General features: G+C 38.9%; 4 protein-coding genes across 4 annotated transcripts; 2 read left to right on the top strand and 2 right to left on the bottom strand.

The window, feature by feature from the left end:
• Window positions 1-40,786: 40,786 nt before the first annotated feature.
• LOC125281251 (diphosphoinositol polyphosphate phosphohydrolase 3-beta) lies at window positions 40,787-41,700 on the top strand. Its single transcript, XM_048213793.2, has one exon. The coding sequence runs from the start codon at window positions 41,027-41,029 to the stop codon at window positions 41,519-41,521; it is 495 nt and encodes a 164-aa protein (XP_048069750.2). The 5' UTR covers window positions 40,787-41,026; the 3' UTR covers window positions 41,522-41,700.
• Window positions 41,701-82,475: 40,775 nt separating this feature from the next.
• EZHIP (EZH inhibitory protein) lies at window positions 82,476-84,524 on the bottom strand. The gene is made up of 2 exons (XM_057318134.1): window positions 82,696-84,524; window positions 82,476-82,641 (listed from the first exon to the last, which is right to left on the bottom strand). The coding sequence occupies exons 1-2, from the start codon at window positions 84,522-84,524 to the stop codon at window positions 82,476-82,478; spliced, it is 1,995 nt and encodes a 664-aa protein (XP_057174117.1).
• A 12,353-nt stretch (window positions 84,525-96,877) lies between these two features.
• On the bottom strand, window positions 96,878-132,215 carry LOC125281250 (centromere protein V-like protein 3). Its single transcript, XM_048213792.1, is given in 3 exon segments — window positions 96,878-97,062; window positions 97,065-97,593; window positions 132,096-132,215. Coding segments are annotated over 3 exon segments (834 nt in total).
• A 4,183-nt stretch (window positions 132,216-136,398) lies between these two features.
• Window positions 136,399-136,902, top strand: LOC113249018 (GTP:AMP phosphotransferase AK3, mitochondrial-like). The gene has a single exon (XM_044380839.2). The coding sequence runs from the start codon at window positions 136,399-136,401 to the stop codon at window positions 136,900-136,902; it is 504 nt and encodes a 167-aa protein (XP_044236774.1).
• Window positions 136,903-144,179: the final 7,277 nt, after the last annotated feature.

The following is a 144,179-nucleotide window of genomic DNA, read 5'->3' as shown; positions in this document are numbered from 1 at the left end:
GTTAGGCAATGATCTCTTGCATACAACACTAAAAACCCAATCCACAAAAGGAAAAAAAATGGTAAATTGTACTTCATCAGCCTCAATACTACTAGGCTTCAGAAGAGTAAGAAAAAACAAGGCACACATTGGTAAAAATATTTGCAAATCGTGTATCTGATAAGGGATTTAAAATATATAAGTAATTTTTATAACTAAGTAGCAAAAGGACAAATAAGTCTTAAAACTAAAAGTGATCAAAAATATTTTAGTAGATACTTCATCAATGAAGATATATGATTATCCAATAACTACATGATAAAAACCTCATCTTTACTCATTAGGGAAATACAAATCTAAACTAATTCATATCCACTAGAATAATTGTAATCAAAATGACAAACAATGAAAAGTGTTTATGAGGATGTAGAGAAACTGGAACCCATCAACTGGGGATGGAAATGTAAAATAATACAATCATTTTGGAAAACAGCTGGAAGTTTATTAAATGGCTAAACATAAACTTACCATATGACTGTACTCCTAAGAATTTACTCAGGATGAATGAAAACATATGCTCCTACAAAGACTGTTGAGTGTCTGTAACAGCATTATTCTTAATAGCTAAAAAATGAAAACAGCCCAAATATCTATCAATCTGTGAATGTTTACAACCTGAAGTATATTCATAGAAAATGCTATTCAGCAATAGAAAGTGCTCAGGATTGTTAAATGTTACAACATGGAAGAGCCTCGCAAACATTGTTAGTAAAAGAAACCAGATACAAAAGACTACATATTGTATTATTCAATTTTTCTGAAAGGACTGAAAATATAGAGACTGAAATATATAGAGACTGAAAATAGATTAACGGTTGTCTGGTTCTGGGGTGAGAATGGAGATTGAGTGCAAATGGGCAGATGGAATTATTTTTGAGTATGTGTGTGGAAATGTCTAAATCTGACTTTGGTGATGGTTGTACAACTACAAGTTTACTAAAAGCCACTGATTGTACACTTAAAATCAGTGAATATTTAATTTTTTCATTTGAGTATAGTTGACACACAATGTTACATTAGTTTCAGGTGTACAACATAGTAATTCAATATCTCTATACGTTATGCTATGCTCACCCCAAGCATAGGGACCCTCTGTCACCATACAATGTTACTATAATATCATTGACTATATTCCCTATGCTGTACCTTTTATTTCCATGACTTATTCATTCCAAAATTGGATACCTGTATCTCCCACTCCCCTTCACCCATTTTGCCCACCCCTCTACTACCTTCCCTCTGGCAACCATCAGTTTGTTCTCTGTATAAAATCAATGAATTTTATGCTAAGTAAATTATACCTTAAATGTGCTAAAACAACAACAACAACAAAACTCAAAGAAGACAGAAGGAATGAAAAAAAGCAGAAATGATTATCATTGATAACATAAAAATAATACAAAATATCAATAAAACTGAAATCTGGTTTTTGACAAGAACAGTAAAATTGATAAACTTCTGGTCAGACTGACCAAGAACAAAAGAGAGATGACACCAAACATCAATATCAGAAATTAAAGAGGGGATATTATTACAGACTCTACTGAGTTTAAAAGAGTAGTAAGTGAATATTGTGATTAATTCTATGCCCAGATGAAGTATTCAATACCAGGTTTATTTTTTCCTTGTGTGCTTCAGATTTGCACAGTAAGCTCCCATCTTGATTTTTACCCCAACAATTAGTCCTGATTTCCTTCTCTTTCCTGATGAGTAAGTTCCCCAATGTTTGTAATCTTATTTCCTTTTAAGAATTTCTACCAGCAACTCATTCCAGAGACTTCTCAGATTCTCCAGCAATTGTCTGGCTAATTTAAGAGTAGTTTTCAACCTGAACCATATCAATGTTTAGCTATGTTCTGTCAGGAAAATTTGTTTTTACCTTTGTAAAGTGAGAAAGAATTGTTATGTTTCTGGATGCCTCCTATAAGAAGTAAAGATTCTGAAAAGGATTCCTTGTTGAAGACCTACTTTGAAGACTGATCATTCAATATGGGGCTTAGACAGAGATCTAAATTGGTCATCTATTAACAGGGATGGGGAAGAATTCTGAAGATGCAATGGGCATGGGGAAAAATTGAAGCTATCAGTGGATGAGATTTTAATATGTGGAATTAGATGAGTGAAGTTGATGGGGAGGTCATCTCTAGTTTTTAGGTCCTTTGTCTCAGAGTTCAGAGAATAGTAGGAGTTTCTGCTATCTCCCAGAGATCAGAAAATTGTAGCAAACTCCATGAATCGTTTGCATCTCTGAGGCAGATGACTGGCAAGTGAAAACAGAAGTTCTTTAAAAACCCATGTTTACCAAAGCCATTATAGCTGCAAAGAAAAATGGCTTCTGTTTCCCTTGTATCTTCCAAATCTCACAGGAGGCTATCTTTTTAGCAGAATACATAAAATACTGAAATTCCCACTGACAAGGAGGTCTAGGAAAAAAAATTCTAGGTTTCCAGCCACTGAGGTTCAGTGGAGAAAAAAGAAATAACTGGGAATGAACGTTCATTGCAAGGAAAACACAATGTCTGTTTTACAACACTTTGGGAAATAAAGTCACATGCAAATATGGGTTCATTGTGGCAAGAGTTTCACTTACAGTGAGCCTAGTATCTGGCTTGTTTATTTGTTTTAATATGGACAGTTAAAAATAAGTTTATTACATTGGATATTTAAAAGAAGCAGATTTTCCCCAATTTTTGTACATTTGGGGTATGTTGGCTAACATGAGCACAGGTTTTGAAGTGTGAAAGGACCAAATTAAACTCTAGTTTGGCACCTTCCTAGCTGTGTGATTGGGAGCAAGTTATCTATCATTTTCTGAACCTTAATTTCTTCATCAGTGAAATTGTAATAAAGACACCTATGTCACGTGATGATTAGCAGTTAGATTGCCTCTTATTCACTACATTGTTGATGGAAGTGTTCCTCCCTTTGGTTTATGGGGATGGACAAGCACATGACACCCAATACTGAAAAGATGAGGTTGATAATGGGTTATTAGTCACATATATTCACAACTTGGAGGAGAAGGACACTGCATGCCATGCAGGGCCACATGGGGGGTGCACTTGGGAACAGAGTGGACAACCAGGGCTGTAGGAAGCAGGCTTTTCAGCATTAAGAACATGGGTTGCTTCCTGCTCTCCATGGGAAGATTTGATTGCTTGTTCTAATAATTCCATGCATAGTCAGGGAAGTGCAACCTGCTCTTCAGGGATAAGCAGGAACTGTGCCTGGTTACCCTAATAGGGAAAATTGTTTGGCTAGGGGGATCTTATTCATGGGATAAGTGGGGAGGGAAACTCCTGGTTAGACCATTCAAGGCCCTCCCAATTTTACCAGAGTCAAGGCAGTACATAATGTTGAGCCTTAATTTTTGGTCTTAAACTACGGATCCACAAAGTGTCTGACACAGGGTTGGAATTTATTTACAGGAATCATGGTAATTGCAAAAACAGACAAGTAAATCTAAAAAAAAAGTCAAGGATGATTACTTCTGAGGTATATGTTGATATTGAAAGCTATCAGATTTAATCCAAAGAGAAGCTCCTAAACTAAACATCTAGTTGATATCCTCTCCTAGAGAACATTCTTGTAATTTGGGGAAACTCTAAACACAGCTATTCATTATGAAAAAAAATGGTCCTGAAATACATAACCTGCAATAAAATAAAATGAAAGGGAAAAGCCATTTTCCTTCCAAACAGATTCCAAAAAAAAAATAATGCCCGAATCAAAGCCTGTGGGCATAACCACTCTACCATTGATTCTTGTTAATGAAGCATTTCTCCAGAATAGGCTGATTATACAGAAAGGTAATTGAAGCTTTTAAAAATGAAAAGAAAATGTAAGCCATTTTATGTACTGACCATACATTCTGAGACCAAAAGTCTACTTGTGTGAGTTTTTTTTTTTTTAATCTCAGGAATATATGAGATTTCTGAAGCTGCTTGGTTACCCTTGGAAACATGTATACCCTCTGTGGGGACTAGTGTCCCAGAGCCTCTGCCTGTCAGCACACATTATCCTACTGGTAAGTAAATGATCTTCTCTACTACTCTTGTTTGGTATCCCTACTTTCTAATGCTTTGGGGAAAGCTTCAGCAGGTGAATTATATCAGACTGCAGCTACCATATATCATGCTTGCACTATGTACCAGACTGTCCTAGATATGCCACCAAATTCTGCCACTATCCTAACAGACTTGGAATGTAGCTCATATGATGTCTATTCAATAAGAGCTATGACTCAGAAAGGTCAGATAACTATGAATTAAGTTGTACCACTCAGATCCTGGTCAGCTATGGTTTTCTGTGCTACATGTTATAAATCATTGCTCAAATGTTAATTTTTAAATTAACATTTAATTGTCTTCAGGAAAGGCACACACAGGAATATTCTGGTAAGAATGGTAGTTATTGCTCATATAGAGTGGATTCAATTCAGAAGTTAACGAAAGTAGTAATGATCTTGTTTTATTGTTACACAGAAAAGTTATTTTTGTCATTATCATTACTCTAAACAAATATTTTTTGAGCACCTGTGAGCCAAGCACACTGTTAGGCACTTTCACATTTTGTTATCCCTGTAAGTCTTCAGAGAATTTATTCAGTGCAGTTATTCTCATTCCCAGTTGACAATTAGGGAATTTTAATGCTGAGTGTTAAATGGCTTGCCCCATTTTAGTAGTAAACTGGAACCGGCTCACACTGGCTCTTAAGAGGTGATCCTATGCTTCTCTTCCTTGAAATTGGTGGTGGTAGAGTATTTTCACCACAAAACTCAGAAAACGCTACAAAGGATGCACTCCCAGATCTCTCCTTCTTCTCTTGATTTTCAAACATTTACCAGCATACCACTAATCAAGTAAAATTCCAAGTCTAGTTTTTACAGCTACTAACTATACGACCTTGGGTTCGTTGCTTATCCTCTCTGAGCTTCACTTTCCTAATATTTAAAATAAATAATTCTCTGTATTGCCTATGTTGTTTTGTGGATTTAAGTTTTTATTACCTTGGATTTGGGGGTGGATCATGCCAGTTCCTAAAATATAGTTAACACCCCTATAAATCATAGTTATATTTCAATCTTCTCGAGAAAAATCTATTATAAAAAAGTTTGATAAAGACATTGTGCATTCAGAGGGTATGGAATAGTAAAATCACAGGAAAAGACTATTGTAGAGGAGGAGCTCTTTAAGCACTCATTTGACAAGTATTTGTCAGAACCATTTTCTTTAAAAGCATGTTAATAGTATGCCACTTGCTAACCTCCTCTTTCCTGAGTTGGTCCAAGAATAGCCAAAGAAGTCCCCTTTTTCATAAAATTTAAGAATGACTGCAGAGCAGTCTGATTGTTCTGAATTAGAACATAACAAAAATCAATTCTTATTTTCTTATAGAAATGATTAATAATTGCAGAGAAAATATTCCCAAAAGTATAGATCACAGTTTTATTTACCATAGCATTTTGAACTGTTTTCAATGAGAGAGTTGGTCTGAGAAATATGGTTTTCTATAATTCTAGAAATATAACTCTGTGATCTAAATTTTATTTTTTAAAGATTTTATTTGAGAGAGAGAGAGAGAGAGCACAAGCAGGGGGAAAGGCAGAGGGAGTGAGAATGGGAGAAGCAGACCCCTGCTGAGCAGGGAGCCTGACATTGGGCTTGATCCCAGGACTCTGGGATCATGACTTGGGCCAAAAGCAGATGCTTAACCAACTAAACCACCCAGGTGCCCCAGTGATCTAAAGTTTAATTATTGTGTTACATACTGCAGGTTGTTTAAAATAGCAAAAATTTGATAATTTTTCTTTTTTTTGAAATTTCTCATATTTTTTATAAGTCTTATGTATTCATTTTAGGATTAGAAAATAAATGTTTTATTTTTTTTGGCTTTTTAAGGTTTTAATTACAGTTAGTTAACATACAGTGTTTTTTTTTTAATGTTTTTTTATTACATTATGTTAGTCACCATACAATACATCCCTGGTTCATACAGTGTTATATTAGTTTCAGGAGTGCACTCGTCTGTGATGAGCACCAGGTGATGTATGGAATTGTTGAATCATTATAAATGTTCTTTTTTAAATAAATAAATTCATAAGTATTTATTAAGCATCTCTGATGTATGCAGATACATTTAAACAGAATAAATAGATGTATACACATACTGACATATACACACATATACACTGACACAAACTGAATTCTATTAGATGTTTTGCTGCCAAAGGAATTTTATTAAAATCTTTGTAGTGAAGGAACTTATTGCAGCATTCATGATAACTATAAAAATTGAAAACAAAAGATGCCTAAGAATTAGAGACCTTTATATTTCTTGACCTGGGTGGTTAAATTTGTTTACTTTGCATTAATTCATTGTTTTGTACACTTCTTAGGACATAGGAAAGATGTTGGCATTCAGAGCCAACAGACAAGAAAGAATTCTTGAGACTTCTTTGGTGCAAAAGGTGGTTTTATGAACACAAGACCCTGGGCAGAAAGAACTACACTAGGGTCATGAGGAGCACTAGGGTCATAAGGAGCAACTTTCATGTTGGGAGGGGGTTAGGGATAGTGTTAAGTCTCTAAGGATTTTCAAAAGCAAGGTTTCTAGGACCTTGAGGGGGCTAGCTATTGTCAGGAAAAGGTCATTTATTACTGTCTAATAAAACCTTAGTCACGAGACCCTTCAGACATGTATCAGTGAGTCATATACTTGGGGAATGATTGCCAACATATATCTTGGGGGGTAGAGATAAAGGAAGTTTCCAAAGGAATTTTTATATATTAAAGTAGACTTGCAGGGTCCTGTGGGGTCGGGAATCATGTTAAGCTAAGACTGCCCTTTGCCCTTAGCAAAGTATCAACATCGAGGCAGCTGAGTTCCTAGAGGAATGTCACTCTGCCTGTTTCAAGGACTTGTTGGTGGGCTGTAAGTAGTAAGGAAATTTAATTTTTCTTTTTGTCTTTGTTTCCCACATCACTTATGAGTGTTATCCCCCACCACAAAGAAGAAAGAAAACCAGGAAGAACTAAGTTAAATTAACATTGTTCATATCTGGAGGTGGAAAGAAGGAGACTTTTTCCTTTTTAAATTTATTTTGAATTTTTTCTCTAATTTCATATATTTATTTCATAAGGTGAATATAATTCTCTCTGTGTGAAGAATGAATTGATCCCTTATCTAGAGGGAGAAGAGTTCTGTCTTGATTTGCCTTCCTGAAAAAAACTTTGACCATGGCAAGAGCATTACTGACAATATAAAAAGCCACACTGAGAAAAGCTGGGTGTTCATCTTTGCTTTGTCTTCCAATTTTGTCCAGAAAGAATGGTGCCATTATGAACTGTACTTTGTCCACCACAATCTTTCCAAGAAAGTTCTGATTATATAATTTTTAAAGTATTTTATAAGTTTTTATTTAAATTCCAGTTAGCTAACATACAATGCAGTATTAATTTCAGGTGTACAATATAGTGATTCAACACTTCCATGCAACACCTAGTGCTCATTACAACAAGTGCACTCCTTAATCCCCATCGCCTATTTAACCAACCCTCCCCCACCCACCTCCCCTCTGGTAACCATCAGTTTGTTCTCTATAGTTAAGAGTCTGTTTCTTGGTTTGAAATATATAAACGACCAAAACTGAAATGGAAAGATATAGAAACCTTGAACAGACAGATAAACAGCAAAGAAATTGAATCAGTAATCAAAAAACTTCCAAAAAACAAAAGCCCAGGATCACATAACTTCACAGGGAAATTCTACCAAATAGTTAAAGAAGAGTTAATACCTATCCTTCTCAAACTATTCCAAAAAAATAGAAATGGAAGGAAAACCACCAAAATCATTCTATGATGCCAGTACGACCCTGATATCAAAACCAGATAAAGACCCTACTAAAAAAGAGAACTAGAGGCCAATATCCCTGACAAACATGGATGTAAAAATTCTCAATAAAATGCTAACAAACCAAATCCAACAATACATTTAAAATATCATTCACCATGATCAAGTGGGATTTATTCCTGGGCTGTAAGAGTATTTTAATATTTACAAATCAATCAACATGATACACCACATAATAAAAGAAAAGGTAAGAACAATATGATCTTTTCTAATAGGTACGGAAAAAGCATTTGACAAACTACAACATCCATTCATGATAAAAACCCTCAACAAAATAGGTTTAGAGGGAACATAACTCAACATAATAAAGGCCATATATGAAAAACACACAGCTAATACCAACCTCAATGGGAGAAAAAAATGAAAGCTTTTCCCCTATGGTCAGGAACATGACAGAAATGACCACTCTTACCACTGTTATTTAATATAGTATTGGAAATCCCAGCCTCAGCAATTAGACGACGATGACGATGACAACAACAACAAAAATAAAAGGCATCCAAATCAGCAAAGAAATAAAACTTTGACTATTTGCTGATGACATGATAATCTATCTAGAAAACCTGAAAGACTCCACCAAAAAACTGCTATAACTAATACATGAATTCAGTAAAGTCACAGGACACAAAATCAATGTACAGAAATCTGTTGCATTTCTATATGCCAATAATGAAGCAGCAAAAAAAGAAATGAAGTAATCAATCCCATTCACAATTGCACTAAAAAAACAAGATACCTGGGAACGAACCTAACTGAAGAGGTAAAAGACATGTACTCCGAAAACTACAAAGTATTTTTAAAATTCGAGTTTATCATCATAAGAACACTTAATGAGACCTACCCTCTGAACAAAATTTTAAGTGTTCAATGCATTGTTGTTGATTATAAGTAGAATGTTGTACATCAGATCTTTAGTTTATTCATTTTACTTAACTGAAACTTTATGTCTGTTGATTAATAACTCCCCTGTTTTCCCTACCCCTTAGCCCCAGCAACCATCATTCCAGTCTTTGATTCTATGAATTTGACTACTTTAGATATCTCATGTAAGTGGAATCTTGCAGTATTTGTCTTTCTATGACTGGTTTATTTCACTTAGCATAAAGTCCTCAAGGTTTCTCCATGTTGTTGCATATTGCAGAAATTTCTTTGGAGATCTGTCTATCACATTTTCTTTATTCATTTATCTGTGGATGGAGATGTATATTGTTTTCACACTTGGCCATTGTGAATGGTGCTGCAGTGAACATAAGAGTGCTAATATCTCTTTGAGATCCTGGTTTCAATTCTTTTGGATAAATAATCAGAAGTAGGATTACTGGATTATATGATAGTTTTATTTTTAATTTTTTGTAGAGCCTCCATATTATTTTCCATAGTGGCTTTTTCTTCTTTTTTACAAATAATTTTCTGTTCTTTTTCTATGCTTCTAATATATTGATTTATCTTTTTAATAACTAGGAGTAAGAAAGTACAACAAAAGCAAAAATTTAGAAATAAAACAATGTATGGCTTCCCGTATTCATGTATTTCATAGATCACATATAAGGTTTAGCCTTAAAGGCGAACTTACTCAAGCATAATAGTGAGTATTGTTATAAATTTAAAGAAATATAGAAGAATCTTTGATTAAATTTTTGGTGGTAGGCAATGATGATGTTGTATTTCTTTCAAATCCTGTAGTGGTACCTAAGGAATATGTTTCGCTGATAAAACCTTCTGACTTTGCACTCTGTGGATTTCAAAAAATAGAGTGTGTTACCAAGACAAAGAACATTCTTCATTTGCACACATGTAAGTGCACTTGTATGTGTGTTAAATGCGTTTTATATATGCAAATACACATAGAGTTATCTACAAAGTGTATTAGAATTTTTAAAAGGGTAACAAAAACTAGATCTGCTAATATTATAAGCTTAATCAGCTGTGGCAAACTCTTGGCTAATATTACATCCATTCTCCACAAGATCATGGCAGTGGATGAGCATCCACATTTTATAGCACTGAGGCTCAGTGATGTTAAGTGACTTGTTCTCAATTACATAGCATAATCTCATTAAATCCAAAGACTGTCTTGGCTGCTCTGACACATGTTCCTATCTCGAGTCAGCCTTCTCCCAGGATCTCTGACTCCTCCAGAATATTCTAGTACAAAGATGATCGTGGAAAGTGACCAGTTACTGACCTTAACTGTCACTCTGCTCTGAGTTTGACTGAAGAATATTTGCAGGGACAGAGGTTCTTTCTGTGGCCCACCCACTTACAGAGATTGCTTCAGTTTCATCGGGTTTGGGATCTGTAGCTTAGACCACCTAAGGAACTTGGAGATGTCCTGGGTCAATTCTGTGGGTGCTCTAGGGTCTGTCCCAGGGAACCACATTGCTGTCTGCCAAGGAGGTAGAGAGGACTTCATCAAATACACATGTCTACTCTAAAATCCATAACACTTTTCTTTGAGGCACAAATGACCAAAGGTAAATTCCTGTGCCCTGCTATTTGCAATCTGTGTGAACCTAAGCAAGATATTTAGCTGTTGGGAGGAAATTTTTTTCCTCTAACTTAGGTTCAAATAGTCAAGGCCTGTAAATTAACTGACAATAAACTGATTAACAAGAGAAAATACATGCATAAGTGGGAGCACCCAATAATGAGCAACTCAATGTATAGCCAGAAAGAAAGGTATATATACCAACTTAACAAAAGGGAGAGAGGTTAGGACTTTAATGGGAAAGTTATGGAAGGTTCTATAGGGTTTTTTGATGTTAATGGTAATGGGTAGTCTATCTCCTTCTAGGCTCAAAATTTCTGTGTGGGGTGTGTGTGTGTGTGTGTGTGTGTGTGTGTGTGTGTGGTGTGTATTTGGAGAGGGGGTTATGGAAGCTGAATTCACACTTTCTGGTACTAAGGGTCAGTCTTCTTTTATCCAGGAAACTTCCTAGGAGGGACAGGTCAATGGCAGTTGTATTTTTGGTAGGTTATGCTTAAATTTAAATAATGCTTCTTTATATGGCTGCTGTCTGTTCAGATGTTTTCAATTTAAAATCACCTTTATACCACTTTGGTGGGCTGCTAATTCCTTCATAGCCATTCTGAACCTATTTCCTCATCTGTCATGTTGGGGGGGGGCATCCGCTTTGCAGATTGGATCTGAAAATTTCATGGAATAATATACATAAAATATCTGACATGGTGGAGGGAGGGTGCCAATAAATAATATAATTCCTTTCCCTCTTTCTCTTACTGCATATTCTATACCTTGGCTTTGATTACCAGCCCCAGACCTATTATTCCTTGAATCCTGTCTTGCTTTAAATCACTGCTGCCCCAAGTTTCCTTGATCTAGCTACTCAGCTTCTGAAAACACAGGGAAGATTTTTGTGAACTCACAGGCAAAGTTCCTGCTCACAGCTTCAACTTGGAAAACAATTTCCTCCTTACACAATTCACCATAATTTACCTCATCTTCCTCTAGTTAAAGCCCAAGGACATTTAGTGGGTGCCTACCAGTAGCTGAGCTCTGTAACCTCCTTTATCTCCTACAGTTCCTGCAGCCAATATCTCACTGTCCCTGCTTCCCTCCACAGAAGCCTCTAGATCTTCCAGGCTCCATATCCTCCGCCCCCAGTTCTTTGTTCAAGGAGGACAATTTCCTTCTCTCCCTCAGTCCTTTATCTGCATTCTCACACCCAGAAACTAGATCACAAAGAGCCTTTCTCAGATTATCACTCCTTAATAGTTCTCAGGAAGGTATAAATAACAATTGCTTTATGTTCTCAGAAAGACTTTAAAATATCCATTTTTCTCTGTTCTATCAGGCTTCAGTGGTGGAGGTACAGACAGTGAGCCAGAGGATCCGGGGAGTGGACTGTGGGATGAGAAACTGCTGAAAGTATGAAAAAGAGATGGCCTGAAAACCAGAGGGCTGGATTAGTGAGAAAAGGGGGAAAGGAATCAGGAGGAAGTACTTAGGAATAATTTGGAAGTGCCTATAGTGCACTCCAACTGGGTTTTAGCAACCAAAAAACTTGAGTCAGAGTTTTTGTTCTCCCCTTTATGTCTTTTTTTTTTAAGATTTTAATTATTTATTTGACAGAGAGAGAAAGCCAGCGAGAGAGGGAACACAAGCAGGGGGAGTGGGAGAGGAAGAAACAGGCTCTTAGTGGAGGAGCCTGATGTGGGGCTTGAACCCAGAACGCTGGGATCACGCCCTGAGCCGAAGGCAGATGCTTAACCACTGCGCTACCCAGGCGCCCCAGTCCCCTTTATGTCTTTTGTGTCTTTGTGTGACCCTGGGCTATTTCCTAACTTCCCTGGGTCTTAATCTCATCTGTGGTAATTGGAAGAATATTTTTTAGAAGAGCTATTGTGATGATTGAAAGAGAGAAGATATATAGTTAGTATAATGCATATCACCAGCTATTGTACTGAATCTTAATTTCATTTAAAAATATTTCATAACATTATATTGTGTTCTTAGTTTTAATCTTAGAGCTATGACTCATTTTAAAAGATAATTTTTCTTTCAAAAAAATAAAAACATGTTAAGTAAAAGTACAGATTGTGCACATATAAAGCAAAAACCAAAAGAGTGACACTAGAATGATTGAGATCAGGAAAAAGCTGCAGTAAATACTTACATGTACTATAAATACTAGTTACTGCATGGAATGCTAAAGATAATGAGTCAGGTATTTTTGCCTTCAAAAACTCACATCTTATTAGAAGGGTTTGTTTGGTACCTATACACAAAAGCGAAGTATATGGTGCCTACATCAATAATATCTTTGGTACTATGTCCACATTGTGTAAATGATTTTCTTATCAATGTTACAAAAGAATACTTAATTCAAAATTTAGTGGTGCTTAACAGGATTTAGAAGTGAACTGGATGCTGAATTTATAACAACCAAAGAAATAGGGTCCTTGTTCTCAAGGGTCTCACAGTCTAGTTGGGGAAACACATTCATTCAACGAATATTGATTGAGTGAATACTATGTGTGAGGGACTGTTCTAAATTAATACCACCCAGCTAGCTAGTAGTAAAGTCAGTCCTCAATTCTGGGTCTCTTGACTCCAACCTGCAACATGTTTTCAATTCTAGCTACCAAAACATGTCCCATAGCTCTTTTGGCTCTACTTAAAACCTGTTAAAGTCTCTAAAAAACCTTTTTCTGGTACTTCCTCACAGGGGAACCTGGAGGTGAAAGCTCTGTCTATCTGTGAGTGATTCAAGGCTCTGAGCCAGGACTTTCATCTCCCCTTTCCTAGATGACAACTGTTTCTGAGGAACTTATCTCTTAGCATTGGACCCCACTGAGCTGGCAGAAACATAGGTGTAACTGCAGCTTCATAACCATTTATACTGGGTAAAACATCTGTCTTCCACAGAAGGGCCCAATATTGTAGCTCTCACTTCCCAAGTTCTCTGCTTCTTCTTAACATATTTCATATACACGTATAGGAAAACTCAATATTGTCATCTGTTCTTCCCAATTTGATTTGTAGATTCAATGTAATCCCAAAGTAACAGCAAGTTATTTTGTTGATATTGAAAAACTGATTGGGGGTGCCTGGGTGGCACAGCGGTTAAGCATCTGCCTTCGGCTCAGGGAGTGATCCCGGCGTTCTGGGATCGAGCCCCACATCAGGCTCCTCTGCTATGAGCCTGCTTCTTCCTCTCCCACTCCCCCTGCTTGTGTTCCCTCTCTCGCTGGCTGTCTCTATCTCTGCCAAATAAATAAATAAAATCTTTAAAAAAAAAAAAGAAAAACTGATTGTATATTTATGTGCAAAGACAAAAGACAAGAATTCTCAACACAAATTAGAAGAAGAAAGAAGCTGGAGGACCAACAGTATCTAACTTCCAGGTTTACCATAAATCTGCAGTAATCAAGACAGTGTAGTATTGGCAAAATAATAAACAAATAGATAAATGGAACAGAAGAGAGTCCAGAAATACATCTATACAAATATACAAAAATGATCTTTGATTAAAGAACAAAGGCAATTTAATGGAGAAAGTATAGCCTTCTCAACAAATGGTGTTGGAACAACTGGACATCCACATGCAAAATAAATAAATATAGACGCAGACTTTACATCTTTCACAAAAATTAACCCAAACTGGACCATAGATCTAAAAAATGTAAAATGCAGAACTGTAAAACTCCTAGAAGATAACATAGGAAAAAATCTAGGTGACCTTGCATTTGGCAATCATATTTTGGATACAATACCAAATGTGCAATCCATGAAAGAAAAAACTGATAACTTAAACTCAATTAAAATTAAACACTTATACTCTGAAAAACACACTTTTTAAAACAAGTTTTTATTTAAATTCCAGTTAGTTAACATACAGTGTAATATTAGTTTTAAGTGTACAATTTAGTGATTCAATACTTATGTATATTACCCAGCGCTCATCACAAGTGCACTCCTTAATCACCATCACCTATTTAATCCACTCCCCCACCTAGCCTCCCACTCTGGTAACCATCATTTTGTTCTCTGTAGTTAGGAGTCTGTTTCTTGGTTTGCCTCTCTTTTTTTCCCCCTATGATGGTTTATTTTGTTTCTTAAATTCCACACATGTGTGAAATCATATGGTATTTGTCTTTCTCTGACTGACTTATTTTGCCTAGCATAATACTCTCTAGCTCCATCCATGCCATGAAAAATGGCAAGACTTCATTCTTTTTGATGACTGGGTAATATTCCATCATGTGTATGTGCGTGTGTGTGTGTGCGCATGTGCATGTGTGCGCATGTGCGTGTGTGTGTTTGTGTGTGTGTGTACCATATCTTCTTTATCCATTCATCAGTTGATGGATACTTGTGCTGTTTCCATAATTTTGCCATTGTAGATAATGCTGTTATAAACATTGGGGTGCATGTATCCTTTTGAATTAGTGTTTCTGTGTTCTTTGGGTAAATACTTAGTAGTGCAATTGCTGGATTGTAGCATAGTTCTATTTGCAAAGCACAGTCTTAAGAGAATTAAAAGACAAACCAGATACGCAAAATACACATCCAAATAAGGACTGGCATCTAAAATATACAAAGAAAAAACTCAGCAATAACAAAACAAACAACCTAATTAAATATGGGCAAAAGAAATGAACAAATATCTCACCAAACAAGATATACAGATGGCAAGTAAGCATGTGAAAAGATGCCTAACATCATAATTATTTAGTGAATTGCAAATTAAAATAATAAGAGGAAACCACTACAAACCTATTAGAATGTCTGAAATCCAAAACACTGCCAAATGCTGGCAAGGATATGGAACAACAGGAATTCTTATTCATTGCTAGTGTGAATGCAAAATAGTACAGCCAATTCAGAAAACAGTTTGGCAATTTCTCACAAAACTACACATAACCATATAATATGATCCATCAATCAATGGATTTGGCATTTGCCCAAATGAGTTGAAAATAATATCCATACAGGAGAGAGGTGAAGTAGGAGTATCCTAAGCTTGCCTCATCCTACAGATACAACTAGGTAACACTCACATAAGCATAAATAAACCAGAAAATGATTTGAAGACTGGTAGAACAAACTCCACAACTAAAAGTACAGAAGAGGTCACATCAAAGAAGGTGGGAAGGGTGAAGACATGGTTTGAGAGAAAAATGGGCCCTGGCTATCCATGGTGGGGAGGAAGCCAGTGGTGCAGAGAGGGGCAAGAAACACACTGGGGATCCAGCAGACAAATCCCCATAATATTTAGCTTTGAATGTGAGAGGCGCTAGATTTCATGAGTTTTTATGACCAGTAGAACTTAAAGCCTAAAATTTAAAAAATCTGCAGGATCTGGTCTAGGAGAGCCCTGAGGGAAATAGGAAGCTAAGTCCCCACCCTTGAAGAGACAGTTGGACAAACAGCCCACAGAGATATAGACTGGAAGCAGCAGTTTGAAAAATGTTGGAGGCAGACAGGAGGGAGAATGATTTACTCATCTCAGAGTGTGGTCCAGAGGGGCAGGGATCATGGGGAGACCCCTCCAGGACAAAGTAGCTGGCACATGCCATTTTCCTCCCCAACACACCCACCATAAACACAAAGCCACCTGTGGGAACCAGCGTGGTGCGCATACTTACCACCTAACTTATACCAAAACCTGTCCCTTGTGCTTCTGTGGATGCACCCTTCCCAGTCACACTTGCCTCAGTTTCAGCACTGTGTACCCCTCCCCCAGAAGACCTGCACAAATGCCACCAACACCTCACCTCCTGACCCACACGTTTTGTGGGAATTCAATTCTGGTGGTGATGGTGGCAGATATCACTTAGCAAACAGACTGGTGCATAACTTGTTAAAACACACACCACCCTCACCAGGAACCACATACAGCTCATGGCAGGCAAGGAGAGCCACTGCGGACAACTGGACTGAAGGAAATAGCAGCCAGAACTCTACAGAAGGGCACACACAATGCACATAGAACACAATCTTTGAAGTGCCAGGTCCTGGGGAGCAGGGGATACTGCACTGCAGGGCATTTCAGGACCTCTTCTTCATAAGGCCATTACCTTCAAGAGCAAGAGATGTAGCTGACTTTCTAAACTATGGAAACAGAAGAGTTAGATAAAATAAGGAGACAGAGGAATATATCCCAAATGAAAGAACAGGACAAAATCACAGCAAGAGACCCAGCCAAGATGGATATAAGTAATATGCCTGACAGAGAATTTAAAGTAATGATCATAAAGATACTCAATGGACTTGAGAAAAGAGTAGAAGATATCAGTGAGAACTTAACAAAGAGATTAAAAAGAGCCAATCAGAGATGAAGAACACAATAAATGAAATTAAAAATACACTTGATAGAATAGATAGGAGGCTAGATGAAGCAAAGGAATTAATTAATGACCTGGAAGACAGAGTAATTAAAAGTAATCAAGCTGAGCAAATGAAAGGAAAAATTATGTAAATGAAGAATAATCTTAGGGAACTCAGTGACTCAATCAAGCATAATAACATTCACATTATAGGGATTCCAGAAGGAGAAGAGAAAGAAAAGGGGGAAGAAAAGTTATTTGAAGAAGTAATAGCTGAAAACTTCTCTAATCTAGGGAAGGAAACAGATATCCAGATTCAGGAGGCACAGAGATTCCCCAAAAAATCAACACAAAAAGGTCCACACCAAGGCACATAGCAATCAAAATGGCAAAAAAGTAGTACTAAAGAAAAAATTTTAAAGCAGCCAAAGAAAAGAAGACAGTTACGTAACAAGGGAAAACCGATAAAGCTATTAGCAGGCCTTTCAGCACAAACTTTGCAGGCCAGAAAAGAGTGGATGATATATTTGAAGTGCCAAAAGAGACAAATCTGCAACCAAAAATACTCTATCCAGCAAGGTTATCATTCACAATAGAAGGAGAGATAGAGTTTCTCAGACAAACAAAAACTAAAGGAGTTCATGTCTACTAAACCAGCTCTACAAAAAATATTAAAGAGGACTCTTTGAGTGGATGGGGTGCCTGGGTGGCTCAGTTGGTTAAGCATCTGCCTTCAGCTCAGGTCATGATTCTGGGGTCCTGGGATCGAACCCCACATTGGGCTCTCTGCTCAGCAGAGAGTCTGCTTCTCTCTCTCTGTCTCTGTTCTTCCCCTCCCAACACTCATGTGCTCTCCCCCACCTCAAATAAACAAATAAATAAAATCTTAAAAAGAGAGGATTCTGATTGAAAAGGAAAGACCATAAGTGAGAGTATGAAAAGTAAAAAACACAAAAGCAGTAACAATAACTATTTCTCTAAAAATCAGTCAAGAGATTCATACAATAAAACAATGTAAAATATGACACCATATACTTAAAATGTGGGGAGGAGAGGAGTAAAGAATGGATTCAAACTTAAGTGACCATCAACTTAATATAGACTGCTATATGCAGAAGATGTTATATACAAACCTAATAGTAACCACAAATCAAAAACCAGTAATAGTTATACAAAGAATAAAGAGAAAGGAATCCAAGTCAAAGAGAAGGATCAGAAAAAACTACAAAAACAACAGCAAAACAAGTAACAAAATGGAAATAAATACGTATCTACCCATAAGTAATTTAAATGTAAATGGACTAGATGTTCTGATCAAAAGACATAGGGTGACAGAATGGATAAAAAAAAAAAAACAAGACCAATCTCTCTGCTGCCTACAGGAGATTCATTTTAGACCTAAAGACATCTGCAGATTGAAAGTGAGAGAATGGAGAAACATCTATCATGCAAATGGATGTCAAAAGAAAAGAAGAGTAGCAATACTTATGCTGGATAAAACAGACGTAAAGATTGTAACAAGGAACAAAAAGCACTGTATAATAATAACGTGGACAATCCAACAAGAAGATATAACAATTGTAAATATTTATGCATCCAACATGGGAGCACCAAAATACATAAAACCATTCATAACAAACATAAAGGAAACAACTGATAATACAATAATAATAGGGGACTTTAACACCACACATACATTGAAGGATAGATCATCCAAACAGAAAATCAGCTAGGAAACAGTGGCTTTGAGACACCCTGGACCAGATAGATTTAACAGAAATATTCAGAATGTTCCATTCTAAAACAGCAGAATACACATTCTTTTCAAGGGCACATGGAACATTCTCAAGAATAGATCACATATTAGCCCACAAAACAATCTAAACAAAGTAAGAAGATTGAAGTCATACTATGCTTTTTTTTTTTTGGTACCACAATGCTTTGAAACTAGAAATCAACCACAAGAAAAAAACCTGGAAAGACCACAAATACATAGAAGTTAAATGAGATTCAACTAAACAATGAATGGATCAACAAAGAAAACAAAGAAGAAATCAAAAATTACATGGAAACAAGTGAAAATGAAAACATAACAGTCCAAAATCTTTGAGATGCAGCAAAAGCAGTTCTAGGAGGAAAGTTTATAGCAATACAGGCCTACCTCAAGAAGCAAGAAAGATCTCAAGTAAACAACCTTATTTTACACCTAAAGGAGCCAGAAAAAGAACAACAAACAAAACCCAAAACAAACAGAAGGAGGGAAATAATAAAAACTAGAGCAGAATAAATGATATAGAAACTAAAAAAGCAATAGAACAGATCAATGGAACCTGGAGATGGTTCTTTGAAAAAAAATAAATAAAATTAATAAATCCCCAGCCAGACTTATCAAAAAGGAAAGAGAAAGGACCCAAATAAACAAAATCACAAATGAGAGAGGAGAAATAAGAACCAAGACCACATAAATACAAACAATCTAAGAAAATATTATGAAAAACTATATGTTAACAAATTGGATAACCTAGAAGAAATGGATAAATTTCTAGAAACATATAAATTACTAAAACTGAAACAGGAAGAAATAGAACATTCGAGCAGATTGATAACCAGCAAAGAAATTGTATCAGTGATCAAAAAACCCAACAAATGAAAGTCCAGGACCAGATGGCTTCACAGGCAAATTCTACCAAATGTTTAAAGAAAAGTTAACACCTATTCTTCTCAAACTATTCCAAAAAATAGAAAAGGAAGGAAAACATCCAAATTTATTCTATGAGGCCAGCATTACCCTGATACCAAAACCAGAGAAAGACTCTACTAAAAAAGAGAATTACAGGCAAATAACCTGATTAATATAGATGCAGAATTTCTCAATAAAAAACTAGCAACCCAAATCCAACAATACATTTAAAAAATCATTCACCATAATCAAGTGGGATTTATTCTTGGGATGCAAGGGTGGGTCAATAGTCACAAATAAATCAAAATGATGCATCACATCAATAAGAGAAAAGATAACCATATGATCATTTCAATAGATGCAGAAAAAGCATTTGACAAAGTACAGCATCCATTCATGATAAAAACCCTCAAATAAAGTAGGTTTTGAGGGAACATACCTCAAAATAATAAAAGCCATATATGAAAAACCCACAGCTAACATCATCCTTAATGGGGGAAAAACTGAGACCATTTCCCTTAAGGTCAGGAAGAAGACAAAGATGTCCACTCTCACCACTTTTATTCAAATAGTACTGGAAGTTTTAGCTACTGCAATTAGACAACAAAAAGAAATAAAAGGCACCCAAATTTGTTAGGAAGTAGTAAAATTGTCACTATTTGCAGATGATATGATACTCTATCTAGAAAACCCGAAAGACTGCTAAAACTGATAAACGAATTCAGTGAAGTTGAAGGATACAAAATCATTGTACAGAAATCTTTTGCATTTCTATACAGTAATAATGAAGCAGCAGAAAGAGAAATTAAGAAAACAATCCCACTTACAATTGCACCAAAATAATAAAATATCTAGGGATAAACTTGACTAAAGAGGTGAAAGACCTGTACTCTGAAAACTAAAAAACATTGATGAAAGAAATTCAAGATTACACAAAGAAATGGAAAGACATTCCATGTTCATGAATTTGAAGTACAAATATTGTTAAAATGTCCATACTACCCAATGCTACCTACAGATTTAATGCAATGTCCACATCAAATACCAACAGCATTTTCCACAGAACTAGAACGAACAATCCTAAAAGTTGTATGGAACTACAAAAGAATAGCCAAAGCAACCTTGAAAATGAAAAAAAAAACTGGAGATATCACAATTGCAGACTTCAAGTTATATTAGAAAGTGGTAGTAATCAAAACCGTATGGTACTGGCATAATAATAGACACATAGATCAATGGAACAGAATAGAAAGCCCATAAATAAACCCACAACTGTACAGTCAATCTCCCAGAAAGGAGACAAGAAATGCAATAGGAAAAAGTCTCTTCAGCAAATGGTGCTGGGAGAACTGGACAGTTCTATGCAAAAGAATGAAACTGAACTACTTTTTTACACCATACACAAAAATAACTCAAAATGGATTAAAGCCCTAAATGTGAGATGTGAAACCATAACAATCCTAGAAGAGAGCACGGACAGTAATGACTCTGACATCAGTCATGGCAATATTTTTCTAGATATGTGTCCCAACGCAAGGGAAATAAAACCAAAAATAAACTATTAGGACTGCACCAAAACAAAAAGCTTCTGCAGAGTGAATGAAACAATCAATAAAACTAAAAGACAACCTAGTGAATGGGAGAATTTATTTGCAAATGATACATATAGCAAAGGGTCTGTATCCAAAATATATAAGGAACTTATACAAATCAAAACCCAAAAAACAACTAATCTAACATAAATATTGGCCAAAGATATGAACGGACACTTCTCCAAGGAAGACATCCAGACGGCAAACAGACACATGAAAAGATGCTCAATATCACTCATCATTAGGGAAATGCAAATCAAAATTACACAGACATACTACCTCAAACCTGTTAGAATTCCTAGAATGAAAAATGCAAGAAACAACTGTTGGTGAGGATGTGGAGAAAAAGGAACACTCTTACACTGTTGGTGGGAATGCAAACTGGTGCAGCCACGGTGGAAAATAGTATGGAGGTTTATCAAAAATGTAAAAAATAAAACTACCCTACAATCCAGTAATTGCACTACTGGGTAATTACCCCCAAAATGCAAAAACACTAACTCAGATGGATATGTGCATCCCAGTATCTATTGTAGCATTATTTACAAAAGCCATTTTATGGAAGCAGAGCAAGTGTCCATGGATAGAGAATGGATAAAGAAGAAGTGGTGTGTGTGTATATATATATATATATATATATATATATATATATATACAATGGATTATTAGCCATAAATAAGAACAAAATCTTGTTATTTGCAACAACATGAATGGAACTAGACAGTATTATGTTAAATGGAATAAATCAGTAAGACAAAGACAAATACCATGTGATTTCACTCATATGTGGAATTTAAGAAACAAATGAGCAAAAGAAAAACAAGGAGAGAGGGAGAGACAAAATCAAGAAATACTCTTATAGAGAACAAACTGATGGCTATCAGAGGGGAGAGGGGTTGGGGATGGGTGCAACAGGTGATGAGGAGTAAGGAGGGTACTTGTCATGATGAGCACTGGGTGAATTATGGAATTGCTGAATCACAGTAGCATACATCTGAAACTAATATAACACTGTAAGTCAATTATACTGGAATTAAAAATAACACACTAAGTGATATCACCTCACACCTGTCACAATGGCTAAAATAAAAAAATACAAGAAACAAGTGTTGGTGAGGATGTGGAGAAAAAGGAACCCTCATGCACTATTGGTGGGAATGCAAACTGGTGCAGCCACCATGCAAAACCTATGGAGGTTCCTCAAAAAGTTAAAAAAATCAAACTACCCTGTGATTCAGTAATTGCAGTTTTGGGTATTTACCAAAAAAATACAAAAACATTAATTCAAAAGGATACATGCATCCCTATGTTTATTGCAGAATTATTTATAATAGCCAAATTATGGGATCATCCCAAGTGTCTACCAAGCAACTAATGAATCATTGAACAATATATCAAAAACTAATGATGTTCTATATATTGGCTAATTGGATTTAAAAAATAGATGAATGCATAAAGAAGATGTGGTATATATAAACAAAACGATTAGTTTTTAACATAGCTCCTTAAGCAGTTTTTACTTGTTTTGCTATAGAATGAGTTGAACTATCACTGTCTGATAATTACATTATTTTATTTCAAACTGTAAAGATATATTTTATTCAGATTATATTTTATTTTATACTGACAAAACCAAGAATGTGAATTCAAAGATGAAAGTAATGGTCATGTACAAACGAATACTTCAACCTTAGCAAGGAATGGACAGCTCTCTTTCTATTCTAGATTTTGAGATACCCCTACTCTGTCCATTTCTTTGGCCCACGTCCCCTGTACCCCTCCTTAGTATTCCCACTATAGAATGTACCCATTCATATTTCAGAGTCTATAGTCTTGCTTGAGTGCTACTTTTAGAAAAAAGAAAAGAGAATATTTAGACAAAAGAACAAGCTCTTTGAAATTAGACAGATTTGGGATTTAATCTTATACATGCCATCTACTGCTATCTAACATTGTAAACTATAAAAATTCCCACTACTTTTCATTATAGAGGGATATATAAACATGTAAAGCAATTAGCACAGTACCTAATAAATAGCAAACTCAAAAACACCAGCTATAATTGTCATTATTGTTCAATAACAGAAAAGAACATTAATGTTTCTAGATTTGAGCCTTACACATTTGCAACACATTTTCTCAGATGTCTACATCCCTCTTTTTTTGTCAAAAACACTTAATCCCAGAGAAGTTAAGTGACTCATCTTGTGGATCCTACTTTCTAATTCCCACTGAACTCTCAGCATATATTCCACTCTACCTCCAGCTATTAGAAACTACTCCAAGTTCCCTGAACCCAGCAAGCTCTTTCACCTCCACATCCACTCTTCCTTCTGTACACACACATGCTGGATGATTCTCCATTTGTTAATCAAGCTTTAATTACTCCACCATTTAAAATTTTATTAGTCCCTTTGTTCATTGTATATCTCTCCACACTAGAACAAAAATTTAATGGGAGCAGGGAATCTGACTGTTGTGCTCTCAGCTGTATCCCCAAATCCTGAAAAACCTATAGTAAGTGATCCATAAATATTCATTGAAATAATTAACTGACCCTTGAACCAGTCTAGGATGCACAGTCTGGTACCTATGCAGCTTCCCCTTGAACTCTGGGAAATGTGGAAACTGGGCAGAGTTATCTTTCTGGGAAGGCTCATCATCTAAGGAGGCAATACGACTAAGACTTCAGGCTTCTAGAGTCAGACCAGGATGGAATTCTACCACTATCTCTTACAAGTGTATGACTTTGGGGATGCTTCTCTACTTTTGTCAGCCTTAATTTCCTCCTCTTGTTAATTATGATAATGATATATTTGAAACTGTTCAACACTTTCTTTCATTCATTCACTCACTCATTCATTCATTCATTCATTCATTCATTCATTCTGCACACACACTTATTGAATGTCTCCTATACTGACTGGCACTGCTTTGAGTGTCAAGGGTAAGTCATAAACAAGTTACATCTGTCAGTTCACAGTCTAATGAATGAACAGACATATAACTGTTTATAGCACAGTGGTGTTAAGGCCATGATAAGGAAAGTACTGAGTTCTAGTAGCAGGGTTTGTAGGAGTGGTTGACATTCTTCACTTCACGTTGTTTGTCTCTAATACTGAAGTCTGTCAGTTAACAAGTCCTGAAGCCTGCTTCTAGAATCATTCTTCATGTTTCTATTCCTGCAGGCTCTGCAATGCTTGAGCTGGCCTTGGCTTGACAAGACAAATATTGTAATCCTGAAGTTTTCCCTGGAGGGGGATCTTATCAACACCCAGAAACATTTGATAGTAAAAAAAAAATAATAATGATAAAAATAGCTACCAATTGTTTTCAAGTATACTTATAGATTCTTATTTTATTCATTGGGTCATAATCCATTAATATTATTACTTACTGTGATGCTCAAATTGTCTCACTTTAAAACATTACCTGTGTGCCAAGCACTACACTAAATGCTTTCTCTACTCCGTTCAAACCTTGCCACATACCTATGAAAAATACCCTATTTTTATGCCAATTCCACACATTAGGTAATGAGTTAAAGGAAATGTAGGGGATTGTCAAGTCATAGTGCCAATAGAGAATGATGCTTCAGAGCACAGACTCTATTCAAAATACCATTCTATACGATAAGTCACCAGGGCTCCTTGGGAAAATGGCTGATTCCAGGGCTGGAACAGCTGAAGTACAAAAACAGCCTGGAACATCTTGCTGCACCAAAAGAGGTTTCAAAGAAAATGGACACATATCAAAGGACATGGGAACACAAGTCAAGGAGCATCCAGTGACCAAATCTGGGCAAATTTAAGCATCAAAATTAATCATGATGATGATGGGTCATTATAGAGTGAATAAAATATATATTCATGTACCCATACTGAAAAAAATGAAGACATGAATAATTAATAAATGAGGGTGAGAGAAAAGCTCTTCATTGTAGAAGAATCCTTACTAGTAAATGGGGGAAAATGATAAAGTTGGAAACATATAATTTTTCAAATGTCATGTGTTAACGGATTCAGTGAAGAATCATCAATGGATGATAGAATGGGATATTGCCGTAGCCTCCAAGTATCTCCACACAAAATATTTAAGTGCACAAAAATATTAACCTTACGTTGGAATAATCTGATGAATACAACCTTAATCAAGAGATCAAATTTAGTATCACCAATGATGGAATAAATGGATATCACGTGTTAACTGATAAAATACAATGAGAAGGATATAGTACCACTTTGTGCTCTTCCTTGCAGAAATGCATAAGCTCAATCTAATCAGGTAAACCCAAGTTGAGGGACACTCTAGTAAATGGTTCATTCGTCTCAAAAGTGTCATGGTTGTGTAAGACATTAAGTTGGAGAACCTTTTCCAGAGTGAAGGGGAAAAAAAGTGAAATAACAACTAAATATAATGTGTGATACTAGACTGGAGAGAAGAATGGACAAACTATAAAATTCATAAGATTTTCTATAAATGACATTGGGTTTTTTTCAAAGTTTTATTTAAATTCTAGTTAGTAAACAAATAGTGTAATATTGGTTTCAGGCGTGGAATTTAGTGATTCTTCACTTACATATGACACCTAGTGCTCATCACAAGTGCCCTCCTTAATACTCATCACTCATGTAGCCCATCCCACATCCATCTATCTCCATCAGTCCTCAGTTTGTTCTCTATTGTTAAGAGTCTCACGGTTTGCTTCCCTCTATCTTTTTTTTCCCTTTCTACATGTTCATCTGTTTGTTTCTTAAATTCCCTGATGTTTATCACACAATAGCTAAACTATGGAAAGAGCCCAAATGTCCACCAAATGATGAATGGATAAAGAAGAAGTGCTGATATATATATTATATTCATGTTATATTTTAAGATTTTTTATTCATGTTATGTATGTTTTATTGATATTATGTCTATTCATGTTATATTCATGTTATATATATAACATCAATATTATCAATGTTATATATATAACATTTCCTTATATATATTATGGAATATTACTCAACCATCACAAAGAATGAAATCTTGTCATTTGTAATGATGCGGATGGAGCTACGTGTGTATTATGCTAAGCGAAATAAGTCAGAGAAAGACAAATACCATATGATGTCACTCATATAAATGACATTGTTGAGATAATTGGCCACATTTCAATAAGGTCTATAAGTGAGATATATAATAATATGGTATATGGTATCAATGTTAATTTATTGATTTTGATAATTGTAGTGTGTTTTTTTCAATTTTATTATGTTATGATAGTCACCATACATTACATCATTAGTTTTTGATGTAGTGTTCCATGATGCATTGTTTGCGTATAACACCCAGTGCTCCACGCAATACATGCCCTCCTTAATACCCATCACTGGGCTGACCTATCCCCGTCCTGAAACCCTCAGTTTTTTTTCCCGGAGTCCATAGTCTCTCATGGTTCGTCTCACCCTCTGTAGTGTGTGTGTGTTTATTTAAGATTTTATTTATTTATTTGTGAGAGAGCGAGAGAAAGAGAGTACACAAGCAGAGGGGAGGGGCAGAGGGAGAAGCAGACTCCCCGCTCAGCAGGGAGCCTGATGTGGGACTCGATTCCAGGACCCTGGGATCATGAACTGAGCCAAAGTCAGACATTTAACCGACTGAGCCAACCAGGTGCCCGATAATTGTAGTGTGTTTATGCAAAAGGCTATCCTTGTTCTCATGAAGGTACTCTAAGGTATTTGGGTGTAGAAGAACATATCTACAGTTTACTCTAAAATATTTTGGAAAAAATTTGTATGTATGTGTATCTGTATGTAGTGTGTGTAAGGAATAGAAAAAGAAAGAGGGAAGGGAAAGAGAGAATCAGGGAGAGAGAACAAGAGAGACAAAAATATGCAAAATATTAACAATTGAAGTACTTGGGTCAAGTATAAACAGGAGTTTTCTGCCCTTGGGTATACCTTGAGGATATAGATGGCCTATAAAGCCACAAAATTGGATGTGATTATCAAGGGAATGAATGTAGGCAGAGAAGAGAAAGGGACCAAGGTTTGAGTTCTGAGGAAGGTCAATTCAAAAGGTCACAAGGAAAGGAGGAGAGCCAGTCAAGGAGACTGAGGAGGTAAGAGAACAACCAGGAAAGTATTGTCCTGGAACACAGGTGTGTATGTGTCAATTTGGTTTGTTTCTCTAGAGAACCCTGAATAAACATACCAAGAAAGAAAGTACTTCCAGGAAGAGTGAGTGATCAACTCTGTCCAAAATTATTGATAAGTTGACTGAGGAGAGGCCATTTCATTTAGAAATACTGATGATGATGTTATCTTGACCAGAACAGGTTTAGTTTAGTAGAAGGTGTATAAGCTTGATTGCTATGGGATTAAGACAGAATGGGAGAAGTATTGGAGACAGTGTGTGTAGAAAACTCTCTCTGGGAGGTTTGCTGTCAAGAGGAGGATAAATGGTCTTGCAGGTGGTAGAAGGAATGAGGTAAAAAGAAGGTTTTTTGCTTGTTTTGTTTTTAAGATGAAAACAATAGGGGTGCCTGGGTGACTCAGTTGGTTAAGCATCTGCCTTTGGCTCAGGTCATGATCCCAGGGAGCCAGCTCAGAGGGGAGCCTGGTTCTCCCTCTCCTCCTCACTCGTGCTCTCTCTCACTATCTCTGTCTCTCTTTCTCTCACATAAATAAATAAAATCTTTTTTAAAAAGATGAAAACAAATAACACCAGTTTGTAGGCTGACAGGAAAAATCTAGCAGAGGGAAGAAAAGTGATGATGATCTTACAAATACCTTGAGATCATGGATTTCTTTTTTGGTTTAGCCAATCTAGATGAGAATTCCAATACTTGCAACAAAAAGAATTTTCACTAACAGAGTGAGCAAGGTATATCTAGGTATATCTACAAATTTGCTGATTTATGTCTATTGAGCAGGTATAATTTATAAAAGTACTCTCATTCTGCCTCGGATAATAAATTTTATGTACTAGTTTGGACGATAAATTATATAGGCACATGAACTAGTTAGGAACACCAGTTCTGAAGCCATAGATTCCAACCCTGGGCCTGTCACTTACAAGCTGTCATGACAGAAAGATTACATAATTTCTGTGTTCAAGTTCTTCACATAAAAACGGAGTTATTAATGACACATACGTCATGGTATTGTGCTGACCAAATGAGGTAAAGCACCTACTACAGAGCTTACAAAAGGACTTACCAAATATGGTAAATATTTCATAAATATTAGGTATTGTTAAATTTGCATGCTACTTGATGCAAATTTCCCCATTACAGTAAAGAATGTAAACTGCTTGTGCATCTGTTTTCCCTATCACACATATAACCTTAAAGGTAATTAATTAACATGTGAGTAAAAGTGAAATCATTCACAGATACATTATGTAGTTAGGAAACATGGAAATATAGTATTCACCTAAGATACAAAGAAAATTTAAAAATAAATATTAATTGATGGACTGTGTTAAGAGGCTTGGTGTTATGTGTAAGTTTATGTGTCAACTTGACTGGACCAAAGGGTGGCCAGATATTAGGTCAAACATTATTCTGAGTGTGTCTGTGAAGAGGTTTATGAATGAACCTAACATTTGCATAGGAAGACCGAGTAAAAAGATTGGCCTCTCTAATCTATCCAATCAGTTGAAGGCTACATGGCTCAAAAAGGCTGACTTTCCCTCAAGCAGGAGGGAACCCCTCTTGCCTGACTGCTTGAGATGGGACATTGCTCTTGTCCTGCCTTTAGACTCAAACTGAAAGATCAGAATTTCTGGAGACCTGATTTCAGCAGCTGTTGGACTGCAACTTACACCATCGCCTCTCCTGGTTCTAAGGCCTTTTGACTTGGACTGGAAGTACACCAGAGCTCTCCTGGCTCTCCGCCTTGCTGGCATAGATGCTGGTATTCCTAGATCCCATAATCATGTGACCCAATTCATTATAATAAATCTCTCTCTCTCTAAACACACACACACACACACACACACACACACACACACACGATGCTATTGATTCTGTACATCTGGAAAACTCTAATACACTTGGGAAGGCACAAGCCACTTGTTGAAGTACAAATACATGATGACATTATATAACTCAGTAAAGAGTGGGTGCTATGTTCACAGGATTCAGACAATCAGGGTCACAAAAAAAGGTTTTCATAAATAGTTAAGTGATGGTTATTAAAGGTTGTAGTTGGTAGAATCCTCAAACTGGTCTCCCAAGATTTCCCACCATAATCTCAGATACCATGAATAAGATGAATTATCTTGTGCATAGTTGTGTTCAGTTACATGGCTAAAGGGATTTTATAGGTGTAATGAAGGTTACTAAACAACTGACCTAAAATAGAGAGATTATCCAAAAGAGCCTAATCTAATCACAGGAGCTCTTTAAAGGCAGACAGTTTTCTCTGGCTAGCAGCAGAAAGGGAAGCAGGAGAGATCTGAAGCACAAGAAGAATTTGACACACCACTGCTTGCTTGAAGATGGAGAGAACCACATGAGGAGAAACACAGGCAGCCTCTAGAATCTGAGAGCAGCCCCGACAACATGCTGCTGCACCATGGATGCTAGATTCCTCCAACCACCTGGATGAGCTGGGAAATAGCTTCCTCTCCAGAGCCTCCAGGTAACATCCCAGCCCAACAGACACCTTGATTTCAGCCCTGTGAGACCCTAAGCAGAGAACTCACTAGATCCATGCCACACATCTGACCTATAGAAACTGTGAAATAATAAATATGGGTTGATTTAAGATGCTAAATTTGTGGCAACTTGTTGTGCAGCAATAGAAAACTGATATCAGGTATTTCTGTTATTAGCATATCGAATCTGTTGTGGTTAAGGTAATTCTCTGTATTATCCAACTTACTGGAGAGAATGGGACATAATTTCTGCCCCAGCCATAACCACATGTACCTCTAAGGTGCAAATTAAAATAAGCACAGCTAAAGTCACAGTGCAGAGAATTCTAACTCTCACGTAGTGAAGATGAATTGCAATAGAGAGGCAAGAAAGGACAGCTTGAAGTGTAACAGTAACCATGAGGCCATTTCCTGTTAAGATGCGTGCCATACTTCGTGAGAAGGAGTTGCACCCTGGAGCTGCCCACTCAGTCCCTGCCTTTTCGATAAAGCAGGACATTCAGTTCCAAGGATATCTTACGGGGCAACAATAGACATGCACAGTCAGGGGAATTGCAGATAAGGGCTCTGAGTTAAACTGAAATAAATTATTCCGGAAAAGGGTCTGGGGGCACCTGGGTGGCACAATTGGTGAAGCGGCTGACTCTTGGTTTTGGCTCAGGTCATAATCTCAGGGTCCTGGGATCCAGCCCCATGACGGGCACCACAATGAGTGGGGAGTCTGCTTTAGAATGCTCTCTCTCCCTCTGCCGCTCCCTTCCTTGTCTCTCTCTCTCTGAAATAAATAAATCTTTAAAAAAGAAAAAGGGTCTGAAGTCATAGACATTCTTTGAGGCTTTAGAGTCAGACAGACTGGCTCCAACAATCTATGATCCTAGCTGAATTCCACAATTCTAATTTATTAAGTGTGTGTGTGTGTGTGTGTGTGTGTGTCTGTGTAAAACACTTCCTTGATAAACAATCTTGACAAATCTTTACAGACCAATGGGATTAGGATTTGCCTCTATGATTTTCTGACTAAGACAGCTGCATCAGCTTGAATGATGCCTCTAATCCCAGAGCCTACCAAAGTGTGTGGTATATACAAATTTTCTGACTTTCATCCCATTGCCTATGCTCAATAGCTTCTAATGCCAGTGTATTGCTGACCTCCTGGCTTCCTAATCCGTGTTGGCCTTTCTAATAATCTTTCAGTTGCTGCAATGTCCTCTTGGTGGGAGTGGTTTTGAAATTCCCCTAGGCTTTGCAGATACAAACTGATTGATATGCAGAAATCACACCTGTAAAGAAACTGAACTGGAGAAATTAATTAATAAATATAAGACTGGTAATGTGATTACTGTTTTGGTGAAAATTATAAACTTTTGGGAATACGGAATCACGTCTGTGAGTCCCCAAAGGCTAGAATTTCCAGGTACAGGCATACACGTTCATAGTCACGAGCACTCAGTTCCTCTGATCTGATTCCTGTTCCTATCGCCTCTGTTCTTCCTCGGTCCAGTTCTTTGTCTCCTCTTCCTCTCTCCCTCTCCTGCACTGCAAATGTACCTTGTGGAGTCTTCTAATTCACAAATTACGTTCCGTTTTTTGTTTGTTTTCCTGTGAGGTACTTAAGTGCTGGGACCATGATTTGCTCTTTGCTTGCCCTGTATGAAGCACACACTACATGACACAAGGTAGGCACTGCTGAAGGTTTGCTGAATTCATCTATTTCATAAAGAAACACTGACAGCAAAAACACCGACTTCCGATCTGCAGGTAGTGCCGTAGATGTTTCCTATATCAGTACCATTATGTGTGGCTTTTGAGTATCAGGTGCCATGCAAGCACCTCTAGAAGCTAGGAAGTGTTGGAGGAATAGAAATCTCGTCCATTTGTCCACGCCTCTACACAGCACATAGCATACTTTTCAGCACACAATATGGCTTAAAGCGACAATTTCCAGAACTTCGTTATGTATATGCCTTTCCATATCCACCACCCCGACTATAATGTTATAAACTGAGTATTTCGAGGAAAGGAAAAGCATTACAGCAAGAGCAAAACTCCAAAAGTAAACAGTGATAACACAGCAATGCTAGAGAATATTTTAATTTACGTTGGTGACTTTCAAAAACACAGGAATTTTTTTAAAAGATTTTATTTATTTATTTGAGAGAGAGGAGAAAGAGAGACAGAGAGCTCAGGGCAGGGGGGAGAAGTACACCTCACTGAGCAGGGAAGCCCACATGGGACTCGATCCCAGGACTCTGGCATCATGACCTGAGCCAAAGGCAGACGCTTCACCGACTGAACCACCCAGGCGCCCCTCATTTTTTTTTTCTTTAATGTCAGTGTACGCTGACCAGTGCAGGCAATGGATTGTGAAAGCAGTCCTAAATCTCAGCTCTGCCACTTTCTAGCCATGGGTCAGGGCCAACATATCTATCCTTCCGGACCTGAATGTCCTCATTTGTGCAATTGGAGTAATGGTCCTTATGTCATAGGAATTTTATGAAAATGATCAGCAAAATATGCAAAATACCTGAAGCATGGTAGGCCCTCAAAGAGCTTTTATGATCTCTTCTGATACAGTAGTTAAGAAACAGACAAAAAACCAAGTCTTATTCCTTTATGAGGTTTTTGGAAATTACATACATCAGGAAGTTCATCCAGAGCAACACATCTAGGATACTTCTTTTGAGATGCAGGCTGGTAGAAAAAGCTATTTGATCAAAGTAACAGAGAAGCTTAGAAACTAAGAGTCTCACTGGTATCCTCTACCAGGAGAGAGAATATTGTATTGTGAGAAAACTTCTGACAAAACCACTCATTTTCAAACTCGCCTTGAAATAGGTAACCCAAAAGAAGATGGAAAACAAGAAAAGGAAAAGCTATTTTCCTACCCGTCTCAAATTCCAGAGGATAATGCCTGGCTCAGAACCTTTGGTCATAGCTACTCCACCATGGTGCTGCTCGCTAATGGTGCATCCTTCCAGGACAGGCTGATTTTACTGGGGTTACTCGAAGCTTTTACTGTGAAAGAAGGAATGCAGTCCTTTTCCTCTTCCCAACTTGATACCAAACATCGGTTGTATGTGCCTTGTTGTCTTTACCTAAGGAGCCCGTGAAATTTGTGGAATGGCTTGGTGACCCTGAGAAAGCTGTTTTGCCTCTGAGGGAACTGGTCTCATGGCGCCTGGGCCTGTGGGTGCACAGCGCCATTGACAAGTAAACCATCTTCCCTCCTGGGCAGGTTTGATGCCTTAGTGGAAGGGAAGGGCATCCTGCCAAAAACAGGATTCTCACACAAGGAAACCAGCACCGCAGCAAAGGACCCTCCTCAGGATCCACAATCATCAAAAGTCATGAAGGATTGGTAAATAACAATTACTCTATTCCTTCGCGAGAACTCGAAACAGTCATCTTTCCTCTGCCATAGCCAGAATCAGTGTTGAATATATCAACACCGGGCCAAGGGAGCAGGGGAAAGCTCTCTGGGATGAAGAGCTTCTGAAATGGTGGGAGATAGGACGAGACTGTGGAGAGCTGTATCAGCGAAAAATGGAAGGGGAACCAGACAGGACTGCTGGGGGCCAGTTAAGCGGGGCTGGCCTCTACCGAAGACTTTCTGGGGTGTTATCATCAATGAGCCCTGAGTTTCCACCTCGAGTACCTACCTACCAGCTTTCAGGTCCTGGGCAATTTCCACTATGTCCTTGATCTCAACATCCTCCCTTGTGAAATGGGAATGACAGCATTTCCTTGAAGCATTTTTATTAGGACTAAATGAAAGATCGATGAAGAGCCTAGCACAGGGCCCATCGTTATGAGCACTATTACTTAACATTAGCCTCAACATTTATTTCAACTCTTGTCAGTATATTGCTTTCATTTTATCGGTTGAATTATATAATTATGCTTTATTCCCAAAGATAGTTTTATTTTAACATATGTTATGTAAATTGTAGTACAAGTCCTGCACAGCAGAAGTCATCAGGTAACCAACGGCTATCTGAAACACCCCTCTAAGTCCTGTTGTGCAGGAAGAACAGTGCCAGCCCTAGGAGGGATCCACAGAAAATGAGTCAGACTTCTAGCCCTCAAACATCTCCCAGCTGACTAGCAGAGTTCGCATGGCAGCTGAGACATACGTGGTGCTGACACTGATGGCACCTCCTAGAACAACTGCCGTTTGGAAACACAATGTTTTCCCTATTAGTGTCACTTTCAAAAGATTAATAAGTTAATTGATTCAACAGATATTCAGCAATGCCTTTCCACTTGTATCACAAAGCGATCTGGATGGTGGCTTGACAAAGACCAGTGGAGCACGGCCCTTGCCTCAAGGGTGTCCCAGTGCAGCGAAGGAGACAGACATGTCCATTACATCAACAGATATGGTCTGGATGACTACAGTGTGTGCTCAGGAATATTCTGGGCTGCTTCAGATATACCAGTGGGCAAGAGACAAAGATCCCTAAGATCAAGGAGCTTCTATTCAAGTAGGAGTTATGGTGGGGGTGGGGGTGGGGATGGGGAGAGAAATAAGCAATAAGCATAACAAAGAAGTAAATAACAATAGTCTGGTAGGTGATAATTCAGGCCAAGTTAAAGGGGATCAGGAATATGGGATGGGCTGGAAAAGGTGAGTGCATTTAGCAATATAAAATCGGGGGTGGCGGAGACTTGTAGACCTCCGTGAGGATTTAGCATTTGACTCTGACACACGAACAGAGGAGCACTCGAAAGGGTTTAGGTGCTGGATGAGAAGTATGTACAGGGACAATGTCAGTGAAAAGGAGACACATAGCAGTCAGGGAACTAGAGGTAGTGACCAAAGAAGCAGGAGAAATCAAGGAGCGCTGCCTCTTGGAGAGTATGGAAGCCCTCACCTGGACTTGACATCCGTTGAGCTTTGTGTTCACACCCTTGGTTGCACAGCTGTGCCATGACTCACAAAATCACAAAAGTAAAAGGCCTGTAGTCACCCTGTGATTCACTCATTACTCAAGGGGAGCCATTGGAGAGGGACTCTTTGCTCCGATCACTTCGTGTGGGGGAAGATTTTTACTGACTTATCTAGTATAGATGCACTATGAAGCCAATTCTCTGATGGAGGGGAAAACAGACTATCCAAGATACACAAAGAAGCAACGAATTGGGAACATGTGGAGAGTGACTGGAAAGACACAACCCACCCAACCTCCCCAAGTGAAAAGATATATGGAGATGCCTCTGTTCACTCATCTTTCATTTTATAACACTAATAAACAATTAACAGGTACAGTAATAACTGGCCTTGGATCCATGCAGCTTCCGTCCTACTCTGACACTCAAACAATACATTTTCAGTCCTTCCTGGACACCAAGTTCCAGGCACTGGGCTGACTCAGGGGGAATAAGTATGTTTCAGGCTGGCTCCCAGCCTTTGACTTCCTTACAAACATGCTGGCCAATCATTACAGAGCTCCTTGATTAGAGCGGTGACAGAACTAAAGTCAAGGGAGCCTGGAGAGGAAAAAAACGAGTCCCAGCTGAATTGAAAACGAGTCCTAATTGAATCCTAGTGTAAGGGCAGGGTGAGCACCCATGGGCAGGAAAGCCTTTTCAGGCGAGGTGAGGTTAATGAGGGAGGTACTTTTAGAATCCCCATTTTACAGATGAGAAATAATACAGTCAGAGATATTCCCTTGCTTCAGGCTGCATAACTACTCGAGAGAGCCAGATTTAAATTTGAGGTCATTTGGATTGTAAAACACCATATCTTCTCTCATTGATTACTACTAAAATCACTTCACTTGACTGTTTCCCTTTACTATATCCTGAAATCCTCAGGTATCTTGTGGTCTCTCTCCTGAAAGCTGGCTCCAGCTGTGAATGCTAAAAGGCTCTGGGAAGTTCTGTAACATTCTCTATCCCAGGTAAGAGCTGTTCTGGAGAGCCCCTCTCTCTTAGAATTGTAAACCACCATTTCACTAAGTAAGGTGCTCGACTTCCCATGAAGATGCTTCTAATGTTGCTGTCACTTTCCAATCTGCCTGTTCCTTCCTACTCTAGAAAAAAGGCAGAAATACGTATTGGACTTGTCGGTCTCACAGCAGACCCCCTCAGCATTAGAACATTCCACAGGAGCTATGTTCTCCTGGGGGCCTGGGCCTTCCTGGTAGTAAAAAAATGAGAAAGGAAGACGTGTCTGTACCACAGGAATGGCATGCACCGTGCACGTCAGCGACTCTCAACATACAGGGCATGTCTTCTAGAGAAAGGAAGAGGATTACCTTTGGAGTCGCACAGACCAACGTGTGACTCTCAGCTCCCTCACTTACTGTCTTACTTAAGCACATCTCAGCCTGTGTCTTAATCTGCTGAGAGGGATTCTGATACTCATTGTGCAGGTTTGTTGGTAGATAAATATTAAGTGTGTAAAACCAATCGGACCATCAATAAATCAAAATCAATGTCTAGAGTGATGACAAAACAGAATATCTTCTCTACTGCATCACTTAATTCCATTTTATGTGTGCAGAAAAAACGGAACTTGGAGTTGTCAAGTAACATGTCCAGGTGACACACTTGACTGGTGGCAATGAGGTAGGCTCTCAGGTGGTTCTTCTCACTACATTGTGAGGAGAAGAACATCCAGATGGAAAATACCTTTCTTTGAACCCAGTGACTCGTAGCAAATGAACACCTTACGTAACAAGTCAACTCTGAACACCATCCAAAAAAAAAGGACACAACAAACCATAGTCCTCGATCAAAATAATCCTTTTGCTAAAACATGGCGATGCTGGGAGAGCACAGGCTGTAGAGACGTGAAGACTTGGATTCAAACACAAACTGCACTCTAAGTCTTCTCTTCTATGAATTGCAAATAGTAACCTCCTCGTTAAGATCTAACGGGCTGTTTAATAGGATACAGGGATCAACACAGGCCGTGGCACACACACTCGACTAATATCTCGTGTCTTAACCTCATCCCTTTCCTTAAGACTCCTTTTCAAGCAGAGGTTACATTTCCACTACGAAAAGTATTTTCTCTCTCTCTTATTTTTGTTGGATTTTGATGGGTGGCAGTTACCAGTTGTGCCAGCCAGTTTTGGATGCACAACAAACCATCCAAAATGTAGTGACTTTAAACAACCAATTCTTTTGTTCACAATTCTGCAGGTCAATAGTTTCAGCTGGGCTTAGCTGAGAGGTCCTTTTGCTGTTCTCAGAAGGCTTGCTTATGCATCTGTGGTCAGTGCCCCTGGCTCTGCTGGGGGCTGGATGGTCTATGATGGTCTCACCCACATTTCTGGCAATTGGTTCACGGTCAGCTGTGGTGGAGGGGATGCATGGGCCCTGGGTCTCTCATCATCCACCTAACCCACGCTTCTTCACGCGGTCATTATCTTGTGTCAAGAGCAACAAGAGAGGGCAAACCCTGGTGTGTAAGCACTTTTCAATTCTCTGCTTGCTTCACACTTGCTAGTGTTCCACTGGACAAAGCAAATTCCATCGCCAAGGCCAAGGGCAATGTGGGAGGAGATACAGGCAGGCACATACAAATTACAGTTGTTACTGTAACAGCCTACTGTTACAGTAGTTTGTGAAATAACCGTGTTCATCATTAGAGAAATACTTTTAACTATGGGCGAACCAGACAGTGGAATGCTAGTCTCTCAGAAATGATTTTTACTCTTCTGTAGAAAAAGTCATAGCTATCTCGCCCCATTAGCAATCTAATAGGTGCATAATAAAATTATTTTATGAAATTCCACCAAAAAAAGACCAGTTTGAAATTTTCCTGGCATTGTACCATACCTGTGAATTGTGCATTCCCCTTATCCAGACATGTGCTATGACTTTGCCAGTAGGAATCCAGCCTGCACCTCTGTCCATATCAGAGTGTTGCTATCCCTCTCCCTTCCAAAAAGATATGCCCCTGGCAGAGACCTATTGCATAGGCATCATCTCATGGGGAAGTGATGGACTAGAGTAGGAAGCGGCCCCTCTGGTAAGACGAGGAGATAGGACGTGCTAACTGTAAGGTAGACTTGTGATGTGGCTGGGGCCTGGTTGGGCCACCCCTCCCCCAGTCTCCTGCCCCACCTCCCAGCTTTGCTAGAGCTCCTCTTGTTTCATTCAAGCCATCTTTCGAAGCTGAGCCCGAGCTCCATCATCTCCCACTACAATGTCCTAACTATATCATTCAAGATCTCCTGGTATTTTATTTATTGCGTGGTGGTTGATATTGCTACTGTGAAGGCCATCATTTCCCCATTATATTTTCTATGTGATTACTGCTGGCATACATGAAAGCACTGGTGCTTTAAATATTAATACTTCATTCTACCATTGAAGGAAATCCATTTTTATATCATTTCTCAGGCTTTTCCCAGGAAGATATTCACATCATTTGGAAATAAGGAAATTTTTGTCTTCTTTGCTAAAACAATGCTTTTCTCTCTTTACAATCTCCTTACACTGGGAAGACCACCTAAGGCAAAAGTTAATACTACTGGTGATAATAGGTTTATTCGCCTAGATCCTGATTGTAATGGAATTTTTTCTAGTTGTTTGACATCATTTGTGTATTTGTATATTAGACACACTGAGGAATACAGCCTGCTAATATCTACATCCCTAGTTTGTTTTTAATTTCTGGGTGTCACATTCCTCCAAGTGTTCTTTGATCATCCGTATACCATTAATATATGGTCAATACTAGCAGTATCTCTAGTGGTTGAATTCATTCTCTTTACGTCTCCATTTTATCATTTTCTTCATATGCAACGCACACATTTTTGTCCTATTATGCTCTAGATATTGCAGGTGTCTGTTGCCACTGGGAACAGGATCATTTTTATGAGCTATTCTGGGTATAAATGGAGTAGAGCAGACCCTGGGAAGCGGATCTCACTCGTTATTTAAGAATTGGGCTGTTGGGGGCGCCTGGGTGGCACAGTCCTTAAGCATCTGCCTTAGGCTCAGGGCGTGATCCCAGCGTTCTGGGATCCAGCCTCACATCAGGCTCCTCTGCTAGGAGCCTGCTTCTTCCTCTCCCACCCCCCCTGCTTGTGTTTCCTCTCTCGCTGGCTGTCTCTGTCAAATAAATAAATAAAATCTTAAAAAAAAAAAAAAGAATTGGGCTGTTGGGGCACCTGGGTGCCTCTAGTCGGTTTAGCGACCGACTCTTAATTTTGGCTCAGGTCATGATCTCAGGGTCTCATCGGGCTCTGCACTGGGCGTGGAGCCTGCTTAAGATTCTCCCTCTCCCTCTTCCTCTCCCTCTCCCTCTTCCCCTCCTCTTCCCCTCCCCTTCCCACTCACACCCTCTCCTTCTCCCTCCCTCTCTGAAAAAAAAAATCCTTTGCACTTACATTTCAGATTCCATTTCCCTTTGATGAAGGATTATTTCACTGGAAAAGGAGTTTTCATGATCCTGGTTGCTTGATGCCAGCAGAGGGTCTCTGGGTAAGAGAGAGACAAAGAAGCCTAAGCTGCAGTACAGCAAAAGTTAGGGGACATCAGAGGTCTTCTCCATAAGGTTAACGTTAGAGCAGGGAAACAATAAGAAAAAATGAAAAGGTGAAGGAAGGCTTTTGGCCGTTAACTCTTTGGCTGTGATGGGCCACTTCTTGGCCAAGAGGACAGCATGACCAGAGAGGTGGTGAGAGAGCACCAGGTGGCCTTGCTGGAGTCCCACACCAAAAGCCTCATTAAACATCAAACTGAAAAATTTGAAGGGATTTCCATAGGCATGTTTTCCAAAACCCGAAGCCGTACCTATCAGTGAGAAAGAGAGAGAAGGGTGGAAGTGTGTGGAGGGTGAAGATTGTTGGGACTTCCTAAAAGGTGACTTGGGGTAGCTCTGCAGGTGTTGGGTGAATAGGACTCCAAGTGCCAAGGGCTGAAACAAGTAGACGAGTTTACCGTTAGGAAACTGAGGAACAGAGGTTAGGTAAGAGGAGTTCAAGAAAAGCGTTAAGTTATGGGCTGTGCCAACATGCCAGCAAGGCCAGGAACCTGCCACCCCAAATCAAGGAAGCGTCATTTAAAATGGAGTCGGGTGGTCAGCAGGGTGAGATCTCATGCCCTACCCCTGCAGTCAATTGCACACCCCAACAAGGACAAACAGTGCCTGGTATTCCCAGCAGGAAGCCGCTTACTTTCCTACTCCAGCAGGAGGAAGGAAGAATTTCTCCTCGACCAGCAACAAGCTCAGCCAATAGGAAAACACCACAACGGGGCCAATGAGAAAAACGTCAGCCCCTGGAACTGTCGCTTTCCTCCAATGGACTTTTCCTTCACAGCAGTGCGTCCCAACTGCCTCCCCTTCCCCAGAGAAGAAGGTTCCTCTGGTCTGATCTCCAGGCTGGCCCTGTGGGGTGCCATAGTTTGCCTGTCCCGAATTGCTTTTCCTCTGCTACACCTAAATAAACCCATTTTGCTGATAAGCTATAACTGGCTGTTTTACCTTTCAGGTGGACGAACCTGTTGAAGAACTAAAAGGGCATGATATGACTCAGCAAAGAGTAAGTACTGTCTTGCCAAGAATACCGAGGATCATTTTGACAACACCGGGCCCTCCTCAACCACAAGGCAGTAGCATTCATTAGGGGCAATGATGATGCCCTTGTCCTTATCACCTGTAAAATAAGTGTCTGTGTTTCATGCAACCTGCCAGGGAGGATGAGGAGAAAGGTCTGGCTGCGCCACAGCCAAGGTGAACTCAAAGGCCCACGTGGAAGCGCTCATGACCCTGGTCACAGTGCGGGAATTGAACTCCCTGTAGAAAGAGATTTCCAGCCTGCGAGGTGCGGGGCGCCTGCGCAGTGGGCCCAAGGCGCCGCGCGCGCGCCCGCGCGCGCTGCGGGAGCCGCGAGACCCCCGCCCCCGCCCCTCGCCCTGCAGCGTGAACGCGCACGTGAATGGGGACGGGGACGCGGACGCGCACGCGAATGCGCCTCACCTCGCTCAACCCCTGCCCGGCGGCTGAGGAGGGAGGGAGGCGCGCGCGGGAGCCGCGGGTGGGCGGTGTGCGGAGTGGCGGACCCGCTGGCGGTGGAGGCGGCGGCGGCGGCGGGGGCGGGGCGGCGGCACGAGGGCGGGCGCGGGGGCGGCGGCGCCTCGTCCACTCAGGCGGCTGCGATCGGGACCCTCTGGCCCGCACGAGGGACGAACTGACTGACGTACCTCGCCCGCCCCCGCCCCGCCCCTGCCTCATCTCCCCCTGGGCTCCCGGGGCTCACTCCTGGAGCGCCTTCTCTCCCTGCGGCTCTCCTCAGCCCTTTCTCTCCCCGGCACCTCAGGCGGCGGCGGCGGCGGCGGCGGCGGCTGCGGCGACCCCAGCAGCAGCAGCACTGAGCGACGCGAGTAGGCGGCCGAGACGATGAAGTGCAAGCCGAACCAGACGCGCACCTACGACCCGGAGGGGTTCAAGAAGCGGGCGGCGTGCCTTTGCTTCCGGAGCGAGCGCGAGGACGAGGTGCTGTTAGTGAGTAGCAGTCGGTACCCTGACCGCTGGATCGTGCCGGGCGGGGGCATGGAGCCCGAGGAGGAGCCGGGCGGTGCTGCAGTCCGAGAGGTGTTCGAAGAGGCGGGAGTCAAGGGGAAGTTAGGCCGGCTCCTGGGCATTTTCGAACAGAACCAAGACCGCAAGCACAGAACGTACGTGTACGTACTGACCGTCACTGAGATTCTGGAAGATTGGGAAGATTCGGTTAGCATCGGGAGGAAGCGAGAGTGGTTCAAAATCGAAGATGCGATCAAGGTTCTCCGCTGCCACAAGCCCGTGCATGCCGAATATCTGGAAAAACTCAAGCTGGGCGGTTCCCCAACCAATGGAAACTCCGCGGCTCCGTCCCTGCCACAGAGCGATGCCTAGTATGTACCGCTCCTGCACAGACTTCTGCTTTACGCCTACCTTAGAATAAATAGTGCCCGGAGCACTCTCATTCCTTGTGCGGTCTCACGGGGAGGAGGGGGGGCTTCTTTTGTCTCCTTGGCAGACCTCTGAATCACGCTTGCAAACTGTCTCAGTTGCCAGGCACTGTTTTCAGACAATTTGCACGTTTTTCAGATGCTTTGAAAATCGCTGCTTGGTAGCACCGTAACAGATTTCGGTAATCCTAAACCACATGGGTTTTTCTTTTTTTTTTTTAGGGTGCCTTAACTGCTTGCCCAGGCTTTAGCGTGTATGTGTGTGTGTGTGTATGTACACGTTGTGGTTTTATTACATTGCACACACGTGTGTGTGTGTGCACGCGTGCGTTTTTGGTACCAGTCTTGTGGTTTGTTTTGTAGTTGAACGCCTTTAAAATCTGAACATCTTGGTTGTGTGGCATCTTTATTTTTTTTTTCTTAACTTGTTTTCCGTTTCACTGCATTAGCCCTTGCTAGCAAGCCCTTCTGTGATGGGAATTGGTTTAAAGATAGTTATATATATTTATTTAAAAAGTACTTAAGAAATTTTACATATTGTGGTCTTTCCGCACTGGGCAATAATTTTGTGTTCAGTAATGTGATCTCATTTGCCCTTTTCAGAAGTTTCTTTACTCATATGTTCATGATTTGATTTTCAAAAGAATTTTCACCAGTGGTATTATTTGCTGCTTATTTGAATAGGCCATGTCCCATATAGCCCGAAGGTAATTTAACGAAATATTACTTTATACAGTGAATATCTTCTTGGGAAAGTATTGTTAGCCAAACACATCCTGGTATGTACATACTATCATGAAAACTGTATTCATAGGGTGTGATTTAGCATGTTCAACTTCCAACTCCATAGCCCCTTTCTTAATACCCTAAAACAACCATGGTTCTCTCAATATAAACTAGTTTTTGAAGGAACGTTATTTCGCATATTTGAATGTAGTGACATTTCAGTTAACCTTCCTGACTACCAGTAACCATAGGAATGGAACTCATATGGTGATAAGATCCGGATCCAGTGAGGTACCTTTCTTGATACTCAGCTTTTACAGACTTCTTAAACTGTCAGGACACCTGAACAATCTCTCTTAAAGATTTAGGATAATCATTTTGTGTCACGGGACAAACATTATTATTATTATTATTATTATTATTATTATTATTAAAAGCTCTTGCATTTGTGTCAATACTTGTTTGAAATCAGGAATCTTATCTGCAATGCATAGGTCTATCTTCTCAAACTACCTTTATTCTCCTAGCCATGTCAGCAGTTAGGTAGAAGCAAAATCTACTTTGTGAAGAGGGTATTAGGGGTGGAAAGTTAATGCCATATGTAACACTTAAACATTTTAAAAACATTCCAGTAGTAATTGAGTATAAAGTATAAAAATAATGGTTATTTAAAACATTTGTTAATTAAAATAGCCTGTTTTTAAACACAATTGCTGCTAACAATTTAAGTTAACCTTTCTTAAAAGTTATTATTTTACTGTTTTTTAACATACATACAGAATAATGCACAAATTTTAACTGTACAGCTTAATCAATTTTTACAAAGTGAATATATGTAGGTAACCAGAATCCAGATCAGGAAATTAACATTACCTGTAACTCAAAAGCCATTGCATTTCTCCTCCTAATCAGTACTCTGCCTTTTTATCTTTTAAGACTATAGAATAGTTCTGTTTTTGAACTTTATAGGTTGATTTTTAGAATTTATACTTTTTTTGTGCTGCCCCCTTGTGTTCTTTGTTTATTTTACTCTTCAAAATACTCAAATATTTTTCTCCTTTGGTTTTTTCCTCCATTGTAATTCTCCATTTTCTCCATTTTTCTCCATTGTAATTCTACAAATTATTAATACGTTTATATGATTGCTGTTAAAAATTGGGTTCTGTTGCACTTTCTAAAGAAATTTGGTGCCACTATTTTGGAAACAAACTTTGTTAGAAATTTAAGCACAGATAAAGTATAGGTTTCAATTCACAAAACATTTTCTGTAGTAATTTTATCAAAGTAAACTAAAAAATGAGTGGGTTTTTAAAAACAGTGACAGTTTCATCATCTGAATTATATAGTTTGATCAAATATGGTTATTTAATAATTTTCTATTTTTCTCTTAAAAAGTGATATATATTGAATATCTATTTGAGCACATTTAATTCCAAACAGTCTCACATCGACCCAAAGATATCTTTCCCCAATGACCTAGTTGTTCAAGAAGATTCTTAAATTCTGCCTTAACAGAGCAGATATATTGGATTTTTATTTTAAAGATATTTTTGTCGATAAAAATCCCTTCCACCTGAAATGCTGCCACAAATGTTTTGGAGGCTTAACTTGTACTTGTTATTCTTGGAGGTGATACTGCATCATTTTATTTTGTTCTTAAGTATCTAACAAAGGCAAAGATGTACAGTATTCATATTAACCTATTATTAAGAATTATTAGCCTATAAATATGTTGTGGGCTTTTTTCCCCTTTTTTTTGACAGAAACATTTATAATAAGCCATGATATTTCTTAGGACTGACTGTCAGGTTCATTTAAGTAGTTTTTGTGAAATAGTCTCTGGAGCCTAGCCTTGTCAGAATAGTTAAAAAGTTCCAAGGAGATTCAGGCCAAAACATGTAACCAGAGATAGTATATAGAAAATTTCTATCACCTCAGCACTCCAAAGATTGATGCACAGTTGGGATTTTTTTTCCTTTTAAGATTGTTAAAAAGTCACTTGTACATTATTTGTTCGGTTTTTCAGCTCTCCCCTTGATAAAAAAGGAAAGGAGTACTCTCCACAGATAATTAAGGTTTGCAGCAATCCATCAGAAATTTATTTTCTCCATGTTTTATAAATAGCTTACATTTTCAGCTGGTCAAATAGTTTATTCTTGTTAAGGTATAAAGAGAAAACATTAGGGGTTAATATAGATACATAGGTAAACTCTAATTGATGCTGTGTCTATAAAGTATATTTGTTTTCAAGAAATTGTGTATGTATACACACACACTAGCCTGAATTATTTCCATAAGCCTAGAGTACAGAACATGGAATTTAGAATTTTTTATGTCTTAAATGACCACCTATCTTTTTTTGCAAAACTTGTAGTATCACTGCTTTCCTGACTTTTTTATTTCATAATATAACCTGTAACTCCCTCAGCTGCTGATCCAGTCTTAAATTGCATCTGCATTAGATGATCCCATGAAGGCTTTCCAAATGCAAAGTGAATGATGCAGATAATACGCCTTTTGTAAATTTGTCAATTGGAGGAATTGTTAAATTAGTATATAAGCATGCTAATTATATGTTGGTTGGTTTTTTCAGATGATCAGCAAAAATCTTCTGGATTGCTTTGAAAGCATCTTTGACGTGAACCATTTGATCAATGGAATTTTCAAGTGGAGGTGAGCGTTGCCGTGTTTCCAAGGAGACAGCTCATCTGACTTTCCTCCTACATCTTGGGACACTCCTTATCTGACTCCTTACCACTGACTCCTCTTGCCCTGGTTGTTATACTGTTGTACATGAACAGACTCTTACTTTAACACCTATAGCCTTTTGTTGTGCTTTTTTGATGTCTGCCTTCTCCATTAGACTGTGATATCCTTGAGAGCAAGGACCACATTTCTTTACTCTTCGCATATTCTGTATATGAAACACCACTTGAAATATGATTGACATCACTGAAAGTTCTTTGATTCAATTCATATTTTGTAATCACCATGTGGCAAAACATTCCCCTTTCAATCTGGTGCTAGTAGAATATATGCTGTCAAGGCACCATATATGTGGCTTTTCTGTATCAGGTGTTTCAGAAACTTTTCAAGGCAGTTGTAAGATGTTTAAGGACGAGAATTATTACTCATATTTCTATGTCATACCACACAGTGGCTAGCACCGTTTTGAGATTACCCCATCACATAGGGCAATATTTTGTAGAATCTGTCCTTTGTGTAACAACTTCAGTATTTTTGTACTGTTGTTACTTTGCTGAAAATTTTATTCAAAAAATATCACTTGCTATAAAACTAACTATAAAATAAATACAATGAACACAGATAATATTGTGAATTTTTATAAAAATAAATTTTAAGATGATATACAAATGATATATTTAATGTTTTTGCAATGCCCTAAGCACTTCTTTCATGTAATCTTAACATCCCTTTGAAGAAAATTGTTTCTCTCATTTTATAGGTTCAGTATACTATATTATTTGATGCCAGAGCCAACAAAAACTGCAATACAGGCAGTTTCCAAAGTTAATTACACCACTTACTTTGCCTAGGTTTCTTTTGCGTCTCTTACTGATTCAGTTGGCCAATTTTCAGCCCCTTTTCCAACACACTTGGCTGGTTTCTCGTTCCACCTGGTTTCTGCATGTGAGAATGTGGAGGACCGAGAGACAGCTAAATTGTTGTCACTTAGAAAAGGCATTGAAGAAAAAAAACTTCTCTGAGGGGGGAAGAGAAGACTTGGGACAGCTCTCTCCAGGAGAGCAACGTTAAGAAAATGACAAAGATGTTTAGAGATAATTTTATGGAGTTTTGCCATGGGGTTTGTAATGTCAGCACTCTTGCCCAGCTTCCTGCAAAGGCTTAAAGTGGCTTTAATATGGTAGTTTTCTTTCCTTTGCATTTATAAAAGCAATTACATCAGAAAAACCATGAGTTCCATTTTAGGTGTTATACCCTTCCTCATGGTACCAGTGAAATACAGTAACTGTTAACTCAATCCTTACAGAATTTGAAATCACACATCTCCCAATTTATTGGGGTTTTTAGATGTGATATGGTACTGTGGTTATGTTTTTTTTTAATCCTTATCTTTTAGAGAAATGTACTGTAAATTTTACAGATGAGATGATATGCTACTGGTATTTGCTTCAAAATAATCTGAAGGTGGGGTAGGTGAGCATATAGATGAAATAAGATTGGTGATAAACTGATAATTTTTGAAGCCATGTGACAGATATTTGGGAGTTCATTATACTATTCTCTATACTTTTGTATATATTTGAAATTTTCCATAATAAAATTTGAAAAATAATTCTTTATTGTTTATTTGTAGGCCTTTGCTATCCCGAAGACTTAAGTAGGGAAGGCTGGTCAGAAGACAAATCTACAGCCCCAATAAACACACTCACCCCTCCTCTCCAAAAACCTAGGTTTTGTTCCTGAGCTAAACGTATTGGCAGACTTGCTTGTCCCTTAATGTGAATTATTTCCTTGAAAGTCTCTCCGTTCTACATGCAAAAAGACTTTTAGCCTCATCAGCATGCCAGACACGATCAGAAAACTTTGAACCCCAAAGGTGGACATAAACTTAGTTTCCAGATGAGACAGCACTCCCATTCTACAATGTATCTTTAAAAAAATTATTTTTTTTCTGATTAGAAAATTAATTTACCTTCATTTCAGAAAATTTGGAAAATTCCCTCCAAGGTAAATGAATAAAAAATCACACATGATCCCCCTACTCAGGATAGCCATATTTGAAAAATATATATGTATATCTATATATCTTCCAGCCTTTTTCTTTTCAAATGTAACTATATGTTACCCAAGCAGATGGCACAAGTGAGCCCCCTTCCACCATAATATTTTCAAAAATCCATGACCCCTTTCACTGTTAAGCATACACCACATAGGTACCTTGTTGTTCTTCGGAGATTTGTAGGCAAATGCTCAGGGCCATTATGGAATTTTTGCTACTTCTGTCCTGCACAAGTGCAGCAGACATAGCACAAAGCTTGGGGCTGAAATCCAGACCATGCCTTGTACTCACTAACTCCTGATGCAGGACAGAATAACCCTGTTTTGTTTTTGGTTTTTTGTTTCCTAATTCCAACACAAACTCTCTACTCACCAAGCTGGTGGGAGTGGGGGGCATCGATTCAGAGGAGGTACCCCTTTAATAAATCACACAGTTGCAACATATTGGCTATAAGTAGGCCTGCTACTGTCTTATTTTTTAGAAATTTCCTTCTGGCTTCTCTGGATCCTCAGCAAGCTACTAATCTCTATGTCTCTGTAGCCTCCGATCCTCATTAGGTTGCTGCTCCTCTGGGCACAGTGGTTTTCAACTGGTAAACAAGGACACCACAACTCTGGACTCAGAATGGAATCCTGTTCTCCCCCTTCTACCTTTTTACTCCGGAAGGTGCCCTCATGTTTCCCTAATCTCCTACAACACACAAGAGACCAGACTATAACTTTCAATAAGATTTTATTAAAGATTACCAGGTTATGTGAGGCAAATGTAATACAAAAACCACAATTCACAACTATTTCACTGGGCATATATTTTCTAGGTTCCAGTGCTAGACTGGTTCCCTAGCACAGGTTGACTGACTCCAAATGGCCTAGGGACATCTTTCCATCCCCTATTCCCCATCACTACCAAGAACTGAGAGTACAGTTTCAAATATTGTACAGAGTGATTTCCATACCCATGGAGAAGGGAAAGCTTTTCCCGCAACTCAATCTCCAAACAGTACTTAAGGTATCTCAAATTTATAGTCCCAGAATCAAAGATGTGAACCTGAAATTAATGCAATGGATCAAAGGGCTAGAATGTGATAGGTTGGGGATAGAAATTCAGTTTTATATTATCCCAAAGCTCATGCTCTATATTAAGATGAACAGAACTGACAATATAGTGAATTTGGTGCTCCACCTTTTTCTGGATGGTAAACATGGGGAACTAAAAAGCCCACCCATGGTGCAAGAAGACATATCACCTTTCCCTGTGTAAGCCTACACAGTAGTGTGAAGAAGCAGGCCAGGACCTCTGGAAGTTTAGATTTATTTGGGGCCAGTGCTGACGGTATAGAGGACTTAGAACAGGATTGGTAACAATTCTCTTTTCCTTTCATCTACCCACTCAAACTTAGACCTTGGTTTTTGGCTGTTAAAAAGACATACATAGACAGCCGAGTCATTCTTAGTACAGGTATCCTCCACTTTTTTCAAAAGTTGAGATTTGGCCACTTCTCTTCATACGGTAGTCCCCCCATTACCCATGGTTTTGCTTTCTAAAGGTTTATTTACCCACAGCAACCATGTTCCAGGAACATATGATCCTTTTGACCTATCATCAGGTCAATAGTAGCCTAATGCTATATCACAGTGCCTGCATAAGTCACCTCACTTTATCTCATCATGTAGGCATTTTATCATTTCACATCATCATAAGAAGTATGAGTACAGTACAAAAATATATTTTGACAGACCATATTCACATGTTATTAGAGTATATTACTGTAATTCTTGTATTTTAGTATCAGTTATTCATCTCGTACTGTGCCTAATTTATAAATTAAATTTTATCATGTGTATGTATGCATAGGAAAAAACATGGTATACGTAAGGTTTGGTATTATGCATGGTTTCAGGCATTCACCTGGGGGTCTTGGAACATATCCCCTGTCGATAAGGAGGGATTACTGTTTTTGCTAAATGAAAAAAATCTTAAGAGAATTCTTGCTTTTGCCAAAAAAGCGAAAATAGTGTTCAGTGTTTATTTTGCAGCAACCCCTTAGAGGGCAGTGTGCTCCCGAGCAGTGAGAGCGGCCCCTCCAAGTTCCTTCCCCAGAAACTATACTCAGCATTTCTGCATCAAGCCATGATAGCTTTGAACTGTGTCTGTGAACATCTGTACTTTATTTCCATTGCATTTATTAGCAAGATATGTCTTTAGGTATCAGAAAAACCCAAGAGAAGTTATTTTTTGACTGGGAACAGTCAAAAATTTTTCCATATAAATTAATGGTAATTGCTTCTCCACTCTCTGCCAGATTATGAAAGGTTTCATAGGAATGCTCTACTTTCAGATAGTGGGGGAAACTTGAATATGGTACCAGCAATGGCATCTGTCTCCCTAGTGGACATTTTAAGAATTAGCCCAATCCTGGACGTATTCTATTTAGAGCAAAGAAACCATTCCCAGGAAGACTCTGCTATCCAAGAACACCTCACTGTCAAATCTATTTAGAATTACCTTTTTCTAATCCTGAATTAAATATTAATATGTTCTATATAGGAAGAAAGATTATCCAGTAAAATTTTTAGTTCAAGTTGTTTTTTCATCTAACCTGGTAGATAAATAGGGAAGTGTTTGCATTTATCTAGTACCTGCATCCTTACAACTGATCTTTAGCTGTGATAAGCCGAACTATTCAGAACTATTAGAACTTTAGGCCAAGAACTCTGTTACCTCTAGAGGTACATGAATTGGGCAAATTAGACATGGCCCCTGTCTTCATGGAGTTCTCACTGTACTGGGGAGACATAATAAAACAAGAAATCCCAACAAAATGTGCCAAGTGTTTTTATGATAGTGGGGATTCGGTGGGCTCTGCCAGCGCGTGGTGGGGGAACTAACCTAGTTTAGTTGGGTTGGGGAAGATTCTCAGAGGAAATGCCATGTAACATGACACCTGAAGGATGAATAGGACTTGCTAGGATAAATAGTTGGGGTGGGGGTGTTCCAGAAAGAGGGAAGAGCAGATATGAGGTTCTGGAAGCTAGATAAAAATATGGTGCTTTTAGGAATAGGAACTTGCTCATTATATATAGAACAAAATCCGAAGGTGCAGAGAAGAATAAAGGATCTTCTAGAGATGAAGCCAGTGGGGTAAGGAAAAGCCAGATTATAGACGGTCTGATGCAATTTGTTCAGGGATTTAAGGAGAGGAGAGGAGACATGACATCAATTTGTCTGAAGAGTAGAAAATTGTTTGAAAGGGAGAGGAGATTGTGGTGATAGTCCAGGTGAGAAATGATGGTGACCTGAATGAGCATGTTGACCATGTTGATAGAAGTGAATACATTTTAGAAATATATAGGGTTTAAAGGGGCATAAAGTGATTAATTGGATGTTGGAAATGAAAGAGAGGTGGATATCTTTGATATATCTCGCTGGTGCAACAGAGCTGATGATACCATTCCCTGGGGCTAAGAAGAAGATGAGAATAATTTTATAAATGTTAGTTTCTGGTAACCAAAGGATATTAACTAGGAGATGTCCAATATGCCAGAGATATACACAGGTGCAGCTTAGAAAAGAAGAATGAACAGGAGGTGGACGTTTTGGAGTCATCAGTAGATGGGCAGTAGATTGAGGTAGGTATAGAGAAGGTGCAAGGTCATCTAGGAGAGACTGTAGAGAGAGGACTGTGAAGATCTCCCTGAGGAGTATTAACATTTAAGGATGGGTGCAGGACTTCCAGAATGGTTGTATGAGGATCTTGGTGGACCCATCCCCCTGTGAAATACCATTTAATTGGTGACAATTACACACACACACACACACACACACACACACACACACACACTTTTAAAGTCCCTGGAAATTGTCATAGGGCACACAGCAAATGAATAAAGATTTATTCAAGAAAAAATACTAAATCACTATAAAAATCATGAGAATCAATGGCATTTGAACAATGTCATCTCCCCTAGCTCCATGTAACAGGCTCTACTCAAGATATGGACGTGCCCAAGAGGATGGGGGCTCCCTATTCCCCCGGTTGCTAGTCTACAGCTATGCCTTCACCCCAGGAGAATGCCACCAGTGTCTCTATTCCCTGCAGCCCCATGTTGCAGAAGTGCTATTCCAAGCAAGCCTGGGCTAGAGGACTAACTCCCAATTACAGAATGAGGTCTCAGCCTTAGGCATGACAGGCCAAGAACAGTGGGATCCCACTCTCCTCCACCTCAACACCTTTGTAGGGCAAAGTTTCTACATGGAGACAGGCAAGCTGAAATAACCAGGGACTGCCTTCTCCCCCCAGTGTCCAGTGGAGTGTTACTGCAGGAGAAGGGGCCTCTTATACCCAACCTCTTATATGTCTCCCTCTGCCCCTCCCCCTGCTCTCTCTCTCCAGTAAATAAAATCTTTAAAATAAAATAAAATGATCAACAATCTGCTTTGTTTCTTAAATTCCACATGTGAGTGAAATCATATGGTATTTGTCTTTCTCTGACTTATTTCACTTAGCATAATACCCTCTAACTCCATCCACACCATTGCAAATTGCAAGATTTCATTCTTTTTTATGGCTGAGTCCTGTTCCATTGTGTATATACACCACATCTTCTTTATCCATGCATCAGCTGATAGACACTTGGGTTGTTTCTATAATTTGGCTGTTGTACATAATGTTCCTATAAACATCAGGGTGCATGTATCCCTTTGAATTAGTATTTTTGTATTCTTTGGGTAAATACCTAGTAGTGTAATTGCTAGATCATTGGGTAGTTCTATTTCGTTTTTGATGAACCTCCATGCCATTTTCCAGAGCGGCTTACCAGTTTGCATTTCCACCAACTGTGCATGAGGGTTCCCCTTTCTCCACATCCTTTCAACACCTGTTGTTTCTTATGTTGTTGATTTTAGCCATTCTGACAGGTGTGGGGTGATATATCATTGTAGTTTTGATTTATAGTTCCTTGATGATCAGTGATGTTGAGCATCTTTTCATGTGTCTGTTGGCCATCTGGATGTCTGCTCTGGAAACATAGCTATTCATCTCCTCTGCCCAATTTTCAATCGGATTATTCGCTTTTGGGGTGTTGAGTTTTGTAAGTTACTTATGTATCTTGGAAACTAATTCTTTACCAAATATGTCTTTTGCAAATATCTTCTCCCACTCCATAGGTTTGCCTTTTAGTTTTGTTTATTGTTTCCTTTGTTGTGCAGAAGCTTTTTATTTTGATGAAATCCCAAATGTTCATTTTTGCTTTTGTTTCCCTTGCCTCAGGAGACATATGAAGTAAGAAGTTGCTACGGCCGATGTCAATGAGGTTACTGCCTCTGTTCTTCTCTAGGATTTTGATTGTTTCCTGTCTCACATTTAGGTCTTTAATCCATTTTGAATTTATTTTTATGTATGGTATAAGAAAGTGGTTCAGGGGGCGCCTGGGTGGCTCAGTCGTTAAGCGTCTGCCTTCGGCTCAGGGCGTGATCCTGGAGTCCTGGGATCGAGCCCCTCATCGGGCTCTGCTGGGAGCCTGCTTCTTCCTCTCCCACTCCCCCTGCTTGTGTTCCCTCTCTCTCTGGCTGTCTCTCTCTCTGTCAAATAAAAAAAAGTGGTTCAGTTTCACTCTTTCACATGTTGCTGTCCAGTTTTCCAGCACCATTTGTTGAAGAGACTGTCCTTTTCTCACTGCACAATCTTTCCTACTTTGTTGAAGATTAATTGGCCATATAGTTGTGGATTCATTTCTGGGTCTTCTGTTCTGTTCCAATGATCTATGTGTCTGTTTTATGGTTTTGTTTTGTTTTTTGCAGTACCATACTATCTTGATCACTACAGCTTTGTAATATAACTTGAAGTCCAGAACTGTGATTCCTCCAGCTTTGCTTTTCTTTTTCAAGATTGCTTCAGCTCTTTGGGGTCTTGTGGTTCCATACAAACATTAGGATGGTTTGTTCTAGCTCTGTGGGATGCTGTTGGCATATTGATAGGGATTGCATTAAATGTGTAGATGTCTTTGGGTAGTATAGACATTTTGATAATATTTGTTTTTCTAATCCATGAGCATGGAATGCCTTTCCATTTCTTTGTGTCATATTTAATTTCTTCATAAGTGTTTTATAGTTCTGAAGAGTATAGGTCTTTCACCTCTTTAGTTAGGTTTATTCCTAGGTATCTTATGGTTTTTTTGTGCAATTGATTGCTTCCTTGATTTCTCTTTCTGCTGCTTCATTATTGGTATATAGAAATGCAACAGATTTCTGTGCATTGGTTTTGTATCCTGTGACTGAATTCATGTTATGAGTTATAGCAATTTTTTGGTGTAGTCTTTGGGGTTTTCTATATATAGTATCATGTCATCTGCAAGGAGTGAAAGTTTTACTTCTTCCTTTCTGATTTGGATGCCTTTTATTTCTTTTTTTATGAATTTTATTTACTATTTTGAGAGAGAGTGAGCAAGGAGAAAGAGCACGAACAGGCGGAGGGGGAGAGGAAGAAGCAGACTCCCCACTGAGTGGCGAGCCAGACACCAGGCTCAATCCCAGGACCCTGATATTATGACCTGAGCCAAAGGCAGCCACTTAACTGACTGAGCCACCCAGGTGCCCCTGGATGCCTTTTTTTCTTTTTGTTGTCTGATTGCTGTGGCTAGGATTTCCAGTACTATGTTAAATAACAGTGATGAGAGTGGACATCCCTGTCTTGTTCCTGACCATAGAGGAAAAATTGATTCCCCATTGAGGATGATATTACCTGTGGGTTTTTTATAGATGGCCTTCATTATGTTGAGGTATGTTCCCTCTAAACCTACTTTGTTGAGGGTTTTTATCATGAATGGATGTTGTACTTTGTCAAATGCTTTTTCTGCATCCATTGAAATGATCATATGGGGGAAAAAAAGAAAAAAGAGAGAGACAAACCAAGAAACAGACTCTTAACTATAGAGAACAAACTGATGGTTACCAGTGGGGAGGTGGGTGGGGGAATGGGTTAAATAGGTGATGGAGATTAAGGAGGGCACTTGTAATGAGCACCAGGTGTTATAGGGAAGTGTTGAACCACTATATTGTACACCTGAAACTAATATTACATTGTGTGTTAACTGGAGTTTAAATAAAAACTTAAAAAAATTAAATGATCAACCGTCTGTATTGTATCCAGAATATTAAAGAACATTTACAAATCAATAATAAATAATTAAATTAAATAATTAAATTAAAATTTTAAAAAATGGACAAAGGATTTGGACAGACATTTCTCCAAAGAAATATACAAGTGGACAATGAGCACATGAAAAGATGCCCTACGTTATTAGTTATTAGGGAAATGCAAATCAAAATCACAATGAGAAACCACATCTCACCCACTAGAATGACTGTAATTAAAAAGACTAAAAATAACAAGTGCTGGTGAGAATGTGGAGCAATTGGAGCTCTCGTGTAAAATTTTGCTACCATTTTGGAAAATAGTTTGGCAGTTCTTTAAAATGTTGAACATAGTTACCACATGACCCAGCAATTCTGCTAGATATAGTCCCAAGATAAATGAAAACATATTTCACAAAAAAAGGTTTGTTCATGAATATTTGTAGCAATGCTATTCATAATTGCCAAAAAATGAAAACTGATGAATGTATAAATAAAACATAGCATATCTACACAATGAGATATTATTCAGCAATAAAGGGGAATGGAGTATTATGCCATTACATGAATGAACAAGAAGCCAGACATAATACCTTATATATTGTATGATTTCTTTAGATATAATGTCTAGTATGGGCAAATCCATATAATCAAAAAGTAGATTAAAAGTTGCCTATGGCTTATGCACCCCAATGTTCATAGCAGCATTGTCCACAATAGCTAAATCGTGGAAGGAACCGAGATGCCCTTCAACAGATGACTGGATTAAGAAGTTGTGGTCCATATATACAATGGAATATTACTCAGCTATCAGAAAGAACGAGTTCTCAACATTTGTTGCAACATGGATGGCACTGGAGGAGATAATGCTAAGTGAAATAAGTCAAGCAGAAAAAGACAATTATATGGTTTCTCTCATCTATGGAACATAAGAACTAGGAAGATTGGTAGGGGAAGAAAAGGATAAAGAAAGGAGGGTAATCAGAAGAGGGAATGAAGCATGAGAGACTATGGATTCTGAGAAACAAACTGAGGGCTTCAGAGGGGAGGGGGGTGGGGGAATGGGATAGGCTGGTGATGGGTAGTAAGGAGGGCACGTATTGCATGGAACACTGGGTGTTATACGCAAACAATGAATCATGGAACATTATATCAAAAACTAATGATGTACTGTATGGTGACTAACATGACATAATAAAAAATTTAAAAAAAAAAAGAAAAAAGAAAACACCTGTGTGGAGACAAGTGGCTACAGACCCATAGAAACTCTATTTAATGTAACCCTGTTTTTAAGTGAAAAACCAAACATTCAATGCTTCCACTCTAAAAACAATACCTCTATTTGAACATATTTTATCTGTTATTTAGATTTTGCACTTCACCGACTTCTGGAAGCTCAAAATCCACATATTCAAAGTCTGTCTCATGACTAATCCTAATAGCACTTTGCCAGAGGATAGGACATTTATGTGCCTGGTGCCAAAGGGCAGTAAGATGAAGAGAAATGTCAGACAGGGCGAATATTAGGGGGGATTTCAGAAGGAAAAGAGAAGAACAAACTTGGAGATTTCAGGTCTTATCATGACCTTCAGTATGGGGGCCACATCCTCAGCAGGGCAACTCATGGTGCCAGTATACCAAGGCTGCTGCAGAGCTTCTCTGGCCATAGGAACCTGAACCTTGTTGAGGACCACATGTGAAAGATCAGATACCTACAGATTAGTAGTCCTGAGTAAGCCATGTTACTGTCTCTGTCAGTCACAGTTTAGTGGGTGAATCAGACAAGTACTTCAGTGAACTATAGGATTCACAGTGGAATTCCATTTTTTAATGTTAAAGGAAGCTACGAAAAGATGCCATGCCATTTTTTTAAAAATCAGGATTTTAGATGAGAGTATTACGGCATAATAGCAACTACTATTTATTATTTTCATATCCTATGAGATTTTCAATTAACTTTAAATTATGTATTTTTAATATTTTTAGCAAACATATAGCAGTTGCTGTATACCAGGCACTGTTCTGTAGTATTTAACATATTAAGTGGTTGAATTTTCATAAGAACCCTGTGAGGTTGGTACTACTATTTAATACACCATTTTATAGATGAGAATACTGGAAGGTTAAAATGTACTTATTCTCATATAGCAAGTAAGAGGTAGCACTGAATTTCAAACCCAGGCAATCCAACTGCAGAGTCTCTATTCTCAACCACTGTGCCATATCATGTCTTGCAATGTTTTTTAAAATTCTATCAATGCACTGGGTGTTATGCACAAATAATGAATCATGGAACATTACATCAAAAACTAAGGATATACTGTATGGTGACTAACATAACATAATAAAAAATTATTATAAAAAATAATAAAAAAATAAAATTCCATCAATGTTGGGCAAACATACATACAGCCCTTTATAGTTCACAAAATATTTCCATGTATATTATGGCATCTAATCCTCACATCATCTCTGAGAAGTAATTGTTTATGCAACACTTTATATAAGGGGAAACCAAGAAAAGAGGGAATTTCACTATAGACAAAGGTCATAGATGGTTGAAACTATATCATTCAGAGATACACACACATGCACATTTGGTTATCACAGTGTTTCTTACCAAGGCCAGTGTATTGCATAGAGATAAATAAGAAAGAAGAAAAAGAAAGAAAGGGATTAGTTTTAGTTTTAGTTTTTTCATTCTATGATACTCCTACCAGATACCAGTTACCCAAAAGGGGAGGGGAAAACAATTCAAGAGTGACTAGAAGCTACCTTTCTTGAGTCCCATATGAGGCATATTTTCAATTGGTCCTTTAACATTTATACTCACTAGAAAAGGATAGTGGCTTAACATGCTTTTGAGCAGGATTTTTATAACCTTCCAAGTCCAGTTTTCATTGATGTGAATCATCAATTGGACAGTGTTGCAGGGAGGAAATTCTAGGATCTTTATAAAAATCCATATTATGTTGTTATTTGATTGGATTTTCAGAAGACATTAAGTAAGTTAAATTGTTTTTAAGAGTGGGTGAAACATGAGGAGATTGAATCAGCAATACAAAACCTCCAAAGAAAAGCCCAGGACCAGATGATGGCTTCACTGGTGAATTCTAATGAGTTTAAGAAAAATTAGAGAGAGTTAAGATGGCAGAGGAGTAGGGGACCGCTTTTTCAGCAGGTCCCCTGAGGCAAGCTGGATAGGTACCAGACCATCCTGAACATCCACAGAATCAGCCTGAGATGCAGGAAGATACATCTGGATCTCTACAAATGAACACCTCCAGCACTGAGTATTGAGGTACGAAGCGGGGAGCCATGAAACCGCGCACAGATATCGGAAGATAAACGGAAAGGAGAGGGAGCCGCCGCATTCGGGAAGCGGTAGCCACCTGCACGGGGGAGCGGGCGGACTCGTGGACTGGCACCCGTGAGAGAGGAGACTGAGACCGTGAGCCCGGAAACATGTGCGACCAGCCTGAAATGAAGCTCCTGTGTGCTCACTGTAACCAGACTGAGACAGGGAGCTCCGGAGCACACGGGGCAGCTGGTAGCTGATGGTGTTAGAAACACAAAGGACAGAGACGCGCCGGCCCTGGAAGTGAGGGCTGGGACGCCGGGTGTGGGGCGCACATCCCAGGGTGCTGCAGGGTTGAGCAGCACCAACAGAAACAGAGTTAAAGTAGCCAGAACATCAGTGGAGAGCAGTCCACTATCCCTCTGTTCTGAGACAGAGGCTGAGATTCGGCCACTGCTGCTCTGACTCTCAGAAGAGGCACAACACACTGCCAGGGAAAGCCGCCAGAGAACAAAAGCCTGAAAAATACCAGCTCACAATGTGCCCATCCCCATCCCCCCTCGCAGGGGACATGGAGACTCTACCCAAACAGGGTTGCCTGAGTATTGGCGCAGCAGACCCTTCCCCCAGAAGGCAGGCTGAAAAATCAAGAAGCCCACATCCCTAAGGTCCCTATAAAACAAGTGCGCACTGCCTGGATCCCAGTCAATAATTTGAGCTCTGGACAACCCCACAACCTCTCCTCATCAGAATGACGAGAAGGAGAAATCCTCCCCAGCAAAGAAAAGATAATGAGTCTGTGGCCTCTGCCACAGAACTAATGCATATGGATATAACCAAATTATCAGAAATGGAATTCAGAGTAACAATGGTCAAGATGTTGTGTAGACTTGAAAAAAGTATTAACGAAAATGTTAATAAGAATATAGAATCTCTAAGGGCGGAAATGAGAGCAAATTTGGAAGAAATTAAAAATTCTATGAGCCAAATGCAGGCAAAACTAGAGGCTCTGACAGCCATAGTGAATGAGGCAGAAGAACGTATCAGGGAATTGGAGGATTGGTAAGTAGAAGAGAAAGCTAAAATAGAATCTGGACTCAAAAAAATCTAATCTCAAGAATGTAGGTTACGGGAGATTACTGACTCAATGAAACGTTCCAGTGTCAGAATCATCGGCATCCCCGAGGGGGTGGAGAAAAACAGAGGTCTAGAAGAGATATTTGAACAAATTGTAGCTGAAAACTTCCCTAATATAGCAAAGGAAACAAGCATTCGTGTCCAAGAGGCAGAGAGGACCCCTCCCAAGCTCAACCACGACAAACCTACACCACATCACATCATAGTGCAATTCGCAAACATTAGATTCAAGGATACAGTATTGAAAGCGGCCAGGGCAAAGAAATTTCTCACGTACCAAGGCAAAATTCTCAGAATACGTCAGACCTGTCTACACAGACCTGGAATGAGAGAAAGGGTTGGGGGGGGGGCATTTTTAAAGCTCTTTCAGAGAAAAACAGGCAGCCAAGGATCCTTTATCCAGCAAGGTTGTCATTCAGAATTGATGGAGAGATAAAGACCTTCCAGAATCACCAGTCATTGACCAATTTCGTAACCACAAAACCAGCCCTACAGAAGATATTAAGGGGGGTTCTATAAAAGTAAAAAGGCCCCGGGCGCCTGGGTAGCGCAGTCGTTGGGCGTCTGCCTTCGGCTCAGGGCGTGATCCTGGCATTCCGGAATCGAATCCCACATCGGGCTCCTCGGCTGGGAGCCTGCTTCTTCCTCTCCCACTCCCCCTGCTTGTGTTCCCTCTCTCGCTGGCTGTCTCTCTGTCACATAAATAAATAAAATCTTAAAAAAAAAAAGTAAAAAGGCCCCAAGAGTGATACAGAACAGAAAGTCACAATCTATAGAAACAAAGACTTTACAGGCAACATGGCATCATTAAAATCATATCTCTTAATAATCAGTCTCAATGTAAATGGCCTAAATGCTCCCATAAAACACCAAAGGGTTGCAGATTGGATAAAAAGACATGACCCATCCATTTGCTGTCTACAAGAGACTCATTTTGAACCTAAAGATACAGTCAGACTGAAAGTAAAGGGATGGAATACCATCTTTCACACCAATGGACCTCAAAAAAATCTGGGGTAGCAATTCTCATATCAGACACATTGGATTTTAAACTAAAGACTATAGTTAGAGACACAGAAGGGCACTATATTCTTAAAGGATGTATCCAACAAGTGGATATGACAATTATAAATATATATGCCCCCAACAGGGGACCAGCAAGATACACAAGCTAACTCTTAACCAGAATAAAGAGACATATAGATAAAAATACGTTAATAGTAGAGGACCTCAACACTCCACTATCAGCAATAGACAGAGCATCGGAGCAGAAAACCAGCAAAGAAACAAGAGCTTTGAATGCCATACTCGATGAGTTGGACCTCATAGATATATTTAGAACACTACAACCCAGAACCAAAGAATACTCATTCTAATGCCCATGGAACATTCTCAAGAATAGACCATGTTCTGGGTCACAAAACAGGTCTCAACTGATACCAAAAGATTGAAATTATCCCCTGCATAATCTCAGACCACAACGCTCTGAAATTCAAACTCAACCACAAGGAAAAATTTGGAAGAAACTCAAACACTTGGAGACTAAGAACCATCCTGCTCAAGAATGATTCGATAAACCAGGAAATCAAAAATCAATTTAAACAATTTATGGAGACCAACGAGAATGAAAACACAATGGTCCAAAACCTATGGGACACTGCAAAGGCAGTCCTAAGGGGGAAATACATAGCCATCCAATCCTCACTCAAAAGAATAGAAAAATCTAAAATGCAGTTTTTATATTCTCACCTCAAGAAGCTGGAACAGCAACAGAGGAACAGGCCTAATCCATGCACGAGAAAGCAGGTGATCAAGATTAGAGCAGAAATCAATGAATTAGAAACCAGGAGCACAGTAGAGCAGATCAACAGAACTAGAAGCTGGTTCTTTGAAAAAGTAAATAAAATTGACAAACCACTGGCAAGATTTATCCAAAAGAATAGAGAAAGGACCCAAATTAATAAAATTATGAATGAAAAGGGAGAGGTCACAACCAACACCAATGAAATTGGAAGGATTATTAGAAACTTGTATCAACAGCTTTATGCCAATAAATTAAGCAATCTGGAAGTGATGGAGGACTTCCTGGAAACCTATAAACTACCAAGACTGAAACAGGAAGAAATTGATTTTTAAACAGGCCAATTAATCATGAAGAGATTGAAACAGTGATAAAAAACCTTCCAAAAAACAAAACACCAGGACCGGATGGTTTTCCCGGGGAATTCTACCAAACATTCAAAGAAGAAATAATACCTATTCTCCTAAAGCTATTTCAAAAATTAGAAACAGAAGGAAAGCTACCAAACTCATTCTATGAGGCCAATATTACCTTGATCCCCAAACCAGGCAAAGACCCCATCAAAAAGGAGAAAAACAGACCTATTTCCCTAATGAATATGGACACCAAAATTCCCAACAAGATCCTGGCTAATAGAATCCAACAGTACAGTAAAAAGATTATCCATCATGACCTAGTGGGACTCATCCCTGGGATGCAAGGGTGGTTCAACATTCACAAATCTATCAGTGTCATAGATTTTATCCAGAAGGAAAAGGCCAAAAATCATATGATTCTCTCAATAGATGCAGAAAAAGCATTTGACAGAATACAGCATCCTTTCCTGATTAAAACACTTCAGAGTGTAGGGATAGAGGGTACATTCCTCAATCTCATAAAAACCATCTATGAAAAGCCTACAGCAAATATCATTCTCAATGGGGAACAGCTGGAAGCCTTTCCCTTAAGATCAGGAACACGACAAGGATACCCACTCTCGCCATTATTATTCAACATAGTACTAGAAGTCCTTGGAACAGCAATCAGACAACAAAAAGGGATAGAAGGTATCCAAATCGGCAAAGAAGAAGTCAAAATGTCTCTCTTCGCAGATGACATGATACTCTATATGGAAAACCCAAAAGAATCCACTCCCAAACTATTAGAAGTTACAGAGCAATTCAGTAATGTGGCGGGATACCAAATCAATGCTCAGAAATCAGTTGCATTTCTATACATGAACAATGAGACTGAAGAAAGAGAAATTAGGGAATCCATCCCATTTACAATAGCACCAAAAATCATACATTTCCTTGGAATTAACTTAACCAGAGATGTAAAGGACCTATATTCTAGAAACTACAAACCACTCTTGAAAGACATTGAAGAAGACATAAAAAGATGGAAAAATATTCCATGCTCATGGATCAGAAGAATTAACATAATTAAAATGTCCATGCTACCCAGAGCAATCTACACTTTCAATGCTATCCCGGTCAAAATACCAATGACATTTTTCAAAGAACTGGAACGAACAGTCCTTAAATTTGTATGGAACCAGAAAAGGCCCCAAGTCGCCAAGGAATTGTTGAAAAGGAAAAACAAAGCTGGGGGGAGACAGGAATCCATCAAAATCATAGAGGAAAACAAAGGAAGCAACCTCTACGACATTGGCCACAGCAACCTTTTTCATGACACATCTCGAAAGGCAAGAGAAACAAAAGATAAAATGAACTTGTGGGACTTCATCAAGATCAAAAGCTTCTGCACAGCCAAGGAAACAGTCAAAAAAACTAAGAGGCAGCCCACGGAATGGGAGAATATATTTGCAAATGATACTACAGATAAAAGACTGGTATCCAAGATCTACAAAGAACTTCTCAAACTCAATACACGAGAAACAAATAAAGAAATCATAAAATGGGCAGAAGATATGAACAGACACTTTTCCAATGAAGTCATACAAATGGCTAACAGACACATGAAAAGATGTTCAACATCATTAGCCATCAGGGAAATTCAAATCAAAACCACACTAAGATACCCCCTTACGCCAGTTGGAATGGCAAAAATTGACAAGGCAAGAAACAATTGTTGGAGAGGATGTGGAGAAAGGGGATCCCTCCTACATTGTTGGTGGGAATGCAAGTTGGTACAGCCACTCTGGAAAACAGTGTGGAGGTTCCTTAAAAAGTTAAAAATTGAGCTACCCTATGACCCAGCCATTGCACTACTGTGTATTTACCCCAAAGATACAGACGTAGTGAAGAGAAGGGCCATATGCACCCCAATGTTCTTAGCAGCTTTGTCCACAAAAGCTATGTCGTGGAAGGAACCGAGATGTCCTTCAACAGATGACTGGATTAAGAAGATGTGGTCCATATATACAATGGAATACTACTCAGCTATCAAAAAGAATGATTTCTCAACATTTGCTGCAACATGGACAGCACTGGAGGAGATAATGCTAAGTGAAATAAGTCAAGCAGATAAAGACAATTATCATATGGTTTCTCTCATCTATGGAACATAAGAACTAGGAAGATCAGTAGAAGAAAGGGACAAAGAAAGGGGGGTAATCAGAACGGGGAATGAAGCATGAGAGACTGTGGACTCTGAGAAACAAACTGTGGGCTTCAGAGGGGAGGGGGGTGGGGGAATGGGATAGGCTGGTGATGGGTAGTAAGGAGGGCACATATTGCATGGTGCACTGGGTGTTATACACAACTAATGAATCATCGAACTTTACATCAAAAACCAGGGATGTACTGTATGGTGACTAACATAATATAATAAAAAAAAATTTTTAAAAATTAATGCCAATCCTTCTCAAATTCTTCTAAAAAGTTGAAGAGGAATTAATACTTCCAAACTCATTTTTTTGAGGCTAGCATATGAAGTCCAGATATGGATACAACAAGAAAAGAAAACTACAAATCAACATTTCTGACAATTATAGGTGCAAAATTTCTCAACAAAATACTAGCAAACCAAATTGAATAGCACATTAACATTTTCATACATTAAAATGAAGGAGATTTATTCCTGAGATACAAGGATGATTCAACATATATGCAAATCAATAAATGTAATACATCACATAATAGAATAAAAGATAAAAATCATATGATTATCTCAATAGATATAGAAGAAGGATTTGACAAAATTCAAGATTTTTTTATGATAAAATCTCAACACAGTGGGTATAGAAGGAGGAAGGTATCTCAACATAACATATGGCTAACATCATATTCAATTGTGAAAGTTTGAAAGCTTTTCCTCCAAGATCAGAAACAATACAAGGACGCCCACTCTTAAAACTCCTATTCAATATAATAGTGTAGGTCCTATCTGGAGCAACAAGACAACAAAAAGAAATTAAAGGCATCTAAATTAGAAAGGAAGAAATAAAATTTTCTCAGTTTGCAGATGACATGATTTTATACATAGGAAACCCTTTAGGAATCTACCAAAAAACTGTTAGAATCAAAAAATTCAATAAAGTTTAAGGATACAAAATCAACATATAAAATCAGTTGCATTTCAATACACTAACAATGAACTTTCTAAAAAAGAAATAAAGAAAAAACCCATTTACAATAGCATTAAACAGAATAAAATATTTAGGAATAAATTTAACCAAGGAGGTGAAAGAGCTATACACTGAAAATATAAGACATTGATGAAAGAAACTGAAGAAAAAAAATAAATGGAAAGATGTCATGTGTTCACGGATTAGAAGATTTAATACTGTTAAAATGTCTATAGTACCAAAATCCAATGCAATCTCTCCATCAAAATTCCAATGGTATTTGTCACAGAAATAGAAAAAACAATCCAAAAATTTGTATGGAATTATAAAAGACCCCAAGTAGCCAAAGCCATCTTAAGAATGAACAAAGGTTGAAGCATCACACTTCTTGATTTAAAGCTATATTACAAAGCTATAGTAATCAAAACAGTTTGGTACTGGTATAAAAACAGATATATTGACTAATGGAACTGAGTCAAGAGCCTAGGCATAAACCCACACATATACAGTCAATATTTGACAAGCAAGTTAGGAATACTCAATAGCGAAAATAGAGTCTCATCAACAAATGGTGTTAGGAAAACTGGATAATCATATGCAGAAGAATGAAATTAGATCCCTACCTTACACCACTCACAAAAATTAACTCCAAATTGGATAGGATAAATGTAAGACCTGAAACCATTAAACTCCTAGAAGAAAACATAGTAAAAAAAAGTCCTTGACATTGGTCGTGGTAATGATTTTTTGAATATGACACCAAAAGCAAAGGCAACAAAAGCAAATACCAACAAGTGGGACTACATCAAACCTTCTACCCAATCAAAGAAATGATCAACAAAAGGAAATCTACGAAATGGGAGAATGCGTTTTCAAACCATATATCTGTTAAGGGGTTAATATCCTCAATACATAAGGAATTCATACAACCCAACTGCAATAATATTAATAATAACTCAATTTACAAAGTGGGCAATGCACTTCAATAGACATTTTTCCGAAGAAGACATACAAATGACCAACAGGTATATGAAAAGGTGCTCAGCATCACTACTTATTGGGGAAATGCAAATCAAAACCACAATGAGATATTACCTCACACCTATCAGAATGTCCATTATCAAAAAGATAAGAGATAACCGTGGTGGCAAGGATGCCGAAAAAAGGGAATATTGCACTGTTGGAAGGAATGAAAGTTGGAACAGCCACTATGGAAAATATTACTTAGGTTCCTCAAAAAATTAAAAATAGAAATAGGAAGATCGGTAGGAGAAGAAAGGGAAGAAGGAAGGGGGGTAAACAGAAGGGGGAATGAACCATGAGCGACTATGGACTCTGGGAAACAAACTGAGGGCTTCGGGGAGGGGGGGATTGGGATAGGCCGTTGATGGGTAGTAAGGAGGGCACATATTGCATGGTGCACTGGGTGTTATACACAAGTAATGAATCATGGAACATTACACCAAAAACTAGGGGAAAAAAATAAATAAAAGTCCATTTTGAACATTTTAAAAAAATTAAAAATAGAACTACTATATTATCCATCAATCCCACCTCTGGGTATATATCTGAAGGAAATAAAATCACTATCTTGAAGAGACAGCACTCCCATGTTCATTGCAGGATTATTCATATTAGCCAAGACATGGAAAAAACCTAAGAGTCCACTGATGGATGAATGGATAAAGAATATATGCATGTACACACACACACACACACACACACACACACACACACACACAGAGGAATATTATTCACCCATAAAAGAGAAGAAAATCTTGCCAGTTGCTACAATATGGATGGACCTTGAGGGCATTATGCTAAGTGAAATAAGTCAGACAGAGAAAGACAAATACTGAATTGTATTACTTATGTGTGTTACCTAAAAACATAGAACTAATAGAAATGTAGAGAAGAATGGTGGTTGCCATGGGCTAGGGGTGGGGAAAATAAGCAGATATTGATCAATGGGTACAAACTTTGAGTTACAACATTAATAAATTCTGGGGATCTAATCTATAGCATGGTGGCATTAGTTAAAAATACTGTAATATATACTGGCAAGTTGCTAAGAGATTAAATCTTAAATGTTCTCACCACCACCACAACAACAAAAAAATGGTAATTATCTGAGGTGATGGACGCGTTAAGAACCCTTATTGTGGTAATCATTTCTCAATATATATGTGTATCAAATCAATATATTGTATACCTTACACAATGTTGTAAGTCAGTTATATCCTAATAGAGCTGGGAAACAAAAGAATAAAAACTAAGCAAAAATCAATCAAATAGAATGTAGTAAAACAGTAGAGGTAAAACGTTTCTTACACCCAGGGTGCCTGGGTGGTTCAGTTGGTTAAGCATTCAACTCTCGATTTTGGCTAAGGTCATGAACTCAGGTCATGATTTCAGGGTTGTAAGATTGAGCCCTGTGTTGGGCTCTGCACTGGGTGTGGAGCCTGCTTAAGATTCTCTCTCTCCCTCTCCTTCTGCCTTTCTCCCCTCTCAAAAAAGTTTTTTTTTACAGTAAACACAATTATACAATAAAATAATAAAAATGCTTCTTTGAGAAAATCAGTAAAATTAATAAATCTCTAGTGAGAATTAGAAAAAAGAAAGAAAATACAAATTATTAATATTTAGAATGACAGGCAACATCACCACAGATTCTACCGATATTAAAGTGATGATAAGGAACCAATAAAAGCAACTTAATACCAATAAATTAGACAACTTATAAAAAATTTACAAAATCCTTGAAAGCCTTAAACTATCAAAGCTCACTCAAGAAGAAATACATAATCTGAGCATTCCCGTACTATTTTAAAAACTGATTTTGTAGTTAAAAGCCATCCCACAAGGAAAACTCCAGGACCAACCAGATTTTAGTGTTGTGTTGTACCAAATATTTAAGGAAGAAATAATACCAACTCTACTAAATTTTTCCAGAAAATTCAACAGAAGACAATACTTCCCAATACATTACGTGATGCCCGCATTTCTCTTAAACAAGAACAAAAATATTAAAAAAGAAAACTACAGACACAAATCCATCATGACAAAGATGTAAAAAATTTTAAATATATAACAAAATAATATATTTTTTAAATAAAGTAATATTTAACATAAGATTATACATAATGACCTAGTTGAGTTTATTCCAGGTTCTTAAGTTAATTTTAGCATTTGAAAGCCAGTCAGTATAATTTACCAAATTCACATATTAAAATATAAAACAATAGGGGCGCCTGGGTGGCTCAGTGGGTTAGGTGTCTGCCTTCAGCTCAGGCCGTGATCCCAGGGGTCCTGGGATCGAGTCCTGCATCGGACTCCTTGCTCAGCCCGGAGTCTGCTTCTCCGTCTCTCCCCACTCATACTCTCTCTCTCTCCCAAAAATGAATAAAATCTTTAAATATATATATATATATATATATAACAATATACTCTTCAAAATATAGACAAGCATTTAAGAAAAACAAACATCCTTTCCGAAGAAAATCTCTCTGAAAACTCAGGGTAAAAAGGAATTTCTTCAAACTCATAAAGGGCCTATCAATAAGAAATAGCTAATATCATAGGTTAGAGTGAAAGTCTGAACGTTTTGCTCCTATAATCAGGAACAGTACTAGGATGTCTGTTCTCACCACTTCCATTCAACATTGTAATAGAGATTCTAGCCAATGTCTGCAGGTAGGAAAAAGAAATAAAAGGTATCTACATTGGAAAGAAAGAATTAAAACACTCTTTATTCATAGATGGCATTATCATCTAGACAGAAAATACTAATGAATTGACAAAGTTAGATTACCAGAATAAATTAGTGATTTATTAATAAGCTGAAATATGAGGTACCTGGGTGGCTCAGTTGGTTAAGCATCTGCCTTCAGATTAGGTCATGATCTCAGGGTTCTGGGATTGAGCTGCATCAGGCTTCCTGTTCAGTGGGGAATCTGCTTCACCCTTTCCCTCTGACCCTTCCCCTGCTCATGCTCTCTCTCTCTCTCTTCTTTCAACTAAAAAAAAATCCTTTAAAAAATAAGCTGATATATGCCGGGTCAATATACACAATTCAATTGTTTTTCTACATTCTAGTAACAGAAAAACCAAAAAATGATATAGAAATTCAATTTACAGTAGACTTTTTTAAAATATGAAATACCTATAAAGTATAACCAAGATATATAAGACATATCTGCAAAGTGAAAACTATAAAAAAAATCATTGCTGAAAGTAATTAAAAACCTAATGGATAAATACATATGGACTGAAAGACTTAATATTGTTAAGATGTCAATTTTCTCCAAGTTGATCTATAATCATAATTTCAATAAAATTCCTTTACATTCATATGAAAATGTAAAAATGTTAGACTAGCCAAAACGATTTTGAAAAGATGAACAAACTTGGGGGAATGACACTATCTGACTTCAAGACTCATTATATAGCTACAGTAATCAAGAAGGCATAGTATTAGCTTCAAGGTAGAACAATAGAGCACAACAGAAAGTCCAGAAATACCCTCACACATACATGATCAATTGATTCTCAACAAGGTGCAAAGATAATTCAGTGGAGAAATGATAGACTTCAACTAATTGCATGGGAAGAATTGGATATCAATATGCAAAAGAAAAAAAAGAATTTTAATCCTTACCTTACAGCATATACAAAATTGGATCTTAGATCTAAAAGTAAAACTATAAGGAATAGCATGGAAGACCATAGGGGAAGGGAGGGAAAACTGAAGGAGAGGGGAATCAGAGAGGGAAACAAACCATGAGAGACTATGGACTCTGGGAAAAAAACTGAGGGTTTCAGAGGGGAGGGGGTGGGAAGATGGGTAGCCAGGTGATGGTTATTAAGGAGAGCATGTGTTGTGATGAGCACTGGGTGTTACTAATGATGTACTACTATATGGTGGCTAACTGAACATAATAAAGTTAATACTAAAATAAATCCACAAAATAAAAAAATAGAAAAATAAAAGTAAAACCTATAACTATAAAACATCTAGAAGAAATATGTAAGATTTTTGTGGCAAAGATTCATTAAATACAATACCAAAAGCATGACCAAATAAAGTTGATAACTACTTCATTAAAACTAAAAATTACTCTTCAAGAGACACTGTAAAGACAATAAAGGGGCACTAGGGTGGCTCAGTTCATTCAGCTTTGGACTCTTAGTTTCAGCTCAGGTCATGATCTCATGGGTTTTGAGATCGAGCCCTACATCTGGCTCTGGGCTCAGCGTGGAGTCCGCTTGAGATTCTCTCCCTCTGCCCCTTCCTCTCAAATAAATAAATAAATCTTTTAAAAAGACAATTAAAAAAACACTACGAACTGGAAGAAGAAATCTGAAAATCACATATTTTATAATGGGTTTCTATTCTGAACGTATAGAGAACTTTCACAACTCAAATCATAAGCAAATAATCATCTGCAAGAATGAGTAAAGTGTTCCAGGTACTTCATAAATGAAACACGTAAATGACAAATTAGCAGTGAAAACAATGATAAACATCATTAGTCATTAGGGAAATGCAAACAAGAATCACAATTATTTTTTATTTGTATTTATTTATCAAAAAATATAAAATGATCTGATGCAACTATGTCAGAATGTTTTCATTCCTTAGCTGTGTGTATGTAATTTTATGGGTTTTTTTTTACATATTTTTATTTTTTTTTTGTTCCAAGTTTTTATTTAAACTCTAGTTAGTTACCATATAGTGTAATATTAGTTTCAGGAGTAGAATTTAGTAATTCATCACTTACATATATTACACCCAGTGCTCATCATAACAAGTGCCCTCCTTAATACCCATTACCCATTTAGCCCATCCCACCTCCTACCCACCTGCCCTCAGTTTGTTCTCTATAGTTAAAAGTCTATTTTACGGTTTGCCTTTCTTTTTTTTTCTTTCCCCTATGTTCATCTGTTTTATTTATTAAATTCCACATATAAGTGAAATCATATGGTATTTGTCTTTCTCCTACTGACTCATTTCACTTAGCATAATGCCCTCTAGTTCCATCCAAATCCTTGCAAATGGCAAGATTTCATTCTTTTTGATGGCTGAGTAATGTTCCATTGTGTGTGTGTGTGTGTGTGTGTGTGTGTGTGTGTGTGTATACACACACACATATATATATATATATACCACCTCTTCATCCATTCATCAGTCTATGGATATTTGGGCTCTTTCCATAATTTGGCCATTGTTGAAAATGCTGCTATAAACATCGGGGTGCATTTGCCCCTTCAAATCAGTATTTTTGTATCATTTGGGTAAATACCTACTAGCACAATTTCTGGGTTGCAGGGTAGTTCTATTTTCAACTTTTTGAGGGACCTCCATACTGTCTTTCGGAGTGGCTGCACCAGTTTGCATTCCCACCAACAGCGCAAGAGGCTCCCCCTTTCTCCACATCTTCTCCAACATCTGTTGTTTCTTGTATTGTTAAATTTAGCCATTGTGACAGGTGTGAAGTGATATCTCATTGTAGTTTTGATTTGTATTTCCCCAATGATAAATGATGTTGAGCATCTTTTCATGTCTGTTAGCCATCTGGATGTCTTCTTTGGAAAAATGTCTATTCATGTCTTCTGCCCATTAGAATCACAATTAGGTAACACTACACAGCTGTCATAATATGCAAATTTAAAAAAGACTGACCACACTGAGTGTTGGCAAGAATATAAGGAAACTAGAAACCTCATACACTGGTGGTAGAAATGCAAAATGATATCACCATTTTGGAAACTATCTGGCAGTTTCTTACAAAATTAAACATATATCTACCATGTGACCCAGTCATTCACCTCCTAGGTATTCACTCACAAAAATTGAAAGCCTATGTTCACATAAAGATATACAAAAATAGTCATGGTTTTATTTGTAATATCTAAAAATTAGAATGAACAAGTAAAAAAATAAATCTTGTTACATACATTTACTACCTCTCACTATACTATAAAAGGCTATAAAATCTTGATATATATAACAACATGAATTTCAAAATAATTATGCTGAGTGAAAGAAGACAGACCACAAAAATGTACCTACTATATGATTGCATTTATATAGAATTTTAGAAAATGCAAACTAATCTGTAGTGACAGCTATAGAGATAGATTGCTTAGGGACAGGGCATGGGGATAGGAAAGAAAGGAGAGAGGGAATAGAATTAAACAGGAGGAAGATTTGATTGTGGTAATGGTTCATGGGTATACTTCTGTTAAAACATATCAAATTGTGTACTTTAAACATGTACGGTTTAATATATCTCAAATTATACTTCAATAAAGCTGGGGTACTCTTTTGATAGAAACTGATAAATTGATTATAAAATTTATATAAAATTATAAAGAAATAAAATAACTAAAAGCAACTTTGAAGAAGAAGAAACTATCCTCAAGACTTAGTGTAAAGTAATAGTAATCAAGATAGTGTGGTATTGGCTCTTGGATATTCAATGGAATAGAACAGAGAGCCAAGAAAAACACATACATGGTTGCTCAGTTTCCAAGAAAACTATAAAGGCAATTCAGTCAGAAAAGGTTAGTCTTTTCAACAAATGGTCCTGGAACCAGTGGTTATCTGTATCACAAAATTCAAAATTAATGTTGATCTATACCTTGAACAATACCCCAAAATTAACTCAAAATAGATTATAAAACCAAATGTAAAAGCTAAAGTTATAAAATTTTTAGAAAGAAAATAGGAAAAAATCTTTGTGATCTTGAGTTAGGGAATGATTTTGTAGATATGATACCAAAAACATGATCCATTAAAGAAGAAACTGATAGGGCTCCTGGGTGGCTCAGTTGGTTAGGTGTCTGCCTTCAGCTCAGATCATGATTCTCGGGGTCCTGGGATCCAGTCCCACATTGGGCTCCCTGATCAGCGTGGAGTCTGCTTCTCCCTCTACCCCTTCCGCTGCTCATGATCTCTTTCTCTCTCACTCTCTCTCTCAAATAAATAAATAGTCTTTAAAAAAAAGAAGAAATTGACAAACTGGACTTCACTAAAATTAAGAATTTCTGTTCTTCAAAAGACACCATGAAGTGTCTTTTGAGTGGGAGAAAATATTTGCCAATCTCATATCTGACAATAAATTCATATCCAGAATATAAAAAGAACTCTCAAAACTCAAAGTAAACAAACAGCCCAATAAATAATTGCCAACAGTTTTAACAAATAAGCACTTGAAAAGATAGTCAACATCATTAGTCATTAAGGAAATGTATATTAAAAACACAATGAAATACCACTACATACCTATTAAAATATCTAAAATTTAAATGTCTTATCTCTACCAAATGTTAGCAAGGATGTGGAGGAATTGAACTCCTGCTGCCAGAGGGAAAGTAAAATTGTATAAACAGTTTAGAAAGCAATTTCACAGTTTATTAAAAAGTTAAACATATGACCCAGCCATTTCACCATCTGGTATTTCCCCAAAAGAAAAGAAAACATGTCTATAAAAAGGGTTGTACATAAATGTTCACAGAAGGTTTATTTGCAATACCAAAACATGAAAACAAATTAAATACTCATCAACATGCGTTTGAATAAACAAATTGTGGTAATAGAGGCACCTGGGTGGGTCAGTCGGTTAAGTGTCTGCCTTCCCCTCAGGTCATGATCCCAGAGTCCTGGGATGGAGCCCCACATTGGGCTCTCTGCTCAGCAGGGAGCCTGCTTCTCCCTCTCTGTCTGCCTGTTGCATTGCCTACTTGTGCTCTCTCTCTCTGTCAAATAAATAAATAAAATCTTTAAAAAAAATTGTGGTATATCCATACAATGGAATACCACTCATCAATAAAAAGAATTAACTATTGATATATACAACATGGATGAATCTCAAAATAATTATGCTGAGTGAAAGAGACCACATAGAAAAAGAACAGATTATATATTTTGATTTATATAAAACTCCAGACATGCAAACCAGTATTGAATAACAGAAAGCAGGCCAGTGATTGCCTATGAATGGGGCCTGGTCTGGAAGGACATGAGGAAACTTTTGGGGGTAATGTATTTGTTTATTAACTTGATTGTGGTGATGGTTTCATGGGACTATACATATATCCAACCTTATCAAGTAATATATTTAAATATGCTCATTTATTTTATCTCAATTATACCTCAATTAAACTATTAAAAATAAAACCTTAAAGGAAAGGGAAAGTTCTGATAAGGTTAAGAACAAGGAGCTCTGGAAACACAGAGGAAGGACCCTAAATCACAGCCAGAGGGGTGGATAGATTAGATGTAGATACCATTATACCCAATGTACATATGAAGTGACTGAGGGTCAAAGAAGTTGTGTAATTTGCTCAAAGTCACACAGTAAACCAGGGCTATGGTCATTTTTCAAACCTAGGACAATGTAATTGCAGTACCCTCTGCAGTTTATATTACCCCTGTTTTAAAATGTGGGTTTTATTATCATTCAGGTATATTGAGGCCAACAGTTCATGAGATGATTGCCATTGGAAAGACAGTCTGTCACTCACAGTTCCCAAGAGGAGGGGGCACATGACGCCAGGCAGGGCCACAGGGAAGCACCAGCATCAGTCAGGAGAGAGGTCAAAGCCCTGGGGAGAGAGCCTGCATTATGGTTTTTGCAGAAAGGAACAGGGAAGGCAGGGTAAGCAGATTTCAGCGAGCTGTGGGGCATAGAGGCTGTCCTTATTTGTCTGATACCTGACCTCTGGGTGATTAGGGTAGAAGAATACTGCCCCCAATGTGAGAGAGCCCTGTAAAAGCCTGATAAAGGAGGTAGTTTGGGTATGGGTTTGGAACGGCTGGTTTGTATACTGAAGAAGCATTTTCTCTAGAAATGAGCTAACTCTGGGAGAGGCAGTCCTTTTCGGTGTCAGCAGGGCCCCAAGAAGGCAAAGCATCAGAATAAAATGATACCCTGTGCCACTGTTAATGACATCATCTGTTGTATTTTCTTTAAAGATTTTTTATGTGTTCATTAGAGAGAGAGCTATTTCGCAAGAGCATGAGCAGGGGGAGGGGCAGAGGGAGACAGAGAAGCAGACTCCCCGCTGAGCAGCAAGACTGAGGATGCAGGGATCCCAAGACCCTGGGATCATGACCTGATGTGAAGGCAGACACTTAACCAACTGAGCCACGCAACTGCCCCCGACATCATCTGTTTTAACTCACAACCACCAGCAACATTTCCTGGACTCTGCTTACCCATAAATTCTTTAAAAATCTATTCAATATAATATTAGAACTGGCTATGTATTTTGCAGAGCATAGCACAAAATTAAATATGGGGTCCCTTGTTCAAAAATCATTAAGAATTTCAAGACAGTGGTAGCACATCATTAAACCAAGCAGGGGCCTGTGGAACTGCACCAGTCACATGCCACAAAGCCAGCCCTATACAGCACAATAGTTGATCAGCAGGCAACTTCCAGAGAAAGACTCCAGAAGGTCTTTCTGGTATTTCCTAGTTCCTCACCAAAATGGAAGCCTAAGGTAAAAGGTCAGCCTAGCTGTGAGTGACGCAGAACCCTGAAATAAGCCTTTTACCTCCCTTTTGCCAATTCCTGGTTTTTGGGGATTGGACACCATCTGGATGCCAGGATACAAAGGGAAGCTACATCTTTTCATTATACTTGGGAAGGCACAGAAATTCTCAGTCAGAGGCCAGTAATGTTGCTGACTGTCTTTCTGCCCTGATTCTAGGTAGATTAATCTTCCCTGCACAATAAATTATAATTTCCTGCTATGATCATTTTTTAAAGATTTATATATTTATTTGACAGAGAGAGAGAGAGAGAGCACAAGCAGGGGGAGTGGTAGGGAGAGGGAGAAGCAAGCTGTCACTGAGCAGAGAGCCTGACGTGGGGCCTGATCCCAGGACCCTGGGATCATGACCTGAGTTGAAATCAGATGCTTAACTGAGTGAGCCACCCAGGCGCCCCACTGTGATTACTTTAAATGTATCTTTGAGTTAACGTGTCTGAGCTGGAATTTTTTTACCTTCCATTTGAAGTATGGGTGGATAGAGTAATTTTACACAATACAAAAACAACACCATTTTTCATAATAAACAGCATTAGATGAATGTGTCCAAACTATCACTTTACACTTGGCAGAATAGTAGTACTCTGTATAGGAGCATATCATGCAGTTTATTTCACAAAGGAAGTTCATAACTTTGGAAAGGACCATGACAGAGTCCACAACTCAACGTGTGTTTCCTTCATATTATATCTTATGTAGCCTCTGTTCCTAAATTTCCTTATCTGTAAAAATGGCCTCAACATAAGCACCTATTTCCTAGGGCTGTTTCATGGATTAAGGGTACATGTATAAATATTAAAATAGTACTTAACATATAAGTATATGATGATCATTATCCGGTATATTTGCATGCCATGTAATGTGCAAAAGAAACTTACAGGGGCGGCTCAGTTGGTTAAGCAGCTGCCTTCAGCTCAGGTCATGATCTCAGGGTCCTGGGATCCAACCTCATGTCTTGGGCTCCCTGCTCAGTGGGGAGCCTGCTTCTCCCTCTCCCTCTGCTTCCACTTCTGCTTGTGCTCTCTCTCTCTAATAAATAAAATCTTTTAAAAAAACAACTTACAGTCAACAATGTTAGCCCCAGGTGTAGTCTATTCATCCATTAAATTAATTAAGATGCAAATGATGCCTGGAGGGAAACTACTCTCCTCATAATCATTTACATAACTACTGCAAATTCAAATTCGTTAAATTCCTAGAGTTTGTACCTTGGAAGCTAAACACTTCGTTTTTTATGTTTGTATGCAGTGACCTCTGGTGTTGGCAAAATGTTGCTCAATAGTCTGTGGAAATGTGTTTATATTATTGAGTACAATAATGATTTGTCCTCATTTTTGAAATGGCTAATTTGATTTTTTTAAAGATGTTATTTATTTGTCAGAGAGAGAGAGAGAGAGAGAGAGAGAGTGCACAAACAGGGGGAGCGGCAGGCAGAGGGAGATGCAGGCTCTGCACTGAGCAAGGAGCCTGATGTGGGACTGGATCCCAGGACCCTGGGATCATGACCTGGGCTGAAGGCAGATGCTTAACTGACTGAGCCACCCAGGCACCCTAATTTGATTTTAAAGTATTGTTAATTGGGAAAAATCAGTAAAGTGCTCAACTGTTGGGGTCAGAAATATCTGGGTACATGATCATAATCCTAATCAGAATAAGAATCATCTTGGGTGCCTGGGTGGTTCAGTTGGTTAAACGTCTGCCTTCAGCCTAGGTCATGATCCCAGGGTCCTAGGGTCCTGGGATCCAGTCCCGACTTGGGCCCCCTGCTCAGTGGGGAGCCTGCTTCTCCCTCTACCCCTCCCCCGTGCTTGTGATCTCTCTCTCTCATGCTCTCTCTCTCTCTCAAATAAATAAAATCTTAAAAAAAGAACCATCTTTATCAGTCATTCACTATGTGCCATACACTGTTAGGAGCACTTAACACACATCACCCATTTTAATCCTTACAACAATCTAGGAGGCATGTATTTTTATTATTCCAAATTGACAAATGAGGAAATTTAGGATCCCAGGTTAACTCACTTGTCCAGGAACACACAATGAGTCAATAGGAAAACCAGAATTCAAACCTAAGAATTCTGACTCCAGAGTCAACCCCTACTAGTGATGAGATCTCAGGAGTCACAAAATTTCTCTGAGCATCAATTTTCATACCTGTAAAGTGGGAATAAATGTAGGCTCTCTGACACCAGGAGGTTGTGAGAATTGTTGCAGTAAAATTGTCTATTTCTTGTTCCAATCTTTTGTTATCTGTAGAAATATTCAAGAATAAGTGTGTTCGGGGCGCCTGGGTGGCACAGCGGTTAAACGTCTGCCTTCAGCTCAGGGCGTGATCCCGGCGTTGTGGGATCGAGCCCCACATCGGGCTCTTCCACTGTGAGCCTGCTTCTTCCTCTCCCACTCCCCTGCTTGTGTTCCCTCTCTCGCTGGCTGTCTCTATCTCTGTCGAATAAATAAATAAAAAATCTTTAAAAAAAAAAAAAGAATAAGTGTGTTGGAGGAGGTAATCAAGAGACCACTGGCTGACACATGAGGTGGTCCTGGGGAATCAGAGGCTCCCCCCGCCCCCGTCCTTAGAATGTATGTTTTGCCAACTATTCCTACAACTGGAGCCGTTTTCAAGAATGCAGCCATGGAGAGCAACGTGCTTTTGAGACCATCTGGTCAGTATACGTGACTGAACCCAGTTCAGGCCTCTATATAAACTTTTAAGATTCCTGCGGGCAGGTGAGATTTACTCATCCTGCAGCTGCCCAAGACAAGCCTCATATGTAAGTTCCCTTGCTTATTAACACTGCCAGCTACCAATCTGGAAGGGTCTTCCTCTTTCTCCTTGCCTTCTGTGTACAGGGGCCAGTTTTGTGAATCATCAAAGTAATATGACAAAGTAAATGCTTTTGAAATGTGTTCCCAAAAATATTTACTTTAGTTATAAAGATTTTTAGTGGCATGCCTAATACGTTTTTGTTCTGATTCCTAAATGTAGTTCTTTTTTCCTGTTATTCCAGTTTAGTTAGTACAGATGATGGTTCCCATTGTGTTCCTTTGAGAGCTAAGAAAGGGTTGGCTATACATATTGTTATCAGCAGACATTGGGGCAACACCTAAGGAGGAGGTGGCATATTTTTCAAGGAGTAAGGACACTTGGTGGTAGAGGTCCTGGGAAGATGGTGGCAGCAGTGCCTATACAGTTTTTCAATCTCTCCAAACACAGAAAAACAGAGCAATTAGAGAGCAAAAGCAAAATGTGTAGAGAATATTTTCAGCAAATCTAGGTTACTAGGGATGCCTGGGTGGCTCAGTTAGGCATTTGCCTTCAGCTCAGGTCATAATCCCAGGGTCCTGGTATCGAGTCCCACACCAGGCTCCTTGGTCATCGCAGAGCCTGCTTCTCCCTCTGCCTGCTGCTCCCCCCCTTTGTGCGCTCTAACAAATAAATAAATAAATAAATAAATAAATAAATAAATAAATAAATAAATCTTTTTAAAAAATCTTGGTTACAATACATACCTTAAAACCCCAAAATTAAAGTAGATGAGGACAAGTCACCAACGGTCATATTACCAGTGTCTGTGCAGGAGGAGAAAGAAGTGATGGAGCAACATCTGACTTGATAAAAGAACCACAAACTAACCAACTCACCAGAAGAAGCGGCAGAGAGTCACAGGGTTTTTGCCCTTTTCATATCATGTGAGTGCATAGGGCCCAGCTCAAGAGGCACTAAAGGAGGGGAGCCTGGGTGGCTCAGTCAGTCAAGCATCTGCTTTGGCTCAGGTCATGATCCCAGGGTCCCGGGATTGAGTCCCATGTTGGGATCCCTGCCCAGTAGGGAGCCTTCTTCTCCTTCTCCTCCCTGCTTGTGCTTTCTCACTATCTCTGCCTTTCTCTCTCCCAAGTAAATCAAATCTTTTTTTTTTTTAAGAGGCACTAAAGTTGCTATAGAAGCATGTGAACTCTCAAAACTGATACCTCAGGGCTCTCTTGACAGGAACCCACAATTAAGAGAAACTGCTGGAGGTGGAATCACAATTCAATAGAAAATGAACGAGAGACTAAGAAATAAGGTTTAAAACTGCTGTACACAGATGTCCACACTTGTGGCTATTTTGAGCACTTGAAATGTGGCTAGTCAGAACTGAGATATACTGAAAGTATAAATTACATAACAGCTTTTGAAGATTTAGTGAGAAAACAAATTATCTCAATAATTTTTATATTGATTACATGTTCAAATCATATTTTGGATAGATGGAATGAAGTAAATTATTAATGTCAAGTGTTTATAATTTTTAAATTTTGCTAGTAGAAAATGGTGAATTACGTGTGTGGCTAGCATTCTATTTCTACCGGACAGAACTCCCTATTACTGAAGTCTGATATGTCTTTTAGACATCTCAAATGGAAAAGTCAATTAGATAGCTGGATATACATGACTGGAGTACAAGGGAATAGGTGGGAATATACAGTATTTTGACTTACCAGTTTACAACAGTATTTAAAGACATGAGACTAGATGGGATCTCCTAGGAAGTAAATGTATATAGGAAAAAAAGGCAAAAAACTGAGGCCTCGGATATTCTAATACTTAGAGGTGTGGAAAATGAGAAAAGTCTAGGAGAAAGTGGGGTGAACACAAAGAGAACAGTCCTTAAAGACTAAGGAAGAACATGTATCAAAGAAAAGGGAGTGATCAATAGTGCCAAATGGTGCCAAAAGGTCAAGTAATAGGAAATCTAAGAATTATCCTTTATCAGGTGCCTGGGTGGCTCAGTTGGTTAAGCATCTGCCTTTGGCTCAGGTCGAGATCGGGGTCCTGGGACCCGTCCCAGCGTCGATTCCCTCGTTGATCCCAGCGTGATCCCCACAAACATGACAATCCCTGATAGGCGGGCAGCCTCCTTCTGCCTGTCCTTCTGCCCTCCCCCCAACACCCCTCCCACCATGTGCACATGCACACTCTCTCTAGCAAATAAAGTCTTTTAAAAAATTATCCTTTACATTGGGGGCGCCTGGGTGGCTCAGTCGGTTAAGCGGCTACCTTCAGCTCAGGTCATCATCCTGGGGTCCTGGGATAGAGGCCCGCATGCATCGGGCTCCCTGCTCAGTGGGGAGTCTGCTTCTCCCTCTCCCTCTGCTGCTCCCCCTGCTTGTTCTGTCAAATAAATCAATAAATAAATCTTTTAAAAAATTTTCCTTTACATTCTGCAGTATGGAGATCTACTGTGTGATGGCATTTGGTAATTCCATAAAGAGGGAGTATTAGAAGGACCTTTGGACGCCAGGAAACAAACTGAGGGTTGCACAAGGGAGGGGGTGGGGGATGGGGTAACTGGGTGGTGGGTATTAAGGAGGGCATGTGATGTGATGAGCACTGGGTATTATACACAACTAATGAATCATTGAACACCACATCAAAAATTAATGATATATTATATGCTGGCTAATTGAACTTAATAAAAAAAATAAAGTTCATTTAAAATGCCCCTCCTCCCAAAAAAAGGACCGGGGCGCCTGGGTGGCACAGCGGTTAAGCGTCTGCCTTCGGCTCAGGGCGTGATCCCGGCGTTATGGGATCGAGCCCCACATCAGGCTCTTCCACTATGAGCCTGCTTCTTCCTCTCCCACTCCCCCTGCTTGTATTCCCTCTCGCTGGCTGTCTCTATCTCTGTCAAATAAATAAAATCTTAAAAAAAAAAAAGGACCAAAGGTCAAGAGAAGGTAAAAAAGCCTGTGGTCAATAGGGGCTATACAGATTTTGGTACGGTGGGCTTGGGCTAAGGACATTGGATTAAGGTCCACTCTCAAGCATATCAAATACCCAAATATCTACTAAAACACTAGTGCGCAGTATGGTAGTGGCATCTCTGATTCAGCCCACTGAACGCTGGCTCACTGTAGGAAGGAATCAGACCTAGTACCTGAACTAATGCTTCCCCCAATATGAGATAAATAGGGGATGTTTTGTGGTCAAAGCCACCACCAGGGACAAGGTATGGCTTCCTAGATATATATCCTTGGGTGTTTCTAATTCTCTGGGGCTTGTCTAGAGAGCTAATTATATATACAGGCCAGTCACTAGCATTTGCAGTGGCTAAAGTACAAATTAAGGCCTTTGGCCCATGTCCTTGGGTCTCTTCCCATTGCCAGCTATTTCCTACGCCAAGAGGTGTCTTACACTCAACCCTGAGAACACCTCAGCCTACACTATCAAGCTTTGCATATCTTTTGCTTTTACAAACAGTGGCCTCCTGGCAGCATCTGGGCCTAAGAGTATATATTCCACAGGTCCACACCTCCCTTCTTTAGGAGGGACACTGAAAATAGGGCCTTATAGAATCTAGAAGCAGCCTTGGGGAATGAGGGAAACTAAAGTATTTTCTATGGGGGCACCTGGGTGGCTCAGTCGGTTAAGCATCTGCCTTCAGCTCAGGTCCTGATCCCAGGGTCCTGGGATTGAGCCCCGCATCAGGATCCCGGGTCTTCGGGGAATCTGCTTCTCCTCCGCCCCTCCCCCAGCTTGTGCTTTCTCTCTCAAATAGATAAATAAAATCTTTAAAAAATATTTTTTACAAAAACTGAAGGGTGTTGGGACCTGGTGGGCACATACCATTGTCTCTGTGGACTCCTAGCTCTGTAGCCTGAATACAGACTAGGCAGATACCTCTAAAATGTGGGACCCAGGAGGAAGGCCCTTCCTGGCCAAGTCTATGCCAGCATTGGCCATATACCAGAAAAGCAAAGAGAGGAGGAATATGGCAAAGTAGGGAAAGGGAGTTCCTTTTACTGGTTTGGTTTATTTATTTTCATTCCATTCGTTTACTGTGTTCTCCCACTGTGTTTCCTCAACTTCCTAAAAAACAGCTGAATTTCATTGCAGAACTAGCAATATATCAAAGTATAAAATGTAGCACATGAAAGACCATTATCATCAGTTATTCCAAAAAATGTGTATATCCTGCTCACAGAATGGTGGTGCATGTCCATCTAGTTCTCTCCAAATGTCTATACACACACACACACACACACACACACACACACACAGCCCCTTACATACCTGCTCACAAATTTAGTCACATTTTTTAAATGAGATTATCCATTAACTTTTTTTTCACTAAAAATCTGACCATTTTCATATCATTAACCTTGAATCACCCTCCCAGACCTTCCTCTCCCCCACACAGTCCTCAAGAGTCCCCTTTCCCAACACACAAATTTTTTCCTCCTCTAGAAGCTGAGACCTTTCCTCTTGGTACGCCTGACTCCTGCTGTTCTCCTCCTTCCTGAGACTTCCTTCCAGCACTCCTTACTCCCATATGGGAAGGAAGTTTTCCTCCCAACACACACACACACACAGTCAAGTCCTCTTTCCTTACCTTGAACATCTCCTTCACCCCTCCTTGGGCTGAACCCTGCTCCCTTTTCTTGTCTAAGTTTGCAAATCACTTATGGTAAGAGGGTATATACCATATAAATGGGAATTTCCTGGACAAAATTCCATTTTAGATATAAATAAATGATTGCAGGAATAGTATCTTTTCCACTCTCGCTTTCAAAGAAATCAGGTAGCATGCTAACAACTTTCTTTAATCCTCTAAATCAGATGTAGGGTTAACAGTTTTTTGGACAATAAAAAAACCACTACATCTTAAAAATGAAGTTAACATTTTTATTTTATTCATTCAAAAATTTCATTATACAAAGGTAACATGGAAAAGAGAAATCTCAACTCAGGCAAAGGCAGGCCTTTTTGAGGAAAATGTGGGCCTGGAATCAGGGGCCAATAGCAAATAAGTGCTAGGTAGTACAGTTACGGGAAAGAGAGGCTTTAAAACTGCCTCTCCAAACAATAGCATCAAAATTTCTCATTATCTGGGTTAATAGCTAGAACACTTGTAAACGTCACAGGTTAACTGCAGAGCAGGCACCCCCTTCAGGCCAGTGGGTGCATGCTAATTCCTTTTGAGGTTGTCACACCACTGGAGGTGTAGGGGAGGAAGACATGCTCCCTGTTTCAGCCTCCTCTCCTGGAGAAAGAGGGCTCAGGGCATCAAGCTCTGGCAGCAAGGCACGCCTCAGACTTGCAGGACTAGGAGTGGAGATGGAGCCCAAGCCGCTAAACTTAGGGGAAGAGGTGCTCTGGCCAGAAAAATTAGTGGAGGAGGAGCAGGAGGAAGAGGAAGATGAAGACGAAGAGGAGGAAGAGGAGGAGGGGCTTTGGCCCGGAGACCCGGAGGAGGAGGTAGAGGAGGAAGAGGAGGAGCTCTCACCACACTGCTCAGGGAAAGGAAAGGGCCTACCAGGAGGTGAGGGAGAGGAGGCACGCATACGGACTGCATGCCAACGGGGCTGGGCACCTAGGCTTGGGACCTCAGGATTAGGAGAGCTTGAGCTGCTCTGGCAGACCAGCCTTCGTAAGGCTACCCCAGAGGAAGAAGGAGGACTCAGGCCAGTACGCACAGGCAGAGAGGCGCGGCTTCTAGGGGATGATCTCTGGATGGTGCGGCTCCGGAGGACAAAGCCTGGAGTCGGGCAGCCGTTGCGGACGGCAGGGCCTATCGGGTTGGCTCGGCTTCGGAGGGCAGGGCCTGACCCGGATGCACGGCTGCGGAGAGCAGGGCCTGGTGGGCTGGCGCGGTTATTGAGGGCAGGGCCTAACCCAGATGCACGGCTGCTGGAAGCAGGGCCCCGCGCGGATGCACGGTTGCGTTGAGCTGACCCCAGCGCGGATGCACCGCGGCTGAGAGCTGGGCCCGGCGCGGATGCATGGCTGCGACGACCTTGGCCCGGCGCAGATGCACGGCCGCGGCTGCAGGGAGCTGGGTCTGGCGCAGATGCACGGCGGCGGCTGCGGAGAGCTGGACCCGGCGCGGAAGCACGGCGGCGGCTGCGGAGAGCTGGGCCCTGCGAGGAAGCACGGCGGCGGCTGCGGAGAGCTGGGCCCGGCGCGGAAGCACCGACACCGCTGCGGAGAGCTGGACCCAGGGCGGAAGCACGGCCGCGGCTGCGGAGGGCTGGGCCCGGCGCGGAAGCACGGCGGCGGCTGCGGAGGGCTGGGCCCGGCGCGGAAGCATGGCTTCGGCTGCGGAGAGCAGGGCCTGGCGCGGATGCATGGCGACGCTGGAGGGCAGGGCCTGACACCAAAGCACCAGGGCGAAGACCAGGGCCTGGCGCGGGTGCACCACGGCGACGAGCAGGGCCTGGTGCTGACGCACGGCTGCGAAGAGCTGAGCCCAACCCGGAAGCATGGCCAAGGAAGGCGGGGCCTGGCGGGGTGGCGCGGCCATTGAGGGCAGGGCCTGGCCTGGCTGCTTGACTGCGGAGAGCTGGGCCTGTTGCGCGGGCCTGACTTCGGAGGGCAGGGCCTGGCTGGGATGGGTGACCCCACGGAGAAACCCGAGAACGGCGGCGGCCGCTGGGCTGAGACCCCGGAGAAGATGGCGGCAAGGTCACCGGGCACTGAGGCCTAGCAAGCGCGGGAAACAGACAGCGCCGCCCTGGAGGCTTCTGAGCCTGGGCAGCTTCCTCGTGGTGGGTCAGCTTCCTCCCACGGCCCTTCCCCGGGCTCGTGGTCAGGGTTGGAGGCCCCCTGGCCTGGCCAACGCCCCTCATGGCTTGCACCATGGCGGCCACGCCGCCCGCGTGTGAGGCCTGGAGACCTTGGCCCGCACCGGGCACCACACATCTCAGCTCGGCGTGGGGACTGTGGCCGCCCTGGAGGTCAGCACGCTCCCTCTCCTGCACACGGGCCGTGGAGGGCAACTCCGGGCCCTCGCCATTGATCGCAATGGCGCCGACGGCAGCCAGGGCAGAGGCAGAGGAACCTGCTGTGCCACTGTGCGGAGCGCCACCACCCGACGGAGAAAGGCTGCTCGAGATCGAGGGGACCGAGGCACCGGGATCGGGGTTGCCGACCCCACGGGCGTCGCCGGGGGCAGGGGCGACCTCGTTCTTCGGCCCTGCGGGCATCTCACCCTGCTGTTGCTTCAGCGCCTTCTCCTCGGACGACGGAGTGGCCATAACGCCGGATTCTCTCTCAGAGAGGCGAGAGCGTGGCTGCAGACGCCGGCTGGGTAGAGCTCCGGGTGAAGGAGTGAGGAGGATGGGCGTGCCCTGGCTGGATCTTCGCTTCTGATTGGTCGGCTAGTTGTCACGTGACGCTCGTCTTAAAGGGAGCGAGCCAACCTAGCTCCATCTGGCGCCAAAGCAGACGGTGTGCTCCACCGTTCTGGAGGCCGCTGCTGCTGAGTCCACGATGTGAATTCCCCATCCATACCTGGGCCCCTATGAGTGCGTGTGGGTGTGTGTTTCGAGGGAGCAGCGATGCTATCTGTATAAACAGTCTGAGTCACCCCAAATCAGTTTAGCTTGTCAGCACCACTCTGGTGGTGAATCTTTCAAGCAATGGTTTGAAAAAAATACCACGCTGGCCAGCAGGAGATACCGCTGAGCTGGGCATCCCTCCTAGAATCCCGACAGGACACTGGGCCCATGTGTGACTCTGGAAGCGACAGCCACAGAACTCCTCCCTGTATCTGGATGACCCTCGAAAGCGGCCTGAAATCAAGAAAATGGATGGGGCCCTCGCTGTGTTGGTTCGGGATGTTCAGCACTGCTGTCATGCATCAGAGGGGGATTTTGAAGTAACATGCTTCCCCCTGCCTTATCTCCTAAGGCATAGTCTGGAGTTACCCAGAATTAAGAATAACACTGTCCTTAAATATACATCATCATTTGTATGGGCTGCGTAGTAATCCACTGATTAATGTACATTCATTTATTTGACCCAGTCTCCATTCTTGGCTACAGTTCTCTATTATGCTTGATGCACAGGCTTAAAGTTTCATATTTGGACACTAATTTATAGTCATTATTACAAAAGTCATTATTACTGCATGCTCAGAACCCAAAACAGAAAAGCAAATAGAACCTAACCTAGGAAAACTAGAATCTAAATTCCCACGTATCCATGGGCAAATATTAGAAATGTTTAATTATTTTTGGTAGAATGGCCATTCTTAAATAATTCATAGTTCTGTTGTTTCATAAAATGGAATTATTTATGCATTCATACTATTTTGTAACCTGTTTTTGGGGTCTAGAAAACACTCTTCCCATATCAATAAATATGTTTCCACAAGGCCAGTGTGGAAATATATTCAAAATATTCCTTTTATGGAGGAAGCTTACATTTTCAAACATTGCTGTATTGATTAACATTTCCAACTTTTTATAAACACATCAATGTGAGACATATCCTTTTTGCTAAAAATTATGCATATCCTCAAAATATGACCTCACTATGGATAAATTCCTAGAAAATTCTTGATACAGGCCGTGCACATCTGTGATTCTTTGATAAAAATATTGTTAACTGGCTCTCCTGAAAGTTGCTATTATAGCAATTTTAGCAGAATGGAACGGGATACTTAGTGGCATGGATGACTAACTGGACTGAAACACAACTCAAAAATAGAATGGAATGGTATTTGGAATGTTAAATAATATGGAATGGAAAATGGATTTGAAAGGGAATGCAGAATGGGATGAAGTGGAGACTGATTGCAGTGGAGGTGAAATGGGAAATTGAATGGGATGGAAATTAAATGAAATATAATGGGAAGAAAGAATGGAATGTACGATAGAAATAAATATCTAATAGCATATGGAATAAAAGAAAAATACAATGTTATATGAAAAATGGAATGGAGTATCATGTGAAATAAAATAGTAAATAGAAGGAAATTGAAGTTGAAATAGGAAGAACTATAAAATGGAATGAAGTATGCAATGGCCTGGAATAAATGGACCATGAAATACACACTATAAATTTTAAAATACCATTAAAAGATGGAATGAAATTTGGAATGAAATACAGAATACAAGATTATGAAGGATGGAATGGTAATTGAACAAAAACAATGTGGAAAACGAAATAGTGATGAAGTACAGGATGGACTTAAATGAAGAATAAGTGAAGAGAATGTGTTCTGTTCATCTACCATTCTATAGTGTTGTGGAGCAACATCCATTTAATTATGTTCATGGATTTTATAAAGCTGGAATTCAGAAAAGGTAGAGCAGGAATGGCTTGTTTGCTCTACGATGTCATTGAGGCCTCAGTTGGGAAAACTTGAATGTCGGTGAGTTTATGAGGGAAGGACAGCAATCAGTGAGTACTCCTAGATTTTGGCCACAGTATCTGGGCAGACATTGGTGCTACTTCCTGAAAAGGGAAAGCTTGCAGACTGGGGGAATTGGTGATCCTGTTCTGAACATGTTGGCCACTACACCCTCTGTACTTGTCCTAGTCATTCAGGGTTATGAACCCCAACTTATCTCAAAGCCATTCTCTTAATTCTGTAGGTCACCTTTCACCAGTTTCATGGATCCAGTTTCCTCTTGGGAGTCACTTCAGTTTACTCTCTGAGATATTTTTTTCTGGAATCTCAGGGCCTTGGCCATGGTCCTTACCTTTTTTTTTAAATAAGGTTATTTATTTATTTATTTATTTATTTATTTATTTATATTTATTTGAAAGCGAAAAAGAGCAGCAGAGGGAGAAGGAGAAGCAGACTCCCCACTGAGCAGGGAGCCCAATGCAGGACTCAATCCCAGGACCCTGAGATCATGACCAGAGCTGAAGGCAGATGCTTAACCCACTGAGCCACCCAGGTGCCCAGTCATGATCCTTAGTAATACTAACTAAAATGCTCCCATCTATCCTTGTTCCCTTCATATATATAGATATAGATATAGATATATAGAGATATATCTGTGTGTGTATATATATATGTGTATATACATATATACACACATATAAAATGTATGCATAGAAAAAATATATAAAGGAGTCATATGTAACATATATATTATATATATTATATATAGCATTTAGATATATACTATTTATAATAATATTCCTAATATCTATATATCTCATATATGGTATATATATGATATATATATATATAATGGAGACATATATAATCTTCTCTAAAGATCTCAAACTTTATGTTAAAGAAGTCCCTAAGTTCCCTTCTTTAACCCCACTGGTGTGTCTTCAATGCCTTCTCCTTTTTCTTTCCCTATGCTCCTGTTTAGAGATAGTGTATGTATATGTATGTGCTCATAGAAAAATATCTGGAAGGATGAATTTTATCCTCTCATACTTTATCTTCTGAATGTTTTAAATGAGCATACATAACTCTTATACTCAGAAAAAAGTACAGATATTTGCTCTTTTAGAACAATTTTAATGTTTAATTAGGTTTTAAGCTGTTGTAAGAAAAAAGGCTATCTTTTATACTACTGGATGGGGTTATAAATTCATAGCGTTTTGCCTGATGGAAAAGTTGATGATACATATAAAAAGTCTTAGGGGTGCCTAGATGGCTCAGTTGGTTAAGTGACTGAGTCTTGATTTGAGCTCAGTTCATGATCTCAGGGTCATGGGATCGAGCTGCACATTGGGCTCCACACTCAGCAGTTTGCTTGAGATTCTCTCTCATTCCCTCTGCCCCTCCCCCTCACTCACTCACTCTCTCTAAAAAAAACCCAACAACCCACCCCCCCAAAAAAACTTTAAAAAAGTATTAAAATAAAAGTCTTAAACATACCCATTTAATGCTGCAATTTCTCTTCTGGGGATTAATTATAAAGAAATACTCATATACTCACAATGTTATATGCTCAAAGGTGATTATTATAGTGTCATTTATTTTAAATAATCTGAAACAATCTCATTTTCCAATAGGATATTGGATGTCCATAGAATAAACATGCAGCCTTTTTTTTCTGTGTCTCAGTTTCCTTTTTTTTTAAATAATATTTTTTTATTATGTTATGTTAGTCACCATACAGTACATCCCTAGTTTTTGATGTAAAGTTCCATGACTCATTACTTAAGTATAACACCCAGTGCACCATGCAATACGTGCCCTCCTTAATACCCATCACCAGCCTATCCCATTCCCCCACGCCCCTCCCCTCTGAAGCTTTATAGGATGTTTTTGAAAAATATTTTAATACCATGGGAAAATATCTATGATATACAAAAAGGACATATTGTACTCTATCTGCTGATCTACATTTACATCTGTGTATTTTTATATCTAGCTAGCTCTCTACATATATTAGAATTTCATTCACTATAGTGCAGTTGTTCTCAACCAGGGGCATTTTGCCCCTTGGGGGAGAGTTTTGAAAATGCCAAAGAGAGGGAGAGAGGGAGAGGTGCTACTGGCATCTAGTATGCAGAGGCCAGGGATACCCTCAATTACTTCAGTGCATAGGAGCGCCTCTGACAACATGCAATTATCTGATGCAAAATGCCAAAGCTGTCAAGTTTGACAAAGTCTGCCACAGAGCATTTAGATAACTCAGAAAAGTTCAAGACAAAATTTAAACCACAATCAATCCTTCCAGTGATTGATAACTACTCTTAAAAGTTTGATACATGTATGCGTTAAATTTTCTATGATGATCTTGTGCCTTTTAAACAGCAAAAGGGATGCTTTTTGAAATGATTCATTTAAAAAATACAACAACAAGCTACAGTTGTTTTTCATATAAAATATTCTAGTCATTGCTTAAGAAATTATATAACTTAAGGATTTTAATTTCAACCTGTTTACATGGAGGAATATTCCACAAATAACAATTCATCATCCTCTATCACCCAATTCTCAAACCTCTAATCAAAGCATTAATTTCTAAGTATTTATATATTTTGTTAAAAAAGAAAAATTATGAACATCATAATCATAATGTAATGTATCTAATATATAAAGGACCATATATTTGACTAACCGGGTCATGGTTATCTCATTACCACTCCAGTGACTGGTTTGTGAATGGACATTTCCCAGTTGTAGTTCATAAGATATAAATGTAAAATGCCATGGGGTCTTTAGGGGAAATGTTTCTCAGCTCTTCAAAAAAATTAAAGAGATATAAATTGTTTACATAAAATTACTTAAAACAAATAAATGTATATATATCATGGTAGAATAAGTGAATTTAGTTTGTAAAAGATCAATATTACAAAATCGAGGGGCACCTGGGTGGCTCAGTTGTTAAGTGTCTGCCTTCGGCTCAGGGCATGATCCCAGGGTGCTGGGATTGAGCCCTGCATGGGGCTCCCTGCTCCCCTTGGAGCCTGCTTCTTCCTCTGCCACTCCCCCCTGCTAGTGTTCCCTCTCTCGCTGGCTGTCTCTCTCTCTCTCTGTCAAATAAATAAAATCTTTAAAAAATTACAAAATTGAGTTGTATTTCTATATATTAATATAAAAAATTATGAAGAAAAAATTTTAAATGCCTTTTACTATAGAATCAGAAAACATCAAATATTTGGGACAAATCTAGTAAAAGAATCACAAGACCTTGCCCAGAAATCTACATGACACTTCTGAGAGAAATTAAAGAAGATCTAGGTAAATCAGAGATATATCATGCTTATGGATTAGAAGACAATATTATGAAAATTAAAGAGATTTCTTATCAAAATGATCTAAGGATTCAACATAATCCCAGCTGAAATCCCAACTGTTTTTTTGTAAACGGAAATTGGTAAACGGATTCCAAAATATATTTGGATATCAAAGATCTAAGAACAGCCAAAGCCATCAAGAAGAAGAAATTTAAAGGCATAATAATTAAGATAATGTGATTTTTGTACACAAATTGACAAACAGACTGATGGAACAAAGAGCCCACAGACACATATATGGTCACATATATATGGCCACCTGATTTACAGCAAAGGTACCAATGCAGTGCTTGGGTGGAGGGACAGTCATTTAAGTAAGTGGAGCTGGACTAATTGGATATCCATCCCTATGGAAAAAATTAATTTGGCCCCTAACTTACATCATACACAAAAACTAATTCCAGAAGACTACACACACACACACACATCACACACACACACACACACACAGTCTCCTCACACACATCCAACAAATACTTTATGTACAGAAGAAAATATGTAAAGAAGAAAAAAAGTAAATGCAACTAAACATCGGCACAGTATTTTAACAGGCACTTTACAAAATGGGACATCCAACTGACCAATAAACAAATAAAAGATTGCCCAAACTCAGTCATCAAGGATATGAAAATTAAAATTATGAAATATCTGTAAACACCTCCCAGAATACCCAAAATCACTACCACAAACTCAGTGGCTTAAAACAATGTCCATTTTTAGCTCACAGTGCTGTAGTTTCAGAAGTTCATGCATGGTATGGCTGGGTTCTCTGCTCAGTGTCTCACAAAGTGAAATCAGCCTGAGAAATCGGTTGGCCGATGCTACAGACTGAATGTTTGTGTCTCCCTAAAATCTGCAAGTTGAAACCCTAATCCCCATTGTGATGGTATATGGAGGTGAAGCCTTTGGAAGGCCAATGGGTTTGGATGAGGTCGTGAAGGTGTGGCCCCATGATGGGACTGGTGCCCTTATAAGGAGATGAAAAGAACAGAGCCTGTGAGGGTACAGCAAGAAGGTGGCCATCTGCAAACCAGGAAGTGGGCCTTCATCAGACATCAAATTGCTGGCACCTTGATTTTGGACTCATTAGCCTCTAGAACTGTGAGAAATAAATGCTTCTTATTTAAGCCACCCAGTGTATGGTATTTTGTTATAGCAGCCCAAGCTGATTTAAGACAGCCAGGCTGTGCTTCTTTCTGGAGGCTCTTTGGAAAAATACATTTCCTAGCTCATTCAAGGCATTGGGAGAATTTAGTTCCACTTTTATCTCCTAGAGATTTCTCACAATTCCTTGCCACAGCGATCCTTCCAAACACCCACACACAGATGAGTCTCTCTGGAAGTGCACACTCATTCTCAACAGGGGGGGATTACACAAGGTCGAAGGTCATTAGGAATCATTTTAGAATTCTACCTACCACAGTCTACAGTCTGGCCCACAGGGATCCAGTCTGTCACATACACAAAATTCATTCACCCCATTCCACAGTCTCCAAATTTCTCATGGTAGTATGGCATCAGCTCAATTCCAAATGCTCACTAAAATCTCATTAGCTCAGTCCAGAATCTCATCTCAGTCATCTAAGTCATGCATGGATGAGGTTTCTGGGTAAAATCCATGCAGTACAACTCCCAGGGCACAATCCCTTTCCGACTGGCCCCGATGACACTAAAGTGACAAACTATCTTACCCCAAAACACAATGCTGGGACAGGCATAGGTAACACCTATAACATTTTGATTTAATAGAGGGGTGGGGGGTGGGAATGGAAGGCAAAGAGGAGTTAAAGTCCCAAAGCAGTTTGGAAATTCAGCTGATTCCTAGTAACGGCCTGTCTGAGGCAATCGGGGCTTTTTCTTTTCTCTTTCTTTTTTTTTTTTAAAGATTTTATTTATGTATTTGAGAGGTGGGGGGAGAGAGAGAGAGCAAGCACGCATGAGTAGGGGTTGGAGCAGAGGGAAAGGGAGAAGCAGATTCCCCACTGAACAGGGAACTGCATTCAGGACTCAGTGGGAGGACCCCAAGATCATGACCCTTAACCAACTGAGCCACCCGGGCGCCCAATCAAGGCTTTTTCTAAGGCCACTTAGGCTTTCTCTAGCATGCATCTCAAAATTCCTCCAGCCCTCACCCACTACCCAGTTCCAAAGCCAGGCCTACATCTTTATCTGTTTGCAGTGGCAGCACCCCACATTCAGGTACCAAACTCTGTATTAGCTTCATATTGGTGTGGAATAAATGACCACACTCCTAATAGCTTAAAACAACCCCCATTTATTAGCTCACAGTTGTGCAGGTCAGAAGTCTGTGCCCAGTGTGACTGGCTTCCCTGCTCTGGGTCTCACAGGGTGAGATGGCAGTGGACTTGCTGTGCCCCTTTCTGGAGGCTTTTGGGAAGAGTCCCTTCCAAACACATCCACGTTGTCAGCCAAATTCCATTCCAGGCTGCTGGAGGACTGAGGCCCCTTTCTCTCACTGGCTGTCTGCCAGGGGCAGCACTCCTTTCCTAGAGGCTGCCTTCTGTTCCTCACCATGTGGCCCCTGAACATGTTCTCTCATGCCTCAAATCTCTCTTTCAGGAGGGGCCTACGCCCTTGTAAGCGTTCCCCTGATTAGGTCTGGCCCACCCTGAACGATCTCCCTATCTTAAGGCCAACTGATCTGTGGCCTTAATTACATCCGCAAAATCCTTTTTGCTATATAATTTCACATCATCATGGGAGGGATATCTCATCATGTCTGCAGGTTCCATCCACACCCAAATGGGAGGAGATTGTGCAAAGACAAGGATCACTGGGCATCATCATGGAATTCTGGCTACCGCACAATCCATGTATATATCAAACAGAATGCAAACGTTCTCCAGAACACATGACTAAAAACGTTCACAGCATCATTATTGATGATAGTCAGGAACTGGGAACAATCCGAACATCTATCAACAGCTGAGTGAATAAATACAGTGTGGTATACTCATAGTAGAGACCACCACACAGACATGAAACAAGCAAATAGCCCTATCTACAGCAAATATATATAAACAGATCCCCGAATCAGAGTATTAAGTGAAGGAAAGCAATCATAAAAAGGTACACGATAACTCTGTTTGCATAAAGTTTAAAAAACAGGCAAAATGAATATATAGTCATACAGGTCAGAATAGTGGTTAAGTCAGGTGTAATGACTAGATGGGAGCATAATACAGGTTTCTGGGGGTGCCAGTAATGTTCTATATTTTAATCTTCGTGATTCATGTTTTCACTTTGCTTTTTTTATTTTTATTTTTTTTATTTTTTATTTTTTTTTAAAGATTTTATTTATTTATTTGACAGAGAGAGAGACAGCCAGCTAGAGAGGGAACACAAGCAGGGGAGTGGGAGAGGAAGAAGCAGGCTCATAGCGGAGGAGCCTGATGTGGGGCTCGATCCCATAACGCCGGGATCACGCCCTGAGCTGAAGGCAGACGCTTAACCGCTGTGCCACCCAGGCGCCCCTCACTTTGCTTTTTTTAAATAATATTTTATTATTTTTGAATTTAAATTCTAGGTATTTAACATAAAATGCAATACTGGTTTCTGGAGTAGAATTCAGTGATTCATTACTTACATACAACAGCTACTGCTCATCATAGCAAGTGCCCTCCTTAATCCCCCACCCATCTAGCCCATCCCCCACCCACCTCCCTCCATCAACCCTCAGTTTGTTCTCTATTATTAAGTCTCTTATGGTTTGTTTCCCTCTCTCCTTTTTTTCTTTTCCTCTTTCCATCTGTTCAGCTGTATTCTTTCTTAAATTCCGCATATGAGTGAGATCATATGGTATTTGTCTTTCTCTGACTGATTCGTTTCACCTAACACAATACATTCCAGTTCCACCCATGTCCTTGCAAATGGCAAGATTTCACTTTTTTGATGGCTGAGTACTATTCTATTGTATATATGTACCACCTCTTTATCCATGCATTAGTCGATGGACATTTGGTTCTCTCCATAGTTTCGTTGTTGTTCATAATGTTACTATAAATAGCGGGGTGCATGTATCCCCATGTTTTCACTTTATAAAACGTCAAGTTGTTGCCTCTTATAATTTATGCACTCTTCTTTTTATATGTTCTACTTCAATGACAATTAAAAGTTAGCATAAAAGAAAAAACCTTATAAAAGGCAAGAAGAACTGACATATACCTCAGACTCAAAATCCCTTATACGCAATTTTAAAACTGAAAGTGCTTTGAAAGTTGAACTTAATTTTCCTGATTCATTTGCCCATAAAATTTGACCTGAACTGACATGAGGCTATTTGCAATCTTTTTATGTCTTGGAGTGATTATTTATATGTTTCACTGCAGAAATACTGTTGTATTAGATTTAGTAGTATTGCTCCAGACCCTGTGATGGATCTTATGTAATGCATGGGGTATGAATTCCAAAATATTTAGTTCCAAGACTTTTAGATAAGGAATATAGTAGTGGAGAATTTTTACATAATTCTATCAGTTGATAAGAACTAAACAAGAACTAAGAAAAACTGCAGTTTGAATTTCTTGAATTCTTTGTTGATCATATGATTTTTCTCCTTTGACTAATTGATATAATGGATTATTAAAATGTTAAAATATTCCTAATATTATACCATGCTCTCATGACTAGGAAAATACCAGAGCATGGTAGATTTTTATAAACTGTTAAATTTTCTTTAAACTTTATTGATAAAAAATTTAATCTATGTTAATAAGTAAAATAGATCCATATTTCTCTATGTCTATAGAATACTATCTCTTCCAGGTTTGGGAATCAGGGGCTAGACTCCATTAAATAAATTTGAAAGATTTCTATCTTTTCTTCTACCTTCTAAATAACATTTTTATTGTTTTAGGAATTTGTGGTCCCTTAAAAGAATGGGATGATTTTATTCAACTTTCCTTGTGCATTCAACAGTAATGTTGGTTCCCAAATCCAGTGACAGAATCACACCACTTTCTGAAAAAGGGGTGGGTATTAAAAAATGTGCATTCTAGGAAAAGGAGAGAGAGATACTATAGATAATATAGATGCTGAGCTCAGATGGACTTGGGCGACTGTCCCAGTTCCACCACTTACTTAGTGTATAACTTTCAACAAGTGACTTAATCTTTTGAGCCTGATTTTCTCCATTCGGGAAATAGGAATATAATCTCCCCTCTCGCATTGTTTATCCCAAATTTAGCCAAGTGTAATTTTCTCATTATTACTGAAGTTAAAGAATGTGCAAACCTGCTGGAATCAAGAGTAAAATGTGGTAACTTACAAATAGTTAGAATTAACATCAACAAGGGGAGGCAACATCACACCTGTCAGAATGGCTAAAATCAACAACACAAAAAACAGCGGGTATTGGCAAGGATGTGGAGAAGAAGGAATATTCTTGCACTGTTGGTGGGAATGCAAAGTGGTGCAGCCACTGTGGAAAACAGTATGGAGGTTCCTCAAAAAGTTAAAAATAGAACTACCTTATGATCCAGCAATTGCACTACTGGTATTTACCCAAATACAAAAACACTAATTCAAAGGGACACATGCACCCCTATGTTTATAGAAACGCTACTTTACAATAGCTAAGATATGGAAGCAGCCCATGTGTCCCTGGATAAAGGAGATGTGGTATATATTTACAATAGAATATTATTCAGCTATAAAAAGAATGAAATCTTGCCATTTGCAATGCTATGGATGGAGCTAGACGGTATAATGCTTAACTAAATAAGTCAGAGAAGGACAAATACCGTATGATTTCACTCACATGTGGAATGTAAGAAATAAAACAAATAAGCAAAGGGAAAAAATAAGAGAGAGGGAGAGACATATCAAGAAACAGACTCTTAATTATACAGAACTGATGGTTACCAGAGAGGAGGAGGGTGGGGGGATGGGTTAAATAGATGGGGATTAAGGAATACACTTGTGATGAGCACAGAGTGATGTATGGAATTGTCGAATCACTATAATGTACACCTGCCTGAAACTAATATAACACTGTGTGTTAGCTAACTGGAATTAAAACAAAAAACTTAAAAAAAGGAGAGGCAATAACTTTTAGGAATTGTATGTATGTGTAAGCATTTATTTAATCTTCTTGAAATTAAGCTTATTATTTTTATGTATTTTTCTACATAGAATTTCTACAGACTATTTTTATATAAAATGCATCACCTAGTCTTTAGTTTTCTCAAAATAACATACATACAAGATCTTTTAAATAGTAACGCTAGCCTTTCAAGAAATCACCCCTGTACCCGCCCACCCTACTTACTCCTGCTCTGCCTCTGAGACTTTCATCTTTTCTGTTTCTCTGAAATTTACAATGATATTTCTTTTTTTTCTTAAGATTTTATTCATTTATTTGAGAGGGCACGCACGTGCAGGAGGAGGGGGAGGGGCAGAAGCAGGCTTCCCGCTGAGCAGATCTCCAGACCCTGGGATCACGACCTGAGCCAAGGCAGAGGCTTAACCACTGAACAACCCAAACCCCCCTACCGTGATATTTCTAAATCATAGCCTCATACTTATTTTAGCATACTGCAAAAATGGCCACAAATGAGGACTTTCGGTTTCAGCGCCCTTGTGTGAAGAGGTTGGAAATCATCACCCCCTTTCTTATAACAAGAAGACCCTGTACAAACTGAATCAACTTTTTTTTTTTTTTAACCCACTGGATAACTGAGGTTGCAGGGCAAGCCACCACCCTGAAAAACAGATTCAACGACCACGATCTGCTTACTTGGAGCACATGCCTCTAGAGCAATAAACATAGAACACCTACAGGGTAAACTTGCTTAATTGATTAAAGCTGAGCGTGTACTGCTAGGACAGTAAGGGGGCCTTCACGTGTTTGTGGGCTTTACCTCTAGGAAAATGTTCCCTTGTCCAGGCAGTGCGGGTCGACGCCATACACGCGGGGGTCAGAGACAGAGGCGTGGAAACTCTGCACCCCGCACCTGCAGCAGAAGCTGTGCAGCGCGGGGTGCGTGTGGGATCGATAGGTGACGATGCTCTCGGCGGCCAGCAGGAGAGTGAAGCGCGAGGCCGGACGAGGAAGTGTCGGTGCTGCTTCTTCCTGCACAGCCTGCAGCTGCAATCCACCACGCGCAGATCTGCGGGGGCCCAGACGGCGAAACGGACCGCGCCGCAGTGGCAGCCTCCCGTGTGATACACCAGGCCTGGGTACTCGAAGGTGTCCAGCAGGAACTTGGCGGCACCCTCGCAGCTGAGGCCCCGTCGCTTCCTGAACGTCTCCCAGCGCTCGCGCTGCGCGCCCAGGTCCATCTCATTGAGGGACTGGGAGGGCGCTAGGGCCATGTATATGGCAGTGTTGTTTGCAGTCCGCTTCACTGGACAGCCTGCCGGCTTGCTTTCAGCAGTGTTGTTCGCCGCAGCCAGGCTCTTGACCCTGGCTTGGACTAACACGCAAGCAGTACGCTCCGGGCGCCAGGACCCGAGGCTGAGCTGGTGAGGGGGTAGTAAGGATGAGGGTGGAGGTGGATGGCGGGGAGAACGGGAAGCAGGGATCCCTGGGCCACTCTGTTTTGCGGTTGGGCGGCAGTCCTTTTCCTTTTCCTTTTCCTGACCGTGGCATCCTCAGCCGTAAGTGTAAATCTGGCTAAGTGGTCACCCTGCAGTGCTGGGTGGAGAAGGGGGGTATGATCCCGGGGAGTGCTCCGGTTCTAAGAACTTCTGGGGCTGCCCCTTTGTGTGCACTACTGGAGTTGGCCACTTGTTGAAAATGAGGCCAAAAGACCCTTCCTCTGATCCTAAAATAACTTTACTGGCGTAACGTGTTGGCAAGCTGTATCTGTAGCCTCTTCTCCTAAAATATATATATTTTTTTACATCGTCCATAGACACTTGGAGATTGCCTATATCCTTGCTCATTTTGTTACACATGCCTGCCCTGGGACCATGGACATGATCCTGAAGTTCTCTGGGTCCCAGTAATCTTCTATGAGAAAAGGGTAATAATACACTCTATTCGAGTGTAGGGGGGGAGTAAATTCAAGAATATATTTGAAATATTTAATACAGCAGAAGAGAATGGGATTTATTATATCTATATTATTTCTAAATTCATTTTCCAGTAATTTCCTAAGTTTTAAAAAATTTCATTAGATTTATTTTTAGTTTTCTTCTATGTTAAGATTCAGGAAGTATTCTGGATGCTAGATGGGTAAAAGCCAGCATAACTTGATCCTTCTCCTTAAGCATCTCAAGTTCTACTGTGGTAGGGAAACAGACGAATTACATGAAAGGGTTTACCATGAAGAATTAGCAGTCTTTTAGGGGGGTCATGAGAATGTAAAGGAGAGACACAAAGGAAGAAGCTGCATAGTGGGATGGACTGGGGATGAGTGGCCAAAGAAGAAACAGGATACCCAAGAAAGCCATCTCCTTGTATGTGTGAAGGAGCTCATCTGTATTTGACAATTTCACTTATCTTTGGGTTCACGTTCTTGATTCTGTCAGTGTAATCCTGAACAACATCTATGCCTTTCACCTAGAAAATAAATAGCAATAGCAGGGGGCTCTAGGAACACAGATGAGGACTATTTGAAAGTATTACTAAGCTTATTTTTCAAATGAGGGAACTGAGACACAGAGATGGTGAGAATTTTCCGTGGTCCCACCAGAAGTTAGTAATAAAGCTGATGTGACCTAGATAGCCTCATCCCAGGATGGCGGTTCCTTGAAAAATTAAAAATAAGACTACTATATGATCCAGCAATCCCCCTTCTAGATTTCAAATATAAGTGAGATTATAGAATATTTGCCTTGCTGTGTCTGACCTATTTCACTTAGCATAATGTCCTCCAGGTTCATCTGTGTTCTCCCAAGTGCAGGATTTCCTTCTTTTTAAAGACTGAATAATATTCTATTGCGTGTATGTGTGTGTGTGTGTGTGTGTGTGTGTGTGTGCGCACATTTTTTTGTCCATTGATCTTTCAATGGACACTTAGGTTGTTTCCATACCTTGGCTACTGTGAATAATGCTACAATAAAGATGGGAGTGCAGATATCTTTGAGATAGTGATTTTATTTCTTTTCAATATATACCCAGAAGGGGGATTGCTGGATTGTATAGTAGTCCTATTTTTAATTTTTAAAGGAACCTCCATACTGTGTTTCATAATGGCTGAACCAATTTACATTCCCACCAACCATGCACAAGGTTTTTCTCTGCCTCCTCACCAATACTTATCTTTTGAGGTTTTGTTAATAGCCATTCTAACAGGTGTGAGGTGATATCTCATTGTGGTTTTTGTCTGCATTTCCCTGAATATTAGTAATGTTGAGTACCTTTTCATCTACCTATGCCTATTTGTATGTCTTCTTTGGAAAAATGTATATTTAGGTCCCTTGCTCATTTTTAAATGGTCGTATTTTTTGGCTAATGAGTTATATGAGTTCATTATATATTTTGGATATTAACCCCTTATCAGGTATGGTTAGCAAATATTTTCTCCCATTCCATAATTTCTCTTTTCATTTTTAAATTTTTTCCTTTGCTATTCAGAAACATTTTAGTTTGATGTAGTCCAGCCTGTTTATTTTTGCTTTTGTTGCCTGTGCTTTTGTTGTCAAATCCAAAAAAAAAAAAAAAATCATTGTCAAGACCAATGTCAAGGAGCTTACCCCCTATGTTTTCTTCTAGGAGTTTTATGATTTCAGGTTTTATATTTAAATTTTGAAAACATTTTGAGTTTATTTTTGTGTACGATATCAGATAAGGGTCTAATTTCATTCTTTTGTATGTGGATATCAAGTTTTCTCAGCACCATTTATTGAAGAGACTATCCTTTCCCCATTGAGTATTCTTGTCTCCTTTGTCAAATATTAGTTGACCATATATGTGTGTGTTTACTTTCGAGCTCTTTTTTTCTGTTTCGTTGGTCTATGTATCTGTTTTAATGCCAGTACCATATGGTTTTGATAAATATAGCCTTTTAATAAGTTTCAAGTTAGTAAGTGTGAGGCCTCCATCTTCATTATTCTTGCTCAAGATTGCTTTAGCTATTTGGGAGCTTTTGTGGTTCTATAAAAATTTGGGGATTATTTTTTTTCTATTTCCGTGAAACATGCCACTGGAATTTTAAAAGGGATTGTACTAAATCTGTGTATTGTTTTGGGTAAAATGGACATTACAGCAACATTAATTCTTCTAATCCTTGAACACCAAATATATTTCCATTTATTTGTGTCTTCTTCAATGTTGTTTCATCAATGTTTTATAGTTTTCAGTGTACAGATCTTTAACTTATGGGTTAAATTTACTCCTAGGTATTTTATTCTTTTTGATGCTATTGTAAATGGGGTTGTGCTCTTGAGGTATTTTTGGATAGGTCATTGTTAGTATATAAAAACACAGGTGAATTTTGTATGTTGATTTTGTACCCTGAAACTTTTCTGAGTTCATTTATTAGTTTTGACAGTTTTTTTGTAGAATTTTTAGGAATCTCTCTATATAAGATAATTTCAACTGTAAATAGGGACAATTTTACTCCATCTTTTAGGATTTGGATGGCTTTTTTCCCCTTTACCTTGCCTAACTGCTCTGGCTAGAATTTCTAGCACTATGTTGAATAGAAGTGGTGAAAGTGGGCACCCTTGTCTTATTCCTGATGTTAGAGGAAAAGATTTCAGCTTTTCCCTGCATATCATGTTACATGTCATATATGCTTTTATTTTGTTGAGGTACATTCTTTCTATACCTAATTTGTTGAAAGCTTTTATTATGAAAGGATGTTGAATTTTGTCAAATGCTTTTTCTGCATCTATTGAGAAGATTATATGATTTTTATCCTTCATCTTGGTAATGTGATGTATCACATTTATTGATTTGCATAGGTAGAAGCATCCTTGTATCTCAGGAATAAGACTGACTTAATCATGTTGTGTAACTCTTTAATGTGCTGTTGAATTTCATTTTCTAGTATTTTATTGAAGAGTTTTGCATCTATATTCATCAGGGATACTGTGTTTTAATTTTCTTTTCTTGTAGTGTCCTTGTCTTGCTTTGTTATCAGGATAACCCTTTACAAATGAGTTTGGGAATCTTCTCTCCTCTTCAATTTTTTGGAAGAGTTTTAGAAGGATTGGTATTAATTCTTTCTGAAATGTTTGCTAGAATTTACCAGTGAAGCCAAAATTATAAATGAAAACTACAGTGAGATACTGCTGCACACCTATTAGAATGGCTAAAATCCCAAACACTGACAATACCAAATGCAGAAGAGGATGTGGAAAACCAGGAATTGTCATTCATTGCTGTTGAGTATGAGAAATTATATGACCACTTTGGAAGACAGTCTGGCAGTTCTTTCAAAGCTATTGATTTTGTATCCACATCCTTGTTTCTGTTGACATTAAACTAAAACTTACTTGAGGTATCACACAGAGATTAAAAGAGATATGATATATAGGATACCTGGTAGACATTTAGAATATCTATCAATGGGATATATAATTATTTCCTGGGTACTATTAGAAAAGAGTAGACTAGGGGCGCCTGCGTGGCTCACTCAGTTAAGCATCCAACTCTTGATCTCAGCTCAGGTCTTGGTCTTGGGGTTGTGAGTTCGGGCCCTGCACTGGGTTTCACACTGGGTGCAGAGCCTACTTAAAAAAAAAGGCAGACTAATACATCTTCAACTGTAGTCTACATTGATCAGATAGGTTTGTTAGGTCCTTATAACATTCAATTTCACAGAACCCTAAATATGCTATTGTACTAGGAATAATTATTTTTTTTCTGCCTAGATTTTAGCTCAGAGTCAGATCACAGAATCCCTGATTTCAGGAGTTGATGTGATCATCAGCAATTAATTATTAAATAATTTTCTCTGATGATTAAGTTCTCTGGGCCTCAGTTATAACTCATGTAAACCAGTTAAGAATAATGTCTACTTTGTATAATTGTTGTCATAATTTTAAAATATAATGCATTTAAAATGTTCAGCCTAGTGTGTGGCATATGATGAGTTCTCAGTACTGGAAATACTCATTATTAAACGTTACTAGTAACATGAAGCAGGATTCTGATTTCTCTGGTTTGTACCTTTCAATCTGGTTAATATTTTTTAGTGCATCTAGGACATATAGCAAGACACAAGCTACTCTAACAAGGCATATGGAAGAATAGAAGGAGCCTCTGTTTCTAAAAATTTATAATCTACTTAATGCAAAAGATTTTTTCCCAACTATTTTTTAAGATTTTATTTATTTATTTGTCAGAGAGAGCACACACAAGTAGGAGGAGTGGCAGGCAGAGGGAGAAGCAGGCTCCCCCACTAAGCAGGGAGCCTGTTGCAGCCTCAATTTCAGGACCCTGGGATCATGAACTGAGCCAAAGGCAGATGCTTATCCGACTGAGCCACCCAGGTGTCCCTAGTGCAAAAGATTTTTAAAAAGAGTGAAGAATGAAGGGCAAATTTGGGAAATAGTTCTTCTTAAAATAAAAATACTAATTAATAAATAACAATGTCACAATTGATTTAGGCCAAGATAATCAATGAATGATAAAATCATCAAGTGAAATATTATTAGAGAATAGGGTATTGAAGTTATTAACCCACAGATGACGACTTAACAATTACTAAAGGAAAATACTCATTTAGAGGCGCCTGGGTGGCTCAGTCGTTAAGCGTCTGCCTTCCGCTCAGGGAGTGATCCTGGAGTTCTGGGATCGAGCCCCACATCAGGCTCCTCTGCTGGGATCCTGCTTCCTCCTCTCCCACTCCCCCTGCCTGTGTTCCCTCTCTCGCTAGCTGTCTCTCTCTCTGTCAAATAAATAAATAAAATCTTAAAAAGAAAATACTCATTTAACTGGAAAATTAGTTGGTCACCAGTTTAACCAAGATTGAGGTAAACTGACATTATATGCCTTCTGATGTACAGTGTTAAATATATAATTACACTTCTGTAGAACTTTCACCAAAAATGTTTAACCAGAATCTAATTATGAAATTATGAAAATGAAAAGTATAGATTGTGGGACATTCTAAAGGAAAACTGGCTGGAGTGTTCAAAAGTCCAATGCCATGAAAAACAAGAAAAGTTTGAGGGATTTGTTTTAGATCTTTAAAAAAAAAAAGAAAAAAGAGAAGCATACATCCAATAGATCAAATAATTGAATCTTGTATTAGGGGAAAAAAAATCTATGAAAGACATTTGAGGAACATTTGAGGAAATTAAAAATACATTTATTTGTATAATATCATTGAATTAATATTAAATTTCTTAAGTTTGCTAACAGTCATGTAGGAAATGTCCTTATTTTTATGAGATGAATACTGAAATATTAAAAGTGTCATAATATCTGATTATTTCTTTCAAATGGTACAGCATAAAGTTTAGATAGTTTATAGATAGATGATTGATATAAATAAATAAGATAGAATGTGTGCAAGCAAACATGGAAGATTATTAACATTTGTGTTTGGGTACTCATTTTATGTTTTTATTTTTAAAGATTTTATTTTTAAGTAATCTCTACACCCAACATGGGGCTCGAACTCACAATCCTAAGATTAAGAGTTGCATGTTCCGCAGACGGAGCCAGCCAGGTGCCCCTCTGGGGACTCATTTTAGTCTTCTTTCAGTTCTTTCAAATTTTCTGTAAGTTTGAGATTTTTCAAAATTAAGAGTAGGAGGTAGATCTTTAGTTCAGTTGCCTAGCATCAGCTATAATCTAACAGACATAGAAACAAATTATCTACTAGTTTCCTAAATATTATATTGAAACTTGTGATTTATTATCAACAACCTCAAAGATGCAACACATGCCAAGGCAGAAAACAACACATGAAAAAAAATACCTCACGTATGCAACTTGGACAGATGCAAGTATTAATGCTCACTCTAAAAGAAGAATCATTTATAATTTAATAGTGGAAATAAATGTTTCTAAATAAATAAGTACATCATTTTCCCTTGGGAGGAGACATCATCTCAAGAAAACAATTAAATACGAAACTTTAGAATATAGTTTTTATGCAGTTATGCCACAAGTGATTTACATATGTCTCTTGAAATCTCAGAATCATAACTAGAGTATTTTTGTACATTCATTGTCCATCTAGGATTTGGTCAACCCATGCATTAGAAAATTATTCACTTCTTACTCTGTGTACAGTGATATACTCGGAAGACACATATTACTTATAGCCATTTTGTGGAGGTAAACAAGACTACCAGTCCTCCACTAGTTGGTTGAAGGCCAGATCAAAGAATGTTACTCCTTTTCCCACATTCCCTCACCCCCACTTTATTTTTTTTCTTGAATTATATGAGTTTGGTAAATATTTATGATTCCTTGGACCAAATACTTCAATTACCACAGCATCAAGTTTCCTTCTTCAATTCATGCAACTTCTGAAGACGGTAAATCTTTAGTGGAGATCAATGAACACAAAAAGCAGGTTATAAGTCAAAGTTTCAGTTTCCCAGATGGATTGCCCTGAATTTATACTTCCCCACAATTTGCAATATCTCCCTCTAGGTCAGGGGTTCATAAGGCCATTATTGGGGTTGGAGAGGTCAAAATTATTTTTGTAATAATATTAAAAGTTAGTTGCCTTTTTCACTCTTATTCACTCTCTAATAAATAGCAGATTTTTCCAGAGATGACAGGACCTGTGACGACATCCTCACTCTGACATTTAATGGAATGTGTGTTTGTATATTCTTGTATTTGAAAAATTTTCAGTTTTCATTTCTGATATAGTAAACATCAATTGACATGACTCACATAAGCTAAAGCACTTCAGCATCGTCAAAAATTTTTAAGAGTGTAAAGGGTTTCTGAGACCAAAATATTTGAGATTCATTGCTCTAGTTCATTCATTTAAAAAAAATTGAAAGTGCATCATTGGCCACGTAACAGGTTCTGTGACATATGATGCTAATACAAAGATAACTCTAAACCTGTATCAAAACCTACTATGTAGTACAAACTGTAAGTTAAGAGGTTTATGTACCTTATTCAATTTAAACCTCCCAATATACCTTCAAAAGGTATGGGCACCTTCGTTTTACAAGTGAGGAAAGTGAGTCCTTACGACCAAGTCTAAAACCCAGTAGTGTCCTATCAGACTATAAGACCAGTATAAATTCCACTTCATGTATGATGCAGGATATTCAGTCCTCCTTCACGTTTGTTTCTTTTCAATGAAGCTGAAAAGTCAGCAAAACTGGAGTCAGTCTTCCTGAGATAAAATTTTGGGATAAAAAAAAATTTAGGATGAAAACTCTATTGACATTTTAGTAACACTATCTGTAAGCATGTGTAACTTTTTTCTGTTTGACCAATACTTTCTCTCAGGGGGCATTTGGTTAGGATTCCTAGCCACAGCAACTCAATTTCTATAGGAGGCAGATATTATTAGGAGGCAGATATTATTACCTACACTGCATAACTGTTAGAAGAACTAAATGAAATAATGTTAGTATCAATTGCCATAAACTAATATTAATTACCAACACTTATTGAGTTTATATAATTGCTTGTTCTGAAGTATGTACATTTTCAGAGCTAAACTTTATAAACTGCTTCTACTGAGTCAGGCACAGTTCTAGGCACTTCATCATGTCATCATTTCATTTAATCCTCAAGGCAGCTCCAAGATGTGGCAACCATTATTATCTAATTTATGGTGAAGAGAATGAGTTACAGAGATGTTCAAAGAATATCCCATGGGTCACACTGAAATTTAGCAACGAAGCTGATATGAACCAGGCAGCCTGACCCCAGAGCATGTTCTGTGAGTCAGTTCACTGCATGGAGGAGGACAGAGAACTTGGCCAGGCTCCTCAGGTATAAAGCTGGGGGTGGACATCCAAGTCCAGGTCTATGGGACTTCAAATCTCTCCACTCTTAACCTATCCCTACCCTGTTATTCTTGCCACATTAGATGCTCAGTAAATAGGAACCCCTTCTCCTAGTCTACTTCACTGGTACTGTACAGTGAGTAGGTATTTATTTTGCACCTACTGTATGTCAGTCTGTGTGCACTGGGGTAAGAGAGAAGAATCAGGGATACTTCTTGATTTTAGTCTAGAAAAAGAGACAGAAACACATCGTATTATATTTGTCTGCTTGGGCTGCCATAACAAAATACCACAGCCTAGGTGGCTTAGAAAGAGAAAAAAAAATTCTTCCCACAGTTCTGGAGGTTAGAAGTCCAAGATCAGTGTGTTGGCAAGTTTGTTTTTTTTTTTTTTTTAAGATTTATTTATTTATTTGACAGAGACAGCCAGCGAGAGAGGGAACACAAGCAGGGGGAGTGGGAGAGGAAGAAGCAGGCTCCTAGCGGAGGAGCCTGATGTGGGGCTCGATCCTGGAACGCCAGGATCACGCCCTGAGCTGAAGGCAGACACTTAATGACTGCGCCACCCAGGCGCCCCTAGTTTGGTTTTTTCTGAGGCCTCTCTTCTTGGATTGTATCTGGGTGCCTTCTCACTGTTCTCACACGTCTTTCCTCTGTGTGTGTGTACATCCTTGGTGTCTCCCTGTGTGTCCAAATTCTCTCTTACATGGACACCAGTCAAGTTGGATTAGGGCCCACCTTGAGGGCCTTATTTTAACTTAGTCATTTCTTTAAAGACACCTACCTGGATACAGTTGCATTCGGAGGTACCGAGGCTACAATGTATGAATTTGGGGGTGACAAGATTCAGCCCATAGCAAATGTAACATAGAGTTTTTAAAAATAATCTCTTTCCCTTAAGGTCAGGTTGACTTCAGGCCTCAAATAGGATGAAATAAGGAAACAGAAATCTGGAAGACACATCTCAGGAATTCTGAAGATGCTGCTACAATTTTGGGTGATTTCAAAACAGTTTTATGACACAATAACCTGTAGCGCAGGAATACCTTATTTAATGAACACTCACTATGTGCCAGTCACTGCGGATATATTTATACATATACATATGCACACATATATAAATCTGTGTGTGTGTAAATGTAAAAAGTGTGTGTATGTATGTATACATATATGTATAATTTATTTTTCTATTTACTTGTGAGAGAGAAAGAGCAAGAAAGAGCACAAGCTGATGCAGCGGCAGGTAGAGGGAGAAGCAGGCTCTCCACTGAGCAAGGAGCCCAATGTGGAACTCGATCCCAGGACCCTGAGATCATGACCTGAGCCGAAGTGAGACGCTTAACCGACTGAGCCACCCAGGCATCCCTACATGTACGTATAATTTAATACTGAAAACAATACATCCAAGGCCAGTAAGTACTGGTCTTATTCGCATTTTGGAGATGAGGGATCATAGCTATAGGGAAGTTTAATCAAATTACCCAAGGTTATTTAGCAGAAAATAACAGAACCTAGAATCAAACCTACATGATATTCTGAATCCACAGTCAAATCTTTTTCTATGCTACTTTCCTTATAATGGAAAAAATAAATTACTTTCTCTGTCCCTGTCTGTGTCTGTCTCTGTCTCTCTCTGTCCTCTCTTATGAACAAGGAATGTCATTATTATTATCAAGTCACACAGTTATTCTCTTATTACTTCATTTAAGTAAAAAAAACCCATGTGTTACAGAAATTGTGTAACAAATTTTTATTATAAGCAATTCAACTCTATCGAGTAGGTCACGTAAGTACAAAATGAATTCCTTTGAATAAGTCAACAATTATTCTATGAGTATTTGCACTGAGTTAGGTATTAGCAGAATAAGAGTATGTTAAATCTTGCTCTCTATATTCAAAGATCCCATAGTCTGGTTGGAATGGCGGTGTATATCTATTTTGTACGCTGGTAAAACTGAAGGCAGTTTGATGTGGGCTGTTACGAGCATCAGATTATTTCTGGCACATAGAGTATATGCAGAGAAACTGTTCTGTGCCAGCACACTGACAAACTTGTATATGGGCCATGTAAAGTTTCAGAAGTTTGACCTGGAGCTGGGTAGAATGCCCTGTTGTCCTCCAGGAACATGGAAAGACGGCTGGTGTCTGAGACACTGCTACAAGACCAATTCTCACCATCTCCCTTATCACCTCTCTGGTTCTAAGACTTTTCATCTTGATTTCCTCCCTTCCCCCTGACCTCAGGGTACAGGTGAAAGCTACAGAATAGCCCAATGCCTAGCTGCAATGTGGAAATGACTCCTAAGCAAGAGTTCCACATCAGTGATGATGCCTTTCATCTGGCTAATTTTGCTTTGATGTCATGCTGTGGAACAAGGGAGGTGGGAGGTGACACCATGTTTATATTATTTTTCCTGTCTATGTAAGAAATGAAGGGACTCTATCTGGGCTTGTTGTTACTGACCAAAACTGTCAGCTTGTTTGACAGGAAGCTTTCAGTAAATGTTACTACTTCTATCATACATCATTTGAGCATTAGGGATTAGCACAGTCCAGGTGTATAGCATCTGTCAATAAACGGAAAGAATTATCATTTATGCACATTTCACTATTCATAAGGGAAAATCTGGAATAATAAAATCCGTAATTGCAGACAGAATATACAGAATTCCAGTGTTCTTGATACAGATTTGATCTTTATCTGAGGATATGATGATCTAGCCCTAAGGAATACACAGATTCTGGCATCATGTGGAATGTTGAGTCTAGCTATTAGGGTCAGAAATCTCTGGGTACATGATAATAATACTAAAATCCCTCTTTACTGTGCCAGATACTGTTTGGAGTTCTTAACATGTACCATCTATTTTGATCCTTACAAAAATCTAGAAGGCATGTGCGATTACTGTGCCCAATTGACAGATGAAAAAACATAGGATCCCAGGTTCACTAATTTGTCCAGAACCACATAGCAAGTCAATGGTAAAACTGGAATTGAAACCCAGGATGTCTGACTCTGAAGCTAAGCTCAACATGCTAGGAGATCATGAAAATCACAAAATTGCTTAGAGCCTCAATTTCAATGTCCATAAAATGGGAAGAAACATAGGAGTTTCCACATAGGAAAGCTGTTTTATTATTTATTTATTTTTTAAAAAGATCATATTTATTTATTTGTCAGAGAGAGCAAGAGAGTACAAGAAGGAGAGTGGCAGGCAAAGGGAGAAGCAGGCTCCCTGCTGAGCAAGGAGCCCCATGTGGGATCCTGGGATCCTGACCTGAACCAAAGGCAGCTGCTCAACCAACTGAGCCACCCAGGTGCCCCAGAAAGCTGTTTTTAAAATATGTTCTTAAAGAACAGAGCTTTTTAAAAAATAATTTATGTATTTGACAGAGAGAGACGGGGGGTGGAGAACAAGCAGGGGGAGCAGCACAGGGGAAGGAGAAGCAGACTCTCTGTTGTGCAGGGAGCCCAAAGTGGGACTTGATCCCAGAATCCTGGGATCATGACCTGAGCCAAAATCAGATGCTTAACTGACTGAGCCACCCAGGAACTGCTAAAGAACAGAGCTTAATGGCTGACATACAACAGGCACTCAATAAATAGTTGCTTAAAGTTTTTTTAATTGTGGTAAAATACATATAAAATTTATTATGTAAAAATTTTTAAATTTAAAAAAATTTAATTTTATTATCTTAAAAATATTTAATTTTATTATCTTAAAATTTTAAGTCACTAGTATTAAATATATTCATGCTGTTGTGCAACAAAGCCATAGAACTTTTTCGTCTTGCAAAATGGCAACTCTAGAACCATAAAACAACAACATTCCATTTCCCCCTACCCCAGCCCTTGACAAATGTTATACTTTCTGCTTATGAGTTTAACTGCCCTAGACATATAAGTGGAATCATATAGTATTTGTCTTTTTGTGACTGGCTCATGTCACTTAGGATAATGTCTTCAGGGTTCATTCATGTCGTACAATAAGTCAAGATTTCTGTCCTTTTTAAGGCTGAATAATATTCCATTGTAGGTACATACCACATTATCTTTACACATTTATCCATTGAGGGGGACTTGGCTTGCTTCCACTTGTTGGCTATTGTGAATAGTGCTGCTATGAACATAGGTGTGCAAATGTCTCTTCAAGACCTTTCTTTCAATATTTTTGGATATATACCCAGAAATGGAATTGCAAGATCATACAGTAGCTCTAATTTTAATTTTTTAATGAACGAACTACTGTTTTCCACAGTGACTGCACCATTTTACATTCCCACTAACAGTGTGCAGAATTTACAATTTCTTCACATTCTTGACCACACTTGTTATTTTCCATTCTTTTTTTTTAAAGAGCAGCCATCCTATGGGTGTGAGGTAATACTGTAATTTTGTTTTGCATTTCCCTAATGATTAGCAATATTGAGCGTCTTTTTACATGCTTGTTGCCGATATGTATATAATTTTTGTAGAAATGTCTATTCAAGTCGTTTGCCCATTTTTAAAGTAAGATTAATATTGTTGTTATTGTTGGATTGTAGTGATCCTTTATATATTCAAGATATTACCTCTTATCAGATACAGGATTTGCTAATGTTTTCTCCCATCCTGTAGGTTGCTTTTTTCACTCTGTGGATTGCATCCTCTGATACACAGTTTTTAATTTTAATGTTCAATTTATCTATTTTTGTTGCCTATGCTTTAGGTGTCATATCCAATAAATGATTGCCAAATTTAATGTTATGAAGGTTCCCCCTGTTTTCTTCCAAGAGTTTTATAGTTTTTGCTCTTATGTTTAGGTCTTTGATTCATTTTGACTTAATTTTTATATATGATATAAGTTAAGAGCCCACCTTCACTCTTTTGCATGAGGATTTCCAGTTATCTCAACAGCATTTGTTGAAAAGACTCTGCTTCTCCATTGATAGTTATTAGTACCCTTGTCCAAACTCATTTGACCACATATGCAAAGGTTTATTTCTGGGCTTCCTATTCTATTCCATTGGTCTATATGTTTGTCTTCATGCCAGTACCACACTCTTTTGATTAATGTAGCTTTGTAATATGTTTTGAAATCAGAATGTGTGAATTCTCCAATTTCATTCTTTTTCAAGATTTTGGGGGGGCTATTTGGAGTCCCTTGATTTGCATTTCCCCGATGATTATTGATGTTGAGCATTTTTTCATGTACCTATTGGCCATTTGGATGTCTTTTTCAGAAAAATATCTATTTGATTCCTCTGCCCATTTGTGAATTGGATTTTTGTTTTCATTATTATTAGGCTGTGTGAGTTCTTTAAATTTTGGATATTAACCCCTCATCCAGTATATGGTTTGCAAAAATTGTCTCCCATTCTTGAGGTTGCCTTTTCATTTTGGGGGGTTTTTTTTGTTGTTGTTCTTTACAGAATTTTTTTAGTTTGATGTAGTCCCATTTGTTGATTTTTGCTTTTGCTGTTTGTGCTTTTGGTGCCATATCCAAGAAATCATTGCCAAGGCCAATGTCAGGAAGCCTCTTTCCTGCATTTTCTTTTAGGAGTTTTATGGCATAAGGTTTTATGTTTAAGTTTTTGATCCATTTCAAATTAAATTTTGTGAGTGGTGTAAGATAGAGGTCCAGTTTCATTTTTCTGCATGTGTTTATTCAGTTTTCCCCAATACCATTTTTTTAAATATCCTTTTTTTAAAAAAGATTTTATTTATTTGTCGGGAGGGGGGGTGAAATAGCATGAGTGCCCAAGCAGGGGAAGCAGCAGGCAGAGGGAGAAGCATTCTCCCGGCTGAGCAAGGAGCCCGATGTAGGACTGATTCGGTCCCAGGACCCTGGGATCATGACCTGAGCCGAAGGCAGAAGCTTCTATATATGAAGCTGGCAGTCTGTAATGTAGCTTGGACAGAACTCAGTTCCTTCATTTCATTAAATTCTCATATTTCAAGTCAGACTTTTGGTATTCTCCTGGAATGCATAGGTATCTTCTTCATTTTCAGAAATTTGCTAACTTTTGCTTTAGTTTTTTTCCTTTTTACATTTGCATTCTTAAAAATTTTTTTATTATTTTAGTCACCATACAGTATATCATTAGTTTTTGATGTAGTGTTCCATGATTCATTGTTTGCGTATAACACCCAGTGCTCCATGCAATACGTGCCCTCCTTGATACCCATCACCAGCCTATCCCAATCCCCCACCCCCCTCCCCTCTGAAACCCTCAGTTTGTTTCCCAGAGTCCATAGTCTCTCATGGTTCATTACCCCTTCTGTTTGCCCCCCCTTCATTCTTCCCTTCCTTCTCCTACCAATCTCCCTGCTATTCCTTATGTTCCACAAATGAGTGAAACCATATGATAATTGTCTTTCTCTGCTTGACTTATTTCACTTAGCATAATCTCCTCCAGTCCCGTCCATGTTGCTGCAAATGTGGGGTAATCGTTCTTTCTGATGGCTGAGTAATATTCCATTGTATATATGGACCACATCTTCTTTATCCATTCATCTGTTGAAGGGCATCTCGGCTCCTTCCAGAGTTTAGCTATTGTGGACAATGCTGCTATGACTGCCAACTTCATATATAGAAGACAAGGCAAAACCCAAAGTAAAGATTTGACAGTAATGATACAACAAGACATTTTTGGTTTGAGACAGTTTCTTACATAGACTGTGGGAAGAAGAATAAACCAAAAGTGCTAGTCCCTAGTGATCCTTGCCTCACACACCACAAAGGACCACACTGACACATAAGGGATCAGGTGCCCGCTCCACAATTTGCAGGAGACCCTGGTACTGGGGAGCCAGTTGTAGACTATAGCTAAGCAGTCTTCTGTTCTGCACCTCAGTCTCAGGTGAGCTGGGCAGAAAGTTCCAAATCTTATTTGAACCCCGGAGGTGATGAGAAACTGTTTCATGACATCTTCTCAAGGGAGACAGAGAAGTGAGTGGGGGATGACCTCCCAGAAGCTCCTTAGAGGCCTCCCATCCTCATGTGTTCCCCGAGGAGTACAAGTTGTACTGCCAAGACTCAGATAAGCTGAGTTCAAGCCTTCACCTGTATGTGCTTCACCTGTATGTGTACATGCAAGGTCAACAGGATGCCATGGTCAGACAGCAAACAAAACAGTACCCTCCTGGACTCTTGCCCCTCGTTACAAAGCACTGTAGCAGTTAAGTCAATAAAGAATTCAGATACAAAAAAAGGCAGATGTTTAACTGACTGAGCCACCCAGGCATCCCTCCCAACACCATTAGATGTCCTTGGCTCCCTTGTTGAATATTAGTTGACATAATATGTGGGGTTTAATTCTGGGCTCTCTATTCTGTTTCATTGGTCTGTGTGTTTATTTTTATGCCAGTACCTTACTGTTTTCATCACTATAGCTTGGAGTATAGTATGAAATCAGAGGTGTGATGCCTCCAGCTTTGTTCTACTTTCTCAGGGTTGCTTTGACTATTTGGGGCCTTTTGTGGTTGCATACACATTTTAGAATTGCTTTTTTCTATTTCTGTGAAGAATTCCATTAGAATTTTAATAGGAGGGGCTCCTGAGTGGCTCAGCCATTAAGCGTCTGCCTTCAGCTCAGGTCATGCTTCTCCCTCTCACACTCCCCTTGCTTGTGTTCCCTCTCTCACTGTCTTTCTCTGTCAAATAAATAAATAAATAAATAAATAAATAAATAAATAAATAAATAAATAAAATCTTTATAAAAAAAGAATTTTAATAGGAATTGCCTTGACTCTATAAATGGCTTTGGGTGGTGTGGACATTTTAACAATATTCATTCTTTTGACTCATGAACATGAGATGTTTTTCCATTTGTTTGTGTCTTCCTTGATTTCTCTCAAGGATGTCTAGTGGTTTTCATTATACAGATCTTACATTTCCTTGGTTAAATTTATTCCTAAGTATTTTATTGTCTTTGATGCTATTGTGAATGGGATAGTTTTCTTTACTTCTTTTTAAGATGTTTACTTTTTAGTGTATAGAAATGCAATTGATTTATGTGTGTTGATTTTACATCCTGTAACTTACTGAATTTATTGATTAATTCCAACAGTTTTTGGTTGTGTCTTTGGGATTTTTTTTACATACAAAATCATATCATTTGCAAAAAATGAAAAATTTACTTATTCCTTTCTGATTTGGATGTCTTTTATTTCTTTGTCTTCCTAATTGCTTTAGCTAGGACTTTCAGTACTATATTGAATAAGAGTGATGCAAGTGGGCATCCTTGTCTTGTTTACCACTGAATATAATGTTAACTGTGGGTTTGTCATATAAGGCCTTTATTATGTTGAGGTATGTTCTTTCTATACCCAATCTGTTGAGAATTTTTATCATGAAGGGATTTTGTATTTTGTCAGATGCTTTTCTGCATCTATTGAGATAATCATGTGATTTTTATCTTTTATTTTTTTAATTTGGTGTATACATTTATTGATTTATTGATTTCATTTATTGATAGAACCATCCTTCCATCCCAGGTATAAGTCCTACTTGGTCATGATGTATAATTCTTCCAATGTGTTCTTGAATTTGGTTTGCTGATGTTTTGTTGAGAATTTTTGCATCTATATTCATCAGGGATGTTGACCTTTAGGGGCTTTTTTCTTATAGTGTCCTTATCTGGCTTTGGTATTAGGGTAATGCTAGCCTCATAGAATGAGTTTGAAAGTGTTCCCTCCTCTTCAAATTTTTGGAAGAGTTTGAGAAGGATTGGCATTAATTTTTCTTTAAATATTTGGTAGAATTCATCAGTGAAGCCATCTCATCCTGGGGTTTTCTGTGTTGGGAGGTTTTAATTACTGATTCAATCTCTTTACTCGCTATTGGCCTGTTCTGATTTTCTATGTCTTACTGATTCATTTTTGGTAGGTTGTGTTTTTATAGAAACGTATCCATTTCTTCTAGGTTATTTGATTTGTTGGCATGTAACTATAGACAGTAGTTTCTTATTATCCTGTGTATTTCTGTGTTATCAGTTGTAATGTCCCCTCTTTCATTCCTAATTTTATTTGAATTTTCTCACTTTCTTTCTTAGTCTGGCTAAAGATTTGTCAGTTTTGCTTATCTTTTAAAAGGCAGCTTACTGGGGTGCCTGGGTGGCGCAGTCAGTTAAGCATCTGCCTTCAGCTCAGGTCATGATCTCAGGGTCCTGGAATCAAGCCCTGCATCAGGCTCCTTGCTCAGCAGGAGCTTGCTTCTCCCTCTCCTCTCCGCTTGTGCTCTCACTCACTATCTCTGTCACTATCTGTCTCTCTCTCAAATAAATAAATAAAAATAAAATATTTTAAAGAAAAGCAGTGTACTTTTGTTAATCCTTTTATGTTGTTTTTCTGATCTCTAATCTTTATTCTTTCCTTCCTTCTGTTAACTTTGGGCTTAATTTGATCTTCCTTTTCTGGTTCCTTGAGGTGGAGAGTTAGGTTGTTTATTTGAAATCTTTCTAATTTCTCAATATATGCATTTATCTCTATAAACTTCCCTCGCAGAACTGCTTTTGCCGTATCCCATAGGTTTTGGTATGTTAGGTTTCCATTTTCATTTGTTTTGAGATATATTTTATTTCCCTCTTAATTTCTTCTTTGACTCATTGATTCTTTAGAGTGTGTTATTTAGAGGCACCTGGGTGGCTGAGTCAGTTAAGCATCAGACTCTTGGTTTCATTTCAGGTCATGATCTCAGCGTCATTAGATTAAGCCCCATCTTGGGTTCTGCACTCAGTGCAGAGTCTGCTGGGGATTCTCTCTCTCCCCCCGCCCCTCCCCCTGCTTGTGTGGGTGCGCACTCTCTCTTTCTCTCTCTAAAATAAAGTCTTTAAAGAAAAAAGTGTGTTAGATTCCACATATTTGAAGGTTTTTTGGCTTTCCTTTTGTTGATTTCTAGTTTCATACCATTGTGATCAGAAAATAGAGTTCATATGATTTCAGTTTTCTTAAATTTGCTAAGATTTGCTTTGTGTCCTATGATCTGTCCTGAAGAATGTTCCAGTATATTTGAGTAGAATGTATATCCTGCTGCTGTTGGATGGAATATTCTATATATGTCTGTTATATCCATTTGGTCTACAGCATGTTTTAAGTTCAGTGTTTTCTTGATTTTCTGTCTGGATGATCCATCCATTGCTGAAAGTGAGGTATTGAAGTCTCCTCCTATTATTATATAATTGTGTATTTCTCCCTTCAGATCTATTAGTATTTGCGATATATTTGGGTGCTCCAATGTTGGGTGCATGTATTTATGATTCTTATATTTTCTTGTTGTTTTGACCACTTAATCATTATATAATGACGTTCTTTGTCTCTTGTTACCATTTCTGGCTTACAGTCTATTTTGTCTGATATAAGTATGGCTATCTCCACTTTCTTTTGGTTTTCATTTGTGTGGAGTATCTTTTTTCATCCCTTCACTTTGAGCCTGTTTGTCTTTAAAGTTGAATGAGCCTCCTGTAGGCAGCATATAGTTGGGTCTTTTTTTTTGTAATCCATCTAGCCACTTCATGCCTTTTGATTGGTGAATTCAATTCATTTACATTTAAAGTGATTACTGATATGTAAGGACTTACTATTGCCCTCTTATTGATTGTTTTCTGGTTGTTTTATATTTCCATTTTTTAATTTTTCCCCTTCTTTCTGCCTACCTTTGTAAATTGGTAGTTTTCCACAGTTACTACTCTGTTTCCCCTTTTTTATGTTTTGTAAACTTTAGATTTTTTCTTTGCAGTTTCATGAGGCTTACATAAAACATCTTATAGATGAAATCATCCATTTTTTGCTGACAGCAACTTATCTACATTCATTTTTGAAGGCTTTGCCCTTTTACTCTTCCCCCCTTTTTTGATGTCACAATTTACCTCTTTTATGCTGTGTATTTGTTAACAAATCCAAGTAGCTATAGTTATGTTTAATACTCTTTTCCTTTAACTTTGATACTGTAGTTAAGTAATTAATATACCATCCTATTATAGAATTGGAGTCTTCTGAATCTGGCTATATATTTTTCATTTTATCGGTATGTTGTATACTTTTATACATTTTCACATCTCTGATTATTGTCTTTTTATTTCAGCATGAAGAACTCCCTTTAGCATTTCTTCCAAGGCAAATCTAGTGGTGATATACCTTCTCAGCTTTTATTTGTCTGTGAGTCTTTATTTCTCCTTCATATCTGAAGGATAATTTTTCTAGATAGAATATTCTTAGCTGGCAATTTTTATCTTTCACCGCTTTGAATATGTCATTTTACTCTCTCTTGGCCTATATGGTTTCTGCTGAGAACTTTACCGATAGCCCAATGGGTGTTCCTTTGTAGGTTGTACTCTTTTTTTCCTCCCTAGTGGTCTTTAGTATTCTTTTTTTTACCTTTGATTTTTGATGGTTTCATTATAATGTGCCCTGGAGAAGGTCTTTTGGCATTGAGATAATAGGATCATCTGTTAGCTTCTTTTCCCCAAGCTTGGGAAGTTTTTAGCTACTGTTTTTTAACTAAAATTTCTTCCCCCCCTTTCCCTCTCTATTCTTTCCAGAATCCTGATTATTTAAATGTTTGCCCTTTTAATTGAATCCCATAGATCATGTAGGCTTTCTTTGCTCTGTATTCTTTTCTCTTTTTTTCTGTTGTAAATGTGTTGTTTCAAAATTCCTATTCTGCCAGTCATTTATTCTATCTTCTATCTGTTCTACTCTACTACAGATGCTTTCTGTTGCATTCTTCATCTCATTCATTGAATTATTCAGCTCCTGAATTTCTATTTGGTTCTTTTTTATAGTTTCAATCTGTTTTATAAGAGATTTTTAAAAAGATTTTATTTACTTATTTGAGAGACAGTGAGCGAGCAAGCGAGAGAGTACAAGCAGGGGAAGAGGCAGAAGCAGGCTCTCCACTAAGCAGGGAGCCTGTTGTGGGGCTCGATCCCAGGACCCCAGGAACATGACCTGGGCTGAAGGCAGACGCTTAACGCACTGAGCCACACAGGCACCCTGTTTTATAAGAGATCATAAGAAATTTTGTTCATGTATTTTTTTCTTAATCTCATTGATCTTTCTGAGTTATAGCTTGTTGAGTTTCTTCAGTACAGCTATTTTGAATTCTTTATCAGTTGATTGCATTATTCTGTGTCTTTGGGTTCAGTTGCTGGAGAATTATTGATACCTTTTCACAATGGCATATTTCCTTGATTTTTTGAGTTCCTTGTATTTCTGAGTTGCTACTTTCTCACTTTAAGTATCTTTACTTATTATTTTCAGATGGTGTACTTTTTGTTGGTGTTATTTCTCTGGGGAATAACAGATTTATAAGGGATAGACCTGCTTTACTCTTGTTCCCTCTTATGGCAGAATTTTTAACTTTATGTTTTCTCTTGTTATTATAATTTGCCAAGCTGCCTGCAGAAAGCTTCTCTTTCTTTAGTTTTACAAAAGGTGGCACTGCAGCTCCAGTTTGTGTTTTCTCCCTTGCCCACAGATTTTGGACTATTTTTCCAAGAGCACTCAAATTATCTGACTTTCTCTCACTGCCACACTAGGAAGCACACACAAGGAGCTGCCCACAGGGTAAGGTAGGTGGGGAGATTTAGCACTTAGAGCTTTAGGGATACCCATGGCCTGGTGGGGCAGTGCTTCGTTGGGGTACTCTCAAAGGTTTGTGGGCAGATTCCTGCTGAAGTCCTGAAGAAGACAGCTGGGAATTGCGTTCCTTTAATGCCTTTTAATATTCATACCTGCTTCCTTCCCTTTCTCCTCCCTTCCTCCAGTGATGTAGGTCTTTCCTCAGAAATCTGGGTGCTACTGGAGAGAAATAGGCTTCTCTAGTTACCACTGCACTGAGATAGCCAGTCTCTCACTGCTTTTGCTTTCCACTCCTCCATGGAAGATGTTCCAGTTTCCACCTCCTCTATAGGAAGATCACCACTGCTGCTGCCAAACAGCTCAGATCCTTGCACTGTAATCCTGGGGAAGGAGGTGGCTGTGGTGATAACCTCCCTCTACTGTGTGTCCAAACTCATCTCTATCTCACTGCAAAGGTATGCTGGAATCTCCCTCCGACAGGCTGGACTCTAATAATTTTCTCATGTGTGGGTATCTGCCCAGGTGTGCCATTCTTCAGGTTTTCTTTCTGACTGCAGCGATTGGGGGTAGGGTGAGTTCACAACTTCCTTGGGTCCACAGCCCTTACAGAAGTCTTGTTTGTTTATTTTTTTAAGATTTTATTTATTTATTTGACAGAGAGAGAAAACGAGGACAAGCAGGGGGAGCAGCAAGCAGAGGGAGAAGCAGGCTCCCCACTGAGCAAGGAGCCCAATGTGAGACTCAATCCTAGGACCCTGGGATCATGACCTGAGCAGAAGGCAGATGCTCAACCAACTGAGTCATCCAGGCGTCCCATTGTTTATTTTTGGATGCACAGGTGGGAGCGAATCTTCCTGGATCCTTGGACGAAAGGTGTACTTTTGTTCAGTTATAGATGTCTATTTATTTAAAAAGTGGGGGGAGAAAAGAACAAGTTATGTTGCCATGATGCTGATGCAACTCTAGTTGGGGACTTTAACATAACTTTCTCAACAATGGATAGATTGTCCACTCAGAAAATCGGTAAGGAAACATTGGACTTAAACTACACAATAGAGCTACACAATAGATGTACCTAACAGACATTTACAGAACATTCCATCCAAAAGCAGTATACGTAGTCTCCTCAAGTGTACATGGAATATTCCCAGGATAGATCATATGTTGGGCCATGAAACAAGTCTTAATAAATTTAAGAAGATTGTAAGCATATCAAGCATCTTTTCTGACTCCAATGGTACGAAACTAGAAATAATTACAAGAAGAAAACAGGAAAACTCACAAATATGTGGAAAGAAAACAACACCCTACTGAACAACTAATAGGTCAAAGAAGGAATAAAAAGAGAATTCAAAAAATATATTCAGACAAAGAAAGGAAGTACTAAAACTTATGGGATGTAGCAAAAGCTATTGTAAGAGGGAAGTTTATAATGATAAATGTCTACATTAAGAAAAAAATCACAAATAAACAACCTAACTGTATACCTTAGGTAACTAGAAAAAGAAGAACAAACTAAGCCCAAAGTTAGTAGAAGGAAGATGATAACAAAGATCAAAGCAAAAATAAATGAAATAGAGACTACAAAAAAAAAAAAAACCCACAAGAAAAGATTGAGCTGTTTATTTGAAAAGAAAAATAAAATTGACAAAACTTTGGATAAAAGAAAAAAAAGAGAGGGTTTAAATAAATTATAAATGAAAGAAAAGACATTATAACTCATACCACACAAAGGATCACAGGAGACGAAAAGACTACTATGAATAATTATATGCCAACAAATTGGACAACATAGAAGAAATGGAAAAATTACTAGAAACAATCTACCAATACTGAATCACGAAGAAATTCATAATCTGAGCAGACCAGTTATTAGTAAGGAGGCAAAATCAGTAATCAAAAATGTCCCAAGAAAAATGTCCAGGACCATATGATATCATTCCAATTCTTCTCAAACTATTCCAAAAATTTGAAGAGGAAGGAACACTTCCAAACTCATTTTATGAAGTCAGCATTACCCTGATACCAAAGCCATACAAGGATACTACAAGAAAATAAAATTAGAGGCCAGTATCCCTGTTGAACACAAATGCAAAAATCCTCAACAAATATTATCAAATTGAATCCAACAGCACATTAAAAATATTGTACACCATGAGAAAGTGGAATTTATCCATGGGATGCAAAGATGTCTTTGCAAATCAGTAAGTGTGTTACACCACATTAACAAAATAAAGGATAAAAATGTGATAATTTCAATAGATGCAGAAAGATCATTTGACAAAATCCAACATCTTTTTGTAATGAGAACTCTCAACAAATTAGGTATAGTAGAACTGTACTTCAACATAATAAAGGCCATATATGACAAGGCCACATGTGACATCATATTCATTGGTGGAAAGCTGAAAGTTTTTCCTCTACGATCAGGAACAAGAAAGAGTGCCCATTCTCACCAATATTTTCAACATAGTATTAAAAGTCCTGGTCAGAATCATTAGACAAAATAAATAGATAAAAGAAAATAAATAAGGCATCCAAATCAGAAAGGAAGAAGTAAAACTGTCTCTTTTTGCAGATGACGTGATATTATATACAGACAACCCTAGAGACCCAACCAAAACTTTGTTAGAACTAATCAGTGAATCCAGTTAAGTTGTAGGATACAAACTCAGTATGCAAAAATCAGTTGCATTTCTATATAGTAACAACAAACAATAAGAAAGAGTAAATAAAATAATCCCATTTATAATTTTATCAAAAAGAATAAAATACTTAGGAATTAATTCAACTAAGCAATCTCCAGATTCAATGCAATCCCTATCAAAATTCCAATAGCATTATTCACAGAAATAGAAAAAAAATTCTAAAATTTGTATGGAACCACAAAAGACCCTGAATAGCCAAAGCAATCTTGAGAATGAATAACAAAGCTGGAGGCATCACAATTCCTGATTTCAAATTATTTTAGAAAACTATAGTACTCAAAACAGTATGGCACTGACATGAAAACAGACACATAGATTAATGGAGTGGAGTAGACAGCCCAGAAATAAACCCACACATCTGTGGTCAATTAATTTATGACAGGATCCAAGAATATACAATGGGGAAAGGATAGTCTCTTTAATAAATGATATTAGTAAACTATATCATCACATGCAAAAAAAATGAAAATGGACCCCTATTTTACACCATAAAAAATAATCTCAAATGAATTAAATATTTAAATATAAGACCTGAAATTGTATAACACTTAGAAGAAAACATATGGAATCAGTTCTTTGACATTGGTCTTGGCAATGATTTTTTTGACACCAAAAGCAAAAGCCACAAATGCAAAAATAAATGGGAGTACATTAAACTAAAAAAGCTTCTGCTCAGCAAAGGAAACTGTCAATAAAATGAAAGGGCAACCTATGGAATGGGAAATAATATTTGCAAACTACCTGATAAGGGGTTAATAATCTAAAATATACAAGGAACTCATACAACTCAATAGAAATCAAGCAAATAACCCAAATAAAAATTGGGGAAAGGACTGAAATAGACACTTTTTTCAAAAAAGACATAAATCATCAGGGAAATACAAGACCACGATGTGATATAACCTCAGACCTGTTAAGATGGCTATTATCAAAAAGACAGATAAGAAACTCTAGTGAGAATGTAGATAGAAGGGAAATCTTGCACAGAGTTCTTGGGAATTTAAATTGGTACAGTTACTGTGGAAAACAGCATGGAGATTTCTCAAGAAATTACATAGAACTACCCTATGATTCAGCAATTCTACTTCTGCATACAGATCCATAGGAAACAAAACCAAAGATACTAAAGAGGTATCTCTACTGCCATGTTCATTGCAGCCATAACCAAGGTATAGATACAACCTAGGTGTTTGTCAGTGGATGAATGGATCAAGCAAATGTGGGATTATGTATATATACAATGGAGTATTATTCAGCCTTAGAAGGAAATCTTGCCATTTATGACAACATGGTTGACTCTAGAAGGCATTACGCTAAGTGAAATAATCCAGAGAAAAACAAATATTGCATGGTATTACTTATATGTGGACTTCTAAAAATAGAAAAGATAAAAAAAATTAGAAACAATAGAAAAGTGGGCCTTGGGTGGAGGAAATAGGGAGAGTTTGGTAAGAGTACACACTTTTTTGGGCATTGAGCTGGCTCAGGCAATCGAGTGACCTGACCAATTCTTGGTTTCAGCTCAGGTCTTGATCTCAGGGTCATGAGTTCAAGCCCCATGCTTGACTCCACACTGGGGGTGGAGTCTACTTAAAAAAAAAGCAAACACTTTCAGTTATAAGATTAATAAGGTCTAAAGATGTAATGTATAGCATGATGGCTAGAGTTGATAACACTGTATTGTGTAACTGAAATTTCTAAGAAGGTAGAACTTAAATGTTCTCTCCAAAAAAAGGGAGTAAATGTGTGAGCTGATAGATTTATGTGAAGTGTTCACTAACTCGATGGGGAGAACCCTTTTACAATGTATACATATATCAAATTATCATGTTGCACACTTTGAATATCTTACAGCTTTTAATGTCAGTTTTACCTCAATAAAGCTGAAAGAAAAAGAGTAAAGGGAAGGAGAGTGATGAGGTGTGGGTATGGGGGTGTGGAAGTGAAAGCACATGGTTTCAAAGAATATAGAAATGTTTAGTATGACCAGATGAAGGATGGATTATAGAGGCATGGGGGACAGTTGAGAAGTAAAGAAGTAGAATCCATTCAAGCAATTGGATTGGAAATTATATTGAGGAAGTAATAGAAAAAGTTCTAACACTTTAGCTGACAGCCCAGTTTTTGTAGTCTTAGCTGCAGCAGTTGTTAGCAAAGTTCCCTCTTCCATTTAAAATGCATCATGACATTAAAATATTTTTTTCTGTTAAAAATATTTTAAAATATTTATTATTTCCCTGAAACTCACTGCCATATTTGCAGAGATCTTAGGGTAGATCTGTGAAGAACTGGCTGAAAAGCATAAGGAGATAGGATGAAAAGTATTTACTGCTATATCAGTTTTAAAAAGGAAGGAAACCAGGGAGAATTAGTGGACCATAATTAAATGAGAGACTGTATTCTTGTGACTCTTAAATAGCTACGGATTCGACTGGGGCAAGTCATTAAAGATTTATTGGTCTCAGTTTTTCACTTATAAAATGGGATAACAATATCTAAAGCTTTTTTGTGAGGAATAAAAGAGAGAATATACATTAAGTGCTTAGTACATTGGAAATCATTACATGAATTCGCTATATATCTTTTTTACCCAAAGAGAAAAATGTGTTCCTTTCTCTTTAAATATCACAAAATTGGTTGTATGTTAATACAGATTTTCTGTATATTCTTTGAATGTGTGAAGTTGTGTGTATATGTGTGCAAGTGTCTATGCAATGTGTCCAGATGCCTCTGCTTTTTGAAGTCATTAAAGCCACAGTTTTGTATGTTAAAAAGCAAAGTCTTTACTGAGTGAATCATTTTCTCCTTCAAGCTTTCTTCTCTCTCATAACTCTTCTGTTCTTTCTGGTAATACTAGGTTTTTAGAGACTATCCTGTCCTAGAGTCTAGAAAGAAATCTTGGCTCTTCTTTCTATCGTATATAGCCTCTTGGTGTCACCACTCTATCCTTCAGGGCCTGGTTGGGTAATTTCTCTGGGTAAGGTGTGTAGAGGGGACCTTGGAATTTGGCAGATTCTCTTCAGAGTTGTGAGTTTTGATTTGTAAATGCCTCTTTAAAAAAAATAACGCTATGAGGCTCATCTTTCCTAGAACCTTAGAGGTATAAAGCTGAATATCTTCACCCTTAAGGGGAGTAAGCCAAGACGAGCTCCTTGTTCTCTTCCTTGTCCTCCATCTGCTCTACTTTACCAGGCTCAGAAAAATTCTGAGATCAAGGTAGGGGAATTGCTAAGTACTTGGCTTTAGGGTCTTTCTGATTTCTCTGGTGGCCCTATCAGGAGCATCCCCTAGGACTGGGAGTACCAGTCCCTAACAGAGCCTGGGACTGGTGGGTGAACACCTGAAGAATCCATAGGGTTGGAGGGTATATTCTTCGAGGGAGGAGATTCTGGGGCTGGTGTAGGTGTAGATATATTAACTTTTTAATTTTTATGTCATAATATTATTTCTTTCCCAGATTATTCATTTTTAGAGTTACCTTGATTTAGTTAAAAATATTAAGTACAGGTTATATGCAGATGAGATAAAAACCATGAAGGTGGCATGGGTTATTAAAATGGTAGAAATGCTGCTTAATGTCATATTAGGTGTTGAGAACTGAGCTGGTCACTGTGTGGATAGACACAGAAAAACGAGTCCAATTTCTAGTCCTCAAACACCTCAGAGCTGCCTAAGAGAATTTCTATAGCACCTGATACACTAAGTCACCTGATACACAAGCAGACATCTACAGAGAAAAAAGTCTATACTAATTTCAGATTGGAGGGGATATTTTTCCTATCAGTGTTAATGCCGAAACTAATTTTAATTCAACAAATATGTCTCCATATTTCATGCAGTGTGATATCTATTAGATATGAAAAGGCCAATGAAATGGGGTCCTTCCTCTCAAAGGTATCACAAACTAGTGAGGGGGCAAACACTAACAGAATAGCGTGGCAAAGAACTATAGCTACTGAATTTGAAGTCTGTATAGAGTGCTGAGAAGGGAGGAAAGAAAAAGAGGAGACAATAAAATAAATCGAATGAATGGGCAAAGGAGAAGGAAAATGAGGAAATATGTCTTATTATGAACATGAAAGCTCTAAACATACTTAGTAATTTTATCAATCAATGGATTCACATCTTTGATTCTTACCCATAGGAAAATGGCTCTATCATGGTGTCCTGGTGCCCTTTCATGTATCCATATAGGCAAAAGCCTAAGCCACAGCTAATCTTAGTCCTATAGGAACACCTTGTGATCTTCTCAGAACACAAGAGCATGGGAGGGCATGCGAACTGCTACAAGGCCATTTACTCACATTCCTATCTCCCCTAGGAGGCTGTCAGGAGACAATTTCTCATCTCCTCCCTGATTCTGAGGAGATAGGAAACTTTCTGTCCAATGTTCCTCAAAATAGAGCTGGGGAATATAAAGTCACTTAGTTGTTGTCTAGATTTGGTTCCAAGCAAAAAAGTACCTCACAATTTGTGTTGTAATCTCCTGGCCCCTTTTTTTCTGTTATCCTTTTTGATGTGTGAGACAAAGATCACAGGTTGCTGGTACCTTTGGCTAAGCTTCATTTATTATCTATGTAAGTAATAAACAGTCTAAATCTAAAAATTGTCTCATTGCATCTTTTCAGGTCAAAGTAGTTAGACCTTAACTTTGGCCTTGCCTTGTTTTTATTAGTGAGCTTCACAAATTTTGTATCCAGTGTGGGGCTGTAAATTTAAAATATCCTTTTAGAAAACATGGGGCTGCATAGGCCAGGTTAGGAGATAAGATAGATTTCCTGGTATCTGGTAGTACATGCTCTCACCTATGTGGTACACGAAAGAGAAAGTAGGGTCCTCCTAGTAAGGGATTATATGAGACCTGTTAGGAAGGGTAAGACGCCTCATGATCAGGTAGTGCAGCCCTTGGCCTAGGAGGTGGGCAAGCTGAGAGGACGGGGTCTTCCCACAGGAGCTGTGTGAGCCAGGTTAGGGGATAGGATTCCCAGGGATCCCCTAGTGTTACCCATTGATAAATGTTTGGAGGTCAAGTGGCTAGAAGTAAGATCAAAATGAGCTGCTGAATTGATGTTTTGTTTTTATTATAAGTTCATCATTGTTGAGACCTGTGAGTGGCCATTTTAAACCAAAAGTAAAGTTGAAGATAACGTTTAACATGAAAGTTGCTTCCTCTGTGCCACATTTTCCCCCCACCCCTTGAGCTTTCAGCTACAGTGTAATCCAGAAGTGCCTAAGTTAAAATTCTTTGTTCCGTGTTTCTGTAAAAAAAAAAGAGAGAGAGAGACAGAGAGAGAGAGAGAGAGAGAGAGAGAAAAGCACCTAATAGAATGTGGGGAAACTTGCCGTGGAGGATTTTTTAAAAAAGTTAAAGTAACTTGTGAGTGAGGTTCAGGATGATTCATTATGTGTACAGTTGTAAAAATGTGTAATTGGTTTGAAATGTGATACATGTTTTAAATTTGAATGTTTATAAAATATTAGAAAATTACTTTCATATCCAAAGTTTTCACTGTACAATGATGTTTTGTTGGTTGGCAAATTAGGATCTCATTCTCAGTGGCCTTGGCAGCCTGCTAGCAAGAGTTCCTGATAAGCCCCCCAAAAATTCAAGGCCTGCTTGCCAAGAAAACTTCTTCAGATAATAGCAGCTTCACGGCATTGAATCCTTCTGCAAGTCAAAGAAAAACTGCTGCCTTTTGCAAACTAAAAAACAGTATGTTTCTGATAGAAAATTTGTAACTCCTACAAAAATTGGCCATTTATCTTACAGTAAGAGGTGATGCTACAGGGGACTTTGGCCCCACCTGTTCCTGGCAGATTGACTCCATTCAGATTTTTAACCCCCTCCTCTTAGAGGCCTATAAGGTTTAAATGTCTTTTTAGAAAAAGAAGTAGGTGAGACCCCTCAGGCTGAGTAGCCAGGTATGTAATGGGACCTTGGTGGGTAGTAGTAGACCTAGTTACTGAAGTGTTCAGTGCAAGGTAGAGAACTAGTGCTTGACCATCATGATAATGAGAACCCTAATGAGTCGCACCAGTAGTTACAGTTGGAGATAAGAGTTGGGGACCTTCTAAAGCTAAACAAAATATTCCTTGGTTGTTATTCACTCTCCTTGCTATTGGGAAAGCAAAACTATTTCCTCCTGATTATTAGCTATAGCCACAGATAAAGTACTCCCTGGTAATCAAGAGTTGTCGGATACTCAGAGATGTGCTAAGGTCTACTCTTACAGTGACTAGGAAATGTGGGAAATTAGAGATAGGTTTGAGCAAAAGCCTAATGAAACTACAGAGGCTTGGCCCCTTTGACTAGCAGGTGAGGGAGCCATATTAGTTTTGATGGGTGGGAGGGGATGGAAATCACTGGGCTACCTAAAGACGGACCCATACTCAAAGCCAGCATGGCCATGTGCACCTTGGCTGATGGATGACATGAGCATGGAAAAACATGTAAAGAACAACCAGGGCTTGTTGCAGTGGATCTTTACATTTATAATAAAATGGTGGTCTACCTGAGATGAGTTGCTGTCATCTGATAAACACACATAGATGAGAACAGGGAAAGCTATAACTTCCCTTATGGTCACTGTAACCCGAGCCTGGATTTATAATGGAGCATGTGAGTGCTCAGATGAGATATTTATCCATGGACAGACTGACTGGTTTGTTCAGTTGGTAGTACCAGGCTGTCAAGACCAATTACATCTTCTCTTGCATCCCAGATATTGCTTCCAGATTCTGTCCAACAAACTGTCAAAATGGAAACCTGGACAAAAGACTAAGACAATGTCTTTCAGGATAATGAAGAGAAAAAAAATTGAAGTTCTAGACCATAGAACCATGTTGACTAGGCTATTATGCCAGGGGAGCTCCAAAGAGGAATGTGACAATTGGCTCATTGTCTTAGTCTATTCATGCTGCTTAACAAAATACTAAAGACTGAGTGGCTTAAACAACAGACATTTATTTCTCACAGTTCTAGAGCCTGGGGAAGTCCAAGATCAAGGTGCAAGCGTATTTAGTGTCTGGTGTGAGATCCTGTTTCTTGGTTTATAGACAGCCATCTTCTTGCTATGGCCTCACATGGCACAAGGGTCAAGAGAGCTCTCTGGGAGCCTCTCTTATAAACACACTGGTCCCATTCATGAGGGCTCCATTTTCATGAGCTAATCGTGTCCTGAAATCTGCACTTCCAAATACATTGGGGATAGGATTTTAACATATGAATTTTGGGGGCACAAAAACACTCAGTTCATTGTACCCATGAAGGAAATGCACTATCAGACCATAAGAGGACTACAAAACTTAAAGATCCTGGCTGTAGTAGGGAATGATCCCTGGCCAGCTTTAGCATTTACTGTAGACAAACAGAAGGAGGACCAAGAGGAACTTGCTGAAGTTTGTGCTGTTCGAATTAGTGTTGATCCAACACCTTCAATATCACTTCTTTATCCAGACCTTACCAAACTTCAAGACAAAAAGATTAGGACAAGGCCAGTGTTCTTCCTTCCCTAAGAGGGTCTAAAGGCCTTGTGCACTGGTCAGGGTGTGTCGGGGACATGATGGAAATGAAGGTTGCCAAACCTTTTCAACTCTTTGAACATAGGGACAAAAGCACTATGGTGCTGAGCAGCACCCATGAGCATGGCCAGTATGGTATGCTAAATGATGCCTGCCCCCAAAATGTTCACATCCTAATCCCCAGAACCGGTGAATATGTTACATGGCAAAGGGAATGAAATAGTTGTGATTAAGTTAAGAATCTTGAGATGGAGAGCTTATGCTGGATTATCCAGGTGGGCCCAATGTGATCATAAGAATCATTATAGTCCTTATAAGAGGGAAGCAGAAGGTCAGAGGAGTGAAGATTCTATGCTGCTGGTATTGAAGATAGAGGAAGGGGCCATGAGCCAATGAATTCAGGTAGCCTCTAGAATATGGAAAAAGCAAGGAAATGGATTCTTCCCTGAAGTTTCCAAAAGGAATGCAGGCCTGCTAATGCTTTAATTTTAGAATTCTGACTTCCAGAACTGTAGCAGAATAAAATTGTGTTGCTTTGCGCCACTAAGTTTGTGATAATTTGTTATAGCAGCAATAGGAAAATTTTACAACCTCAAATTAAGTAGATTTGGAAATAAATCTCAGATTGGACAACTGACTTATAAAACCTTATATGTGGGTCTTTTGGGGCCAATACCCACTAAAGTGGTTGTAACATACTTTTCTTGACTTTAAAGGGATATTCCCTATTGAGAAATACCACAATTAGAACAGTGGTAGTGATGTGAATGCAAAACCAGGAGTCTGCCTGACTTCCCGAGTCTAGTCATGTAGTTACTGTAAAGCAATAAAGATACCAGGGTGATAATCAAGGACTAGTGGAGGCAGAGATGCTTAAAGAAACCATATAATCTTATATTATTTCTGTGTGTCTGGTGAAAAAGGCCAATGGTATTTGACACTTCACTTTGAACTATTGTTAACTCAATGCAGTAGTCTCCCTCATCCCTGCAATTCCAGATAGCATAATGATGACTGAGCATTTTGTGCAGTGCTGAGCACTGCTGATCTCTTCTTCATCATTCCCCTGGATCTACGTGATCAAAACTAATTTGCCTTCATGTGGGTCAGATTGAAATATATGTTTAATGTGCTGCCTCAATGTGATCTGAACTCTCCCATGATTTCTCATCATTGAATAGGCTGAGACATAGAAAAGACTGAAACCTCACCACAGGTTTTCTAATAACATTTCATTGATGACATTATTTTGGGCTGGAAGGGCTAAAGACAGCACACAGACTGTCTTAGATAAATGGTACAATATGTGAGTAACCAGGGCTGAAGGATTAACTCTGACAAGAATCAGTGGCCAGCAATGCAAGTAATACTCTTGGTAACCATGTGGGCTGATGCCCAGAGAACAACCCCTAAACTTATTATAGAAAAACTTATTACCTTAAAAACTCCAGCAAACAAAAGGGGGCACAACATCTGATAGACTTGTTCAATATTTAAAGTTCATCATACCTCATCTGAGGAAAAAGTAACCATCTTTGAATGTGGCCCTGACCACCAACAGGCCCTAGAAACTATCTAGAAAGTTGTATAGACTTCCACTTGGGCCACTCAGCTCTAAGGAGCTACTTCAGGTACAAGTGTCAGTAATTGACAATTATGCAGACTGGAGCTTGTGACAGAAAGGTCTGGTCACTACACAATGGTTCTCCCCAGGGTTTTGGATAGTCCCTCACCAGGCAGCAGGTGACCACATGGTATACCTCATTTGAGAGACTATTAGTGGCTTGTTATTGGGTGTTGGTGGACTCTGAGAAACTGACAAAGCAACAGCAATGTTGTTACAACCTGATATCCCTACCCTCGGATGGGTCAGAAATGAGAACACCCAACAAAATAGATATTGTACAAAAGCATCCATTATTAACTGGAAGTGGTATATTCAGGGGAAAAAGTAAGATAGGCATTATGGCATCTCACAGTACATAAAAAAGTGTCTGGTCACCATCCAGATGAAGTTGTCTCAGATATGGGGTCTGTGCCAGCACCTTGGGCTTCTTGGGGCTTTAGCACACTTGAGGTTCCTGAGGATACCTGGGCCTGATTCACAGATGGATCAGCTGAATTCAAGGCCATGAGGTGTACTGGGTCCCTGCTTCTGTGCAGCCCCAAAGAAAACTGTACTACAACAGTGCATGAAAAAGAGAACTTTGTTCAAAAAGATATTTCCATGGTGTTTGCCCTGGAAAACACCTCCCAGAATGCACCCTGTTACATGGTCACTGACTCATGGGCAAAAGCAGGAGTTTGTGAGTTTTCCTGTTTTCTTCTTGTAATTATTTCTAGTTTCGTACCATTGGAGTCAGAAAAGATGCTTGATATGCTTACAATCTTCTTAAATTTATTAAGACTTGTTTCATGGCCCAACATATGATCTATCCTGGGAATATTCCATGTACACTTGAGGAGACTACGTATACTGCTTTTGGATGGAATGTTCTGTAAATGTCTGTTAGGTACATCTATTGTGTAGCTCTATTGTGTAGTTTAAGTCCAATGTTTCCTTACCGATTTTCTGAGTGGACAATCTATCCATTGTTGAGAAAGTTATGTTAAAGTCCCCAACTAGAGTTGCATCAGCATCATGGCAACATAACTTGTTCTTTTCTCCCCCCACTTTTTAAATAAATAGACATCTATAACTGAACAAAAGTACACCTTTCGTCCAAGGATCCAGGAAGATTCGCTCCCACCTGTGCATCCAAAAATAAACAATGGGACGCCTGGATGACTCAGTTGGTTGAGCATCTGCCTTCTGCTCAGGTCATGATCCCAGGGTCCTAGGATTGAGTCTCACATTGGGCTCCTTGCTCAGTGGGGAGCCTGCTTCTCCCTCTGCTTGCTGCTCCCCCTGCTTGTCCTCGTTTTCTCTCTCTGTCAAATAAATAAATAAAATCTTAAAAAAATAAACAAACAAGACTTCTGTAAGGGCTGTGGACCCAAGGAAGTTGTGAACTCACCCTACCCCCTGGCAGGAGGATGACTAGAGAATTCTCAGCCTCTGTAGAGACATTAAATGGCAGCAAATCACGCAAGACTCAACCCCTGTTGGTAACCTACACCTACACCTACACACACACACACACACACGCACACACGCATATGTATATCAACTTGAGTATTTGGCCTATGTGGAAGACAGATGGATCTTCGAGAATGATAGTGGATCATCATAAGCTTAACCAGGTGGTGCCTCCAGTTGCAGTTCAGTTCTTTTGGAGTGTAGCACATCTCTTCATGGGTCATGCTTTGTACCTCACCTTTAGGGGTCTGCTGAGACTTGAATCTAATTACAGGTATAGAAGCAAATGGGTGGTGGGAATGAGCCTTGAGGAGAATCACCATTGTCTTGCATGGCAACTGCCTGGGTGAAGACATTACAGTTTCCTAAAGTGATACAGGGCTAATCTCTTCAGATGGGGGTGGAAGGGCTGCTAACTCTGAAAGTGGGAAAGCTGCTACCACTGGGGTTGGCATTTTCATTGGCAAAGCAGACTCATCAGAATTTAGAGGTGTCATGTCGTGAACTTCATCAAAATATTCCCATATGTTCCCATCCCAACTTATAATATCCCATCTTTTCTTTTTTTTAGATTATCAAAGCACTTTTATTTTTTTTATAATAATAATATTTTTTATTATATTATGTTAGTCACCATACAGTACATCCCTGGTTTTTGATGTAAGGCTCGATGATTCATTAGTTGTGTATAACACCCAGTGCACCATGCAATACGTGCCCTCCTTACTACCCATCACCAGCCTACCCCATTCCCCCACCCGCCTCCCCTCTGAAGCCCTCAGTTTGTTTCTCAGATTCCATAGTCTCTCATGCTTCATTCCCCATCTTTTCTAATCAATGCCCTTAATAGTAGACACCCTGTGAGACTGGGACTTCAACTTGTGTTGTAACTCAGCTATTTGCTGGATGAAATTCTGTGTTTGATTTTCAGCAGTCTCAGCCCTGCAGCTGCAGGAGATAAGGGTCTCCTTCAGGGCACACAGAAAAACTTTCAGATAATTTATGTGGTGCTTGAGCTGGGAATTAAATCCCTGAGCCCATCCTTTTTTTTTTTTCCACTACTTTGTCCAGTGACATTAGGAGCATCCTCCTAATAAGCCAATCTCATTATATTCACCAATTTTCCAAAAATATTCAAAACTACCATATATGCGGTCACCCAACTCCTTGCTTCTTATAAGATTAGGAATATACAATACAAGTATTTTGTATATCTGTATTGCCAGACCCTGCCATGTTCTATCATTGCTCTTTACTACTGGAAATAGTCATTAGCATCTTTAAATCTAATAAGTATGGAGAGTCAATTCCAGAAACTCTGAAACAGGTCAGAAAACTCATTCTTAACATCTATTCCTCTAGAACCACTGTCAGTATCAAAATCTGTATTAATCAGGGTTCTCCAGAAAAACAAAACCAATTGGATATTAATTAACTTATTCATTTATTTATCATGAAGAATTGGCTCAAGTGATTATGGAGGCTAAGAAGTCCCAGGATCTCTCACCTGTAAGCAGGAGACCCAGGAAAGCTCTGAAGGCCTGAGAACCAGGGGGAGCTGATGGTATAAGTCTCAGTATATGTGCTGCCGAAGCGAGCACAATGGTATAAGTCTCAGTCTCAGGGCAGAAGACTGGTGTTCCGGCTCAAACAATAAGGCAGAGAGGGGACAATTTCTTCCCCCATCTGCTTTTTTGTTCTATTCAGGCCCTCAACAGTTGGATGATGACCACCCTCATTGGGAATGGCAATCTGCTTTACTCAGTCTATCAATTCAATTGTTAATCTTATTCAGAAATATCATCACAAACATACCTAGAAATAGGGGCACCTGTGTTCTCAGTCAGTTAAGCATCTGCCTTTGGCTCAGGTCATGATCCCAGGGTCCTGAGATCGAGCCCTGTGACAGGCTCTCTTCTCAGCAGGGAGCCTGCTTCTCCTTCTCCCTCTGCCTGCCTCTCTGCCTACTTTGCTCTCTCTCTCTGTCAAATAAATAAATAAATAAAATCTTTAAAAAATACTTAGAAATAATATTTAGCCAAATATCTGAACACTATTCCAGACAAGTTGACACATAAAAGCAACCATCATACTGATCAAATCTGCAGTATCCAAAAAAGCACACCTGGATACAGCATTCATCTGAATATAGCACTGCGCAGGGTATGGTAATTCATCTACAATCCAGGGATGAACCCCAAAAGCAAGACCTACTGATTCCAGGGCTGAACTCAAAAGCAAGACCTAGTACATGAGACTAAGAAGCCTAGAAAATGTGCCCAAACTGCTAGCTACACAGTCAAGTGGCAAAGGGAGCTTTAGGTACTTATCCTGAGGTACTAGATCTGGCCAATCCTGGCAAACAGACTATAATAGCCCCCCTATTTTCCTCTTGAGAGTACCACTGGGCATTGACTTCATAGATACCTTTTCAGGATATTGTATTACCATCCCTGTCTACTTAGCAAATGGAGACCATACTATTCAATGCTTCTTAGGTGAACTGTGTAGCATATTTTGATTCTCTAAACATGTGATTAGACATTGATGCTGTCTTTATAGCAACAAATAACAAGTAGTGGGAAGTTATATAGGAATTCTATGGACATTTTATGCCCCATATCATCCCCAGGCAGTAGATGGATTGAAAGATAAACTCTTAAAGGAGAAAATGAAAAAGATAATTGGATAATGAAGGTTCAGCTCCCAGTGGAACACACACTTATGATAGGCAGTCTGGACTCTAAATATGGTAATTCCACAGAAGGTTACCTTCCATTCAAATAAAATGCCTAATTATGAGGTTGGGGGTGGGGTGGGGGAGGAAGCCTAGACGGCTGTAAGTAAATCCAAACCATATAATTCATTCTTCTCACTCTATTGTTTGTTACTTCCATACTTGCTCCTGGCTATTAGAACTTGCAAGAAACAAGATTGCGGGGATGGGAAACTCTGATCTGATGCTTCTTTAGTTATCTGACTATGCTTGTTGGATTTGGGCAATTGTGGCTATTGTAATAATAATAATCATTAATATGAGGTAATAACACCTAAGGTGGTCTGGGCATGGCCCACATGTCAGGGGGTGCGAGATCATATCAAATGGTATAAGAAATACAAAAAAGAAATTTCTGAATCACACAGGTACAAAATCAGGGATATGGTTTGGGTAACACATTGGGAGGATTGGAAAAAATGGTGAAGTGATTGCTGCAGGAACCAATCATACCAATCATGTGGCTATGGAAAGACAGTAAGTTGGAAGTTTTGATAAATAATTAGCATTTGTGGACTGGAGTATAAGATTGATGTTCTCTTTAAAGTAGCCCTGGGACATTTGTCATGGTCCAGATCCATTTCTGTGTCATAGAATGAATGATGTGTTTCAAATTTAGAATAAGCTGTTACTGACACTAGGCTCATGAGAATAATTTTTACCCTGTGACCAATTAATTACGTATCTCAACCAGACATTGGTCCCCCATTCCACAGAGCATTCATGGGAACGGCTATACCCTGTGAAATATATGCAATGTATGAACTAGTCAGGTGGTCACTTGTGTGGAGGAAGAATTATCACTATTTGGAAAGTGGTTGCTATTTGAAGATTTGAATTTTTGAGGTTCACAGCCCTAAAGGTGGATGGCTCACTAGGACTCCACAAAATACTTGAGTTCCTGTTGCTGCCTATGCCTGTCACTAAAAAGATTTCAATCCCAAGGATAATTATGGAAAAATGCCAATGACACTCTTGTAGCATACCAGGAGATTAATTCAAAGCCAATTTAAGCCCAGGGTCCTTAAACCCTAAAAAACAAATATTGCCATGTTGGGATACCAACAATGATGCCAATTTGAGGCTCTCTGGAAAAAGAAATTTATAAATAAATAGGGTAGGGATAATGCCTCCAAGTATATGGAAAGAGAGAAAAAAGAGGGAGGGAGGGAGGGAGAGAGAGAGAGAGAGAGAGGGAGATGAAGATTAAGGAGGGCACTTGTGATGAGCACTGGGTGATGTATGAAGTGTTGAATCACTATATTGTCCACCTGAAACTAATAATACACTGTATGTTAACTATACTGGAATTAAAATAAAAACTTAGAGAAAAGAGGAGAGGAAGAAGAAGGAAGAGGAGACAAGGAAAGAGGAAAAGAAAAAGGAGGAGAAAAAAGGAGAAGAAGAAAAAAGTGGGTGTAGGAAGAAGAAAAAAATTAAACAAAGGTCCAGAATCTGACCCAATTGGAAACCCAACATTTACTAAATGAATTCATACAGGAAAAAAAAAAAAAAAGGTCGCTAATTGACATTTGTGCTTCTGTAGCATTAGGTACTGAATTAATTTAACAACTGCTGAAGATCAAAACTGGCAAAATTTCATGGCCTTAATCAATTCTGGGGCTCAAATTGCAGTTATATCTCTGATCTCATTAAATGTATACATGTGATGGATAATTTTATGTTTCAAATTAGAGGGTGTTTTTGAATGAGACAAACATTCTGCAGCCGGCCATCCGGGGCGGGGCGGTGGAACAGAGGGAGTACATAGCCAGGGAGCCCGCTGTGGGCTCTGTCTGGGCCTTTCCCTCAGGCCATGGAGTGGTTCGCGAGGTTGCTGAGTGCAGTGATCATGGGGGCACCATGTTGTCGTGTATAACCAAACACTTCGTGCTGAACAAGACATGCTTCAAGGCATAGAAACTGGTGTGTTAGCCAAGACTTTCACTGACCAGGGGAAGCTCATCCCAGATGATGTCATGACTCAATTGGCCCTTTGTAAGCTGAAGAACCTCACCCAATATAGCTGGCTATTGGATGGTTGTCCAAGGACACTTCAACAGGCAGAAGCCTTGGATAGAGCTTATCAAATAGACACAGTAATTAATCTGAAAGTGACTTTTGAGGTTATTAAGCAATGTCTCACTGCTTTCTGGGTTCATCTAGCCAGTGGCCAAGTTGACAACATGGAATTCAACCCTCCCAAAACTGTGGGCATTGATGACCTGACTGGAGAGCCTCTCATTCAGTGTGAGGATGATAAGCCAGAGAGAGTTGTCAAGAGACTGAAGGCTTATGAAATCCAAACAGAGCCAGTACTGGAATATTACCAGAAAAAGGTGGTGTTGGGATGTTGGAACCATTCTCCAGAAGACAAGATCTGGCCCTGTGTCTATGCTTTCCTATGAACAAAAGTTCCACAAATAAACCAGAAAGCATCAGTTACTCCATGAGGAAAAGTGTATATAACTAGTAAGATGAGCAGAGTCTCCTCATCTGTGCATTTAGAAGTTTCTTGTCCTGAGACTTGCATGTATGAATTCTTTCTTTTTAAATAATAATATTTTTTATTATGTTAGTCACCGTACAGTACATCCCTGGTTTTTGATGCAAAGTTCGATGATTCATTAGTTGTGTATAACACCCAGTGCACCATGCAATATGTGCCCTCCTTACTACCCATCACCAGCCTATCCCATTCCCCCACCCCCCCCGAAGCCCTAAGTTTGTTTCCCAGAGTCCATAGTCTGAATTCTTTGAAAATTGTTAGTTTCACTTCTACTGATTTTATCCTGGAAATTAAGGATGTGCCAAATAAGTCAGATACTAAGATTCATCTTTTCATCTAGTGTGTTTTACCCAGTTATCTTCTATAGGTGTGCAAATAAAAAACATCAGGTATGTCTTAACTTTTGAAAAATCTTCTAAAGCAAAATTAAAAGAGCAATTGGTTGTAATATAACTTTTGTTTGAAAGAGTAAATGGTTGATAAAAATTTTCTTATTCTGGAAAAGTTAAAAAAATCCATGCCATTTGGGAAAGTATCTCATCAAAGACATTTGCATAGATTGATGCCAGAAAACTGGCATCATTAGCACTGTGATACATGGTTTTGTGAGACACCATGTCTATCAAATTTCAGAAAAAAAGCAACTGGATATGCAGATTAGTTTCAGGATGCAAAGTCACTGCTGCTTTTACACTAAGAAACTTATAGGCTTAGCCATATGCTATATTTATTTTGTTGTTAAACATAACTTCAGTTTACTCAGAAGTTTCCATCTGCTATAAAATTGTATTAAATTTGGTGACTAACATAATATAATAAAAAATATTATTATTAAAAAATTGTATTAAATTAGCATATAGGAAAATATTACTTTCTTATGGCATGTTTTCTTTTGAGAATACATGTGCATTGAGGAAAATGATTTATGTTAGAAATTGACATTAGAAGTTCTTGCAAAAGCACCAAAGTTGAGTTTTCAATGGAAAATGTAATTACAGTCTTGTTTTCAGATGTTACTCAGGTTAAGAAGTATGTGCTTTAGGATCTACTTGCCAGTTTCCCTTTTTGATCACTATGGATGATCTGCCTTGATGAGTAACAAATTAAAGTACAAAAAGAAAAGAAAACCCATGGCCCTAAGTAAAGCAAGCATATTTTGTCATTAGGAGATAGAAATAGATCAGGAAAATTCCCTACATACAAAGCAATCATAATTAGTAAACAGGTGTAGCAATTAAAAGAATTTACAGGACAAGTTTATAAAGACCAGGAAAGTAATTGAGTTTGCTGAAGGAGTTCTTTATTCCTAATCAAAGAAGTTGACACCTGCTAGCTTTCACTGCCATTCTATCATGTGGCAGGGAAAGAACTCTGCCTGTGTGTGTAAGTTGAGTAGACACTTGAAGATGGTTTGATTTCTTATTGGGGCAACAAGGATACATACTTATGTCCTGTGGCCTGGTAGGAGGGGTGGGGCAATGAGAGGTGGAGGAGAAACCCAGCTACATCTTCAATGGCATATTTACTCTTACTTTACTTGGTGTTAAATCAAATGAAACAAGTCCTTGTACAAGCTGTTATTAACTGCCTTTGAACATTTGACCCATTTTGTTCCAGGCACTTAAAATACAAATGTTAGCAAGCAAGTGGTTCTTTATGTATGTTGTGGGAGAAAAACTCATTTTCTTTTCTTTTGATTTTTAAAAATTCAATGTTGATTTTTCAAAATGGACCAAGGCTTTCAAAAAGGATTATAGCAAACATTTAATTATTTATGAAACTTTCTTTTTTTTTTAAAGATTTTATTTATTTGACAGAGAGAGATACAGTGAGAGAGGGAACACAAGCAGGGGGAGTGAGAGAGGGAGAAGCAGGCTTCCCACTGAGCAGGGAGCCCAACATGGGGCTCGATCCCAGGACCCTGGGATCATGACCTGAGCCAAACGCAGACGCTTAACAACTGAGCCAACCAGGCACCCCTATGAAACTTTCTATAATGCCTTATTTGAATATTATGTGCTTTCTAAAAATGTTGTGAACTACTAATCTTATGGATTATCACCGGGTTACAAGGCATACATTGGTATTAATGTACTTGAATAAAATTGAATTTTATTTAAAAAATTACATCAGTGAGCTTTGAGCAAGCATACTGCCCTTCATAATGTGAGTGGGCCTCATCTAATCAGTTGAAGGCCTAAAAGGAACAAAGAAACCATCTTCTGTGAGCAAGAGGGAATTCTCCAGCAGATTGATGTTGGACTTAACTGCACCATTGGTTCTCCTGGGTCTCCAGGCTGCTGGCCCACACTGCAAATTTTGGATTTACCTATAATCTCATGAGTCAATTCCTTTGTAGTAAATCTTCTCATGTTTATATACATATAATCCTACTGGTTTGGTTTCTCTGGTGAACCTTATTAATGTAGATTATCATACCAAATGTTTTCAGAAGAACAGAATCTTAAGCAAAAATCTTTTTAATTAGTTCTGGGGCTTCTGGTATCTCTCTAATCTGGTTAGATTTAATGGCACTGATGACTCTATTTCCAGGAGTAAAGAGAGCCTTGGTAGCCATGGCATAATCTGGCAATAGAAAGAAGCTAAATATCAACATGAGATACTCCTAATAAGATACTTAGAAGAAGCAAGGAACTAGGTGATCATTCATATGATGCTTTCAAATATGTTTATCACATTAACAGGTATAATGATATTGGCTGGTTATTCCGAGTGTTGCTGGACAAAGTAAGGAAAGAAAAGGATGAACTCAAGACTTCAAATTCCCAGCTCAAAGACCACATAAATGATCTGAAACCTTCTGTGTCTGCCCTGAAAGAGCAGGGAGTCACAGGGTTCAGATTGCTGAAAACCCACAATCTGATCCTGTGAGTGGCTGAATGACAACACAGTTTGAACTCCCAGCCTTGCACGGTGTTTACTGCTGAAGTGAAGGCATTGATTGGAAAACAATGGAATCCCGATAGTCGAAATGGGAACAATCCCCTGACAAAACTGGGGATGTTGAGCTCCTAAATTCTGAAGAGTCTTCTTTGCCAATTTAAGTAGCTGCTCCACCTTTGTCTGAGGGGATTAACCCTATATTGCATAAGGAAATTGTAATAACCTCCCTGGAGGCAGTTGCCATACAAAACAATGCTGATTCTCTTCAAGACTAACTCCCACTACTCCTCTTTCCCACCACCTTCTCTGCTCTCCTCCGTACCCCTAGTGCTAGATTCTTGGTATTCTAAGTGGTGCTCCACAACCTCTTAGGTATTGCTAATGATATGCCCTTCTGTAAGGGAAGTAGAAGCCATTGTTATTTCTCTCAGAAGTGATCACAGATGTATGGCTTTGGCAGGTGTGAAGGTAGGAATGTTTGCAGTGGCCTGAGGATTCCTTTGCTAATCATTTGCCTCAGGACTGCAGGGAGTGGGGACTTCTGGTAGTGGTTTCTTCCAGGTGCCTGACTGGCTGCATTTCATTGGATTCTACATCCAGTATGATTTCCATGATATCTATAGATTCATAAAACTTGATTTTCCTTGATTATTATTTTCTTTGGTGATGCTGAATATTTCTAGTTTAATGATCACAAATGAAGTAGTGGTAACAAATAGATTGGCTTTCTATGTCAGCTACACCACACTCAAAAAACACACAAGTTATATCAGTTTGACTTCCATTCCTAGGGATGTTTGGCAAGAGATATAATACCCGAGCTTCAGTGACTACTTCCTACTTTGCAAGGTCATTACTAGAATAAAATTAATTGTATTAGTAATAGGAGTAAAGATAATATTAAAATAGAACAAATAATAGTACTGTTATGGGCTGATTTGTGTTCCCTCAAAATTCCTATGTTCGAGTCCTAACAACTGGCAACTCAGAATGTGACTATATTTGGAAACAGGATCTTTCCAAAGAGATCAATAAGTTAAACTGAAGTCGTTAGTGCGGGCCTTCACCCAATATGACTGGAATGCTTATAAAAAGAGGGATTTAGGATACAGATATATATAGAGAGAAGACCATGTAAAGACACAAGGAGAAGATAGCCATCTCCAAGCTAAGAGAGAGGACCTAGCAGAAACCAACTCTGCTGACACCTTGATCTCAGACTTCTAGACTCCAGAATTATAAGAAAAAAAATTCTGTTTTTAAGCCACCCAGTCTGTGGTGCTTTGTTATGGAAGCCTGGGCAAACTAATACACATACTTTTAATGCCTTTGAGGAGGTGAGTTTTATAGCTATTTACTATGCTACAGCTCCTCCTCTTAATAATAATAATACAATGACCACATAATAATATAATAATTCTTGTGTCTGAGCAACCAAGTGGTGGTGAGAAAGCCTCAAAACTACATTTTATCTCAAACCTTAAAACCATTATTTTATCTCAAATGCATAACCATGAATGAATGGTTTCTTACTTTCACTCTCATTTTACCTACACCACAGTACTCCTCAATTGCTTGCAACTCCCTTTCTTTCTAATGACCTCCCTGAATAATTCACTGAGATGACAGAATAAAGTGGGACTTCTCAGCACTTCCCAAACCCAGTCTACCTGTTTCTAGCCTGACATTCTCTGCCATCTCTCTGCATACATGCCCCTGACTGCAACCAGCCCCTCACCTCTGCTTAGGATCCCATGTCTTCCACATCTCAGGGACTTTGCTCCTGCAATTATTGCTTTTCTTTCATGAACAATAAATTACCTCCTCTACATTAATTTGTTCCCAAGTTAAGGGGGAAAATACTAAGCCCCATCCCATACATTTTTCTGTAGCTACTGGCATATTTATTTGTGTCCTTCAAAGAAAAACTGCTTCAGTTTATCCTAAAACCGTTCATTCCTCAACCCACTTCATCAAAGCTGATTCTAAGAATTATATAGAAAGGCAAAGGAACTAGAATAGCCAAAACAATTCTGAGGAAGGACAAGTTGGAGAACTCACACTATCTAATATCAAGACTAAATATAATCTTATAGTAATCAAGATAGTGTGGTATTGGGAAGAAATTGACATACCAGAGGAGTCCAGAAATAGACTCATACATATGATCAATTAATTTTCAACAAAGTTGCAAAGTCAATTCAATGGAGAAAGATAAATTTTTCAAGAAATAATTTGGAATAATTGGACTTCATAAGAAAAAAATGACCTTATACCTCGACTTTATTCCAAATACAAAAATTAACCTAATACGGATCATAGAGCTAAATGGAACACTTAAAACAATGAAACTTCTAGAAGAAAACATAGAAGAAGATATTTGTGACCCTCAGATAGGCAAATTTTTCTTAAATAAGACACCATAAACACAATGTATTAAAAACTTGATACAGTGCACTTCAAAATTAACAAATCATGCTCTTCAAAAGGCATGGTTACGAGAAAGAAAAGCCATGTCACATATGGGTACAAAATATTTGCAAAACACTATCTGATGAAGTACTTATTTCCAGAATAAAGAATCTTCAAATCTCAATAATAAGAGAAGAAACAAACTAATTTAAAATATAAGAACTGGACACTTCACCAAAGAAGATGATTTGTGACTGATAAGGTTATTAAAAAATCCTTAAAACCATGAACCATTAAGGAAATGCAAATCTAAAGCATAATGAGCTACACACTACACACCTATTCCAATAGCTAAAATGAGAGAAAACTTAAATAACAACAGTACTAAAAATCTCACTAGGGTGTGCAGTGCAACTGGAACTCTCATACATTGCTGATGGGGATGCAAAATGATACAGCCACTTTGGAAAACAGCTTGGCAGTTTCCTATAGTTTGAAATATACACTTACTACATGACCTAGCAATCCCACTCTTAGATTATTATCTAAGAGAAAAAACAGTTATGTTAATTCAAAACCTATAGATAGAAATTTATGGTGGCTTTATTCATAATTACCAAGAACTGAAAATAAGTCAAATGTTCTTCTGTTGGTGAATGTATAAAAAACTGTGTTCTACCTATAAAGGGAAATACTTTTAAGGATAAAAAGGAAAGAAATACTGGTATACAGAACCATATGGCTGAATCTCAAATGCATTATGCAAAGTGAAAATAACCTCACTCAAAAGGTTACACAGTCTAGGGTTTCATTTATATGACATCAGCAACAGAAAGCCTATGTATCTTTTCCCCAGGGTCCCCAGCTGAGGCAGGTAGAATCCATCTTCAGCATGCTACTAACCCAGAGATAGATCCTGACATGGGTCTATGATCCAAAGCTGAAGGATATAAGGAGACTTCCATACACCTTTTATGGATAGACTTGAGTATAAGCAAAAACAAAACAAAAAACAAACAAACAAAAAACAAACAAAAAATCCCCACAGGGATTTACTTCTATAAGGAAAAAAACCTCCCCTTGTTTCTTTATTGACTGCATTTTCTGTCTTCCCCTTGAGTGTCTCCTCACCTAAATTTCTTTTTTTTTTTAAAGATTTTATTTATTTATTTGGCAGAAAGAGAGTCAGCGAGAGAGGGAACACAAGCAGGGGGAGTAGAAGAGGGAGAAGCAGGCTTCCCGCTGAGCAAGGAGCCCAATGCAAGACTCGATCCCAGGACCCCGGGATCATGACCCGAGCCGAAGGCAGACACTTAACGACTGAGCCACCCAGGCACCCCTCTTCACCTAAATTTCTTAATCAAAGTTAGTCGTCAGGTGACTTGGGGAGAATAACAGAAATCAGCATGTTTCCCTGCTTTTAGCTTGCTCCAAGTTGAGATTGGCTCAGTGAAAACACTTCAACCAAAGTCAGTACAACTTAAGAATTCCTGTTCCCCATAGTCTATTTTTTTGTCCTTTTCAAAAAACATTAGGTTATTGTCAGGTTCAAGGATGTCGGGCTTATAAATCCATGGGAAACATACAACCCTAGTGCTCTGTAAACACTTCCATTGGGGAGGGAAAAATGAGCTTCCAATACTTTGTAAGAAGTTGGCATAACATTGGTATCAAAACTCAAGGAGAGCTTAATTGGTTAAGCTGTATAGTTGTTTTAAGCATCCGTTAATTAAGGAAAAGTATTAAGTAGACATAGAAATCTACTGGAAATCATGAGCTAAAGACAAATATTCAGTGGAAGACTTGAAATAATCAGTTGAACAATCTTTAGAAAGCTGAATAAAAAGATAAAAGAAGTGA

Source organism: Ursus arctos, chromosome X (genome assembly GCF_023065955.2).
Source record: "Ursus arctos isolate Adak ecotype North America chromosome X, UrsArc2.0, whole genome shotgun sequence".
NCBI lineage: Eukaryota > Metazoa > Chordata > Mammalia > Carnivora > Ursidae > Ursus > Ursus arctos.
Note: the sequence above shows the minus strand (reverse complement) of the source record. Positions and strands in the feature narration are given on the sequence as shown.

Coding starts and splice junctions, on each gene's coding strand:
- EZHIP (XM_057318134.1), bottom strand. CDS start 84,524: ATGGCCACTCCGTCGTCCGAGGAGAAGGCGCTGAAGCAACAGCAGGGT. Junction 82,642..82,695: donor TCCTCCTCTTCCTCCTCTTC/GTCTTCATCTTC, acceptor TTCTGGCCAGAG/CACCTCTTCCCCTAAGTTTA.
- LOC113249018 (XM_044380839.2), top strand. CDS start 136,399: ATGCTTCAAGGCATAGAAACTGGTGTGTTAGCCAAGACTTTCACTGAC.
- LOC125281251 (XM_048213793.2), top strand. CDS start 41,027: ATGAAGTGCAAGCCGAACCAGACGCGCACCTACGACCCGGAGGGGTTC.